Source organism: Rhipicephalus microplus, chromosome 10 (assembly GCF_043290135.1).
Source record: "Rhipicephalus microplus isolate Deutch F79 chromosome 10, USDA_Rmic, whole genome shotgun sequence".
NCBI classification, from domain to species: domain Eukaryota; kingdom Metazoa; phylum Arthropoda; class Arachnida; order Ixodida; family Ixodidae; genus Rhipicephalus; species Rhipicephalus microplus.
The window spans coordinates 99426877-99571055 of record NC_134709.1 but is presented as its reverse complement, the minus strand read 5'-3'; the positions used below and the strand labels follow the sequence as shown (position 1 = coordinate 99571055).

At 47.5% G+C, this 144179-nt stretch overlaps 1 protein-coding gene, 1 long non-coding RNA gene and 4 other non-coding genes across 6 annotated transcripts; 4 read left to right on the top strand and 2 right to left on the bottom strand.

Moving 5' to 3' along the window:
- The first annotated feature begins 63211 nt into the window (after positions 1–63211).
- On the top strand, positions 63212–98039 carry LOC142774489 (uncharacterized). The gene is made up of 4 exons (XM_075874827.1): positions 63212–63441; positions 65552–65739; positions 68316–68387; positions 97888–98039. Exons 1-3 carry the CDS (start codon positions 63219–63221, stop codon positions 68340–68342), a joined length of 438 nt encoding a protein of 145 aa, XP_075730942.1. The 5' UTR covers positions 63212–63218; the 3' UTR covers positions 68343–68387; positions 97888–98039.
- A 1901-nt stretch (positions 98040–99940) lies between these two features.
- LOC142774827 (uncharacterized) lies at positions 99941–117933 on the top strand. The gene is made up of 2 exons (XR_012886574.1): positions 99941–100339; positions 117676–117933. It is a non-coding gene; the product is annotated as an uncharacterized LOC142774827 (long non-coding RNA).
- On the bottom strand, positions 115276–115348 carry TRNAT-CGU (transfer RNA threonine (anticodon CGU)). The gene has a single exon. It is a non-coding gene; the product is annotated as a tRNA-Thr (tRNA).
- On the bottom strand, positions 115734–115806 carry TRNAT-CGU (transfer RNA threonine (anticodon CGU)). The gene has a single exon. It is a non-coding gene; the product is annotated as a tRNA-Thr (tRNA).
- TRNAT-CGU (transfer RNA threonine (anticodon CGU)) lies at positions 116663–116735 on the top strand. The gene has a single exon. It is a non-coding gene; the product is annotated as a tRNA-Thr (tRNA).
- On the top strand, positions 117119–117191 carry TRNAT-CGU (transfer RNA threonine (anticodon CGU)). The gene has a single exon. It is a non-coding gene; the product is annotated as a tRNA-Thr (tRNA).
- Positions 117934–144179: the final 26246 nt, after the last annotated feature.

Below are 144179 nucleotides of genomic sequence, written 5' to 3'. Positions count from 1 at the left end.
GATGATTTGAGCACCTGCGCGTTGAATAAGAAAATATCTAAAGATCAAACCTGAGATGCGGGCACGATCAATCACATCCACGTCAATGAGTGGTTAGATCAACACAAGCGAGATAGGCTATGCGGAGTTTGCTGTCATTCTTTAGCGACTGTTTCGACACTACATCGAAGGTCTGGCAGGCTCCGCAAGCCAAACAAAGAACCATCACTGAGCCAATAGTCCAACCGATGCGTCAAACGCTTACCGCGCCTCACAGAAAGAACAAGACGCTATTCATTTTCAATTCAAACAAATGCTCGAAGACGGCGCAGTTTGACCTTCGACAATTTGATGAGGTTTGTTTTTTCTCCATTTATTTTTCGGGCCTTCTGTTCGGGTCTTACGGTTTACTGCTTTTCTTCTTTTTCTGTGTTAATATTAGGGGCCAAGCTCCTTAAAGCGGCACCCGGTCGGACCTCGTAGTAGCGCGTAACATGTCTTACGCTTTGACCTGCAAGGTGGTGCCGGTGGGAGATTTCTCCTGTGCGTTGTTGAACAATAAAAAAATTCGCAGCGTGCGCGTTAACTAAAAGCTGAATTCTCCTTTCTCTCATTCCCAATTTGCAGCCATTGGCATGTAGATTGAACACTATTCGACAAGAAAGGGTTGCTAGGTTATACTCGCTGGGTGTAACCTCTTTGGTTTTAGAAATGTTTAGCGAGAGTTGTGCCGCAGTGCCATAAATACAGTGAACTCGTATATACCATGAACTCGAGGTGGTTAAACGTGGGAAGTAGACACGAAGCGCAAGCCGTAAGAAGGTGTTCGTGTGTCACCTCTCGTTTAGTCCTTGGAATGTCCGCTGTATGGCGGTGCTTCTATATGCGGAATATACGATGAAAAAATGCGAGATGGCGGTACTTGGAGTGTTGACTAGATGGACGAACGGACACACAGGCAGATGCATGGACGGACGCATGGATGGCTGCACGGACGAATGGACGAACGCAGGGACGGACGAACGGATGGACGTGCGGAAGCACGAACAGACGCACGCATGGACGAGCGGTTGGGCGCGCGGACGGTCACACAGATGGACGCATGGACGGACGGAGGCACGAACGATTGGACGGACGGATATTTCGCCCCACTCTCCATCATTCACTCCGTGGATATGCTGCCATTTTTTAGGGGCGAAAAAGGAAAGTTCATTGCACACTTAATTTGTACGTACACAAACGAAACATCGAAAACAAGTATAAAGACAGTGTATATATACATCTTACAAATGAGCACCAAAATCGAATTGATCACTGGGTATCCAAATGTTACATGTGAAAGGAAAATTAAAAAGAATCTAGTTAATCACAATTTAGAGGATAACACTTATGCATTCGTACAAGAGTGGGCGCATGGCTAGTACGGGACAACTGGAAACCTCAGCTGTCCCTCTCTTACTTTGAAGAAATGTGTGTGCCATCGTCGAAGGAAGGCTTCTTCGCCGTGCGTTTCCATCTGCTGATCTAGGTAATTCCACACAATGAGCCGAATTTTGTGTAGTGCGGGTTAGGCGCCTCTATGCGGCTTGTGCCGTACTTCCGCTAAACAGCGTCGCCACCAAAGTACGTACAAGGTTACTGTAAATACCAGTCTTGCAAACAGCCCACGTTCTCTTCCCATGCGCGCCGTGTGAAAGCCAAAGTGGCGTTGTACCATGTGCCAGACGCCTCTCGCCACCGAGCACTGAAACAGAGCATGTTGGGCCGCAGTTTTGCCGCAGTTTGGCCAGCGGTCATTTGGAACGACTCCCCAATGTGCTAACCGGTCACGCGTAGGCAATGTCCTCCATCTTCTCAACCAGTCAAATTCGTGCGCCTCGATAGGTACGCGATTGCAACGCCATCGTTTCCATTTTCTTGTGCAGGATGCTGTTTCTTCCTCTTTGCTCAGTGTGCTACTTGTCACCATTTCGCTTATTTCTTGCGATAAAACACCTTCCAGACTGCATGAACCTATTGATTCCACTGTTTGCTTTGGGCCAGTGGCATCTATGTAAAACTTAAGCGGAATTTATGCTCGTGGTCCAATGTACGGATTGGCCAGGAAAGTACCTTTTAGTGTACTGCTCCAGTACATCATGAGCCTGTACCCGGGGTACTTGCTGTCATCGAACAGCTTCTGTGTTGTTTTTGCAACCAGCGCTCTCATGAACGTTGATATATCTGGGAGGCTCAAGCCTCCCCGGTTTGTGGGAAGCTGTAAAAAATTCCTCCGTACCTTTGCTGGTTTTCCTCCCCAGAGGAAGGTTCCCGTCATAGAGGCGAGGCGTCCTGTAACACGGCGAGGTAGAAGGGCGATGTGTGCTATGTAAAACACAAAAGTGCATGCCTGTGTCTTGATGACTGTTGCTTTTGCCGTTAGTGACAGGTTAAAATGAGTGGCTGCTGCTATGACGTTGGTAGATCTCCTAAGAACGTCACCCCATGTCTTTTTTGATACATCTTCTTCCTCAAAGTAAACGCCTAACACCTTAACAGCTTGAACGTATTATAAGTCTCCTGGCTATAGTTCTCTGAAGCCTCTAAAGTGCAATGCCTTACATTTGGTGGTGTTTAAAAGAGCACCAGACAGATAGGAATACTGAGCAAAAATGTCAAAGAACGTACTATAACTAGACAAGTTACGAAAAAATACCGAAATATCATCGCCATATGCAACAATTTTGAAGGTTTCCTTGCCTGGCATCGGGAAACTCACTATGCACTCGAAGTTTCCAATCTTTCTAATCAAAGGCTCTAGAGACAAAATGAATAATACCGGAGACAACGGACAGCCTTGCCTCACCCCTTTTTGAATTCCAAAGCTTCTGGTCACTTCATTGTTGAAATAAAGACAGCTTAACAGGTCCTGACAAAGTATTTCTACCAGTCGCACATACTGCTCTGGCAGGCCAAATATGCGCAAAATAGCGAAAAGATACCCATGTTCAACTCTATCAAATGCTTTGGCCTGATCAAGAGAAATGTATACTCCTGAGATTCGCTTTTTTTGGCATATGCAAATAGGTCTCTGATGATTGTAAGAGGTACGAAGACGGAACGTCCTGGTACTGCACATGACTGCAAGGGGGACACAATCTCTTTCAAGAAAGGCCGCAGACGCCGTGATAGCAGCGTGGCTACTAACTTATAGTCAGTGTTTAGAAAGGTAATGGGCCTCCACGATTTAGGATCTGACGGCTCCATACCCTCTATCAGTAGAGAGTTTTAGTACTGCGGAATGGTGCTACGTACGCATCACGCAAGCGCCTTGCGTTACGGGGTGTCGTTTGCCACTAATCGGCTTTTAGTACACCGTAGTACCCGCGTACGTAACGAGCGTGATGCGTGTTGCACCATCTAGTAGATCAAAATAGAAGCGCGTGTTGTTGACAGCCAATGTGAGCCAATCCAAGTGTTATAGCCAGATTATGGGCATATTTTAAGCCACAGAGCCGGTCGGTGCATCGGTGCTTGCCTTCGATGCCGCCATTTTGCAAAACAAAGTCTCGCGCTGTCGCGAACTTGTTCGAGAGCGGCGCGATCACCTCATACGCACGCACGCGCGCATCTCATGCGTGCGTGCGTAGCGGCTGCGTACGTAATGCGATACGTGCGCGTTGCGGTCTGCGCATGCGCACTACGCAAAACGTGGCGTCCTTACGTACGCAACGCCGCCACGTACGCAGCGTACGCAGTACTAAAACTCTCTATTAATAGAATCACCCTTCCTTCGCTGAAGGACTGCGGTTTATGGCCATCACGCAACAAAATATTCACGAGATCGGTGATCGCCTCTCCCAAGATATCAAAGAAACGCAGATAAAATCCCGTGAGTATTCCGTCTGGGCCTGGTGACGTGGACATATTCATTCATTTTAGGGCGTACCATACTTCTTTATCAGTTTCTGCATATAATACTAAACAGTCTTCCGAGCCTAGCGATGGCAAACCTTCGTAAAAGGCTGAGAGTTTAGCAGTAAACTCGTCGCCCTGTGCGTATCCAGTAAACAGTTTTACAAAGTAGTCTCGAAAAACTTTTTGAACTTCGTCCGGGTCATTAACAATGGTACCATCCTCTTTCAGCGCCTCATCGATGTAGCGGGGCTGGCATCGACGATCTCGGTTTCTCTGCGCATATGCCAAATTTGCAATCTCATCTGTCGATAAGTGCATTTCTCTTGCGAGCCTTGTAGCCTGGGACCTCTGCTTTAGAAGATTTTGATACTTAATTTTTTTGTGCTTCAAGGTATACGAGCATAACAAACGTAGTTGACCCACCTCTTTCAATAATTTGAATGCGTCGGAGAATCTCATTCATCTTGGCCGTGAGCCGAGCGTGGCGCGCTTTTCCTGCCTGTTGAGCTATGAGGCGCCAGCGAGATTTCAAGTGGTCCCATGCAGTCAGAGTTATGCGACCCACTTCTGCCAGTGAGGCCGCCAGCTCAGTTTGAAGTACGGAAAAGCTTTCAACATCATGAAGAGTAGTTGGGTCCATCCTCCATGGTTTGTGGATTCTCGTTGTTGTGCTCACGTTAAACGTGAAAAGTAACGGCGCGTGATCGCGAGTTTCTGCTGGCTTGTCGCAAGCTGGACCACCTCACATGCTTGTAGGTTCGCTAAGCTTCGGGCACATATACTCTATCAGTTTGGCTTTGGTGAATGCCACAAGCGCGGGTAGCGACGAACCCGACTCCATGTAAAGTTAACCACCCATCTGACAGATTGAGATCTTGAACTTATTGCTGTAGTTCTGTGGCGTAATAATTGTTGGCGTCTTGGCTGGGACCCCTGACGTCTCGTGTAGTATCGAGCACGGAGTTGAAATCTGTGACAAGCACATATAATATCGGCTCGATCAAAAAATGTATAACACGTTTATAGAACCCGTTCGTTTCTGACCTCGTTACGGGTGCATATACGTTGACAAATCTGACTCGTTTGCAGTTAAGTACCACATCTACTGTTATTATGCGGCCTTCGGTGTCAACAATACAGTGAGCACCCCTCCTCAGCGTTGCGTTCATGAAAACAACTCCTGTGCCACGTGCATGCGCATCTGTGAGTGAGAAGAAGGCCTCTACATGAAACCTTTCCTGAAACACTGCAACGTCAAGCTTAGTACGAAAGTTTGTCTCCTGCAAAAAGAGCATGTCTACGTGATGCGCCCGCGCGAGGTCAAGTACTGCCTGCTGATTCACCGGATTTTGGATATCGTGAACATTGAATGACGCAAAAGAAAGTGATGTCATTGTTGAAATAAAGGCAGGGAGTTGCTTAAAGGAAAGAAAGGTAAGAGAGAGGAGAGCCAAATGCTAAAAGTACATATCGTCGTCGCTCACAGTTGGTGACGTTTGCCGTGGTGGTGATCCCACGCGGGGTTTCTTAAGTGTTCCCTGCTTAGCGGAGTCGCTGCCGCTGCTCCCACTGCCTGGCTTGGATCAGCGTTGGGAACTCGAAGGACTCGATGTGTCTGCAGATTGTGCAGGTTTGGTAGAAACCTCGGTGTTCGCCGGTTTGCTCCGCGTTGGTGGTCGGCTTCTTAGCTGCTTCATCGATGTCGAAGGCGTAGCGTTCATGTTCTTCAAGGTCGTCGACATTCCAAGGTTAGCGTTTGGTGTGCTGTCACTGGCGTCTGTCGCTGTCGTGGCAGAGGAAATCAAAGCAGTGCTTTCTGCGATGCCTCTTGTAATGGGTACCTGGTCGTCCGGCGTTTGGCGCTTCTCGGACGCCATTGATGCGCTGCAGTTATGTCGAGTTTCGATGCTGCCTACTTGTGAAGAAAAATCACTGGACGTTTCCATGGAACTCCCATTTGGGTGTTCATGTTGCGTCTGAGCGGGCTGTTCATCTGAAGTTGCCCCGTCTGGCGTACTGGCCGGCTTGACGCGAGTAGCGCCTTCCGACTGCACGTCTACGAAATCATCGGGTAGGCTCTCTCTTCATCCTAGTGGTCTGGTGTCCTGACTTCACCTTCTAGATTTCCTGTGCCTGCCGGATGAGCGTGAAACGCCGGTCGACTATGGCGGCGCTGCCTACGTAGGAATAAGGGTTTTTGTACTTAGCCTTTAAGATCGGCAGCTTTGGCGTTTGCTACTAATTTCAGAGGATGCCTTGTATTAAAAAAGTTGCTTGCTGAATGACGGCGTCACTTACGTAGGGTTAATTATAATTACGTTTACGCCTTTTAAAAACATTTTACGTTATTTTTGTTGCATATAAGCTCCAAAAATGTAAAAACTTATTTGAGGACACCCCTACTTGAATAGCGCCACCACCGTAGTTCCGACGACCACCGCTTCCCAAGTGACCGCCGATGATCCGGCAGGCACGGGAGATCTAGGAGGCGTTGCTCGTGTCGTTTTCTTTTGAGGACGCAATATTTCATAGGTTCTAGAATGCGTGGCCACACTTGAGGAGCTTGAAGAGGATTCTTCAATTGTTGGGAAGTCTTGGACACTCAGTGACGGCGTCTTCTGAGCTGCGGGAGAGGCGGCTGGAGTGAGACGCTGTGCGGACGTGTTTCGCATGAGCTCCGGCCCGGTGACCGACTATCGGTGGACGCGCTTTCTTCTGGACTTGCTGTCAGTGGGCTAGTCTGCAGGAGGTTGCCCTGTACCTACGGACACCACTCGTTTAGGCAAGTTTGTCCCCGTTTTTGGAGTTTCCGAGATTTTCCTATCAACCCCGCGGTGGCAAGGCTAGGTCTATCTCCTCGGCCAAGCCTGTCCTGGGGCGCGTCGCCCGGCGTCTACTTGCGCCCGGTGACCGTAGGCCTTGTGGGGCTGAAGATGGAATACTACGTCGAAGGGGAGACTATAACACCCGAAGATTTTGAAGCGGGAGAGCGGGCTCCAGTGCTGAAGGCACAGGACTGATTTAAGAAGGCTCAGCATGGCGACAACGCCAAGAGTAAGCCTTGCGAGACGCAGGCCGGCAGCGACGGGCGCAAGACGCACGGAGCGCAGCAAGTCAAGCGGGGGAAAGCGCCGGTATGGAAGAAACGCGGACCGTTTCTCAAGTTGCCAGCCACGGATTTCAAGATTGTGTACAGGCCCCAGAACTGGGACTTGAGTGTTGTGACAGCGAGAGAAGTCGGATGTGCACTGAGAGCAGCAGCGCGTCTAACGAGTGCGATTGCCGCGGAAGAAGACATTGTGCGGGTTAATGGCACAAACAACACGTTGACGGTGAGCACACCGTGCATAAATCGCAGTGGGGCATATGCGACTGTGAAGACGCTCAAGCTGGGTGATCGTGACCTGCCGGTTTCGGCGTTCGTGGCGCCGTTGGAGAACTCCGTGCGGGGAGTGATTTACAATGCTTATGATGGATGCCCAGTGAAAGAAGTTCGGTTGGAATTCCTGAAGAAGAATGAAGGCATAGACATTCTGGATGCGAGACCTCTGGGAGAGTCAAAGGCGATTCAGATTACTTTCGGGGGAAAATGCATACCCCGGCAGATCACTTATTGGAACTCTCTGTACGCTGTGATCCCGTACAGAAATTTAGTCGAGACCTGCTACAACTGCAGATGAGTTGGACATCGAGCGGACGTTTGCTATCGTCCGAAGAGCAACCTATGTCACCGTTGCGGGAAAGACCATCCTGCCCCGCCAGAAGGAGAGCCACCTACGTGCACGCCGGACTGCATCGTGTGCCATGGTGCGCATCACACAGGGAGCCGGAACTGCAAGTTTCGCCTGGCTCGCAAGCCACCGACAGGCCGGCAGCAGAGCATCGAAAGAGAGAGCGAAGCTGGCAACGATGGACGGTCCTCGAGGGCCACGGAGCGGTCACCGAGGGGTAAAGAAGGCAGAAGCAAAAGCAGGGACCGGTCGAGTTCCTTCCCGCCGTTGCCAGGGCGCGGGGGCGGCCAAGATGGTAGACGAGCATCCAGTACCAACAGCTGCGCACGCGACACCAACAAAAAGGTGAGCTTGTCAAGCACGGCCTCCCAGAACAAAACCGATCGAGAGAGGGAGTTAGCAGCGCTGGTTCAGCGACAGGGAGACTTGATTAAAAGAATGGAAAACAGAATTGCAGAGATGGAACGCGCACTTAGAAACGACCAACGGCAGGGGACACAGGCACCAGCAGTGCAAGGCCTACAGAAAGCGACGCAAGAGGCGTCTGTTCGCGTACAGGAGAGTGCAGCTATGGAAGTGGAGAATCGGGGGACAGTGAAGAGACCACTGCCGGGGGATGAGGTAGCTAACGCAAAACGATTAGCCGAAACGTCACCAGTAGACATGCCACAGCCTGTTTTTAAGGTCAATAGTCTTAAGTCGGATGTAACACTTGCGGATAAAGTAGGCAAACAAGGAAAAAGACAGGATAGGTTGGAGGCTCGAGTAGAAAAGATCGAAGCCAGATTAGACACAATAGAGGAGCGTCTCGGCATGCTCTCCACTGAATTTAGGGATTCCCAAACCCAGGTCATGGGCATGTTTCAGCAGCTTCATACTCTATTGGAGGCAAGACTGCCTCCCGTGGGTGGCCAAGTGCCATTAGTCAACCTGGTTTCTCATCATGGCGCCTCGCCAGCGAATTGAGGTTTGGCAGTGGAACTGCAGGGGCTTTCGTCAAAAGCGGGGTAACCTGCAGGGTCACGTACAAAATCTGGACAGTAAACCAGACATAATATCCTTACAGGAGGCTAGTGGTTCCGTAAAATTACCTGGATTTAAGGCATTTACAGCGCCAGGAATTGATTCAAGGGGCGTATCACGCGTCTTCACAGCCGTGCTAGTCCATCGCAACATCACTGCCATTCAGCATTCCGTAGATAGCAGCAGGGAAGACTATGTCTTGCTTGAGATTTTGCCTAAACGAAAATATGAGAAGAGTCTGTTTTTACCTAATGTGTATAGTTCTCCAAAATATAAAGGATTGTGCTTGCCACAACTCCTGATTCAAACTCAACGGTTAGCAGCTCGCGCTCCACTTATAGTGGTAGGAGATTTTAATGCGCCTCACCCGGAGTGGGGTTATATTCGAGCCAGCCCAAAGGGCAATCGGCTTTGGCAAGTTGCCCGGGATCTGCGATGGACGCTGTTAAACAATCCACAAGATCATACGAGGATAGGCAACAGCATAAGCATGGATACCTCCCCAGACCTTACGTTTTTTAGAGGCATCAGTAATGCAAAGTGGATTAACACGGGACAAGCCCTAGGAAGTGATCACTATATCCTTTCCACGACGTTTAGCGCTGCGAAGCATAAAGACAAAGTGAGGGGGCATAGAATTACAGATTGTGACAGATTTAGGAAAAACAGAGCAGACACTGTAAACGGGAAAATTAATGACCTGGATGCATGGGTACAGGCGCTCAAGGAGGATGTAAATAATACCACGGTAGAAGTGCCAGTCGAGCAGGAGGATTTTACCGCTGACTCGAGACTATTACACATGTGGGAAACGCACGCGAGTCTCTTGAGAAGGTGGAAGAAGCAAAAACATAATGGCGTCCTTCGCAGAAGGACTGCCAAGCTAGAACGTAAAATCGAAAATTATACAGTTGAGTTGCAAGCCAAGCAGTGGGGCCAGATTTGTGATCGCATGAATGGACAGTTTGGGTGCAAAAAGACATGGCAGCTGTTAAGGCATCTTTTGGATCCGGCAGCAACAAAATCGGCGCAACGGGGACAAATGACTCGGTTAATGCATCAATATGAAGGCACAATTTGAGAGTTTATACAGGAACTCCGGAATCAGTACATAACTGATAAAGTAGACGGTTGCTTACCACACTACTCGGGGGTGGAAAACTCAGACCTAGATGAAGAGTTCACAATTGCGGAGGTGGAGTTTGCCATGGGGCAGCTGCGTACTACGTCTGCCGCAGGTCCGGATGGAGTTACTAATAAAATGCTGAGAAACCTAGATTTCAAATCGGTCGGGGCGATCACTGACTTGATAAATGAGTATTGGGTGGCCGGGGAGATCCCAGCACAATGGAAGCATGCTAGGATTATATTTATTCCGAAGCCAGGCAAGAAAAACCTGCGCCCCTTATCGCTGACATCATGCGTGGGCAAATTGATGGAGCACGTGGTTCTCAACAGGCTTCAGAATTATGCAGAGGACAAGGCCATCTTTCCCCCAACTATGACAGGTTTCAGGGCCAATTTGTCCACACAGGATGTCATGATACAGTTAAAACATGATGTAGTCGATCCCGGGCATGGCACGGGCACCAAAGCTGTATTGGGGCTTGACCTGAATAAAGCTTTTGACAATGTTTCGCATGAGGCAATATTGAATAACCTATCGGGAATTGGCCCAGGGGTCAGGACATTTTGCTACATCAGATCATTCTTGGAGGGCCGAACCGCAGAAATTTCAATAGGAGATATCAAATCGGACTCATTCGCGTTGGGAGGCAAAGGGATGCCGCAGGGTTCAGTTTTGTCACCGTTCCTGTTTAACATCGCCTTAATTAAAATACCGCCGAGGCTGGAGGAGATACCGGGACTCAAACACACATTTTATGCAGATGATATTACTCTATGGGTAACCAGGGGTAGTGACGCGCATCCGGAAGAAACACTGCAACAGGCAGTTAATATTGTCGAAGAGTTGGCAGGGGAAGCGGGACTTTCATGTTCTCAGCCAAAGTCCGAGCTCTTTGTAGTTCGGGACAAACCCATGTGGGCTACATGCAAGACACTATGTTCCGCCACCGCCGTTAGTGGTAAAGGTAGGGGGTAGGCCGGTAGCTGAAGCTCAAACGATTACAATTCTTGGCCTATATCTGCAAACTAACAGGAAAAATAGAGTGGCCCTTGAAAAACTTAAGACCTCGGTCAATGCTACTGTCAGGCTAATCAGAAGAATCGCTAACCGTAAGAGCGGGGTTAAAGAAAAAGAACTCTGTAAGCTGGTACAGGCGTTTGTGCTCAGCAGGATTACTTATGCGACACCTTATATGAAGTTGGATGCCGCAGAAAAAAGGTAAGGTCGAGGCTATGATCCGGCAAGCTTACAAGGCAGCGCTTGGGTTGCCTAACAACGCGCCTAGAGAAAGGCTGTTAAAACTAGGGGTACACAACACCCTGGATGAATTATGGAAGGCGCATCTGGTGATGCAGCACGCTAGGCTTTCGACAACCAAAGCAGGCAGGATTATATTGGAAAGGATTGGCATTGGAGCAGAGGCTCCCACTGGGGACACTAAAATTCAGGTGCGGCGAGAGTTACATAAGGCCCTGTACATAAAACCTTTGCCCAAAAATATGCATCCGATTCACCATACGTAGCGCAGGCAGGCAAGAGCCAGAGCTTTACACGTTGAGTACGGCGAGTACAAAGCGGCAGTCTATACAGATGTTGCGGAATATAAGGACAAAGACGCTTTTGTGATTGTGGTGGTGGACAGGCGGGGGCGCTTGGTCGCCTCTGGATCGGTCAAAACCCGCTCCTCGGAAACGGCAGAGGAAGCGGCAATAGCGCTAGCTATAACTAATTCGCAGTCAGATTTGATTTTCAGTGATTAAAAGACAGCCATTCGAAATCTGGCGAGGGGCAGAATATCGGCGACCACCGCACGATTTCTGCATGGGGCCACGGGATGAGAAATGAGAGAAATAGAAATTGTCTGGGTACCAGCACACTCTGGGAACCCTGGGAACGAGGCGGCTCACCTGAATGCTCGAGGTTTCGTGAGCCGGGTAGGTGAGCCGCCAGTTCCAGGGAGGTCCGCGAGAGATGGGCTGGTGTCCTTTCATGACATAACTAATCATTATAAACTAGAGCGGAGGTTTTATCCGCCCCCGCACAAGCGGTTGACTAAGGCGCAGGAATGCGTCTGGAGAAAACTGCAGACGCGATCTTTTCCCAACCCTTACGTGTTGAACAAAATGTACCCGGAGGAGATTAAGCCGCAATGCAAATGGTGTCAGGCTGTGGCAACATATGATCACATACTTTGGGAATGTAGCATAGTGCCGCTGCCGGTGGATATTATGCGTGATCCCTCTCTTGAGCACTGGGAGGCCGTGTTGACCAGCTCAGACCCAGTCGTCCAGTTAAGGGTCGTGGAGTGGGCCACCCAGGTCGCCTCCAACCTTGGGTTGATGGCCATCTTTCTGACGAGCCCCGCCGCGGTGGTCTAGTGGCTAAGGTACTCGGCTGCTCACCCGCAGGTCGCGGGTTCGAATCCCGGCTGCGGCGGCTGCATTTCCGATGGAGGCGGAAATGTTGTAGGCCCGTGTGCTCAGATTTGGGTGCACGTTAAAGAACCCCAGGTGGTCGAAATTTCCGAAGCCCTCCACTACGGCGTCTCTCATAATCATATGGTGGTTTTGGGACGTTAAACCCCACATATCTATCTATCTGCTTTCTGACGAAATAAAGTTTTTCCATCCATCCATTCTGAGCTGCGTCTGCGTATGATCTGCGCTTGAAACACTCTTTGGTCAGGTAATCACCGCCACACCTTCTGCAAGCTTCAGTGCACTCTTCCACAGCGTGTCCGTACGCGCTGCACCTATGAAAAAAGGAGTTGCACACGCCACGGTCATGTGGCCTTTGTTGTGGCAACGCGCATAGACGCGACGCATGCCACAGTACTCCAACATAACGTGGTGTCCATGGATTGAAATGAAGTTCGTTGCCGACTTTGCCATTTCCATCTTCACCACTCGTGTACCGGTAAATGAAGACTGACGTCGTTGCAGAGTAACATATGTTATACTACGTACTTTGCCGAAAGGCTGCAAAGCAGAGACGACCGCGTCATCGGGTACGTACGGCGGCAACCTGTGCACACTCACGAACACACTTGGTGGGCCGACGACTTCCACTTGAACTTTTCTTCTTCTGAAGGACAAAACCTTCATTCACCATGAGCTTGGTGGCTTCTTCCGCTGTCCTCGTTGCTACCAAGAACTTCAAAGCGCCGAGGTGTTGCAGGAACAACACCCCTTTGCTACCGGTTGTCTCTTCGATACACTCGATGATCCTATCGACGGAGACCGCGCCTTCAGGAATGGTAAACGTGAAACAATGTTCTTTTGGCAGGGTGCATAGTGTCCTCGACGCCATCCTCCCAGGGGCCCCAGGGGTTGGCGACTTCTCAGCCAAAGACTCGGGGAACCTGAATGTGTGTGAGACGCCGAAGAGATGCCGCCGAAACACTGGACGCACTCGTCGGCGAGAGCCACACACATACAATAAACCATGAACGTTGGTGGCGAAGCTCTTTATAGCGGCACCCGTTCGTCCCTCGTAGCCGTTGTAGTAATGTGTAGCACGTATAACATTTTGACCTCCAAGGTGGTGCCGGTGAGAGATTTCTTCTGTGCGTTGTTGAACAATAAAAGCTAGTGCTCAATGTACATGGCGATGGCTGCTGAGGGGGATTGAGAGTCAGGATAATTCGGCTTTTAGTTAACGCGCACGCTGCAAATTTCTTATTGTTCAACAATGCACAGAATACAAGAAAGGGCTGCTACGTTATACTTGCTGGTCGTAACCTCCTAGGTTTTAGAAACGTTTAGCGAGCGTTGGGCCGCAGTGCCATAAATACAGTGAACTAGTATATACCATGAATTTGAGGTGGTTAAAGGTGGGAAGTAGACACAAAGCGCAAGCCGTAAGAAAGTGTGCGTGTGCCTCCACTCGTTCAGTCCTTGGAATGTCCGCTGGATAGCGGTGCTTCTATTATATAAGGAATATATGATGAAAAGATGCGAGATGGTGGTACTTGGAGTGTTGACTAGATGGACGAACGGACACACAGACAGATGCATGAATGGGCGCACGGAGTGCTGAACGGAGGGATGGACGCATGGACGAAAGCAGGAGCGGATACATGGACGAAATCAGGGACGGACGCACAGATGAACGTGCGGACACACGAACATACGCACGCACGGTAGGGCGGATGGACGCACGGGCGGCCACACAGACGCACGCATGGACGGACGGAAGCGAGAACGAATGGACAGACGGATGCTTCGCCCCACTATCCATCATTCACTCCGTGGATATGCTGCCATTTTTTTCCCTCTAAATTTGTCTCAATTCTCTTCGTCGGTCTTTCTCAGCATCTTCCGCTCTAGTCCTTTTTTCCTCTCGTTCTTTGCGTTTCAGTTTTGCTCTCCGTTGTTGCTAGTATTTTTGGTGCCTATTTTTTTGTCTCTTGTTTTCTATTTCCGTCTTCTTCTGTCGTTCTATAGCTTTGAATTTTTGTCTTTCCTATCCTTTCGCGTTCTCTATTTGTATGTTTTACTGTCTTTTTAACTTTTTACGCGTTCACTAAATTATTCTCTCCCACTTTCTTCGTTTTTTCTACGTCTTTTTCTTTTCTTTATATTTCATGGGTTTCCCTTCGTTCGAAACTCGCCACTGGTTTACATGACAGTGGGGTTGCTGAATTTTCGTGGCGCATAACCACCTGAGGAGTTTCGCATGATAGAGCACATGTTTCTGATAGCCTAAAGGTCTTCGCTGTGAATAGCATGAAGAGAGCCTATGCCGGCCCATGACGATGACAGTTTTTTACGATGGAGCACAACTTACCGACAGCTTAAACAGCTTGAAATATTACGCCATCTCACGCTAAACGGAATCATGCGTAGATGCGGAGCAGCTAATGCCAACGTTTACACTGGCTGCGGTGTTCATGCTGGCGTTCATCGCAGCGTGGCGCAGTAGAGATATATTCTCGGGGAGGCGCAAAGTACGCAATGTTGAACCGGTGGTTTCTCCTGGAGCATGTCAATCGCTGCAAGCGGACAATGAAAGGCAGAAAGGTTTGATTGGACACAGAGACCCATAGTCCTATTTTACTTAACGTGCACGCTTGCGATTTTTCATGTTCAACAATGCACAGGAAAAATCTCTCACTAGCATATACCTTAGAGGTGAAGATCTATTGAATGTATATACGGGGTGACCAGTGAACGGTTGTGCAGCGTGAGCAGTAAGTGTTTTGTTAATCGAGAAACTTGCTAGCAGACGTTGCCTGCGTCGGTGTTGTGAGGCGAGACATGAGATTGGGGGGGGGGGGGGGCGTAGGAGAGGAGCTGCACACAGGATTGAGCTCGACCATACAAATATTCCAATCTAAAAGTTCGACGAATCACAGCATGTGCTCTAGCATTGTGGTTGTGCGGCATTCTCTCGTTTCCATAGAGCCAAACCAGGAGTCAGTCGGGCGAGGTGGCGTAGCCAGGAACAAGAGAAGCTGTAGGCCCTGTTCGTAAAACTCCGATTGTAGTTGCAGAGCTGACTACGCAATTTCACCAACATTTCATATATACAGCTATGATAAAGCTGTCACACCGGGTAAACGTCAATTGTAGTTAGGCGTCATCCGCTAAAGTTGATCTGTGCAGCAGCGTCGATTCATTCTCGCGTGACCACCGCTTCATATCAGCTTACCGTTTCTGGTGTTGCCAATATCATGGTATCGATACCATTATCGAAACGGCCAGGAGATCTAAAAGTCGTAGGCGGCTAGATAGATAGATCGATAGATAGATAGATAGATAGATAGAAAGATAGATAGATATACCGATAGATAGATAGATAGATAGATAGATAGATAGATAGATAGATAGATAGATAGATAGATAGATAGATAGATAGATAGATAGATAGACAGACAGACAGACAGACAGACAGACAGACAGACAGACAGACAGACAGACAGACAGATGAACAGACAGACAGACAGATAGATAGATAGATAGATAGATAGATAGATAGATAGATAGATAGATAGATAGATAGATAGATAGATAGATAGATAGATAGATAGATAGATAGAGTCTAATCACCAAAGTTCCCTGAGAAGTGCTCCGCATTTAATAGGTTGGAAGCCTGATGATCGGTGAGGAAATAGACCACAAAGTAACGCTGGTGAGCAAAAACAAGGCCACAAGCGTGCTCAGGGGCTTGGGCTTGGTCGCTCTCGTCATGCGCATGCTCCTTGACGTGTGCATTACGCGTGTTTATTGCTAAGATGTTGGAGAGGGTAGCAGAGGAGCTCGGCTTCTAATGCTATAGTGTACGCGAGCCGAACGGCAAGGGTTTCGAGCTCGCGTTCTCGCTTCATGGTTTCAAGCCGCTTCAAAATAGCGGTTTTATCAGCTCGTAGAACTGATTAAAAAATTTTATGGCCTAACGTTCTTCATTGGACGTGCAACAACTGTCAGGGTCTAACAAAAATTTTTATGGCGCCTGGTGAGGGGCCTTTAAACGTATGTCTGTGCATCCATTTGTACATATCTTTAGAGCTGCTTCGTTATGTATTGTTCAAATAAAATTGGCTGCGTATATGCTTGCTCTGCTGAATAAGTCGGCGAAAGACGATAGCTTCTGCCAGCCTTATTTTGCACATAAAGGTTGCATTCTCAGAGCAATAGTCTAGAAAACACATCACGTGATTCTCGCGTAGGAATGTTGAGCCTCATATATGCACAATTTTTGCTTTTTGAGAAACAATGTTCACAAGTTTGAACGCAAACACCAGTTCAAGATGACTGGGCGCTCAGCGAGGACATAATTGGCCGGATGGCTGAATTGTTTGACAGACAAACAGAGAGACCGAAATTTCTGTGTTCAAGATATCCCTAGACCTAGAAACACTGTCATGTTTAAAAAACATATGACAATCACGTTCCGTTTACCTGCTTCTCATAACATCGATACCTTTAGATACCGAGTACTAAGTGTGGTCCCTGACGATAGATGACGCAGTTGTTTCCTAATTTCCTCCAAAATGCATGTGGGTCTTTTCTATGGGTGTATAGAGAGAACTGGTTAACAACACAGAACGACTTATAAGTACTCTACCACGGGAGAACACTAAGCCGCCCCTGTCCAACCTGCTAGACAGGCGCGTCTAGCTAGGCAACGCTTAGGAGTTCTAAGTAGTCTACTATGGCAGAGCATAAAGCAGCCCTGTGGGCTAAAGCAATGCAAATTATCGACCTCGCGTGTTTAGAACAAATGTCTAACGATTTAGAGCACGCAAACTCTACTTTAGGAGAGCATAAAAGCTGTCCCAGTGCACAATATGCGCTAAACGGTTGTGAGAATAAAAAAAAGTTTTTAGCGATTTGAAATACAAGCTACTCTGCTGTGGTAGAGCAGAACGCCGTCCCAAAAGAACGAATAGACGCCATACGACGCACACATGAAGCAAAGCTCAGACGCGTGTGTTTAGAAAAAAATTGGCAGACCCAACGTACAGTGGGAATCGATGATATGCGAAGCACGAATGAGGAATGCTGATATGTCACTTTAAAATCAGCACAACGTTACGAGGTGGAGGTAAATGATGCCGTACTTGACTTCCATGTCATGATTATCATGTTTGGATGTGTCGTTTATGATCGTCATCTACTCACGTCACGTGATACCAACTCTAGTATACGTGGAGCTAGCGAAACGGCCGCGAGCACGCTGTGAGCGTGGTATGTTGCCATCTTTTTACATGACACAAGTGTCAGGATTATCATGTTTGTACCAGTCATATATTTCGTCATTCATTGACGTCATGTAACGCCAAATTTGGTATATGTGGAGCTAGGAAAATCGCTGCGGGCGCATCATGAAGGGCCCAATATACTCCAATGTAGCGTTGACGCGCGCGCACGCTGGGCGGAGCGACGCTACGTTAGCAAAACGCGAGCTCTCGATAGTCTGACGCCAGGCGTGATCAGCGTCCGTCGGCACGGTACGACGGACCTAGTGCGAAATGCGACATGCTGCATTTCGGCATTTCGCGCCGATGCGTTACCCAGACAACACTGCGTTTTCCTCTTTTCGTGAAGGAAGGGGGACGCCGGACGCACTAAAACGCGCATGCGTTAAAGCAACGCAGCGAGGCGTGCGCCTGCGAGTATATGGCGGGACTGGAGCCTGGTGGGGCGGCACCGGCGTGACGCGACGAAACGAACGCCGGCGAGCACGCGCACCACGTCACGTCGAAATGATTGATTTATTTGTGGGGTTTAACGTCCCAAAACCACCATTTGATTATGAGAGACGCCGTAGTGGAGGGCTCCGGAAATTTTGACCACCTGGGGTTCTTTAACGTGCACCCAAATCTGAGTACACGGGCCTACAACATTTCCGCCTCCATCGGAAATGCAGCCGCCGCAGCCGGGAATCGAACCCGCGACCTGCGGGTCAGCAGCCGAGTACCTTAGCCACTAGACCATCGCGGCGGGGCGTCACGTCGAAATGTATAGGTGCCTTGACTGTGGCATGTAATCATCTTCTCACACGACACGCATTTCCTAATTATCATGCTTGCACCAGTCACATGCCTTCGTCAGCCATTGGCGTCACGTAATACCAAATTTGGCATATATGAAGCAAGCAAAACGGCTGCGAGCGCATCATCAGCGTAGCATGTAGTCACGTTGTTACATGACATGCATGTCATGATTTTAATGTTAGGGTCTATCGCTTGTGTTCGCCATGCAATCATGTCATGCCACACAAGTTTTGCAGCGTGCCATGTGAACGGTGAGATGTGAACCGCAAGAGCTGCAGAACCATGAAATGTAAATCATGACATTCATGGCATCTGACTACTCGAATATGTTCCTTATACAGTCATATTATGTCATACCAAGTTTGGTATTGATACCATTATCGAAACGACCAGGAGAGCTAAAAGTCATAGGTGGCTAGATAGATAGATAGATAGATAGATAGATAGATAGATAGATAGATAGATAGATAGATAGATAGATAGATAGATAGATAGATACGCTCAAAGTTGCCGAAGTTCGCTAGGAAATGCTTCGCATTTGAAAGTGCGTAATGATTTAGAGTACTAGGCACTCCACTATGGGAGAGCATAAAGCCATCCCGGGGGCCTCACACTCGTTGGGGCCCCAATTACAAAAATTCCACATTACTGGCGTTTAGAAAAAAAAACGTTTCACGATTTTGAGTACTTAGTACTCAACTATGGGAGAACAGTAAGCCGTCCCTTAGGTGTCACCACCTTAATGAGGGTTATCACCACACTACGAACAACTGCATAGGTCTTATCATGAAAGCTTCCTAGAAGAGTGGTCATATGCTACTTCGTAATGACCGCCATAGGTGACCTGCAATGTTATGATGGGCGTCTCTTCATTTGCCATTAAGTTTAGAACACTTCAGAACGCTGGAAGGTGTTTACCCATTTCTATAAATCATTGCATATGCTCTTATAGCAATATCAAATTTCTTTTGAACACATACCTCACAGATTTGCCTCATTGGAAAAGCAAGGAGGAGGAGGTAAAACTTCATTAGACCAAGGGATTTGGGCACTTACGTCCCAGGGTCCCCGCACGACCCCACTGCGCTATGCGTTCATGAGTTCATGCAGTTCCATAGCGCGGGTGGCCCGGTCAGTGGCGATTTTCTGCTTGGCCGGGTCCGTCGAGCGCAGCAAGGTCTCCCATTCCTCCCATGTGGTCAGTGGCTCCGGGCCCCGCGGGGGAGGGTCCGCCGGGCATTCCATGAGAATGTGGGTAAGGGTAGCGTGGGGGTGAGTGCATTGAGCACAGGACGAGGCGTACGCTCCCGGGTAAATGCGGGAAAGAAAATAGGGGGAGGGAAGGGTGCGGGTCTGAAGGCGACGCCATAATATTTGGTGAAAATTTTTGAGGGATCGGTGGGGTGGTGGGTATAGCTGGCGTTTGGCGCGATATGACTGGGTCATCTCGTTGAACGAATGCATGCGCTTCCTGGAAGAGCCCGACTCAGATTCCGCCGCCGCCCGGTTGATGAGACCTCGGGCGTGGTCATTGGCGGCTTCGTTGCCGGGATTTCCAGAGTGCGCAGGCACCCAGATCAGCTCCACATGGCGGGCCGAGTTTTTGGTGGGCGAGCTGAGAATTCTGAAAGTGCTCTCGTGGACTCGTCCTCGCGCGAAATTTAGGATCGCGGTTTTCGAGTCGGAAAGGATGTACCGGGCATCAGTGTGTGCGAGGGCAAGCGCGATCGCCGCTGCTTCCGAGGATTCCGGGGTGGATGCAGGAGGAAGGTGGAGAGTTGCAATGGGTTGGAGTGTGCGATCAACGACTGCAACTGCCGCGTCGTCGCCCGTGCAAGCTGCATCCACCCATACGGCGTCCTCTTCAGAACCGTAGTATTTGTGGAGAGCTTTTGCACGGGCCTTGCGGCGGGCCGAATGGTAGGTAACGTCGGTGATTCTTGGGAGAGGTTTAACTATTATCTGTGTGTGTATGGGTCGGGGGATTGGTAGAAGTGTGGGGTCGGGTCCGGTATGTGAATATTGAGGGTGTTAAGTATGTAGCGTCCGGTGAAAGTCTGAGCTAAACGAGTGTATTGCGCTCGTCTGTGGGCCTCAGTGAGTTCGTGTGTGGTGTTATGGAGCCCAAGCTGAAGAAGTTTAGTGGTCTGTGTGTTAGGGGGGAAGTGTAAGGCCACCTTGTAGGCTTTACGAAGCATGGCATCCAGGGTGGCTATTTCTTCTTGTCGAAGTCGGAGATACGGGATTGTATAAAGGAAGCGGCTCAGTATGAAGGCATGAATGAGACGACACAAATCGTGTTCCTTCATGCCATAGTGTTTTCCAGAAACTCTGCGGACGAGGTGCGAGAGCGCATCCGTCACCCGCTTGAGTTTCCGGATAGTGAAAGTGTTACGGCCGTTATTTAGGATGTGAAGGCCCAAGATTCGGATTGTGTCGACCTCTGGGATAGGGCGCCCGTCCAGAGTAACGGTGATGGGGGCAGTGGGAAGAGTACGTGGTGAAGGGCGTATGAGAGGCAGCTCAGATTTTTCCGGGGAACAGGAGAGACCAATGCTTTGTGCGTGTTGTTGTGTAATGTTTGCGGCGGTTTGTAAGGTTTCCTCTATGTCGCCATCACTACCGTGGGTGGTCCACGGTGTGATGTCGTCTGCATAGAGCGTGTGGTGAAGGTGAGGGATATTGTGAAGAGCGCGGGCTAAGGGAATGAGTGTGGCATTGAAGAGAAAAGGGGAAAGGACCGAACCTTGTGGAGTGCCTACACCACTGAGAATATATGGAGGGGACGGATGGGGGCCTATATGAACCTCGGCCGTGCGTCCTGATAGGAAGGCTTGTATGTAGGCGTACATACGAACGCCCACATTGAGGGGGGAGAGAGCCGCCATGATCGCTCGGTGTTCTACTCGATCAAAGGCCTTGGTTAAATCCAGGGCCAAGACGGCTTTAGTATGAGCGGGGACGAGAGGATCAAGAATGCCGTGCGTCAGTTGAAGCATGGCATCTTGGGCGGAGAGACACGGGCGGAAGCCCACCATGCTGTGCGGGTATAGGTTGTGGTCGTGCATGTGTTGAGTCAGTCTGTTTAAAGCAACGTGCTCGAGAAGCTTCCCGAGACACGATGTGAGTGAAATGGGGCGGAGGTTTGATATGGTAAGGGGTTTGTTAGGTTTAGGGATGAATACAATCTTGGCATGGCGCCAGGATTGCGGCAAGGTGCCTTCCTTCCAGCATTTATTAAAGTAATCTGTAATCTGTGCAATCAATTGATCATCCAGATTACGGAGCATGGAGTTAGTTATCCCGTCTTTCCCCGGTGCAGAGCTTGTTCGGATGTTCTGGAGGGCCATACGGACCTCTTGCTCCGATATGTCATTGTCCAGGGCTTCATTAGGGGCTCCCGTGTAGGGCGGGAGAGGGGAGGAGGTGCCGGGTGCCGTGTGTGTTGTGCGTAGTTGGTCCAGAAGGGTGTCAGGGGAAAGCGTGGAGTTGTGAAGTAGGCGTGTGATGTGATGTTGTGACGTTGTGCGTGAGTGTGTAGGGTCGATAAGGTGCCGTAGGAGGTGCCATGCGTACTTGGTAGAGAGGTTGCCAGCTATTCTGGTGCACACCTGACCCCAGTTGGAACGACACAACTCCTCGGCATGCGCAGTTATTTGTGTCTGTAGCGTAGCCAGTCGGCGTTTTAACGTTCTGTTATGTTTCTGTCGTTTCCATCTCTCCAGTATGCTGTGGTGCGCCTCCCAGAGGTGGGCTAAGCGAGTGTCCAATGTAGGGGTGTTGGGTGGTGTGGTAATCTTTTGTGTGTGTGCGGTTATATCATCTAGGAGAGATGAGACCCAATGATCAATGTCTTGTATCGGGGTATTGGGGTGTTCCCGACGAGCAGATCGGATAGCGTCCCAGTGAATCAGATTGTGGGTGACGAGTCGAGGTCTGTGTGGTGTGTGAGGTATTTGTAAGGCGATAATATAATGGTCGCTTCCAAGTGTGTGTTGTGTACGAGACCATGAGATATCTTTGAGAGAACGGCTGAGTGTGAGGTCTGGACTAGTGTCCATTGTTACGCTATTGCCGATTCGGGTTGGTGTGAGAAAGTTGTTATGTGTAGTGAGGCGCAAGTCTTGAATGGTAGTCCAAAGCCTGCGACCCCGTGCTGTGGTGTACCGATAACCCCAGTCTGTATGCTGAGAGTTAAAATCGCCGCCTATGAGTAGGGGCTTTCGGCCCGTGATGCGGTGAATTCTCTGCAATAGCGCATCGAGAGTGGCCATGGCCTGGCGTGGGGTGTGGTAGATATTGGCTATAAAAATCGGAGGTGTGTTAAGTTTCGTGGGGATGAGTTCTATGAGGACGCACGGAGTGGAGGAGGTGATTCTGTGTTCTTGGTAGGCAAGGGTGCGATGAATAAGTGTGGACACTCGGGGAGTGTCAGTGGGGTCTGAGTGTACTGCATGGTAACTTGGAAGTTTGGCTTGGTGTTGCGTGTCTTGTAACAAAAGAAGTTTGGGTATGGCAGGGAGGGCAGGTATTAAGAGCTGCAGCGGTGTGCGCTTGCCCCGAAAGCCGCGGCAGTTCCATTGGATTAGTGATAGGTGGGTAGAAGTATCACAATCCGCCATATTGGAGCGTGGGCGGAGCTAGGATTGGTTGTTGTTGCTGTAGTGGAAGTGATATAGAAGGAGCAGGTGTGTGTGAGATGTAGGTAGAAGACCCCTCATGTGATGAGCTGTTAGTTTCGAGCCTCTGAAGGCGGGTCTCAAATTGCGTAAACCTAGTTTCTAGAGTTTGGGTTAGGCGTGTGAATAGTGCATCCATCTGTTGCTCAAAACGAGTAGACAGCTGCTCGACTATCGTTGAAAATTTAGCTTCGATGCGCGCCTCCAACGCTACCAATTTGGCGTCAAATTTGGCTTCCAAGTTTCTTAGGTCAGCCTGATAATCGTCGACTGAATCTGAACTGCGTTTCTTTTTAAGGGGGGGGGGGGTGAGGAGTGTGTGGTGGGGCTGTTGGGTGACTGCGCAGTGGGTGGGGTGACTTGTTCTGGGGACAGCTGTTGCGAAGGAAGTGAGGGGGGAGTAGGGCTTTGTGTTAGAAGGGTCGTGAGACGGCTTACCTCCACACGCAGGGCCCGGAACTCCTGGTCACGGGGGTCCGGGGCAGGCGGAGTATTGGTTGCCGGTGGTCTGGTCCCATTGGGCGTCTTCAGCTTGTCCGCCCATGTAGGTTGGTCGGAACTCTTCGACTGCCCTTTTCGTTGGCCGGCATGTGGCTCAGAGCGTTTGGTGCTTGCACCGCGTAGTGAGTGGTCTACTCCTTCCTGTGATCGTGGTTCACGTGGTGATTTGGGCCTGGTTACTTTAGGTAGGTGCCGGTGCTTACACTCCCGGGTCCCCGACAGATGTGGGCCTTCGCAGATGATGCAGACTGGAGTACACGTTGGATTTGCCTCCTTCGGGTGTAATTGGCCACATCTGGGGCACCTGTGCGTCCTAGGTTGTATGCATACATCCGTGCGGTGGCCTATGGTCCGGCAGTTACTGCACGTCTCGACCTTTGGTGTATAGGGCGTGCACAGATGCAGTCCTCCACCATAAACAATCTTTCGTGGGACGGCGGCTTGTCCAAAGGTAATGAGAATCGATCGCGTGAGTCCCATTCGTCGAGCGTCTAGTATAGTTTCGTGGGGGTTGCGGGAGATCAAGTCCGCGAGTAGTTCTTGTGGTTATTCCTTCCAGTAGGCGTTTGTAATAACACCCCTGGCTGAGCCATCGGGGGGTGCGATGTATGCCGTCATGGCATACTCATGCTTGTCGTAGGTGATGTGCTGTAGCTGCACAAGCTTGAGCGCGTCCTTTTCATTCACCGCAGACACTGTACAAGTGTTATTGACAGGGTGAATCCGAAGGGTCAGCGTAGATGGGTCGGTCAGCGCAGCGACCTGCATGAGAGCGGTGAGGAGGTAGCGTGGCTGGAGCGTCGTAAGGTCAAGGCCTCCCTGGGAGCGGAACACCACTTTAAATCCGTCGGGTGGAAGGGGCGGTAGTTGCTTGATCTTTTGGGCGGTTGTATGGAGAACGCGCAGCTGCGTCGAAGAGCTCTGTAGCCAGGGAGTTGTGGCGGTCTGCGGAGTCTCGCGCGACTGGCTCGGCGTCTCTCGCACAGAAGGATCGGCGTTCGTACCGTGGGTCGCGTTTCGTGTTTCCCGGAGGTTTGCCTGGGCTCTGAGGACTTGGGTCCAGTCCCGAGGGTCATACTGGCTTGGGTCCATGTCCGTGCCTTGTACTCGAACCTCCATGCTGGCCTAAGGTGAGGAGGCTGCGGCGCGACGCGTCGCAAGGCCTAGGACGGCGGTGGCGCGACGGGGCCTGGTTTTTTGGGTCTGGTGGCCCTCCTGGGGCTCGCCGAAACCTCAAGAGGGGTTACTGTAGAGCGCTCACCTGTATGAAGGCGTTCGTGTTGTTGAGAGCACTCGAGATACCAGCGTTTCGCAATTTTCGCTGTCGCGGTACGGAGCCGAAGCGAAGTGCTGCTGCACTCCAAGACCCCTAGCGGCCAATCTCCTGGAAAAGCAAATTGTGTGACGGCAGTAAATTCTGATTTCGAACTAATAAAGGCTGGGAACTCACTGCTTTAGCAAACAGAGCGTTGCATCAAATAAACTGACCATCCTGCTGTCTGTGGCTTCAACGCAAACGTTGGGATGAAAGTATAACACGTAAAAACGCTATCCACAACGGAGAAGTGCTCGAACACCACGCGCTGTAGACGAAAGTACGGAGTCGAAGCCCAACTGCGGTGAAAGATGGTCGTGGTGACGACCTTTAAAGCCTGTTCGTGGGCCAGGGGTGGCCAAAAATATTTTTAAATCGTAACGTGATACGAAACAAGATACTCGGGCAAGAACTATATAATATACAGATACAAGATACTTCTGAAATAATAGTATCCGATACTTCCCAATTTTGTTCTTAGTGTTTTGCTGGGGATAGGTTGAGGCCCTTATTGCCTCGGCTACTCAATATGAATAAGTTCTGCAGCAAAAAAAAAAATAAGCAGAATAATATTAAATGGTACTCAAAAATCAACAATCAGCAAAAACGCATAATAGCACACTGAAACTAGTTGAAATAACATGTAAATGTAAAGTTTGCTTGTATCAGTTCACAATGTCATGAAATGTTTGCATGCACATCTTTCTATTTCTACTCTCAGTATATGCACCAACACATCATTTCACATATGTAAACCTCTAGCTTATCACAAGCGATTATACTGCCCTGTATGTCCCCTGTTCGCCTCTTAGGGGCGAAGCTCTTTAAGCCGTGATTCGTGCGTTCGTGACGATGTATGTAGTAGTAGTCGTAGTCGTCGTCGTAGTAGCAGTAGCAGGTAACCACCTCTCGTTTATTTCTTGGAATGTCCGATGCATGGCGATACTTCCAAATGATGAATATATGATGAAAAGATATAAGATGGCGGTACTCGGAGTGTTCACCAGATGGACGGACGTATGAACGCAAGGAATAACAGACAGTCAAGCAGACGGATGGACGAATGCGCAGACAGACGCACGTACGAATGGACGGTTGTAAGAACGAACGGATGCACGGAAGTGCGGACAGAATGAGGGACGCTTCGCCCCACTGACCATCATTCACTACGTAGAAATGTCGTACTTTTTTTTTCTGAAAATCCATCTCAGGCCACGGTTCGTTAATTTCTCTAATGTGAGGTCTGTCTGTCCTAACTTGCTAGTTTCTTGCTTAACTTTTAGGTTTCGTTTGCGTAGTTTAAGCACTGCAAAAAGAAAATGACGAACATTTTCTTCTGCATGATCACAATCGCACTCCGGGGAATCGTATCGATGTATTTTGTGCAGGAAGTGGTTTGTGTAAGGTACTTTCAGTCGAAGACTGTGGATTAATGTCTTTAAGTGCCGTGGGAAATCTGTCTTTATTGAAATTTTTTTTTCGATTGTATTTCAAGACACCTCTACATACATATACATATCAGCTATTATCGATGCACCTAATGAAGGAGAAAATGCATATGTACGAATGTGTTGAAATGAAAGTTGCTTAGTTGCGGTTAACTTTGCTTACACCAATTTTAAAAAAGTACATGTTTATATCCTAATTTTTGTTTTCCTTGGTAATCGTATATTATTTTCATTTTAAAGAGCTTACTGGAACTTGTTTGGCTGCTTAACACGACAGCTGATTATCGTCTGCGCTGTTAGCGATTATTGCATGGCACTTGTGTATTTGATACTTTTGTACTTGGCGGCTAACTAGCCGGCTGCTATATGCTTAAAAGAGCGTTATTAAGAAGCCTCTGCCCGAGGATGCAAATACCGTTGTGGAGTCTTTCATTGTCTGCAAGTATATTAATATTTTCGTAATACCGAGTCACCCAAAATGTGCACACGAGCGAACACGTCGGTTACTACACTGTTTGTGACGCATCGTGTGAAGACAATGAAATTCATAGTGAGCGCTCACAATTCATTGATGACATAAAATAACATAGATTTTTTTCCTATCCTACGCCTCTGTCAACCTAAAGCTTCCAATCGCGTCAGATTCACTAACGTGCAATATTTTTCTATTTATTCTCCGAGAGAATATGAGCAACCTCTCGGACGAGTTGTAGTCGCACAAGGCACCAACAGGAAATCACTGCTATTCACTACGCGCGCATCATAATATAGAGGAGCCCTCATAATCATATAGTGGTTGCGGTGCGTGTGGCCGCAAGAAACATTATCAATATTACTTGATGATGTTTAATGATTGCGTTGTGAACAAAAAATATTGCGTTTTTAGGGGAAGGCATTGGCGGCTGTTCTGTCGGCATTTATTGCCTCACTGCGTCAACCAGAGGCACTGTTTCGACTAGTAGTTATTCATCACTCTAAAAAACAATTAGTGCAGATCTAGGAAGTGTATGTTGAAGATTAGGCCAAGCTAGGTCGTAAGTTCATATATTCTGCGTTGAAGTCATGTACTAATGTGAAGGACGGACAGATAGATGGGCGGATGAATGAATAGGCGGACAGAGTATGGCCTGCTTTTAGACCTTAAGCGTCTTTGAACGTTCTATGTACGTTATATGTAACACGGATGAATGTTTTTAATAATGGCTATACTCAGCAAACAACTAACAAAACGTAGGCGTTTCGCCTCAAATGCTGCTTCTAGTTAATTCATCGTAATCATGCAATAGTAATCGTTGCCCCCTACCGAATGTTTATGGCAAGACGTATTCTTTCTTCAGACGTTATTTTGGTACTGGAGATGCTACCAAGATAGGTATAGAAATGCCTGCTTTGTCATCTTTGTTGTACAGTAAAGGCAGTGATCAAAAGAGATGAATTTCTCGGGCTTCTGAAATATTTTTTTACCTATAGGTATTACGGGTGTCTCCGTCCGACGGGTATACCGAAAGCGACGACGGCGGCAACGGACATTGTGCGAGACTAATGAGCTTCGCTCCCCAAAACAAAACTGTGGTCAGCTTGGAAAAGCAAACACGCTAAAAGTCCAATGTGAGACATCAAACAAGCTTGGTTTTGTTGTTTTATGCATGTAAGTAAGTGCTTGAAACGTTAAAAGACCATTCAGCTGCATGCTTGTTGCTTTTTGTATTTTTTTTTCATTGTGACCACACCTAAGCATCATGTAGTAGGTGTGGTAAACTCTACGACTTTTTTTTTTGGAGCATTTGGCCTTGTCAGGCTCGCCAGACGGAGAAAACCACTATGGTCCGCGTCGTTGGCTGAAAACAGCGCCCGTGAGGTTCCGACCATTCCGTTTCTCTTCTTGTTTTCTCTGTTTTTTTTACTTTTCCCCCTTTTTTGTTATTAAATACCTTGAGCTCCAGAAAGAAATGTCGTTTCTATTCGCGGCCATGTAGTCCCGCGCAAAAGTGACCTTCGCTTTGCTTTATTTATTTATTTTTAGTGTGTTATCATTCTTTCTAAATAATTTTGCACTTGATGGAAAACGCTGCACCTTCTTCCCGTAATGTATGACATGATATTTTAGGGGAGAAGCTTCTTAAGGCGTCACGCGATCGTCCTCTGTAGTAACCACCTCTCTCGGGCATGTGCCACAGGGGAGTTTAGTTCTTGGAATGTCCGCTTCATGGTGGTACTTGTATGTCATCAATATATTCTCGCCGTGATATGGGCGATTACAAAATTTCGTCCGTATTTATATGGCTGCCCCTTCAAAGTAAATAGCGACCACCACTCACTGTGTTGGTTAACAAGTCTTAAAGACACTACAGGGGGATTAGCGCGTTGGAGTCTTAGGCTGCAAGAATTCGATATGGTAGTCATACATGAGTCAGGCAAGCGCCATATGGACGCTGACTGTCTTTCCCGTTCATCCATTGAGTCGGCAACCCTACCCGAGGATGAGGAAACGGCATTTCTCGGTGTCCTTGACACGACCACCGTTGCGCAGCAACAACGGGACGACGCTGAATTACTTGGCTTAATTAACTACTTGGATGGCAAATCTCAGAAGGCACCGAGAGTTTTCGTAATAGTGCTGTGATCGTTTTGTTTACGGGACGGAGTACTCTACAAAAGAAACTTTTCGTCGACGGGATCCGCCTATCTGCTCGTCATCCCAGCAGCCCTTCGCACCAATGTACTCAAAGCATGCCACAACGAGGTGACCTCTGGCCATTTGGGTTACACTAGGACGTTGGCCAGAGTACAGCAAAGGTATTACTGGCCGAGACTAACCACATCCCTGAAGCACCATGTTCGTAGCTGTCTCGACTGCCTGCGCCGCAAGTCACCACCGAATAAACCAGCTGGCCTCCTGCAACCCGTGCAGGTCCCAACAGCTCCAATCTACCAGATTGGCATGGACATTTTGGGCCCACTACCTACTTTTACTGCAGGGAACTGCTGGGTTATCGTCGCGACGGATTATCTGACCCGTTATGCCGAGACAAAGGCAATCCAGAGAGGTACAGCAGCGGAGGTGGCAAGATTTTTCATCGAGAATATTGTACTGAGGCATGGTGCACCAATCGTCGAGATCACAGACAGAGGAACCGCATTTACGGCAGCTCTTTTGGATCACGTCCTGATGCTGAGTGGAGCAACGCATCGTAAGACCACCGCCTACCACCCACAAACTAACGGGCTGACAGAGCGTCTAAACAAAGCCAGTGAAGACATGCTTTCTATGTACTTAGACGTTGAAAACAAAAAAAATTGGGATGCAATCTTGCCTTACATAACGTTTGCGTACAACACGGCCAAACAAGAAACGACCCGCATGACCCCATTCAGCCTCGTTCATGGGCGAGAAGTACGAACTATGATAGATGCGATGCTACCGCACGAAGGTGACAACATCGACCCAGACGCCGACACGTTTACGGAACGCGCGGAAGAAGCTAGACAATTGGCACGTTTACGGATCCGCCAGCAGCAAGAGTACGATGCAGGCCGCTACAATGCTCACCGCAGAACAGTCGTCTATCAAACTGGCAACAAAGTCTGGGTTTGGACACCCGTAAGGAAACGATGACTTTCCGAAAAGCTTTTGAGAAGATACTTTGTGACATGCCGTGTGCTGCGACAACTGAGTGATTTCACATACAAAGTTGTTCCTGACAGTTATTGTAGTACGAAGCGTCGCCAACACCATCCTGAACTCGTTCACGTTGTGCGCATGAAGCCTTACGTCAGTGAGTGATTGTGCGAGACTTTCCTTAAAAAAAACTGCTATATTGACTTTACATCGGGTCGATGCTCTTTGAGAGGGAGGCAAATGACCCGTGTCTACATGCAAACGAAAACAATGATAGGGGGATTTAGCGGACAATAGGTAGTGGGCCTCTGGCTCGACTCAAAAACGAAGAGGACAATCTTGCGGCTCAGCTGTTCAGAACACGCTGCTTTCGCTGTCTCAAGGCGTACCTGTGCTTTGTTCGCGTTGTACCGCGACAATATCATGAAAAGATGTGAGATGGTGGTACTCGTAGTGTTCATTAGGCAGATAGACATACAGACATACCGACGCACGGACGGACAGATCAACCCATGGTTAGACGGACGGACGGACGCTTCGCCCCACTCATTATCAATCGGCCCGTGGATATGCTGTGATTTTTTTCGTACGCCTAAGGAGACCCCACCTCTCAACGAACGTAGCATTATTCAGACATCAGTGTAACTGAAATGCAAGCATGTTATCGGCCAGCACATTTCACGACATACAATGTCAATGCATGCTTTTCACCCACCACGGTGGTCTATACTGGATAAGGCACTCGGATGCTGACTTGCAGAGCGCGTGATCGAATCCCGACCGCGGTGGCCTCATTTTTGATGGAAGCAGGAATGATTGAGGCGCGTGTGCTTAGATTTAGGTGCATGTTAAAGAACCCCAAGTGGTCGAAATTTCCGGAGCCCTCCACTACGGAGTCTCGTATTCATATGGTGATTTTGGGACGTTAAACGCCAACAATTACTATATTGCGTGTTTTATGCAGTGTGAGCGTATTTTTACTATTGAGCTTCCGCAATTTTTCTAGGGCATTTACGCTTACGCCATTTTTTCCTTTCCATAGAATCATATATCCAATAACATGTAATATTCTGTTATTTTGAAGAGAAAATGGGAAAAGAGCAATGCAGCAAAATGTCAGCATTCACGACCAAGACTCTTCTCGCATGTTGTCGTAAACTCTGTATTGGATAAATGGAACGAGAAATTAAATAAAGTTGTGTACAAAGTAGTTCTACATTGTTTGCGTAGTGTGCGTATTTGTGTGTTCTATTTGTATTGCACATTGTTCTGTGCGTGGCGTTCTATGCAGGGCTCTCGCTTTGTTAATTCACACGTGTATAACAATTCGCTTGGGATCGCGAACAAGCGCACTAAGATGCATTGTCCTGGCATTTGAGTTTGAGTTAGAGTTTAGTTTATTTACCACGTACAATTCTACATTAAGTGGCTAGGACATAAGAAAAAAGCTGTATAAAACAGCTTGGCAAAGCCCCATATCCCCATGGCAACTGTGGCAACAAAAACGGCAAAATCAAATTAAACACAGAACAGTTTAAACCTTTAAACCAGCAATGCGTATGCTTTGCATCAGAACAAATAGTTATGTTTGTTATTCGAATGTGTATCTGTAAGAGGCACTCGGAATAATATTAACGCTGTTGACCACTAAATTAAACCTATTTTATTCCACGGTGTAGCAGAATGACGTCCATCGCTTCTGGAGTTGTGTGAGGCTACTGGAAGTCAAATGGTACCATTTTTCTTCCTTCTTTTCAGTCGATTATATTGATCCTCCATCTCGACCCGGCCACAAAAGGGCTGTACGCACCCAACGTGAATTCGTATGGACTCCGGCATCGCCGGTATTGGAAAGTTGTTGCACTTCACACGATTTTTTTAGGCCTCCGTGATTAGTGTACTTCTCATCAAGCTGCTGTGTTGTGATGATGTCAGCATATGTCGTCACGTTACATGATGTCAGAGTGCAGCCGTCAATGAGGTCATACCTCCTTGGGAGCAGCGAAGGTGTCCTGCTGACGTCACAAATGTTGGCGACCTGTGACGTCATGATGAGAAGACGTCCTGAAGACGTCATTGTCGTGCAACGAACTCATAATTATGTATCACGTCACCCACTGCGCTGATCTTGAGGTTATGGTGCTCGACTGCTGACCCGAAAGTCGCGCGATTGAATCTCGGCTACGGAGGTGGGCTTGCGATGAAGGCAAGTCCCAGAGGCCCACGTTCTTTTTGATACGAGTCAAATCCAGAACAGAAACTTGCTCAAATAAGGGTCTTTTCATGAATCTGTAGCGCCGCGCTAGTTTCGGCTAAGTGGCCGCGCCGAAAAAGAAGGAGCCGCGTGGCTCGTGTGGCACGAGCCACGATAGATTTTTAAAACGGCGTAGCTTCGGAACCTGGCTGAACGCTGCAGTGGCGACTCGGCCTACGCCTGCGTCCCGAATAAACCTGTGACCTCGGCACGGGCTCGTCGCCGCCGTCTCGCATCTCCTTTCTCTACAAATGCATGCAAGCATCTTTTCTCTAAACCAGTGCTAATGCACTATAATATTGTCACGGTGTCAAAACAGAGGTCTTGCCGTAGAGATTGAGACACCAGAAGCAGGTCGATTTTTTAATTAGAACGCGCAAGCGAGTTATTCTTCTTCGTCCATTTCGTAGTCCTTCGTGGCACATGCACAACTGCCATCGTCTTTCTTGAGCAAGCACGTGACATTTGCCTCCCTCCGAAAGAAGCATCGTCCCGATGCGCAACTTAGGTGCTCTACCAGGCGTATGAAGTGGTCGTATGAAAACGGTAACCGGGAGCTAATTAACTCGATAAATACGGTTTCATACGCACGACGTGCACGACTTCGGGCAAATGCTTTTGGCGCTTAGAACTACAATTAGTGTCGGGAACGACTTCATAGTTTACGTCGTTCAAGCGTCGCGTGACGCTGTATGGACCAAAGTACCATCTTAGCAGTTTCTCAGACAGTCCACGTCGACGTATCGGAATCCAGACCCACACTTTGTCACCTGGTGAGTAGCTAACAAACTTGTGTCGGGTGTCGTAGCGTTGTGCATCTTGATGCTGCTGATGCAGATGCGCACGCGCGCGAGCTGTCTCGCTTCTTCGGCACGCTGAGTGAATTCTTCGGCGTCTACATGGATGTCGTCACACTCATGCGGCAACATGGCGTCCAATGTTGTCGTGACTTCGCGACCATAGATCAGACTGAACGGTGTCATTCCAGTGGTTTCTTGTCGAGCGGTGTTATAAGCAAAGGTCACGTACGGCAATATCTGATCCCAGTTTTTATGTTCCGTGTCAACGTACACGCTGATAATGTCTGTGAGGGTCCTATTGAGGCGCTCCGTCAGTCTGTTTGTTTGTGGATGGTATGCAGTTGTTCTCCAGTGAGCTGTACCGCTGAGTCTGAGAACCGACTCCAAAAGCTCTGCGGTGAAGGCAGGTCCTCTGTCTGTGATCACTGTTGTCGGAGCGCCATGCCGAAGGACGATGTTTTCGATGAAAAACTGGGCGGCTTCTGCTGCTGTGCCACGCTGCATAGCTTTAGTCTCCGCATAACGGGACAGGTAATCAGTGACCACAATAATCCATCTGTTACCTGTTGTGGAAGTTGGAAAGGGACCCAGGAAATCCATTCCAATCTGGGTGAGCGGCTTTTCTGGTGCTTCGACTGGATGAAAAAAACCGGCTGGCTTGCTGGAAGGCGCTTTGCGTCGTTGGCAGTCGGTGCAAGTTCGCACGTGATGGTTAACAGCAGCAGGTAACTTTGGCCAGTAGTACTGAAATCGTAGTCGGCACAATGTTCGGGTGTAGCCTAGATGACCAGAAGTTGCTTCATCATGGCACGCTTCCATAATTTCTTTTCGAAGAGAGGCAGGCACGTGACAATATAAGTACAAACTTATTTTTACTATTGTAGTGTCGCTCCAGTCTTGGCCAGACCACGGACCATCAACCAAGCAACCAGCGCTGCACCACTGCCACTGAGCTTCGATGCCATTTTCAGCCAGCTCAAGCCTTGCAGCCGAACTTTGACCCGCCTCTACCTCTGTTCCAAACCTCATGCATCGAGTCATCGTTCTAAGAGTTCCATGCAGCCTTGGCGCTCAACAGCATATGGCTCCGAGAAGTCATGTTTGAGGTACTGGAATACCCTTCCCGCATGACCTCAAATGCCACCTCTCGTACTACGCGCGTAGCTCTCGCCCTTACGATCAAATGCGTGACGCTCTGCTCCAAAATGACGACATTAACGTCGCCTTCCCAAAAGCGATACCGTGATGCCTGGCTCATCTTCATTTAAGTCTCCTACACCACGGCCAGTTCAGACTATCGCCCTGACATCAACCCTAGGCTATACAGGTGACAGAGATCACCCTGCCGCTACAAGCGGCCCGTCGACCGAAATGCCCGCCACCCCGATGTCTCCACTTCTTGTCTCCAAGGTGTTAGTTTGGCCACCAGGGCCACTTACACCTCTCTCCGTGGCAGATTCGACGCCGGTTACAGCATTGAACACCATCTGATTCATCGCAGAATCCTGTCCTGCTGCACCGATTCCCGATTTGCCAATTACAGGCGAGCTAGCTGATCCGCCTGGAGACTTCTCAGACGCAGCCGCCGAGACTGCCACTGGGACGGGGACGACCGCGTACAACGCACCGGGCCAGCGAGGATTGCAACTACCCGCGCATTCTATGACAGCCACGCAAGCAGTCAATCAGCCTGCTTCCCCCCCGCGCGTGCTGCTCGTCACCGGACTTTGAAGGGAATATCACCACCCCTGGTTCAAAGTCCGGTCCTATCGCGTGGTCTGCGCCTCCTCTGCATGACATCCCCTTAACGAGTCTAGGACATGCCAATGGCAAAATCCCGGAAAGGCAAGCGCCCGGCTCCCAATACGCCAACACCCAACCACGACTTCACATGTCTCCCGGCAGGGACTCAAAGACACTGCGAAGTCATCGTACCCTGAGTCAAATTCACTAGCAACAATGCACCCGCCCCTCCGACCTACTCTAGGGTGTAGGCCTCCATCACAAAAAGGCGCAGGTACGGCGAAGACACCCCCTGACACGTTATCAAATGCGAAAGGCAGACTAGTATTGGTGCTCCCCACATCAGCTGTTGGCATTACGCTGACGACATCATGCGAAGCACCAGTACTATCAACGCCGCATTTTCAGCGCCGCCCCACCATTTGCTGGGCAGCCTACCACGTAAGGTACGCCTCGTAGGAAAATTACTACACCACGTTGCCACAAATTTCAACCTGTGTGCACATGCCTGCAGCATGGATGCCATGCAACGTGGCATTTTGGCGACCGGCCATCGACCAAAGCCACGGTGCACGCCTGCATCGTAGGCATGCGACTTGCGTCGCCCGCACATACGGGCGACCATCATTGCTTCTGCCAGCAGTGTCCATCCCTCGCAACCCTCGTCCACTCTGCTGCTCTCATGGCCACCCACCGAAGCTACGACACGGACCCTCAGGCTTTTTTTTATGATAACTCTGACTTCCCCACGGACAACCCATGAACATTCGTTCATGTATAGCATGGTTTATCTACCTTCAATATCACATGAGGACTTACGATCTATAATTTTCAGTTTGAAGTGTAAAAAATCTGCTGATATTGATGGTGTTTCTATAACTGACTTGCACCGTACATTTGAATACACCCATGAAGTTCTTTTAGCACTAATAAATCTCATTATTTCTAGTGGAGAAATTCCCATAAACTTGAAAACATCAATAGTTATACCTCTACACAAAATCGGTGCGTGTGATAAACTTGAAAATTATCGTCCAATATCAATTCTGCCTTCTATAGCACAAAGACTAGAAAAACATTTGTTGTTAACGATGACAAGCTTTCTCGATAGTCACAACATTTTATCGCCTTGCCAGTATGGTTTTCGACAGGGGAAAAGCACTCAGACGCTATTGGAAGACTTCTCTGATCAGTTGAACGAGGCGTTCGATAACAACAAAGTTGCCTGTGCGCTCTTTCTTGACTGCAGCGAGGCTTTCGACAAAGTACATCATACCTTGTTATTGGATAAACTTTTTCAGTTAGGGTTTAGGGGTGCTTTCTGGTCTTTGTTGGCAAATTTCCTCCAAGGCAGGCGTCAACTTGTATCCATTGAACAATCTCACAGCGCGTTCCAAATCATCAAAACCGGCGTTCCACAGGGATCAATTCTTAGTCCACTGCTATTCAATATTTTTGTAAAGGACCTTCACAGCGCGATACTGGTTTTTCTATATCAATACGCTGACGACACTGTGATCGTGACGACTGCAAACAACTTTTATGAGGCGATTACTCTTCTTCAGTCAGCTGCCACTAAAGCCATGGATTGGTTTTGAGATAACCTTATTAATATAAATGTGTCTAAAACTAATCTAATCTGCCTCCACAGCCCATTGAAGAAAGTAACCCTTGACTATCCTTTCATTTTGCATTGTTCTGACTGTTCATCCTGCTCTTGTAGTCCATTACAGCATTCATCTGTTGTGAAATACCTTGGCTTATACATTGACAGCGACCTTTCCTGGAATAGTCATCTTGCCTATGTTTGCAAAAGACTTCGCGCTGTGTCATGTCTATTATATAACATAAGATACTACATGCCGTTTTCAGTACGTAAGATAATAGCACACGCTTTAGGTTACAGTATACTGCGTTACGGAATAACCATTTACGGACACTGTGCTGTCCGTTGGCACAATAGAATAAACAGAATATTGCGTTCGATTTTAAAAAATATATCTTACGACCTAAACATTAATTCTGAGAAAGACATTTTCAAAACGCTGTTTATGCCAACTTCAATGATCTGTTAACTCAAACGGTTGTTTTAAAACATTTCTGGTCCAAAGAATTCTTGGTTTCGTATGTTACTTCTCGTTCTTTAAGGCCCAAAGTACTTTACTGGAGGCCGCGGTGTTCGACAAAGTATGGAACTAGAGTACGAGCCCATTATGTACCAACCTATTTCAATGCACTTTCCCCCAGCATTTTTTGCACAAAAACAAAATACAAATGAAAGAAACTGCTACGGCGTATCTGTCTACAATTGTAATGCATATCACGTGTAATTCATATACACTCATTCGCAAGCATGATGCTGCACAATTATCCAGTGTGTTACTTTGCTTAAGAAGCATTTGCTCTAATTCTTTCTTTTTTCCTTTACACCTTTTCACTTTCAATTGCTGTAATTATTGTATAATGCTTGTAACTATAGCTTATATGCTTTGTTGTTTCTAATCTTGTATGCACGTTGTTTTTGTCCTGTCATCCCTCTTAGGCCATAAGTTACAATCTTGTAACGCGTCCGGTTTTTTTGCTGTCTGCCAGGCTCTGCCACTCAAGCCACCAATTGGCTTTGGCAGGCCTAGTCACATGAACTGTTTTATTTGAAGAAATAAAAGGTAATATTATTATTATTATTATTATTATTATTATTATTATTATTATTTGTTATTCTTGCTTTTTCTTTTGTACAAATGATTGAAACAGCACAAAGCGCTAGAGGGGGGGGGGGATGTATCGTCGCGCCAGTCTTGGCCAGCTGCCGCGCTAAAGAAGAAGTGAGCCACGGCACGTGGCACGTCCCATGAGGAATATAAAAGGACCTTGCTCCTAGCCTGCTTAGACGCTGCAGCTGCGACCTCGTCTACGCTCGCGTCCGAAATAAAAGCTGCGACCGTGGCATGGCCTTATCGCCGCCGTCTCGTCTCTTGTTCCTAAACACTATTTTCTAAGAAAGCTCAGAGTGTTTATGTGCCCTTGCAGTCTTACTTGAGCTAGTGTCGGTTCTAGATTGGGCCCATTTTGAAAAAAATCTGCTGATTCAGTCAGGGTAAAGATCGCCTGGTGATCGAAATTTCTGGATTTCTAACGTTTGGCTTCTCTCATAACACATTATGGTTTGAGGAAAATGAAGCCCAAAATTAGCATTCATGCTGCCACCAAAGGTCGCCTTCTTTAGCTCGAAAGTGTTTTGTGCCAGGGTCCACCATGGCTCCGTTGACGTATTTCCGTCAAAGACATGACGTTTTGAAATGCGTCCTAACAGATTGCAAAAAAAAATGAAAGGAAAAGCATTGTCCAGAAATTAGAACAAGTGTAACACGACTTGTCTAATAAATGGGTGCACCAACCCTAGACCGCTGGCGTAAACTGGCCTAAAAACGTTGTCTCGTAGGAGTCAGGATTACTAAACACAAGCTATTTATACACACCATATACTGTTAAGCGGTCTTCAAAGCTCCGCAATGTCAGCGCCTTTTCGTCATGATTAGAGAGATGGCGCGAATACATCGCCTTGGGAGGGGCTTAGCCTTGGGTGCACTCTGAAGGTATATCGCCTCTCGTGTTTCGGAGAGCGCTGCCACCATGGAGCGCGGTATCTCCTGCGCGTGCGCTTCGTAGACGACTCCCACACCCATCCACTCTTCAAAAAGTTGGGGCCCTCGAGGGCCATTCTCGTATTCAACTGCTCCCGGTTAATCAAACTTGTCTTCGGAACGAGAAATTTCTGAATAATGGAACTGTTGAATCGCGACCACAAGTCCACGTCGCTTACGCAGTCGCCCGCACGAAAAGTGAATGAATCCGGTCGGCAAAGTTTCATCCTTTTCGTACCGCAAGAGGTCTTTTTGGCTCAGCGTTGCGGTGTAGTCCTCCAGTGAGGATGACATCGTGCACGACACTCCTTGGATTTAAACTTGCGTCACGCTTTCACTCGATCACACCTGCAAGCTGCGCCAACGCTCGCAAACATGACTGCGCTGCTGCACTCCTCGAACGCCTCTGACAAAAAAAAAGGGCTGCCAACCGAGAGTACATAGAGTCGCCACCGTTTGTGCAAGCTCCCTATGCGCATGCGTAGTTAATTCAGCAGACCTTTCATGTTTTTAGTAGTGTTAGAGACAATATTCTCTTTTATTCTCGGCCTTGCATGAGTCCGAATGTACGTTAAGACCCCAGAGAAGTAGTCGTCATGATTACGAACATCTTCCGAATACGGCGCCAGTGGTAGTCGATGAATACCGTTGGGTCACTCATGGGCCTTTTTTAGCGCTGCTGACATTAGGGCGCACAGCCATTTCAATTTAGAAAACGTGGGTCAGCCTTTTAAATAAATTTACTGTAAACACCGAGCAATTACCGCTAGTGTACCCATCTGAACTGGCTACGCCCAGAACACAAAGCTTCAGTATTACCGTACTTACTACATGATAACCCACCATCATAACGGGTGTAAGCGGCTACGCTGGTTGCCCCCGACGTCGGCGAGGTCAATAAAATGCCAGTGTGTGCCCGCTTGAAAAGACCTATTACTAGCCGCCATTGGCCGAACGCCGGCAAGCCCTTATTGAGCCAACGCGGGCAAGTCCTCATCGGCCCAACGCTGACTAGCCCTCATCCGCTCAACGCAGATTAGCGCTCAACGGTCTAACGCTGACTAGCCCTCATTAGCCCGATGCCAGCTAGTCAATGGCACCAATATGGATCAATTTAGCGCGAGTGTGAATTGCTGACTCGGGGCTTATATTGCTGCCGACGTTAACCGACGTTGAACCGAGATCGGTCTAATGCCGGCATGCTGCCTGGGTACAGACTCTTCAGAAGATAAGTTTCAGCCCGCCAATTGTAAATATTGCACTGAGGCTTTCGCAGAAAGTGCATTGCTTACCAAAAGATTTTCCAAACGTCATTCGAATGTGTTAACCTAACGTTTTGTGAGCGTTGACGCGTAGCCAATGCCTGCAAGCAACTTCAAGGGACTCACTTAAGGACTGCAGGCACATAGGTTCTAACTGCAGCCCTGGATGCTAATCTCTTTCCTTTATTACTTTTTTGGTAAACAGCTCTTTGTATTTTTTTTCAACACTATGACCAGCTTCGCTGGTCAGTGAATAAAAGATACGCTTAAAGATGTTACAGCATCACTTTACTGAGTGCAATATGCAGGGTTACGTGTAAAATATATAATTTGTTTTTTTTAATAATCGGTTTTTCATTCGCTAAACACACTTGAAATATTGAGCTCAGACTCCTCGTACACTCAAGCCTCGGCCGCTCGAGGGTAACACACACAGTGTGTTTTCTTCGAGCTGCCTTACTCAAGCATTCTCAACGTGGGCATTGCCAAATTTTCCGAAATTAATAATGTATGCCTTTGCTTCTTGAAGCATTACGATATCTCCAATAAAAACCCTCTGCAGCACTAAAAGTTGACCGACTATCAGCACAATAAAGATCAAGTAGACTATAATTAGCCACGAAATAATAACAAAGTAAACAAGCGCACCTAATTCATTTATGAAGGATTTGCAGATTGAGAACTGAAAGAAACAAGATTATCAGCCTGATCATAGTATTCATTACAACACAGTCATGTTTGTCGTGGCACGTAGATGTGCTGATGTCTATGTACCTCTTAATAATAGAATGTTATGCGATTTTGGCTTTTTGTACATAGTGTTGGTAACATTTTTCTAAACAGTGTATACATTTCTCTGTGTGTATTTCTCGTACTCGTGGGGTGTATATAATACTGTCGTGATATCACTATGCATTCATGTAAATAGCTTGCGCCGTATCTTCTGATGTACATATAAACATGAATTATTATGAAGCTATGTATATTTTGTACATATGTCGTAATGCAATATATGTATATTTTCATAGGTGTGTGGGTGCGCGTTCTTTCATAATGGCGTGTGTTACGGACTTCTTATGAAACTGGACATTTTCGTTATACCGTTTCATGTACTTTGTGCTCACTCGTTTGTAGGTGTTAATTGCTCTCCTTAATGCTTGAACACTGTTTCCTATGATTTGTTCCGTACCACGATAGAATACCTTTTTTTCTAAACACGAGTGCATCAGCGTGTGTATAAAATATCGATGGTATCCGTTGCATTCGCGACATTTCATATCTTATGTACGTGTAAACGAAGTCTGTTTTGTCACCCAGGTTAACATATATCCAGCAAGAATATGTTCTGTTAAAACATTTGGCCGACGTGAAAATTTTGGCAGATGTAATCATGAACGCCCAGTGTATGCATTGCACTTGTCAGCTCAAAACTATAAAATCTGATGAGAGGCTCTTTAAACGTATGTCAAGCAAGCAAATGTTGTGTTGAATTGTTATAGCTGCTAACCGTCTATTGTATATCAACTTTTTTCTTTGCACATCGGCGTATGTTGCCTTGTTAAGGCCACCTGGCACATGGGATAGGTAATGACAGTTTAAAACTAAATAAGGTAGCCAGAGTAGGCGGCGCACGTGTCAATCGCATGTTCAAGGACAAACTAGAATACTTGCCAATTGATAAATTTGTCTGTGGAAACTTAGTCTGCTTTTTCTTATGAATGGTTAGTCAACTGTGATGACGTATGAGTGGTATAACTTCGGTAGCACCTGTGCCTCCCTGTGTGTACGAGTCGCTCGAGTAAATCTTCGCGGTTTAGTGCAGCTGTTCTCTCTTGAACTGCTATCCGCATTCTGTAAGCATATCTGAGTACAATCAATTTATGTTTCTGAAGAAAAGGACTAGCCGGCGTCCTCATGGTGAACTCCCCCGCTGACCTCTTTTATTTAGGGGTGAAACTCCTTTATAGCGACACCCGTTCATCCCTCGTAGCCATTGTAGTGTGTAACAAGTATGACGTTTTGACCTCCAAGGTGGTGCCGGTGAGAGATTTCTTGTGTGCGTTGTTAAACAATAAAAGATAGTGCTCAATGTACATGCCAATGGCCGCTAAGAGGGAATGAGAGACAGGAGCATTCGGCTTTTAGTTAACGCGCACACTGTGACCCCCATTAGCAGCCATTCACGTGTACATTGAGCACTATCTGACAAGAAAGGGTTGCTACGTTATACTCGCTGCGCGTAACATCCTTAGTTTTAGAAAGGTTTAGCGAGCGCTGAGCCGCAGTACCATGAATACAATGAACTAGTATACACCATGAAGTCGAGGCGGTTAAAGGTGGGAAGTAGATACGAAGCGCAAGCCGTAAGAAAGTAAAAGCCGAATTCTCCTGTCTCTCATTTCCCATCAGCTGCCACTGGCATGTTCATTGAGCACTATCTGGCAGGAAAAGGTTGGTACGTTATACTCGCTGGGCGTAGCCTCCATGGTTTTAGAAAGGTTTAGCGAGGGTTGGGCCACAGTGCCATGAATAGAGTGAACTAGTATATACCATGAACTCGAGGTGGTTAAAGGTGGGAAGTAGACCCGAAGCGCAAGACGTAAGAAAGTGTGCGTGTGCCACCTCTCGTTTAGTCCTTGGAATGTCCGCTGGATGTCGGTGCTCCTATATGGGGAATATGTGATGAAAAGATGCGAGATGGTGGTACTTGGAGTGTTGAATAGATGGACCTACGGACACACAAACAGATGCATGGATAGACGCATGAACGAACGCAGGGGCGGATGCATAGACGAACGCAGGGACGGACGCATGAACAGACGCACGCACGGACGGGCGGATGGACGCATGAACGAACGGAAGCAAGAACGAATGGACGGACGAATGCTTCGCCCTACTGTCCATCATTAACTCCGTGGATATGTGGCCATTTTTTTGTTTGTTTGAAATCTCATCTTATTGATGATTGTGTCACTCCTCATCATTCACAGTTTTTAACATCCTGCGAGTTCCGGCAGTTACGTCCCATGACAACGAACACTAAAACACCCGATTTTTTAGTATGCACTAGTCGTTTCTGGCTCCATTCATCGCATTCAAGTGAATCCACGTGAAACTATCCGGGTTTCCTCCTGTACCTAGTCTTCCAGCGATGCTTCTCACGTTTGTTCAATAGGCGTGCTTTTGAACGCGCCGCCTTCGATTGACTGGTGCTCTGATTGGTTTTCGTTGCCATAAACATCCGTCACGATGAGTCTTCCACAACTGCCTGCATTAGTTATTTATGAGTGTTTGTCTTGACTTTATCGTCCTATAAGCGTTTAGCTTGCACGTTCGGAATTCAGTCAAGGGCATCCTTAGTTTGCTTTAGCTTGACTTGACGCTTTCCTTGACCCGAGTAGATGCGATAGAAGCAACAGTGAGCTTCATCGATTTACACGTCCCGGACGGCTCTGGACGGCCCCGGACGCCAGCGCCGCATTCGTTTTTCTCGGGGACCAACTGGAAGCTCCGCCCACTGGTCCGGGATCACTCGGACGCATGTTCGTTTTTCGCGTGCCTGGCGGCCTGCGGGCGGCCCGGGACCGCCCGAACAATTTCTTTCGGGCCGCTGGCAGACGACAACGCGGTGCGCATGCTGTGCGGCCATCTTAAGTTAGACACGAGAAATTTTCGATGCGCTCTTGCTCTCTCTTTAGTTTTGCCCGCTTCTCGCATGTTTCTGGATTTTGCATTGTTAGCGCACCCAGTTCTTGCGGTCGGTGTTCTGAGCCACGTCGAGCATGTGCATATTCCCGAAGGTCGGGTAAACACGCGTTATACTCGCTAGGAGAAACAGCGGTGGAACGACCGCGCCGGTCTACGATGCGCACGCGCTCGAGTAGTTCACTTACAGTAAGTTGCATCACAACAGAAATAGGTATAATTCACTACCTAACTGCTGTTTAGTTTGCAAATGAGTCAGCGTTGTGGACTGTGTTTCAGTTATGGAGGGAGCAGACGGCATAGCCAGGCATAGCAGACGCCACAGCGGGTCAGTCAGCATCAAGCGCGCAGATGGCCCGAGGCCGCCCGGGCTGGCTCGGGACTTTTAGATCACGTGCATGTGACGTAACCACAAGTGAGCCAAGGCGTCCGCGGGCCGTCCACGAGTGATCCGGGACTTGGTAAATCGATGAAGCTCAGTACCTTCACGCAGTGGTGGCGCACAACTCAATATTAGCAGCCAACCATTTGTTCAAGGCAACGGTTTTCTTTCATGCAACAAATAAAAATAATAAAGAGAAAATATGAATTAACCATCCCCAAACAATACCTAATTACGCAACATTCACGTGATACTCACACCACTCTGCGACGCATTTGCTCGAGTTCTGCCGTGGGAAAATGCGGGCAGCTTTTTTTTGTAAGCATTTCGGCTCTTCTTTCTTTTACCGAATTTCGGATCCTTTTTCTATTCTTTATTCACTTATTGTATTTGAATAATGTTTTCGTTTTTTGTCTTACACCGTGCCGCCAGTAGCGCTATTCGCCGCACGTAGCGTTTTACTGTCGCGAGAAACGCGTTATGCGTTTCCAGCTCTAGTACCTAGCGTGTGCGGTTAAAAAAAACTCCCAAGCATTTCCCTGAGGGTGAACATGGTTAAGTGCGAATGCACGGGGTGATGCTATGAGGGGGAGTAAAGTTAAAATCCGTTGGCGACGCTGATATCGGTGTCAGTAACGTGCCTTATATCCAGATGGTAGCGTTGCCTCCGGGACATCCATCGTACGACCCGCTCTCGACGGGAGACTGAGAGAGAAGGCGGGCGCGCGAGAGAGAGGGGTGCACGCGCAGCTGCAGCGTGCGAGGAGAGCGGAGGAGCGAGCGAAGGGGGAGGGGGGACTATCAGCGTCGCGTCCGTGGCTTATTCAGTAGAGCGTCGCGCTGCGGCCCGCCAAGTCCTCTTTCTTTTAAAGATAGAGAGAAGACAGCGGACGCCGCCGACGGCGGTGGATGGTTTGGGGTCGCTTATAGCGTGTATTCACACTTAAAAATACAATGAAGTCCAGCAGGCCCGTGAGGTGGCGGTCAGGCGAGGTCTTGACGTCCCCACGCGGGAGACCTAAGGCCCGGTCGGCGAAAGCTCTGCTGGACTTCCAATAAAGTTGTTACCAACCAACCAAGTGAACCAGAGTCCTTAGCTCGGCGTTGGCGCTTCATAGCGGCGTCTTTAGCACACATTTTCGGATGTTCTTGAGAAGCCTCCAGCCAGTGAACGGTCGAGAGTAAGGTGTGAGCGGACAGGAAAATGGGGCGCAGGGAGAAGAGAGAGCGAGCGGCGAGAGAACGAGCGGCGAAGCATATCCTTTCCTACACTCTCTCGCACCACATGCTTCGGCTGCTAGAGGCGAGGATAAGCGGGCGCGCCCACAGCTGTTGCCATGGGAGAGAAAGTGAGAGCAGAGAGATAGCACCTGCCGGCGTACGGACACCATCGTGGACGCCGCGTACACCGCTGGATGCCTGACACAGCCCGATAAAGAAATGCATTCGCATTTAAAAGTTCGTCTCTAACTTATTTTAGGTCTTACAAAATATTGATCATAAATCTAACATATGTGATCCACTCGGCTCTTGGCCTATCCCCATGAGTGGGTAGGTCCCAATACTCGAAAGAGCACCGTCATCGTCATCAACTGTGAGTACCAGTGCTCTGGTATGGGGAAGAGCGTGTGATGGTGACGGCCCGCCGCAACCGCCTCGCAGTGATTGCGCCAGAGGCAGGAAGCATTGACTACAATGAGAAGGCAGGCGAAGTGGCCTCGAAAACAACGCCCAGGAAAAACGACACTATTTACTCCAAGGCTGCGTAATCCAGCATGCACGGCTCTCCAGAAAACACGAGCTATTACACAATGGCTCAAAACATCGTGATTTGTTTCCTGAAGGGAACAGTTCGGGAATGTTGTTAACTGGACCATTATCCACCTCTCGAGGCCGTTGAGAGTGGGAACCACACCATATCTCTGGCACCACGTGAAGTCTTTGAGGTGCCCAGGCAAAAAGATGCCGTTGGTGCGCTCCAAGACATGATGACTAGAGCTAGCGCGGTGGTCTGGGGTAACCAAAGGAAGCATCAAAGCAGCAGTTGTGTCAACAACAGGACTGTTTTGCACATAAAAAATATACACTAATAAAGGTTGACCGAACATGGTGAAAAAATACAACAGTTGTCGCATAAACTGAAGGAAGTGTTATTGACTGTGGATCCCTGTTAAGATGCACACTAGGCATCAAATGTCGGAGGTGAGTGCCTGAGACGTAACATGCAAACGTTCGCGCAAGCGATTCTCCCCTTTGGACTGGGCGCAAAAGGGAGCGCAGTGCCAGCAGCCAGGAGCGCACGGACACCGTAGGGAAAGAAAAGCTTCTCGGGGGTTATGCCGCATGAGAAACCAACTCACACCCGCCTGGCCAAAAGAACAAAGAACACAAAGCTCATTGGAGTGATAGTACAATACCTAAAGGCAGTTGCGCTGCGTGAGTGAGTGAGTGAGTGAGTGAGAACAACTTTATTATGGTCGAGTGCAGACGCTGAGGTTGCCACGCGTCACCCGGCTACTCCCACGTGGGGACCGGCAGGTCTAGCCTGACGGCCCTGTCGCGGGTACACTGGACGGCCAGGATTTGGTCCTGAAGTTCTGGGCTGTGCAGAAGCGCATCCCACTCGGATTTGCTAGTCGGTCCGAAAGGTACCAAAGGTGACCTCAAAATACAGGTTCTGCAAGGTACCTCCGCTCAACAATGGGAAAGCCAAAATTTCACGCGTCCCAAATTTTTCGTCTGAATTCGTCGAGAGCTTTTACTAGACCCAATCGCAAACACCATAGTGGTTGTATAGGATTCCCAAAATATGAAAGAACGTGACTGGTTAAGTAGGGAAGACGGAGCTAAGTCAGGTGTAAAGCGAGACAATAGCGAGTAAAACGAGACAAGGACATATTTTTGTGCTTTTTCAGAATTTTCAGAGCTTCTACTACGCTTAGGGAATCTGTATATAATATTGTCTTCTGTAGTTTTATTTCTTTAATGTGTTTAACGGCCACAATTATCGCATAAGTTTCGCCAGTGGAAATGCTTGTACCAGAGTGCATGCAGATCGCCAGCTTCTGAAAAGGATGGGCCGACGGCTGCTTACGAGACAGAAGTCACGGACTTAGAAGCATCCGCAAAGAACTCAGGACATATGTAATTCTGTTGTAGTTCTAGGAAGTATGTCTGAATATGTGCATTTTTTGCATTCTTCGTAACCTCCACTTGATGGCTCCCGCATACTGCGGGAGCCATCAAGTGGTGTTCAAGTGGCACACCGGTTTCCTTCGCTAGGCCACTCACACGGAGTGAGTAGGGCTGCCTCATTGAAGGCCGTTTTTCAAACACAGGAAGGCTTGACATGTCGTTAATTGTGGAATGTGATGGGTGATTCTTGCCTGCATTTACATTAAGATAATATTTAAAAGACATAAAACATCTCTGTAGGTGGAGCGACCATTCGTTCGATTCCACGTACAGGCTCTCTACGGGGCTAGTGCGAAAAGCACCCCTAGAGAGACGGATGCCTAGATGATGAGCAGGGTAAATCATTTTAAGGGCAGTAGGTGTCACAGACAGATATGCTATGGCCCCATAGTCTAGGCGTGTACGTATGAGGCATTTATATAAATTCATTGGACACTTCTTGTCACTTCCCCATAGTGCGTGACAACACTTTTAGAATGTTCATGGCTTTTATGCACTTGTTTTTTGAATAATTGATGTGCGGTATGAATGTTAGCTTGGTGTCCAAGATTAGGCCTGAGAATTTGTGTTCGGTATTAACAGAAAGACGTTGCCCATTCAGTTGAATGTCGGGTTCAAAATGAATGCCTCTCTTTCTCGAGAACAAGACACCTATGCTTTTCTGTGCATCCAGTCGGAACCCGTTTTCTTCTGCCTAATTGGAGGCTTCGTTCAAACCAAGCCAAGCCTGCCGCTTTGCAAGACCTAGATTGCAAGATCTAAAGCCAAGCTGGACGTCGTCGACATATGTACAATAAAACATACTGCGAGGGATGGACAAGTGCAAAGAATTCATTTTGATAATAAAAAGCGCGCAACTAAGTACAACACCTTGCGGCACGCCTGTTTCTTGGACAAATGTTTGGGAAAGAACGCTGCCCACTCGAACACGAAATGCCCGGTTTGACAAAAAATTACGGCATATTCACGGGGTGAGTGATGATGAATGGGCGAAGCTCCGGAGGGATTTATCGGTAAACTGTGAATCTTCCGTGTAATTCGCCCCGTCGATCATCATGTAAAGACGTGAGAAACGCTGTGTGTGTCTATACACAAATCAACTTTTATTTGTTCTTAGACGATGGATGGCTTGCGATGTCCCTTGCCTCGCGCGCTCGCACATCGGGATTCTGTCTGCGAGCGCGCGCTGCTGCCGCCTTGCGCTCTTTCCGCTGTGCAGCCTTATCCATCCGGCGACTCCGAGCGCGCGCCAACAGCGAACGGATTTTATTACAATGCTCCCCCTAGCGTACGTCGCCGCACTAAATCGAACGATTGCCTTCAACCAATGACACGCGCCATATGTGACATCATTCCTATTTTATAAGATCTCGCGTCTTTCATCAACTACAAGTACCGCTTTCTAGTTTATAACATCTTGCATCTTTTCATCATCAGCTACAAGTACCACCATCTAGTAAACACTACAAGAACTAAACGAGAGGTGGCTACATACAGGAGACGGTACCGCCATCTAGTGAACACTGCAAGAACTAAACTAGAGGTGGCTACATGGATGGATGGATGGATGTGGCTGTACCCTTTAGATCGGGCGGCGGCTAACGCCACCTAGCCGTAATACTTAGTGAACTAACCATTACATTTATCTTTTTTTTCCTTTAAATAATGAAGTTGAGGATTCGTACTTCGCAGTGAAGGGTTTAATTTTCACTCGTGCCTTGACTTTAGCCACCAATCAGATAACCTCCTTCTAGTTAAGTCTACCTGCTTAAAGTCTATTTTGCCCTCGCTGTCCCTAAATCCCAGTGCTTTGAAAAACTCTGCGCCATCATCCTGAACTATAGGGTGAAGCCCTTTACAGAACATTATCAAGTGTTCGGCAGTTTCTTCTTCCTCTCCACACGCACTGCATACTGTGTCGACCCCTTCGTATTTGGCCCGATATGTCTTGGTTCGCAGTACTCCCGTCCTGGCCTCAAACAGTAGAGAACTACCCCGAGTATTATCATAGATCCTTTCCTTGGCAATTTCCTGCTTAAAAGTTCGATAGATCTCTAGTGCGGACTTCTTAATCATGCCCATTCTCCACATGTCAGTCTCCGTTTCCTTCACTTTTTTCTTAACCGATAGTTCTTTTTGGTTTGGCCACCTGCTGTTTTCTAAGTATTTACCAGTCAACTTCCTGGTTCGCTTCCTCCATTTTGTATCGACATTCTTCATGTACAAGTAGCTGAAAACCTTCCTAGCCCAACGCTCTTCCCCCATTTCTCTCAATCGCTTCTCAAATTTTATCTTGCTGCTAGCTTCCCTGCCCTCAAATGATGTCCATCCCATATCACCTTGTACTCCCTGATTTGATGTATTCCCGTGAGCTCCTAAAGCAAGCCTACCTATTCCACGTTGCTTAATTTCTAATCTTGCTTGAACTTCTGATCTCATGCACAAGACCGCATTGCTGAACGTCAGCCCAGGAACCATGACCCCTTTCCATATTCCTCTCACAACATCATACCTATTGTAATTCCACAGTGCCCTATTTTTCATGACTGCTGCATTCCTGTTACCTTTAGTCGTCACGTATATTTCGTGTTCCCTCAGATACTCGGTCCCATTGCTTATCCATACGCCCAGATATTTGTATTTATCTGTTATCTCTAGCGTGACCTCCTGTATTCTAAGCTCACTACCTTCGTTGTCATTGAAAATCATGACTGCTGATTTTTCCCTACTGAATCTAAAATCTAACCTATCTCCCTCATTACCGCAGATGTCCATCAATCTCTGCAAATCTTCCTTGTTGTTGGCCATTAGCACTATATCATCTGCGTACATTAATGCTGGTAGTGCCTGATCAATAAGTTTTCCTTGTTTGACTAAAGAGAGGTTGAAGCCCAGTCCACTTCCCCCTAATTTTGCCTCTAATCCTTGTAGGTACATCATGAATAATAAGGGTGACAGGGGGCACCCCTGCCTAAGCCCCCGTTTTACCTCTGCTGGCTTGGATACCTGTTTTTCCCACCTTATAACTACCTTGTTACCTTTATAGACACCCTTTAAAAGATTAGTGACTACATGTTCCACGCCTAGTGTGTCCAGTATTCCCCACAATTCCTCTTGAACCACGCTAACGTACGCTCCCTTGATATCCAAAAATGCTAGCCACAGGGGCCTGTGTTCTTTTTCTGCTATTTCGATGCACTGCGTCAGTGAGAACAGATTGTCTTCCAACCTCCTGTGTTTCCGAAACCCATTCTGCAGTTCCCCCAGCACCCCCTCATCCTCTATCCACGCCTGCAGTCTTTCCTTTATAATCTGCATCGCCAGCCTGTAGACCACTGATGTCACTGTTATAGGACGGTAGTTGTTTATGTCAGCTTTGTCCCCCTTTCCTTTATAGATCATGCTCATCCTGCTAAGTTTTCATCCATCGGGAACTTCACCATCGATTATTATTGTACTCACTGCCTCTCTCAAAGCCTGCTTAGACTTCGGACCTAATGTTTTTATCAGCCTAATTGGAATGCCATCTGGGCCTGTTGATGTACTACTAGGAACCCTTTTCTCAGCCCTTTCCCACTCTTGTTGTGAAAATGGAGCCATTGCACCACTTGATTCGTCTTTGTCTACAGTCCCCTCCTACATCCGTCCCCTGTCTACATACAGGGGACGGTACCGCCATCTAGGGAACACTGCAAGAACTAAACTAGAGGTGGCTACATACAGGCTACAGGGGACGCACAGCTCACGCCCTAAGGAGCTTCGCCCCTAATAACTTCGATGATAGTATTCTGCCACGCATGCCAAGGTGGGACAGGTCTCTTAATATTCCAAAGCGCCATGTTGTATCATATGCCTTTTTGATATTGAAGAACACATGGAGAAAGTATTGCTTATGAACGAAAGCATTTCTGATCTGTCTCTTGATACGAACAAGGTGGTTGGTGGTGGATCTACCCTCTTGAAACCCGCACAGGAATTGATGAAGCAAATTGTTTGTTTCAAGGAAATGTACAAGTCAGCAGTTTATCATTTTTTCGAAAAGTTTGCACAGGCAGCTTGTAAGTGGACGCCTATAACTCGAAACTGAAGAAGGGTCTTAGCCCTATTTTAAAATGGGGATAACAATAGCCTCTTTCCAGGAAGAAGAGATAGCGCCACAAAACGTACTAGGTTATGCCGTCATCGAAAACGGTGACTTTTATGACACTGCTGCCAGGAAGCGTGAGACTCCGGACGCAGAATTCTGCGTCTAGAGAGAGAAGCAACATTTATTAAGAGTCCGGCGATGATAAATTGTGGCGGGCTTGAACCACGGCCGAGGCATTGGCCGTGAGCCCTTGGGATCGGGCGGCTTCCTCGGCTCGCTGGACGGCCCATAGTTGTTGTTCTAATGCGGAGCTGAGCAGAGCCGCCTCCCAGTGCGCCCTGCGGTTCGAGGCTGCCTCCTCGTTTGCACTGCTGACTGCGTCATTGAGACTCGAGCACTCCCATTACATATGCCCCGGGGTTGCCCGGGAATCGCATGCTTTGCATTTATCTGTCGAATACAAGTCAGAGTAACAGAGGCGAAAGATCACTGGATTCAGAAGAGTGTCTGTTCGGAGTTGTCTCTATGCAACTGACTGCTTCTTAGTTAATTTTCTATGTGGTGGTGGGTATTTACGCCTACCGAGCTTGTAGTGCTGCGTAATCTCACTGTAGCTAGTCATACGTTCCTCCCACTCCCACACTTTTCCGCGTGTGGCCTCGGTAGAGGCGGCATCGGCATGCGCAGCTGCTCGGTTCGTGAGCTCTCGAGCCACCGCGTCTGCAGCCTCGTTGCCGACGAGAGGGCAGTGCGTGGGGGCAGGTGTCCATATCACAAATGTATCGTTTCTGTTTCGTATTCTTTCCGCGTTGATCGTCAATATTCGCAGCGCCTCCCGGGACACGCGGCCGTTAGCGTAGTTTCATATCGCCACCTGCGAGTCGCTGATCACTATTTCGGCCTCAGTGTTGGCCACCGCAAGGGCGATGGTCACCTCCTCGGTCGTCTCTGCGTCCTGGGTTTTCACCGTAACGCTCGTCTTGCATTTGCCTTCGTGGTCGACTACCGCAGCCACGAAGCCGCGCTTGCGCGCGTAACAAAGCCACATCAACGAAGACCACTTCTTTGCACTTGACGAATTTCCTCTGCAAATCCTGCGCCCGTCTGTTTCTCCTACTAGCGTGATACTCGGGGTGCATATTTCTCGGTAACGGAGGGACGCGTCTAAAGCAACCAAAAAATGACCCAAGGCTGTGTACAAATAGCACAGGAGAAAATGGACATCCCTGTAGGACCTCACATGTAATGGAAAAGCCAGGACCTTCTCAACCATCTAGAATCAGCTTGCTTCTTATAGCAGAGTAGGTATTCTAGATGAACTCTGCAAATTAATGTAGAAACCCGAAGATTGTGACCATAATAAATATGTACTCGTGCTCGACACTTCATTTCATATACAGCAGATGCAAGGCTGTGGGAGCTATACAAGAAGCGAAAAATCACAGCATATCCACGGAGTGAATGATGGGGAGTGGGGCGAAGCGTTCGTAAGCCCGCCCGTGACTCCCTCTGTCCGTGCTTCTGTCCTTTCGTTCCATTTTGCTTCCGTCCGTCTGTGCTTCCGTCCGTGCGTCTATCCGTGGGCCGTCCATGCGACCATCAGCCTATCCGTTCGTCCATCCTTATCCTTCGGTGCATCCATCCATGCGTCCGTCCACCTATTGAACATTACGAGTACCGCCATCTTACATCTTTTCATCATATATTTATCATAAACAAGTACCGCCATCCAGCGGACACACCAAGGACTAAACGAGAGGTGACTACCTACTACTACTACTACTACTACTACTACTACTACTACTACTACTACTACTACTACTACTAGTAATACTACTTCATACATAAGGGACGCACAACCCATGGCTTAAGTAGCTTCGCCCCTAATATGTGATACTACGCGGGTCTCGCCCTTTGCTTTCATCGTTGTAAACGCTTGTGCGAGACGAGCACGGACGCGTACTCACAGCGTCACGAAAGGCTAGAACTAAAACAGCAAAAAATGAAAAGAAAAGGGCGCTAAGTGATCCATATCTTCCTTTATAACGGGGCATCTTTATCACCGACACACCAAACATCTTCGTTTGGTACGAAGCTCATAGGGTAAGAAAGCATGCCTCACACGGAGAGAGAGAGAGAGAAACAACTTTATTTATTCCATCTGAAAGGAAAGGGGCTGAGATAAGGTGAGGGATCCTACTCGTGGTAGGCCTCTTCTGTCACCTCAGTCCACCTCAGGAGAGCCTCTTGAAGGTGGGGGTTGTAGCTGCGCATGGCAGCCTCCCACAGCTCTTGGCTACTTATTTGTTTACGAAGGCTCGGGAGGAGGGAGTTATTTCGACACTGCTACATAATGTGGTCAAGGTCTGCTTTTCCAAGGAGGTTTAAAAAAAAATGGCTGGATTAGAAGCTCCCGCAATGCCTTGTCAGCAGAAGTGAAGCCAGCTTTTGCCCTGCCAAAATGTCGAAAACATGCTCTTTTCTGGTAGTGCCCAATTAGAAATCAACTGGCTTTGGTATGTTAGTGTAACTGCCCCGTTAATTCTTTATTAAAAATAGTTGTTGACGACAAAATAGCCAACAGAAAAAGAAGTATGAGTGACGGAATTTCCAAAGAACTTTGTCTCCTATTAGAGGCTCACTAAGAAAAACTAGCAACACTAAGACGCACTTGGAGCACTATGTCACCTGAAAAAGTTTCCCCTATAAACTTGTATACTTTTATCATGCCCCTAGTAAGACTGCCACCGCAGCCGCCATCTTGCCATAGGCACTGATTCACTCGTGGGCAATAATTTCTACACCAGAAATTTTTTAAAACCTGCTCGCGTCTTCCTTACTGTACAAAACTTGCAGTCCGAATCGATTTAAATTCCGGGACAAGTTTTGCGGAGTAAGGTAGGAGAGAGGTGGAAAAATCATCGTACGATTTCCTATAGTGCGAAGGCATTCAGTGTAAAACGACTTGCTAGTCTTTACAGTGTTACACCTGATGTATGGAATGTAGTACACGCACTGAAGCGCTTCTTCGTGGTCCTAAGACACAAGACCCCACATAAAGACCGTGGCAGCGAGAAAATATTCCGTGAAGAGTATTCACTGTTAATCAAGATCATATTCGAACCCCACACCTAGTTTAAGTGATGCCAAAAAGCCTTCATGCTCAATATGCTTACGCGGCAGAGTTCAGTGGCATATATACATCCCTTAATATAATTTATAAATTCACGTACACTGCAGAAAGGACATCGTTTTTTCATTTCGGCCTTCAAGTGCAATTAAAACACCTGAAATGATGTCACTTCAATGTTTGCTACCAATCGCCAGCCACAGGTTCAATCACTGATACTCAATGAATGAATGAATGAATGAATGAATGAATGAATGAATGAATGAATGAATGAATTGTAGTGGAGCATACGCGTTGGTGCGTATGCTCCACTACAATCCGTCGTCTCGGATGACGCGCCGTCGTCATCCGAGACGTTTTGTACGTCGTACAGTTTTTTGTTCTACCATCTTGCTCTCATGACCTTATCCTGGGTTGGGATTTCTTATCACGTCATGAAGCTATCATCGATTGTTCCCGTGCCGAAGTGTCCCTTGTGCCAACATGTGAATTTCCACCACCCGACCGCTCTCCTCTGCTCTGCAAAGTCATCGCTGATGACGACATCACCTTGCCTCCTGAAGCTTCGGTCCCTATTAGCCTTTCATGTCTGGCGCAACCTGACGGCACGGTGGTGTTTACGCCATCTCCGGTTTTTACTGAACGCAAGGGCATCGTTCTCCCATTTGCTGTTCTTACAATTGCGTCTGGTTTAACCGTAATGCTGGTCACCAACCACTGCAACTACCCCATTGGCTTACTTCGTGGTGAAACGTTAGGATATGTGCAACCTGTCGACCATATCAATGATATTATTCTTCCCGACGAAACGCCATGTGACATTGCTGCAATCACTCATGCGTCTGAGCCATCAAGTTCGTCAGCCTTCGACAATGCTATTGACGCAGGCCTTCCCCTCTCGCATCGCCGCCAACTTGTTGCTCTCCTTAACAAGTTTCGTTCTTTTTTCGACTTTCAAGAACCTGCTTTGGGCCGCACCACGACTATCGCTCATACTATTGACACCGGCTCACATTCGCCTCTGCGACAGCGTCCTTACCGCGTTTCCGCCGAAGAGCGCCGCGTCATTACGGAGCAAGTAGATGACATGCTTAAACGTGGAGTCATACAGCCTTCTCAAAGCGCTTGGTCATCACCTGTAGTTCTGGTCAAGAAAAAAGATGGCACCGTACGATTTTGCGTGGACTATCGCCGCTTAAACAATATTACGAAAAAAGATGTCTACCCGCTACCACGAATAGACGATGCTCTTGACTGTTTACAAGGCGCCGAGTACTTTACATCTTTGGATATGCGTTGTGGGTATTGGCAGGTGCCAATGGCTGAATGTGATCGCCCTAAAACAGACTTTGTAATGCCGGATGGCCTATATGAGTTCAAAGTCATGCCATTTGGGCTCTGCAACGAGCCTGCCACATTTGAGCGCATGATCGACACCATCTTGCGTGCCCACAACTGGAAAACCTGCTTATGTTACCTGGACGACATCGTAGTCTTTTCATATGATTTCCCGACACATCTTACTCGCCTCCACGAGATTCTGACGTGTCTTACTTCTGCAGGCCTACAACTTAACTCCAAGATGTGCCACTTCGCAGCACGAAAACTAACCATCTTGGGACATGTCATCACCAGAGACGGTGTTCTTCCGGATCCCGATAAGCTTCGAGCTGTCGCTGACTTTCCGTTGCCCACATCACTGAAAGCCCTAAGAAGTTTCCTCGGTCTTTGCTCCTACTTTCGTCGCTTCGTGCGCAACTTCGCGTCCATCATCGCACCTCTCACGAGTCTGCTTTCCAACAGCAAAGGCATATCTGCATGGTCACCTGCATGTGACGACGCATTTCGCCAGCTCCGCCGCCTGCTGACCTCACCACCTATTCTTCGTCACTTCGACCCTGCTGCGGCCAAAGAAATTCACACCGATGCAAGTGGTATCGGTCTTGGTGCAGTTTTGGCACAACGGAAAGGCACCCAAGCTGAATACGTAGTCGCCTATGCAAGTCGCGCTCTCAAGAAGGCTGAATTGAATTACTCCGTGACAGAGAAGGAGTGTTTGGCCATAATCTGGGCGTTGACGAAGTTTCGCCCGTACCTTTACGGCCGTCCTTTCGACGTGGTCACAGACCACCACGCTCTATGTTGGCTGTCCACCTTGAAAGACCCGTCCGGACGCCTGGGGCGTTGGGCACTTCGATTGCAAGAATACGACATCCGTGTCGTATATCGTTCCGGTCGCAAGCATGCGGATGCCGATGCACTTTCGCGATCGCCATTAACAGCAGATGTGGCTTCTCTGTCTCCCCCTTTTACCACCTTGTCACCGCTCGACACGACTGACATGCTTTCGGAGCAGCGTAAAGACCCACACCTTGCCTTGTTAGTCGACTACCTTACCGATCCGTCTGCTGTCCCTTCCACGAGAGTGCTACGCCGGCAAGCAGCCCACTTTTCCTTACGAGACAACATTCTGTACCGCCGTAACTACATGCCTGGTGGTCGGAAGTGGCTCCTTGCTGTCCCAACTCATATGCGCTCTGACATCTGCATGAATTTCCATGCAGATCCCCAAAGTGCTCACGCAGGTGTCCTGAAAACCTACGAAAGGCTGCGCCAGCGCTATTACTGGCGAGGAATGTATCGCTTTGTGCAGAAATACGTTCAGTCTTGCACCACTTGCCAACAGAACAAGACACCTCCGCGGCACCTTACTGGCATGTTACAGCCGCTCCCGTGCCCGGCTCGCCCATTCGACCGCGTGGGTATAGACCTCTAGGCCCCCTCCCATATAGTATCTCTGGAAACCGGTGGATTATTGTCGGAGTCGATCATCTGACACGCTACGCTGAGACTGCAGCTATACCAGCAGCGACCGCCCACGAAGTTGCACTCTTCATTCTCCGCAGCTTCATTCTACGCCATGGTGCTCCGCGGGAATTACTCAGTGATAGGGGTCGAGTGTTCCTGTCGGAGGTCATCCAAGCTATCCTCGCTGAATGCAACATTATCCACCGGAAATCTACCGCATACCATCCACAGACAAATGGTCTTACTGAGCGGTTCAACCGCACACTTGGCGACATGCTGAGGATGTACACCTCCTCCGACCACACTAACTGGGACGCTGTATTGCCCTTTGTTACCTTCGCTTATAACACCGCGACGCAAGCGACTACCGGTTTTTCCCCGTTCTTTCTATTGTACGGCCGCGAACCTTCCCACCCACTCGACACTATACTACCGTATCGCCCTGATGCATCTGAGTGCTCCCCGCTTTCGGAAGTCGCCAGATACGCTGAAGACTGCCGTCAGTTGGCTCGGTCTCTGACAAGTGAGGCTCAAGGCCTACAAAAGACTCGACACGACGACGCTCACCGCATAGCTCCTACATTTCGTGCTGGCTCCCTTGTGTGGCTTTGGGTGCCCCCGCACGTTCCTGGCCTGTCTTCTAAACTTCTGGCCCGGTACCATGGTCCCTACCGTGTCATTGACGCGACCTCCCCGGTGAATTACGTCATCGAGCCATTAACACAATCACCAGATTTGCGCCGTCGAGGACGCGAGACCGTACACGTCGACCGTCTCAAGCCCTACTACGACCCCCTCATTGTGCCTACTCCCTGAGTCGCCAGGATGGCTACCCTTCACCCCGGGGGTATTGTAGTGGAGCATACGCACCAACGCGTATGCGCCTTCGGAAGACAACGAAAAGCCCGTGCTCTGATTGCGCGAGAACCTGTGCCGCCTTTGCCAGACTTGCTGTTCGCCCATTTTCCGTCGCAACCTCGTTGCGACTCCTCTGTTCTAATAAACATCATCGCAGAATGAATGAATGAATGAATTAATGAATGAATGAATGAATGAATAAATTTACCGACACTGCCGTATGCATAGCACGAAAGCAGAGTGGCCAGTAACATACATCTCATGACCTCAGGGGGACCGATCCTGAGGTAGATGATAAGGATCAACTTCTTACGTTCCACGACATATTGACCCACTTCTAGAAACAGACAGATACATCCACAACCACAGTGTAAACTCTATAGGAAAATCCAAGCACACTGGAAACTCTTACGAAGGAGAACATTTCAAAACCCAGCGTACCTCAACCGCTAATACCCCACGCAATTCCCGGACGCTGGCTGTAGCTATTCTATGTAAACACGAATACGTAGACATAGAACACATCCTTTGGAAACGCCCACACACTACACGACGTTTTGATGACGAAAACGTGAACCTCTTTCAGATGCATTGGCTAGACACTCTGGCTAGCTCAATATTTGAAGGCCAAACTTTGGTCATCCAGCAGGCTCGGGAAGCGACGAAAAGAATTAACCTTACCGCGACTACCCAGGTGGTGCAGGCCCGGCCACCAAAACGTAGTCTATTCCATTTCATTCTTGTCCTATTTCATCCGTCATACATTTAAGCGAAAATTTTAGAACAACATGTGCTTATGCGGGCAGTTATTTGTTTCTTTTTTACTTGTAGGTATTCGAAAAAAACATGACTCCCAAAGCACGTTGGTGTCATACCGCGGCATTGGCGCCAACGTGACTCATGAAAGAAATCATCATAAAATGATGCCTATCGCGTTGGACAAGTCTTTTGTTTGTATTCTCGGTTGTTGTGACCCGAAGGTCGCAGCTTTCAGTCCTGCCATGGCTGTCGCATAACGATGGAGGTGCAATGCTAGGGCCCCGTATATTGTGCGCTGCGAGTACACGTTAATGAACACTAGATTGTCGAATTTTCCCAAGCCCTTCACTAGAGCGTCCCTCAGCGTTGCCGTTGGGTTGATGCAAAAGGAAGCCAGCATTGAAAATAACAGCAGCCGAAGTAAATAATACATTTATTTTATCGCCACACCTATGGCCAAAAGCTATTTTTAATATGTAAGGCTATATTAGTTAGAGCATGCACATTATTTCCAGTCTCGCTTTGCTTCAAGCCACAAAGAACTAGCAATTACATGAATAGGTGGAGGAGGAGGAGGATGAGGAAGGGAAGAAATGAAAGGCAGGGAGTTCAACCAGACGCACGCCTGGTTTGCTACCCTGCACTGGGGGAAGGGGTGAGGGGATTAAAGGAGAAGAGAGAGAGAAGTGAAGGGCAACGTGTGTGTACATGTGACCTTGTCCATTGCACGCTTATAAGCGGTCGCGTAGTCCGGTCATCTTTAGAAAAATTAGCAGTGCTCGCGTCGCTTTGCCGGCCTGCGACGCATAGAGCCATGAACCAAGGATCTTCTCTTCGAAAAAAGGTCTACCGTCTAGCAGACCTTTTTATCTAGAGTCTAGTGTCTCTAGTGTCTTTAGTGTCTCTAGTGTCTCTAACGTTTCGCGTAGCAAGTTGCGTTCGCTCGCAAAACGTTCACACGAACACAGTAGATGTTCTATTGTCTCGTCCGTGTCGCACGATTTACATCGGGAGCTACCCGCCATTCCTATGAGAAAGCAATTACACGAATAAATTGTATAAAAGACTGGGCGCTCACATGTTTCAATGAAATAGATGCAGTTCTTGCTAGGTGCTGAGCACTATTGGAACATGGAAGCCAACTAGTAAGCAGCAAGACTTTACGTAAAATAGATTTCCTTCGAAATTATGGATCTATTTTAATCAGTACAGTTTACATATTAGGCAATGGAGCCTTAGAGAGGGAAATGTTCATTTTAGGGTGAAATTGTTTTCGCCAAGTTCGTAAGAGGACATCCGCAGAGCATAACAATGAGAAGGTTACTCATAGGATTAGTTTAAATGAGGGAAGCATGCCATTGACACATTTGCCAACGTGCACGCCTCTTCGCCCTTCCGTATTTCACGTCACATGTTGCTTTTGGTCGCCTCAATACGCACCAGCTTGCCATATTGGTGGTAAAGACGTCCCGTACTACATCGGCTAACATGGCAAGAAAATTTAGAAACATTGCTTTTGATCTGCAACTAATAGAAAAAAAATGTTACTAAAGGGTTGCCTCAGAGTGGCGGAATACTATTTGTGGACATTTCCCGAACGTTTCAGAAGAACCAAGTTTGCTGGCGGTAGTCTTCAAAAATCTTCCAAATGGCTCTTAAATTTCTCGACGAGTCCCGCCACGTTGGTCTAGTGTATAAGCTACTCGGCTGCTGACCCGCAGGTCGCGGGTTCGAATCCCAGCTGCGGCGGCGGCTGCATTTCCGATAGAGGCTGAAATGTAGACCCGCGTGCTCAGATTTGGCTGCACGTTAAAGAAACCCAGGTGGTCGAAATTTTCGGAGCCCTCCACTCACAATCTCATAAACATATGGTGGTTTTGGGACGTTCAACCCCACATATCAATCAAATTTCTCGTCGAAGCACTCGGAGGTTGTAAAAAGTGGTACAGCCATGTCTTGCGTCAAGTCTGCCCTTACGAAGTCGTGTGATCACGAAATAAGGATAGCTTTAGCGCACAGGTTACACATTCTTTAGAAGGCGCGGTTATCCTGTTGTTGCAGTGGCCGCTCGTCACTGAACGTTCAAAGAAGTCCGGTATATCAAGTCCGAGTATGTTTGTAGAAAGGGATAGAAAGAAAGGTATTGGAAGCATACCGTACATTCATTACAAATATCACAGGCTAGAGAAAGTAGGGATTAGATACGGCGTAAATGTTCTTTTTACGGCTGCCAATAAGGTATCTAAGACTTGTGCCGCAATGCAGTGAAAGAACGAGCAAGGAAAAGACAAGAAGCAGACCTACGTTTGTTTCGTAAAATGCACCAACTAATTCACTGACTTCCGTACAACTGTAGTTAATTCGGAACGTTCAGCTCTGGTGGTGCTACCACGCGGAAACCCGTGAAAGCCGTAGTTCGTTGTAGAATGAAAACTTTCTAGTCAACAACGTGTGGGTTGCGCTTTGTTGCCATTGTTGCCTTGTGTCTTGCTAGTTCATGTTCGTGCGGCCAGTGAACCACGAGCATATTCGTTGGCGCAACATCGCCGAAATTTTGCCCTTCAGAAATTGGTAAACAGTACAAGAGAAATAGCATGTTGCTTGCCACAACGCTCAAGCCATGCACTGTGAAAAGCGTTGTAAACCGGGTTAGTTTCCCAGTGAACCGTTCAGAAAGGGCATTCAGATATCCTCGCGCGCATCGGGAAGTTTGCATCGCGCATTGCAAGCCAGCTGGTCCCCTATAGGTGTAAATCCCTACATTGGCACACTCTTTTGTCACGTATTCTGTTAACGGACCACATCACGAGCCGATACTGCTTTGCACAACGCTAGAATATCAGAGAGATTTTCAGGTTATTTAAACATCATTGGATAGGCTTGAGCGCGCGATTACAAACAGCTAAGTTTATTCTCGCAAGAAGGCGACAACGATCATTCGATGCCGCATGCACAAATGCCTAGGCACCTTGCTGCGTCAATTCTTTCAGTCAATGAGTGAGAACGTAATTTTTTCTGACGTGTTACGCGCTATCGTTGACGTAAAGCAAGAACGGTGAAGCAACATCACAAATGACATAGGCAGTGCTGCTAAGTTCACAACGACCAACAGAACGACATAAACGAAGCTTCCTCAGAGGTTCCTCTGAAGTAACATCATTGTGCTATTAATCAACCTTGCACATTTCATCCGCGCAGGAGTGCAATCAGTAAGCGTAAGATCGTAAACTCTATTATTGTCCTGTCTTTTTTTTTCTTCCTCGTTAAAGCAACCAAAAGACATCAAATTTTTCATTGTAGAGCTTCGTGAGAAGGCTCCGTGGCTTTTGCACTAAAGGGCGATCAAAAGTCCTTGCTTGTCGTTATACATGCCGCCAGTAATATTGTATTGCACGGGAATAAAGTAACAAAAATATAAAAATAGAAAAAAACACGTCGCCTTCGTACCAATCGCACTGTGGTGTAATTTGTGTCAATTCCTCGAATGTTCGCTGCCTATCTTAAGGCCGACATGTCGGTAATGGCCCAAAACTGGAATTTTCACACAAAGTAAAAATTCTTCTCATTTAAGTTTTGCGAATTTGTGTCCACTCAACAAAATTTTGCGCTTTGCCTTCAAATGCATGCCTTGCTTGCTCGTTCCCCACCCCCCTCTACAAATTTTTCGTGCAGTCCTGAGTGTGCCGCTTTCACGCAAATAAGCCATCCGCTTCGAAAGGATGGCTGACCCCTGGTCTAGGTGAGCATGTTCTGGACATTGTTGTTAGTTTTTGGCCAAGAAGTGTTGTATGCCTCTGAACGGCAATTCTTTGTTTTTTATATCCCCGTTTCTTCACGAGTGCATATGTCGCTGTTTTCCATAGTGCCATTCTATTTATTGTTCACTTGTTTCTGCAGCTTCGTACTATTTTTTTTTACTTTATTGAGCATTGTGCACGCTTAGGCAATCTTGCGGCTCTAGCCTGAGGCCAATTTTCTCTTTTGCACTTGAAATCGCACGTTCATTCACTTTTTTATTCATTCAATAACTTCTTTATTGAAACGCAATAAGTAATTACTTGTGATTATCTGGGATACCGGATAGTGGGGATGCTAATTGACTTCAATCTCCTGGGACTTTTTACAGTGAACCTAAATTTAAGAACACAAGGACTCTGCGATTCACCCCCACACAAATGCACTCGCCATTGCTAGGTATCGAACCCGCGCCCTCTAGCTTATCAGCCAGCTTACGTGCTGACCTTACACAGTGGATGGGGTGATAGGAGGAGAAAATTACAACCACTTACACCCCGCACGTTGTGTCTTTACGGCACTTGCACCCCGCACGTTGTGTCTTTACTGTAGATATAGCGCGATAACAGAAGGACGACAAAGAGACAAGAAGGGGAACTGCTCTTTGTCGTCATTCTGTTGATTGATTGATTTGTAGGGTTTAACGTCCCAAAACCACCATTTGATTATGAGAGACGCTGTAGTGGAGGACTCCGGAAATTTTGACCACCTGGGGTTCGTCGTCGTTCTGTTCTCGCGCTATATCTACCGTCATGTCATACCAACTAGCCCATACCGCCACACTTCTAAGTTGTGTCTTTACATTGGTTTCTGCTATTATACAGCTGTGGCCCAGTGTTCAGCTGTGCGAAAACAAAGGATCCCATACGTGTTAAGTTTAAGTGACGTGGTTTTATGTGATTGTGCATTGTATCGATGGAAACATGAGGCCCAGTGGAAGAAAAGCAACTTTTTAGTCATACGCCTCCGATCACAATGCAGCACGCGTACAACAAAAACGCGCTTATCTTCCTGGTGGCTTTCGTGCTTCTATGCGCGATAAATTATGAAGGCTCATCATCAGCGCTTCCAGATCCACTTTTTGGCCTAGGCAAGACACGTCGTAGAGATCTGGCACGCGGCAATGGGAAGGATCTAGGTAGCAATGGAGATCTCACACATCGCAGTCCAAAACGGAATCATATTGGTGGAAAGGGAGGTACGTGAAACTGTATTGCAACAATATGTAATAATAAATGCAGGAGAATTTTTTGACAGCAGTTTCTGCCTTGACGAAGACAAGTACAATTCTCAGAACTTTGGCGCCAGCAACACTCCGTGTTCAAGGGTCGCTCATCTTTTCATGAAGCCATGTTCGCCTGAATATCTGTCCCTCTTGCGTTAATATAAAAATTACACATGCTAATCATGCTTATTACCCATCGCGGTAGCTTTGTAAGTACTGAATAGTGCTGCTATGTTCACAGCATGGGTTCGATGGCGGTACGTGCGGGCGGCCTTGCAATGTAGGGCATGATAAAGGACACCATTATTTTAGGATTTGGTATCGCAGATTTTCAAAGGCAGTCCGCAGGGCTCACTACGGCTTTCCTAATACTAATCTTGTGGTTTTTGTGCATGAAATTTTTCGAACAGCAGCGGAAAATGCGATACATTCCGTATCTTTGGCATACACTACTATCCCGACAAAGGTAAAAATATTAACTCGCTACCAATAGTCATTCACTTTCGCACACGTACTCCATCAACGCAATTTTCTTATAATCGCTATGAGTATCAGAAAACTCATGTTGGGTTATGAACCCTAACTTTGTATTGAATAAACCCCATCAGATGATTCTCAGTTAGCCAACTTCCGCACCCATTTAATAAACCAAATAACACTTTTATGAAGAACGCCGTAAATTAAGGTACCACACGATAACCCTTCACTTCCGTGAGATGAACACCGAGTCGCACCATGCACATCATCTGGTGCAGCCCTTACACTTCGCCTGCTGACGTTCGTTTGAGGTAGAAAACGTCCAAAAATAGAGCGATATAAAATAGGTGCCTGTAGCTTAGGGTCATGATTTATATGGGCTTAAAATAAAAGTTCATTTTTATATCGATTCTAGTATAGGTGGATTAGAATAAGGAGTTATTAGGAAAGTAATTTACTGCTGGTGGTCGTTTTCCAAGCATTATTTAATATTTATTTCATTTACATCTCCTTGGGCTATCAGCTGAAGGACAAGATGATGACTTTCCGCTCATAAGAAAGGTCGCAGATTCCGGAATTTCATCGAAGCGAGCTCTTTAACTATATCGCGTTGAAACAAGAACTGCGTCCTACATGCACGCCGTTCTCGCACCGCAGAGGGCAATCAAACCTCAGAATTACCTTGAATTATTGAATTACAGCGATATCCTAAACGTTAGCATAGTTTACACTACATAGTCTTTCGCAAGCTACTGTATATTTTATTGATAAATATCGCTCAATTGTTTTGGAACTTAAAGTATATAAGCGTGGTGCACGTGTTAATGTATAGAAACGGTGTAAAATGTTACAAGCACTGATATAGCGATTAACCGAGTAACCGTAACCGCGTGATATGCCCTTCAGTTTTTCATTATGTGAAAGTTTGCATATCAATAATAAACGGAGGAACTGCTGGAACGCTATTGGTATACTATAATGGCTCACGCCATGTTTACATAGTGCTTGCTCTAAACTTTGTTCACTGTATCAAGACGTCTTGCGTACTACATTGTTTTACGCCGCCGATGTTTTCTTTGAATGTCATGGTAGCATAAATTACATAGTGCTTTATTGTTTTCAAGTTTCCCCTTCTTCTACTATGCATCTATTGCAACACAGCCCATCAATGAACTTGCACACAATGCATTCTCTTGTGATTGCGGGCGCACAACAGAACGATACATATATTTAAGTAATGACGCGAAAGCCTTTAAATGACAGTATGCTCAACAAATCGCTACCTTGTTTACTATTACGGCTATTTCTGCAGCACAGCCTCATTACTGAACATGAATTGGAAAGCAAGCGGTACTCCGTTGCCAATTTAACTACATGCATACACGTGTTTTGTTCGTGGTTGTTCATAGTTAGAACGTCGCACTTTCCCTCCTCCTCACACAAATCTGCACAGAGCACAAGCTTACAGACAGCTGCAGACTCGTACATACATCGCACCAACGGCACTAAGCAGGATTAATCCTGACTTCTCTACTGTACTTCTAAACTGTGGCCACGAACATAGCAAATGTCGACCACATTCTCTGGCTGTGCCCTGCCAACGTAGGTACAGACTTTTCTGTCCAGTCCTCCTGGGACTCCGCCCTTCGAAGCACCGAGCTCATCGCTCAGCTCAAGGCTGCCCAGATAGCCCGTGCCATCGCCGAGAGACTGTTTACCGGTCCCGACCTGGGTGGAGCCGCCGGATTGATATGCGGGGCTTTCAGCACCGCTGTCTTTCTTCTCAGGACCTCAGTAAAGTTCATAATCACTCACTCTCGCATTGCATGTTCCAAATCACCTTTTTATTCTATTTATTATTACAAGATACCTAATCAAGAGTGTGATTTTTATGTGTTTATGTGGTCTTGATGAGGTTAAATGATATATTAATTATGGTTTTAAGGCAAGCAGGTAAATGAAGTTCAATACTGAACATGGGCGAGGCTGTAGTAAACTGGATTGTGTAGATCTAAAAGTAAAAGGCTGTTGTATTAATTTCCCCCTGTTTTGTTGAGAAAGGCCCCTGTAGCAGGCCGCCAACCACTTGGCACCCCCCTACACGCAAGCACAACGTCGTAGCCACAAAAGCCCAAAAATGTCTATGCTTAACCATTAAGTAGTTCTACATTAGTATGGCTGCTTGTGTTGTTATGCTTTGTTGTTACTCTTTGCCATACTAACGGAAATGAGAATAATGAAAGTGACCACGAATTGCAGGCCATTCTATTTAGACGCAATTATAACGGGTAACGTTAAAGAGCTTGTTTCGCAGAAATTTCAGAGTTGGCGTCGGCGTCGTTGGCTGTAAGCAAAAAAAATCATCATCCTTTGCGCGACAGAAACATCGAGAAAAGTGCAAGTAAACTACACAATAAACATTTCGACGTCTCAATGAGGATTGAACCCTGGACGTTTGCGTGGCAAGCAGGTGTTCAGCCACACAGAAATATGTCTGCTTGGAAAAGCAATCAGGATGTGACGTGATATATTGACGCTGGACGTCAGAGAAGCTCGGCAAACGTTCAACGGGAAGCGTCGAGGAGCAGCGGGCGTCAACCAGGCAAAATGCGGGCATGTGCGAGCTCGAGTCTGGAGATGCTAGTGACGCTGGTGATTGCTTTCTCGTGTCTTTCGTCGTCATCTTTCCTTCAGTACATTTGCTCCCGGGGAACAGAGGAGCCATCTTGGTGACTTGAGGCGTTGGTAGTATAGCCTACTCATAATAGGGCTTAATGCGAGAGACGTGGACGATTTCTCGGCCACGACGACGCAAGTCGTCAGATGGTGTCAAGGGCTCCACCTCGTAACTGACAAGAGAAGTCCGAGCAATGATGCGGTAGGGGTCGTGATAGCGGGCAAATAACTTGGAGGACAGGTAAGGAGTAGTCAGTGAAACACAGAGCCAAATTAGGGCACCCGTTTGTAAAGCAGCATGAAGTCAGTCGTCACGCTTGAGCTTCTGGCGACCTTGGTCCACGCTTGCAAAAGAACAAGCCAACTGCCAACAATCTTCCGCGTACCTGGCAATGTCAGAAATTGTACTGTACTCGCAAACGTCAGGTGTGTCAGGAAACGTGGTGTCTAGCATACATGATGGCTCGCGTTCGTATAAAAGAAAGAACGATGAGAATACCGCGGTCGTTTGCGTTGCAGTGTTGTACGCATATGTGAGGAAATGAAGGATGGTGTCCCAGTTTGCCTGGTCGGATCCGGTGAACATCGTCAGCATATCACCGAGAGTGCGGTTAAATCATTTGGTTAGGCCATTTGTTTGAGGATGATATGCGGTCGTCTTGCGGGGAACGATGTTACACTGAATGACCGATGCTTTGATAGTTTCGGATAGAAAACCACGTCCTCTGCCACTCAGAAGTTCGTCGGGTGCGCCGTGGCGTAGGACAAAGTTGCGTAGAATTAAAAACGCAGCTTTTCTAGCTGTTGCGGGCGTCAAGCAGCCAAAATTTGGGCAAGTGCGAGCTCGAGTCTGGTGCTGCTATTGTCTTGTCTTGTCTTGTCGCCTAGGAGATCTTGGCTCATACCCACAAGGGGGATAGGCGAAACTGTACCTTATAATAGATATTTTTTTTCTGCAACGCTTGCTAAAAAAAAAGAGCTATTGATGCTGGAGCTTGCTTGCTCGTGTCTTTCGTCGTCGTCTTTCCTTCACTACAAGAACAACTTCCTCTTCTCGAAATTGCAGTGAAAATAGCATTCGTAATTTACAAACACACACGTCCTGCATACAAGAGTCACATTACATGTTATATCGCAGTAATAGTAAGATGTCTAAGCGTGCATTGCGATATAGCGTCAGAATATGCGATTATCAATAACGACTTCGTGGTTTGACGCCGGCCGCCAGTTACAAAAAGGGCCACATGTTAGAGCGCACATTCCCTTAAGACCCCATAGTGAGTGCATAGCAAGTTCGAAAACATTGCTAGCGCAAAATTGTTCGTGCTTTTAAGCACTCTACTCATTGCACAGAATGCAGCTCTATGCGAAAGTTTCACTGACACGATCCACTTGCAACTTCATTTATTACGTTACAGTAATGCGCAGTGTGAACTTCTCTAGTAACAATATACAATAATAAGAATGCACTCAGTGTTTGAAGGCCGCACTAGCCCTCTACTACGGCGTCTCTCATAATCATATGGTAGTTTTGAGACGTTAAAATACATATATCAATCAATCCAGGCCGCATTAGTGGCATGATCTTGTTGTGTTCAATTCGTGAAGGCGAAGCTTATGGTGCCATTGGGTGTATTGTAAATATTGTGCCAAATAAAAGAAACCAGCTCTTAAAATTACATTTCTTTTCTAAGGTCACCCTACTGTTTCACAAGGTGTAAGACCAGTGCCTGGATACAAACCATCAAAAAATCGTTCATCAAGCCGTAAGTGATTTGTTTATTTTATGTCGTACTTTGTTAACACCTAGAACCATCTGCTTTCAAGATTTCATCGCAGTTGATCTATTTACGCATTTCTTCATACCTACGCTGCAGAAGATGAGCCAATAATTTCACCATGATGATAATATCATACAATATTATACTATACATGCATACGTAGAATATGAATTTATATGGGCATGCTTGCATGATAACAACAGCACTGTAATAAAAAAATTTCCATAACCTGTCTGTGCCACAAAAATTAAGCACACCTCGCTACTGTCTACGCTGCTAAAGATTGTAAAAGAAACACAAAGGGGTAAACGTGATTCTGGAGATAGGTGTTGCGCATTGGACTCGAAAATTGAACAAATGTGATAACAAGTAAAGGATGTAAACAATCAACCTCTTATTGTCTAGAGCAAATAAGCCCTTTTTATGATTTCCCTGACAACAGTGCGCATTGCAGCAGTGAACGTTTACACAAAGAGCATGCTATGAAGTGTGGCAGCTTGAGCTAGTTGGTATGGCATGACGAGAGTTATAGCGCGAGAACAAAACGACGACACAGTGTCCTTCTTGTCTCTGTGTCGTCGTTTTGTTCTCGCGCTATAACTATCGCATGCTATGGTCTCGATTTCAAATTAAAAAGACATCATCATACAAGATATCCACCAAAGAAAATTACAAAACCATCAGCGTACACGTACCGTGTCTCTCGGGTATGGTAGCTGCTTCTTAGATAAGCTGATGGAAGGTGGGCTATGCATTGGTGATTTTGGCTTAATTTTGTGCTCGAGTGGGCTCTGATAATAAATTGGATCTTTTCATCCTTGCTTCTGGCTAATAGTATGTGCTGGTGGAGCTTTGGCGTACAACCTCACTTGTTACAGTGCAATGTCAGCCTACTTCTCGCTTTGCTTTTTACGTTATTTGCGTGTACACAAAGTCTGTCAATATAGCCAATCCAAATGCTAGTTCAAACAAAACATGCATCAAGAAATACGTAAGCTGCTTTGCTAAGGGTACCGAAGGTGTTCTCTACCATATGCCTTTAATCGGCAAGCGTTCACGATGTAAGAAAGATTAGTTCGCACTCGCGGCTCACCGCAACAGGGAGCCAACATTCTTGTTTGCTCTGGCCACCGTTACGGCTGGGGAGGGGCGAAGGTAGCGGCGACGTGGGCACCTATAGCCCCATAGGGTGACGAAGCGGACGAACTTTCCTATTTTGTCACCCACGTCTAACAGAACGGCGTTACCGACGCTGTCTGCACTGGAGTTTTGATCTTTTCGAAAGGTTAATTAGAGCGCGAAAACTTGACGCGATCACTCACGCACACACCCATGCATCAAACACACAGAGCTCACTTCCAACTAATTTATTCATAGCTCGAAGACTTGAATATATACAGGACACATTGTGCGCACACACACCAAAGAAGGCCAACAGCAACATTATCAAAACGTACAGTTTATCAATGTCATCGCCTTAGAGCGATAAACTGAAGTTCGCTTGGTAAAAACGAAATTGAAGGGGCACTTACACAGTTATCTTTATTTTTTTCAATGAAAAAGGCTTATAACACTTCACGTGCAGTTTTACTTGCGCTTCTGCCCAGAATCTTTGTTTCAGAAAATCGTGCGTCACAACCACACGAGATGACATGCGCAACCAGGTGCGCATACTTGTCATCTCTTTTCGTTAATTTTTGGGCGTGTTCCCTTAATCGGTCATTAATACACCCTTCGGTTTGGCCAATGTTCACTTTTCCGCAGGATAAGGGTATGGAGTACACAACCCCCATGGAACACTTAACAAAGGTCCTCTCATGTTTCTTCTGACAGCCGCGCTTTTTTCTATCGCACACACTTTGGCACAGTCTTCCAATTTTTTCTGGTGCGGAAAACACCATCGGTACGCCGTGCCTGGCCGCGACTTTCTTAAGGTTGTGCGAGACCTTATGGATATATGGCACAACTTGTGGCCTAATCCTTAAAAGCTGGGTAGCAGTCATCGCTTCCCGTGTTCCACGTTTAAACTTCTGCAGAAGTGATTCAGCAACGGCCGTAATGACCGATCGAGGGAACCTAGCAGCCTCTAGTCGGCTCACCTGATTAAGGAAACTAAGTTTCATGCTGTGTAGCCACGACTTTTTTAGCGCTGATTCTAAGCAAAGAGACGCAACGCCCTCTTCACAATCTTTGACTGGGCAGAATCATACGGCAACAGCTGCTTCTCAACACGAGGATGATAAGACCAGCACATATGCTCATCGTTCCACGTGAGGCTTAAGTCTAAAAACTGCCGACAAGCTTCTTGAGGCAATTCGACAGTAAAGGAAAGCCCTCGTCCTAGTCTTATAAAAACGTTTAAAATAAAAACGGTGTATTAATGACCGATTAAGGGAACACGCCCAAAAATTAACGAAAAGAGATGACAAGTATGCGCACCTGGTTGCGCATGTCATCTCGTGTGGTTGTGACGCACGATTTTCTGAAACAAAGATTCTGGGCAGAAGCGCAAGTAAAACTGCACGTGAAGTGTTAGAAGCCTTTTTTATTGAAAAAAATAAAGATAACTGTGTAAGCGCCCCTTCAATTTCGTTGTTATCAAGCGAACTTCAGTTTATCGCTCTAAGGCGATGACATTGATTAACTGTACGTTTTGATAATGTTGCTGTTGGCCTTCTTTGGTGTGTGCGCGCACAATGTGTCCTGTATATATTCAAGCCTTCGAGCTATGAATAAATCAGTTGGAAGTGAGCGCTGTGTGTTTGATGCATGGGTGTGTGCGTGTGTGAGTGATCGTGTCAAGTTTTCGCGCTCTAATTAACCTTTCGAAATGATCTACCAACTAGCCCAACAACAAGTTCTCTTAGAATACATTTCTCGTACAGTGGGCGTCTCTTTTAACTCGTTAGACCTTGCGTCAATTATTGATGGACTTGTGCGCAACATCATCGAGGCCACATGCCAAGCAAGGAAGTGTGCCTTCTGCATACGTAAGGGTATCCCTCCTGAGAAAGCTTGTGCCTTATTCGGAGGTGTTCAACCATCCTGGAGACATGTCAAAAGAGTCTGCAAGATTCTTAAGGCGGAACTTTGGCGTCAGGTGCGTTTGTTTCAAGACTGGCTCCGCGTGGTCCACTACAGTCTTCTTCCGCAATGGCAGGCTGCTCAACACCTTCGATGGCTGAGGCAGCAACTGGGCGTATTCACGGAAGTGAGGTGGAAGCAGGTCCTGAACCCACTGCTCAAGGTGTTTGACAAGCAAAGAAGGGAAGAACAGAAGCGCATTGTGGTGCTACAGGACGCATACATTCCGGTAGAAATCGAGAGATGGCTTCGGAAGGGACCAAAGTTTGCCGTCCCGCCTCGTATTTCTGCCCACGAACTTGTCGGACTAAACAGGGACTTGTCTGTGAAGGCCAACCAAGACCGGGACAGATGCCTACAGGATGGTATGAACTGTTTATCGAAATGTGCACCACATAATCAAGATAGACCTAAAGTTACAGGCTTGAATAACATCGTGTCGTCCTTTAAAAACCACAAATTAACATTAATGCTAGCCGACAAAGAAGGTTGCTTTGTGGTCATGCCTGAGGAAGCTTACAAAGAAAAGGCTTTAGCGGCTATCAAGAAGAACTTCCGCCCAGTTAAGTTGGGAGTGACTCGCGTTAAGTCTAAGTTCGCTGATTTTTGCCAGAATGCTGGGCTTACAATGTTAGCTAAGAACATAAAGAACAGCAAAGGGAACAACCTGAACGTTTTTTTCTCGGCCAAGACGCACAAACCAGATGTACCTTTTCGCACTATTGTTAGTGAAGGAGGGTCTTGGCAGATTAACGTTAGCAGATTTCTTCAGAGTAAGCTAAAGAATCTCGTGGTGAATGACCCTTTCCGTACGAAGGGCTAAAGTGATGTGTGCGACTTTTTGCGGTCTCGCGTTACCACAGGCAACGCCTTTTCAGTGGATGTTGTAGATCTGTATTATTCCGTGCCGCATGACAAGCTTCTAGCCTCTGTAAAATCCTGCATAGAAGAGAATGGTGACATCGATTTTATCGATGACGCGGGCGTTAATGTAGACAATTCTTTATCGCTTTTAGAATTTTATCTGAATGCAACTTTTATTATGTTTGACGAAAAGCCCTTTCTTCAGCGGCAAGGAATCTGCATTGGTTCCTGTGTCGCCCCGGTCTTTTGCGATATTTTTTTAGCGGATGTAGATAGGGATTTGGACAATGCTTTTAAAGGGGGGAAGGTTTTAAAGGTTTTTAGGTACGTTGACGATTTTTTAATTCTTTTAGATAAACAGGGTGACCTTACATCCCCTGATTTTATTTTAAACGTTTTTATAAGACTAGTACGAGGGCTTTCCTTTACTGTCGAATTGCCTCAAGAAGCTTGTCTGCAGTTTTTAGACTTAAGCCTCACGTGGAACGATGAGCATATGTGCTGGTCTTATCATTCTCGTGTTGAGAAGCAGCTGTTGCCGTACTATCTGCCCACTGAAAGATTGTGAATAGGGGCGTTGCGTCTATTTGCTTAGAATCAGCGCTAAAAAGGTCGTGCCCACACAGCATGAAACTTAGTTTCCTTAATTAGGTGAGCCGACTAGAGGCTGCTGGGTTCCCTCAATCGGTCATTACGGCCAGTTGCGGAATCACTTCTGCAGAAGTTTAAACGTGGTACACGGGAAGCGATGACTGCTACCCAGCCCTGAAGAATTAGGCCACAAGTTGTGCCATATATCCATGAGGTCTCGCACAACCTTAAGAAAGTCGTGGCCAGGCACGGCGTACCGATGGTGTTTTCCGCACCAGAAAAAATTGGAAGACTCTGCCAAAGTGTGTGCGATAGAAAGAAGCGCGGCTGTCAAAAGAAACATGAGAGGGCCTTTGTTGAGTGTTCCATGGGGGTTGTGTACTCCATACCCTTATCCTGCGGAAAAGTGAACATTGGCCAAACCGAAGGGTGTATTAATGACCGATTAAGGGAACACGCCCAAAAATTAACGAAAAGAGATGACAAGTATGCGCACCTGGTTGCGCATGTGATCTCGTGTGGTTGTGACGCACGATTTTCTGAAACAAAGATTCTGGGCAGAAGCGCAAGTAAAACTGCACGTGAAGTGTTAGAAGCCTTTTTCATTGAAAAAAATAAAGATAACTGTGTAAGTGCCCCTTCAATTTCGTTTTTACCAAGCGAACTTCAGTTTATCGCTCTAAGGCGATGACATTGATTAACTGTACGTTTTGATAATGTTGCTGTTGGCCTTCTTTGGTGTGTGTGCGCACAATGTGTCCTGTATATATTCAAGCCTTCGAGCTATGAATAATTCAGTTGGAAGTGAGCGCTGTGTGTTTGATGCATGGGTGTGTGCGTGTGTGAGTGATCGTGTCAAGTTTTCGCGCTCTAATTAACCTTTCGAAATGATCTACCAACTAGCCCAACAACAAGTTCTCTTAGAGTTTTGATCTGGTCAATGTTTCCCTGTGCTTACAGTGCAAGCTGTTGCCGCAGTACACTATAAACGGACGACTAAAAGCTTTAGCGCTCTAGCAAAATGCGCACGCTTTATGCACCGGCATAAGCAAAAACAGAAACACGTATATCTCTTCGTATGGTGTCTGGTTCCGCGAGAGCGCCAGAATGCGTCATCTTTGTTGTTTCGATAGAGGAAACACGGGACTTGCCTCCCTCTGAAAGACTATCATCGCGTTGCTATAGTCAGGTCAGTCGTGTAATAATGTTTCTTTTAACAAGCGATTATCTTATAAGGTCTATCTTATGTACGGCTTTGCGCGCGATGTGGACACAAATTCATGTTTATGCGGAGGGTGCCTTTGACAATAAATACGCTTTAAGCAGTGACACCTGTGGTACGTGTCAACCAGAGAAAGCAAAAACGCAGCATGCCCACCAGTCCGACTGTGGTAGGAAATACCACGGTGCAATACAAAAAATACCTAGTGGTAAATATCTATCAGTGGCACGACGAATTAAAAAAAAGTTGGTTCATTCCTCAATGAAATGAACATGGGAATCATGTTAACACGAATGTAAAACGCGTCCTTATAGAAGTATATTTGAATGTTAAGTGCACATTGGTAAAATAGAGCTTGCCGCATTTGGTATCAAGGCAGCTACAGCACAGTTTACTGTGAATGAACTCGTGTCCATGTTTCGTGGTACACCTTTATCTTCATGACTAACGTCGATTATCAATGACTGAGCAAAGCATTATGACAGTTTTAGCAGTCAACGATAACAGCGAAATCTGGTTACATTCCGCGCAAAATGCACTTAACTCTCTTCCCATTTCTTTCCTCCAAGCTCTGTCGCTATTTATTGCCATTGCACTCCGGCGTCGCGAAAACGTCGATTGATTCTGGATTCATTCCAATTCTGGAGTGGCAACAAGTTCTGAAGTGGCAACTCTGTAACACTTTTGCGTATTGCAACGGTAAAAGCTCAGGTGTAAAAAGAACATTTCGCGCGCAAACTTCAGCAACTACCACGACTGTACTAGACCAAAGATCAACTATTGAAACAATTTAATTAGCTAAATGTATTACTACTCAAAGTGACCGTGCCTATCAATTAAATTGCGCGCCATTCATTCCACAAGAAGCAAATACTACAACGTCTTGCCCAAATTTGCGCCTAAATACGTGCAGTCAAGAGGCTCGTTTGGCACCATTTTTAATGCTTTTCGTTGCCGCAACTTTTTGGAAACACTTCTTAACATTGATAGAATCTCTGTTATAAATATCAACTAATTCATTTTAACTCTACTTCGTGGAATCATCGCATGAATAGAAAACAAATTGTCGAAAAATTCAGAAAGGTAAAAATTTAACTGTATTTCACCCTCAACTCTCCCTTAAATTTTTGTTCAGCCACCGTTTTGCATGCTTGCCACATGCTATGTATGACATACTTTGTCGCATGAAATGGGTGACCCATAGAGGAAACTCTCAACAAAAGTAAAAAATCTTTCTTTGTGGCGCATTTTACACGCCGTCTCTGTACTTCATACTTGCAGCGCAAATTCGCTCAACTTGGTCAGTTTTTTTAGGCTACCACATCGACTCTCTGAAGTTATCACAGGTTTCTACACTGCTGTCCGACCAGGTATCGTCACATCTTCAGACAACAAAAGAGCATTGATGGGCAGAGTCGGAAAATCGTCAACTATTGCAGCGGGCAACGTGCTTTGTAGAAGAATCTCTCCAGTTCCACAGTCAAGCATAGCGCCGCATTCATGAAGGAGGTCTATCCCTAAAATGATGTCATGAGTTGCGCGAGCCAGTACAGGGAATTCAACTCAGAAATTTTGTCCACCAATCGTGAGTACAACTGAACAAATACCAACAGGGCATAACGCTTCGCCTCCATCTCCACGAAAAGTTTCTTCACGATTCCACGCGAACATAACTTTGAGACCCAAGAAACAATGTTTCAAACAAAGGCTCATAACCGAAACAGCAGCACCAGTGTCTACGAGAGCAAGAGTATCTACACCGTCTATACACACACGCACTTCGTTCATCAACATCACAGCAGAAGGAGGAATTGGTGAAACTGACCGTCCCGCGACCGCACCTCCATCGGTCGCACCAGTTAGTTTCCCAGCTGATGCGGGAAAGGTGACCGACGACGCAGAGACGGCGACCGGCGGGACCGTGTCGGAGGCGGCGTCAGGCTTCTCTCGGAGGCGGGGGACTCGCTGCGAAATCCGTTAGGCCATTGCTGTCGGGGACGGTGGTCGGCCGAGTGAGAGGTCCAGGTTTCGTGCATACGAGGCGGGTGCGTCGAAATACGTGGCGGCACAGGCGTTTCGTACATACGAGCCGGATACGTCGAAAAACGTGGTGGTTCAGGCGGCCGTCTGGGACAGAAGCGTGAAATATGCCCTGGGAGACCACATGTGTAGCAAACGGGGTCTTGTCGACTTACATTAGCAGGAGCAGAGGTGGCAGAAGTACGCGGAGACGGGTCGTGCTCCGCAGGAACATTTTATGATGACGCATAGTAATCTTCTGGTAGAGGCCTTGTTGACGATGGTCGGAGGTCCGCAGCGGCACGTCGAGATGATGACATCCGGTGGTGGCCATGACCCGTCGAGGAAAACGGAAGCCGCGGGGTATAATCTGCAATTTCTGTGCGTGGTCGGTTTTCGACGTGACGCTCTCGCATCCAGTAGGGAGGTGGTTCGGGGCATGCGGCGAACGAGCATTGGTGGTGAACGCCACCTGCTTGAAGTCGTGCGAGCTCTTCTCGAGCTACCCGACGTACGAGGAAGGAAATGTCTTCGCAGGTGGCGACGTCCATACTTGCGACAGTGGGAACATTGTCCAAGCGCCCGAACTTGGATAAAATTAGTCGGGTCTTCAACGCCTCGAATGCGCGACACTGCTGCCTGAAAATCGAAGGAGCGGTCAAGTTTTCTTTTGTTATCAAAAAATTGTACACGTCCTCGGCGATGCCTTTTAACAAATGACCGACTTTGTCTTCGTCAGACATAATGGCGTTGACAATCCCGCGAAGCTTCAACACTTCTTCAATGTAGGTTGTGCACGTCTCGCCGGGCAACTGAGCCCTACGTGACAGCGTTTGCTCAGCTTTCTTTTTCATGGAACTCGTGTCCCCAAAGCAGGCCTTCAGTTCCTTAACAAATATATCCCAAGTGGGGAGGACATATTCATGGTTCTCAAACCAAAGCAAAGCTGTCCCGGCAAGGAAGAATTCTACGTTCACGAGCTTCGCCAGTGCGCCCCATTCGTAGTAGCGGCTCACTCTGTCGATGTGTTTTAGCCAAGCGTCCACGTCTTCGTCAGTTTTACCTGAGAAAATTCGTGGCTCAGGTGCCCAGTAGTCTGGTTGTCGAGGTCGACGGCCACCTTGTGCCGTATCGGTGGCACTGGTGGATGCAGCAGCGTAGGACGTCGATGGGATTGCTGTGTCGTCGTTCATGCTGATGTTGTCCGGAGGTAGGCCTGCTAAGCGTCTGCTTCTTCGAAGAACTTCTGCTGCGGGGTCCAGGATGGAAAGTCACCCAGCACCGCTCCACCAAAGCTGTTACGGATGTGATGGGTTTATTTACAATGAAAAATGTCAGCGCTATACCGTCACTGCCGAATCACCATCGCTAGAGCGCTTCCGATCTCTTCTTCTTCCTCCCTCTTTCAGTCCGCGTTACAATATTACAAGCTCTGGCGAACAAGAGGCAATGCTCTATTGAGGCGACGAAAACTAAGACTGTAATAGCTCTCGCGTTGTTATTCGCGTGGCACCATCGTAGCTTAAGGACTCCTTGTGAACACTGTAAATACATTTATTCCCCGATATCTTTATTTCGGGCACTCTCACTCCCGTGAAAATTTGGTGGATGTGCTGGGTAGCGACACGATATGGTAGGACGGAGCTCCGTTGTGGCCGACGCTAGGTGCAACCCACGATGGCAGAAAGTACGGCCCATGCAGCCACTACCGCAACGATAACGGTTGTCCTACCACAACTGAACGACCCTGGCACGTTCTGTGGGACAGACAATGTCGATATCGGAGAGTGGTTGCCAATGTACGAACGCACTAGTAAGAACTACCGCTGGGATGACACGCTCATATTAGCGAACATCCCATTTTACCTGAAAGGGACAGCCAAAGTGTTGTTCGAAAATTACGAAGCGGAAATCAGCAACTGGGTATCGTGCAAAGATGCGTGCCTTGTTCGGTAAATCGACTGGTCGAAACATAGCGGCCAAGAAGGAGCTCGACTCTCGTGCGCGAACGTCGATAGAATCCTACTTGTCTTACATACAAGACTCCCTCGCTCGCCCTTTGCCGCAAAGCGGACGACAGCATGGAGTAATCTGAAAAACTGGCGCATATCTTGAAAGGGATAGCGAACGACGCATTAAGCCTCCTGATCTACAAAGGCTGCGACGGTAGATGCCATCGTCCATGAGTGCCAGCGTTTTGAGACCCCAAAAGCCGGCGTATTGTCCATCAATTCTCCTGTCTTCCTAACACGGCGAAAAGGCCTCTCTGCCACAGGCACCGCTGACTGTGAAGCACGCGACGAAGATAGTGCGACGTGAACTCAACGCTATCTGTTCTGCTTTCACGTGTTCTCATTTCGGTGATGCCGGTTCGCCAATGGTACCACTAGTGCATGCCATTGTCTGTCAAGAGCTCTCGACTATAAGCCTAGACGCTGTGTACTCCACCGTTCCCTCAAGACTGATTGAGCGTGGGCCGCCACTTTCGTCCACACAAGGCTAGACGTTCCCGACGCTTCCTCGCAATCCCGCCGTGTGGAGGACTGCTGAAGACCGGCCCATTTGTTTCGTCTGCCGTCGTATTGGTCACGTGGCCCGATACTGCAGGTGGTATTGGCGTCAGACATCTTATAGGTTCAACTATCGGTCAGAAACAACAAATTGTCAATTCGAACCCCGCCGTGAGTGGCCTCAGACCATCAGTGATGACGCTTCTACAATGCCTTATTGTCGGTTACCATCACCGTATAGTCACCATCTCCGTTCGCCACTATCTTGTTGCCCATCGTGTCGCTGGCCCCAGTTCCGCCGTCTTGCATTGCCGACTTCCTGCTAGTCTCGGGAAAACTCGACGATGCTGCTCCCGGAGGCGATGCTGCATCGACGATTCGCCCGCTAAATCCTGTGACCACACTTCGGGCTCCACGCAACCTTGTCGACGTTAAAGTGGATGACGCTCTTGTTGTTGCTTTTGTTGACACAGGCGCCCACATATCAGTGATGAATTTGGAGCTTCGTCGCCGCCTAAAGGTAGCTTTAACACCGCCCACGGTGCCACTCATCCAGGTCGCCGATGGTGAAACTTTTCCATGCTTGGGATATGCTCTGCGCGTATTAGTTTGCTGACCGTACCAACACTGTACTATTTTCCCAGCTCGAAAACTGCCACCATTATCTCATTAGCTCATCCTTAGAATGGACTTTTTATTGATCCACTCTACTCTTATTGACCGTAGAAGCGGATTATTTCAGCTCGACCTGCCATGTTACTATGACGCTCCAATAGCACGTCAGCAACGTTTGTGTTTGGTTGAGTATTCGCCTTTCTCCTCGAGCCGTTACGTATGTGACCTTGTGCTCTTGCCCTCCTATTCCTGACGATGACTACGTGTTGGCTCCAATCACTCACGTTTTATTGGCCCGAAATGTTGCTGTTCCTCTCATGGTTCCAACGGCCACGAATAAGAGAATAACTCAACCTATACTAAACTTCAGCTGGTGTGCGCAAGTTATCCCGGATGGTATCGCTCTAGCCAACGTCTCTTTTCTCGCCAAACATTCTGATTGTGCATTCGCTGCAGACGCTCCATTTTCTCCTGTACGATATTCCTGACACAATTCAGCTGATTACGACATTGACAAGATGATCGCCCCTGACCTCGTTCCAGCACAGAGAGCCGATATACGGTGTATCTTGGAATCCTTCCGGGACATCGCCGACTTTGACGACAGCTCTTTAGGTCAGACGTCCGTTGTCACTCACAAGATTAACACCGGTGACCCCATCCAATCTGACGGTGCCTTATTGCGTGTCCCCTGTTGAGAGACAGGTAATACAGCTTGAAGTTAAAAAATGCTTACGAAAGACGTCATTAAGCCGTCCTGTAGTCCGTGGGCATCACAAGTCATGTTCGTAAAAAAGGAGGACGGCAGCTGGTGCTACTGCGTAGGCTACCGTCACTTAAACAAGGTCACACTAAAGGACGTCCATCTATATATTGCCAAGGGTTGACGGTGGTCTCGACTGCCTACACGGGTCTGCCTACTTCTCCTCCATCGACTTGAGGTCGGGATACAGGTGGATTTCTGTCGATGACCAAGACCATAAAAAACAGCATTTGTGACGCCGGTTGGGCTTTTTAAGCTTAAAGTATTGCCATTTGGTTTATGCAACACTCCAGCTACGTTTGAAAGCATGATGGATTCTCTGCTTCGGGGGTACAAATGGTCCACGTGCCTTTCTTACTTCCATGATGTTTTCGTATTCTCACCGACGTTCGAAAGCCACCTGTCAGCTGTTTTTGCAGTTTTCACAAACGCAGGCCTCCGGCTCAACTCTTCCAAGTGTCATTTTGGCCGCCGAGAAATCACTGGGCTCGGCCATCTTGTCAGTACTCAAAACGTCCAGCTTGATCTTGACGAAATTCGAGTCGTCAAAGATTTTCCCTTACCATGTTCCACGAATCATGTACGCAGCTTTGTCAGCCTCTGTTCTTACTTTCGATGTCTTGTCAAGAACTTCACCGACATTGCCCAACGTTCGACAGAACTACTGCGGAAGAACATGCTGTTTTTTGGGGGGTACCCATTTCAGCGGACATTATATGGATCCAACAACCTGGGGCTGCGTCCCTTACTAGTGATCCAACAATAAACCGGCACTTGCTCATAAGACGCTACAGGTGCAGCAGTGTCGTGTGGTCTCTCGAGTCCGGGTACATCTGTTCTCATAGCGTGACTCAGGAATAGCGTCGGTTACATGGTGTCAGAAGTGAACGGTGTCACCACTTCTTCAAGCCATGGAAGGACTAGGCCCGCCTGATCATCTCGTATTTTCCGGGAATATCGCCGAGGACTGGCGTAAATTTCGTCAGCGTTTTGATTTCTACCTTGAAGACACGGAAAACGAGCGGGAACGCAGTAAGAAGCAGAAAGTGGCATTGCTACTCCACGTCGCAGGGCCGCAAGCTATCGAAGTATTTGACAGTTTCTGTTGCACGGTGACAAAAAAAGAGAGCTATGCCACGGTTCTTCGAAATTTTGAAAGCTATTGCAAGCCCCGCACGAATGAAACTTTCAAACGGTACTTGTTTCGCAAGTGCGTCCAGGCAGATGGCGAATCTTTTGAAAGTTTCTTGAGAGACCTGCAGTTGAAAGCGCAGAGTTGCAATTTCGCAATTTTGCTGAAATCCATGATACGAGGTCAGATTGTGTTCGCAACTGTTGACGTCCAGCTTTGAGAGAGCTCACTCAGAGAAGACTTGCTTTCGGTGGGAGAGGCCATTAAAGCAGCACATTCCTCAGAAACAACAGTGAATCAGAAAAGAGAGTGGCACGTTCCAGAAACAACAACAACAAAAAATTGGCAGATCCCACGTACAGTGCAAATCGATGATATGCAAAGCACGAATGACAAGGTTTTCACCTTTTCATAAACGCCTCCCTGGGTGCCGCCATAGCCCTCCTTGGGCTGTGCAAATTGGCGCGTCCCCTCGAAAATGCACTGGAAATGCTGCGCCCTTAGGATTTGTACTCCCGCGCATAGCCCATCATGGCGGTGTTTTTTTCCTTCCTGTGAAAAGCTCTATATGTCACTGTAAAATCAGCACAACGTTACGAGGTGTAGGTAAATGATGCCATACATGACTTCCGTATCATGATTATCGTGTTTGGATGTGTCGTTTGTCTTCGTCATCTATTCACGTCTCGTGATACCGAATTTAGTATATGTGGAGCTAGCGAAACGGCCGCGAGCACGCTATGAATGTGGTATGCTGTCATGTTCTTGAACGACACGCGTGTGAGGATTATCATGTTTCCACCAGCCATATACTTCGTCATTTCTTGGCATCACGTAACGCCAAATTTGGTATATGTGGAGCTAGCAAAATGGCTGCGGGCGTATCATGAAGCGCCCAATATACTCCAATGTAGCGTTGACGCGCGTGTACGCTGGGCACAGTGACGCTATATCTATGTATACGTTAGCAAAACGCGAGCACTCATAGTCTGACATCAGGCGCGACCAGCGTGCGTCGGTGCGGCCCAAGGAGGATTAAAGAAAAATTGCAATTTTTTTAATGCTTCTTGGTGTGGCCCGACGGCAAACGGTGCAAAATGTGACATGCTGCATTTCGTGCCGATGCGTTACTCAGACAACACTGCGCCTTTCTTTTTTTTGTGACGGAGGGACGCCGGATGCGTTGAAACGCGCATCCGTCAAAGCAACGCAGTGCGGCACGTGCGTGCGAGTGTGTGGCTGTAGGACCGGCGCTTATCATGGCAACGCTGGCGTGACGCGACGAAATGAACGCCGGCGAGCACGCCCACCGCGTCACGTAGAAATGTATTGGCACCTTGACTGTGGCATGTAGTCATGTTCGCACACGACACGCATCTCATGATTATCATGTTTGCACCAGTCACATATCTTCGTCATTGGCGTCACGTAATACCAATTTTGTCATTTGTGAAGCCAGCGAAGCAGCCACGAGCGCATCATGAGTGTGGCATGTAGTCATGTTACATTACACATATGTCGTGAATATCTTGTTTGGATGTGTCATTTACCTATGTTGTCCGTTCGCGTCCCGTAATACCGAGTTTGGTACAGGTGAAGCTAGCGAAACGGCCGCGAGCGCATCATGAGTGTGGCATGTAGTCATGTTGCTACATGACACGCATCTCATGTTTATCATGTTTGCACGTGTATCATACCTTCGTCGTCCATTGACGTCCCGTTATACCATATTTGGTATAACTGAAGCTAGCGAAACGGCCGCCGGCGCATCGTGAGCGTGGCAAGAAGTCATGTTGTTACATGACACGCAACCCATGATTATCATGTTTGTTTACACCACTCATATAACTTCGTCATCCATTCACCTACCGTAATCCCAAATTTGGTATTTGTGGCACTAGCGAAACGGCTGCGAGCGCATCATGAGGGTGACATGTAGTCGTGTTGTTACATGACACGCATGTCATTATTTTCATGTTAGGGTCTGTCACTTGTGTTCGCCATGCAATCATGTCATACCATAGCAGTTTTGCAAGATGCTACGTGAACGAAGCCACCGCAAGAGCATCAGGACTAAGAAATGTAAATAATGACGTTCATGACATACATGTCATGATTTTAAGTGGGAAGCATTTCTTAGCGAACTTCGGCGAGCTTGAGCGTATCCATCTATCTAGCCACCTACGACTTTTAGCTGTCCTGGCCGTTTCGATAAAGGTATCGATACCAAACTGGGTATAGTATAACATGACTCTATGAAGAACATATTTGACTAGTCATAACATAAAAATCATGATATGTGTCTCATGAATGTCATGATACATATTTCATAACCCTGCAGCTCTTGCTGTGACTTTGTTCACATGGCATGTTGCAAAACTGGCATGGTACGGCATGATTGCACGGCGAACACAAGTGACAGATCGTAACGTGAAAATCATGACATGCGTGTCATGTAACAGCATGACTACATGCCAAGCTCATGATGCGCTCGCGGCCAATCCCGTAGCGTCTCATATACCAAATTTGGTATTACGGGACATGAATGGATGACGAGGTATGTGACTGGTTCAAACATGGTAACCATGAGATGTGTGTTATGTAACAACATGACTACATCCCACGCTCATGATGCGCAGGCGGCTGTTTTGCTACCTTCACTTATAAAAAATTGGTATTATGGCACGTGAATGGATAACGAAAGTATGATAATGGTGCAAACATCATAAATATCGGATGCGTTTCATGTAACAACATGACTACATGTGGCGCACATGATGCGCTCATGGCCGTTTCGCTAGCTTCACATGTATCAAAATTGGTATTACGTGACGCGAGTGGATGACATAAGCAAATGACTCCTCCAAACATGATAATCACGACATGTGTGTCATGTAACAACATCACTATATGCCACATTAGGGAGTTCTAGAGTACCGTTTGCAAGCGCTGCGGGCGTTGCGGGTGTAGCAGACGCTTTATGAGTTTCAGAATAGCGTTTTCCCTGCTGCTATCCGCGACGCACGATCGCAGCGACACCGTAGCCTCGAAACCAGCGCTTGCGGGCCACATGCGGGCCGCCATCACCGCACGCAATTTCGGATTTTTGCGTGCGGTCCGCGAACGCGAACACCGACTCGCGTTATGACGCATGCGCAGTGGCAGCGACCACACCGCAAGGGCTCGCGGTGCGCTATTCTAAATCTTCCTATTGATGATGTGCTCGCGGCCGTTTCGCTAGCTTCACATATGCCCAATTTTGTATTACGTGACACCAGTGGATGACGAAGGTATTTGGCTGGTGCAAGCATGATAATCGTGAGATGCGTGTCATGTAAGAATATGACTATGTTCCACAGTCAAGGCGCCACTGCATTTCGACGTGACACGGTGCGCGTGCTCGCCAGCGTTCATTTCATCGCGTCACGGCGGCGTTGCCACGCCAGGCACCGGTCCTGGCATATACGCGCATGCAGGTGCGCACCGCGCTGCGTTGCTTTGACGCATGCGCGTTTGAGCGCGTCAGGCGTCCCTCCGCCATGAAAAAAGGGAGAGGCAGTGTTGTCTGGGGAACGCAGCGGTGCGAATTGCAGCATGTCGCATTTCGTGCCGGTTGCAGCTGGGCCACGCTGACGGACGGTGGTCGCGCCTGGCGTCAGACTATGGAGTGCTCGCGTTTTGCTAACGTAGCGTCGCTGCGCACAGCGTGTGCGCGCGTCAACGCTACCATGGAGTATATTGGGCCTTTCTTGATTCGCTCGCGGCCATTTTGCTAGCTCCACATATACCAAATTTGGTGTGACGTGACGTCAATAGATGACGAAATTTACGACTGGTGCCAACATGATCAACCTAATGCGCGTGTCATATAAGAACATGACAACATACCACGCTCATAGCGTTTAACAACAACAACATACCACGCTTATAGCGGCCGTTTCGCTACCTCCACATATGCTATATTTGTTATCATTTGACGTGAATAGACGACGAAGGTAAACGACACATCCAAACACAATAATCGTGACACGGAAGTCATAAACGGCATCATTTACCTCCACCTCGTAACATTGTGCCGATTTAAAAGTGACGTATCAACATTTCCCATTCGTGTTTCGCATATCATTGATGCCCACTATACGTGGGATCTGCCAATGTTATGTTGTGGCTATTCAAATATGTTCTCTATACAGTCATGTTATACCATTCCAAGCTTGGTATCGATACCGTTATCGAAACGGCCAAAAGAGCGTAAAGTCATAGGCGGTCAGATGGATAGATATGCTCAAAGTCACCGAAGTTCGCTAAGAAATGCTTCGCATTAAAAAAATGCATTGGTGACATGCCTCCCTGACTACAACGCCTGTTCCTCCGACCGATGAGATACGAATACCAATTTGCCTACGCTCCGGGTAAATTTGTAGTTCTGCCAGACATGCTATCTAGGGCTCCAAATCCCCACTGCAACGGGACAGAAGACGAAGATAGCAATGTCAAGGTACATGCACTATCGGTCCGGTCCTGACTGGTCAATGAGAAAACCAGTACGAGACTGGTCGAAGAGACAGCAAAAGATCCGATTCTCTCAGATATGATGAGAGTAAGTCAGTCTGAGCAGGAGCTACCACTTACGGGTCCGTACAAAGCTTACAGCTCAGAATTGTCGGTCATTGAAAAGCTGTTATTGAAAGGAGCTAAAGTTGTCATACCACGCCTGTTACGATTAGAAATGCTGACTCGGCTGCATGAAGGCTACCTAGGTATTAACAAATCACTCGCGACAGCAAGGCCTTTGATGTTTAGGCTAGGAATGACTCAAGACATTAGGAACATAATCAGAAGATGTGAAACTTGCAAGGTATATGCAGATGCCCAACCTGGAGAATCGCTTTTGATGAGAGAAACCCTGCATTCGCTATGGATTCTTGCTGAAGCAGATCGATGTCAATATGAACGTAAAATGTACGTGGTGCTCATGACGCGTACTCCAATGATCTGGAGGGTGAAGAGCTACAGGGTACTTCATCACAAGAAGTGATACGAAAAATGTCGTGCATATTTGCTAGGCACTAGTACCAATTGAAGTTCTCAGCGACAACGGGCCACAGTTTGCATCAAAAGAGTTTGCCGGCTTCGCGGCGTCATACGACTTCAAGCATATTACGTCGAGTCCTTGCTTTCCTCATACAAATAGACTCACGGAAAAAGGCGTGCAAGTAGTGAAACATATTTTGAAGAAGGGCCAGCATTCAGGAGGTGACTTTTACCAAGGCCTTCTGAATTATTGCACAAGCCCTCTGGAATGCTGTAGTTCCCCTGGTGAACTACTAATGAATTGCCTCCTCGGGGCTGGTCTTCCCGACTTTAATCCACCTGGCAGCCGAAAAGTCACAAAGTGGCCACAAAGTGGTGCACTGAAAAGGACGCTTTCAAGACTTTAGCCAGGTGACACCGTTTGCCTGAGAGATGAGATGAGAGATAAAAAAGCGACTCTCATCGCTTTTCTCTATGAGAGTTGAGAAAAGCGACGGTGCTTGAGCAGGTTGCACCTCGCTCGTACAGAGCACTCTCTGAGGACGGTGAGCAGTACAGGCGAAAAAGACAGCATCTACGACCCACGTGGGAAGCCTCCACTTTTAGGAACCTATCCCATGATGGGATGACAAAAGATGTTCATCCAACTTACGATTCGGAAGTGCCTCAAACGACTGACTAGGATTACGATGACAGTGCTGGGTCGTGTACTCTTGTGACTGACCCAGTAGAACCAGACACCACTAAAGACAACACTTCAGACACACAGCCTGTTCGAAGATCTCTGAAAACACGTCGTCCATCAAAGTTCCTCTCCTACGACAAGCAGTTCAAGCAGATCTTCGAGATGCGGGATTTCGGCGAGGCTTGCAATGGCGTGAGACACGGCTCCGCGTCGGCTCCGTGAAATGACCACTTTTTCACGCGCAAAGGAACACAGCCAGCTGATAAAGTGCTCTGTGTGGTTGCAGACGTGCTCAGGATCCTGTGGCTACCATTCTGAAACCTGTAAGTAGATTTTAAAGGATTTTATTGCGCCTTCGGTGTTCGGCTACGTTGTGCGTCTCTCAAACTCCACCGTTAGGCCTAGCGCCGAGGTGGTTGGATCGGCGTTCGAGGCTCCAGGCGTCGGCTCGTAGAGCGTCTACGGAAGCACTATTACGATGGAAGTGACTGGTAATGGTAGAGATGCAAATCAAGAAGAATTGGAAAGCTCGGACTGCGTGACGAAAGTATCGAAACGTGTGGCGGAGCTCTAGGAGAGTCAACAACGGGAACGCGATGGCGCCACCAGGGCGGCGTCTACCAGCAGTGGATGCGGAAAAGAAGGCAGTACGATGCCGGCCGGCTTCAATGGCGACAAGCATGGTGTAAGCGGGAGACCCTCATATAAAGCCGCGGGAAAAAAGCGCGCGGAGCGGTCAGTAGCGTCGCATCTACCACGTCTTCCGAACGCGGATCACAAGGTTATTATGAGGCCCAAAGAAGGACTGACGCTCACCAGACACTTGGCACCTGTGATTGGTGGAGCAGTAAGGATGGCAGCAGGCATTCCATGGCAGAAAGGTCGGGAGGAGGACAGGATCGTTGTCAACGACAAGCAAGGAACATTGATACACAGCACGCCCCGGGAGGATGATGCCAAGAAAATGTTGGACCTGAAAGTCATAAAGCTCGACGGCAAGGAGTACGAGGTGAAGATATACATGGTTGTGACTGAAAGGTGTGGCAAAGGAGTGGTACGTGGACTTGATATCAGACTCTCTGAGAGAGAATTGGAACTGGCTTTTTCACACAAAGAGAATCGTCCTATTCTTGGTGTGCGAAGGATGGGCAACTCCACTTCGGTAATCATCATCTTTGTTGACGACTACGTGCCGAGATGGATGATCTGCTTTGGGACGCCGATGAAATGTTTTCTCTACAAGAAGAGATATGAAGTGTGTTACAAGTGCGGTGAGCTGGGACATCGATCCGACGTATGCGACAGCCCGCACGAAAAACGCAGAGGTTGTGGGGTGGCCTCCCCACCCAAGGACCATGAATGAACACCGAGGTGCCGTCTGTGTGGCAAGGAGCACGTGACCGGAGACAAAAGGTGCAAAGAAGTTTTTCGGACACATTATATGGTGAAGAAGCGACAGTGGGAAATGAAGCTTGAAGAAGCGTGGGAGCAAGAAGAACGACGCAAGGCCGAAGAGGGCACGCAGCGGCACAGCAGGACAGACGGGGTTCAAGATCGTTCGAGGCGCAAATCCAAGCATCGAAGTAGATCGATAGGGCGCTCGGAATCCTTCCCCCGATTGCCACCGCTGGAGAAGCCGGGAGTTTCTCACAAGGCATCCCATGATGGTGGTGATTGTGCCCAGGAGAAGTAAAAATCCACAGGACCACAGGTGGGTTGGGTAACTAAGGTCTCCCAGGATGCTAATACAGAGAGAATTAATGCTCTTAAAGAGCAAAACAGGATATTACAGGAGAAAAATGCTGAATTACGCAAACAGCTTGATGAGATTAAGGCTCATCTAACCAGTAAACCAGGGAAGGCGCTGGAAACACCCCAGGTAGCAAACCAACTGCCTTTAAAGTAGAAGAGGGCTAAATAAACCGAAGTTGAAGAAAATAACGAAGCGAGAATTGAAGCGCTTGAGGTGGAAAAAAAGTTATTACAAGGTATGCTCCAAGCTGTACTAGAACAGATGAAACAAGTAGGCAACGCTATTGAGCAAATTAAGGCTGAATTTGCTAGCAGGGACCGACAGATAGAATGGCTATGCCAAGCGCTCAAGCTAAACCAAGATGGCTCTGCACCCTTACAGTAATGCGATTTGGCAGTGGAACTGTAGGGGTTTCTCGCACAAACGTGCGGTTTTACAATCTTTTCTTACCAACGCCGATCGACCGGAGGTTATTGCGATCCAGGAGTGTGGGAAAAATGCAAAATTAGCAGGTTACAAATCTTTTGCCGGGTCGGGTAATGATACCCAAGTTACGACCTTCGTAAAGATAAACATTACGACATTGACGCACGAGACGGGGAACTCGCAGATCGATCATGTTTTAGTGGAAATCGTGCCTCGCAAGCGCAAAGACAAGAGTCTTTTTATCCTGAATGTGTATAGTTTCCCCAGGCAGCGCAAAAGCAACTTTGGTGATCTTTTCACGAAAACAAAAGTTATTTCAGCAAACGGTGTACTATTGGTTTTGGGCGACTTTAATGCGCATCATACGGCATGGGGTTATAAATTCACCCAGGTTAAGGGCAGAAATTTGTGGAACGAAATTCAACAACATGAGCTCATACTTATAACAGACCCAATGCAGCCAACGAGGAAAAGAAGTAGCGTATCTCAAGAAACGACGCCAGATCTTACCCTGGTCAGCAGTGCCACCGCCGCCACATGGTGCAATACCGGCGAAGACCTAGGTAGTGATCATAGAATTTTAGAGATTATCGTTGCCAATGACCCGCTGGTGATCAATAGGAGAAAAGTTAAAACTACAGATTGGGTGACCTTTAGAAATATCAGGTCGGAACAAGACCGCATAACTGATATTAACGGTTGGAGTAAACGGGTGATCCAGTCGGTTCAGGACGCTACCGAAGAGATTGACGCTGGCGATTAGGAAGTTGTTGATATACATCTTGTAAGCATTTGGAAGAAAAAGAAAAACCTAGAACGAAAAATCAGTCAGAATAGAGGAGACAGGAATCTCCGAAAGGAAGTTGCTGCACTGAATAGAGAGATCGAAGATTATGCATTGGAACTTACCAAGCAAAAGTGGGTAGTATCTGTGATCAGATGGATAGAGAGATTGGCAGTGCTAAAACATGGCAGCTACTACGGCATCTATTAGACCCAGAGAAAACCAAGTCGGAGGCCCAACAGCAACTTCAAAAGCTTGTGTATAAATATGAAGGTCAGACGACAGAATTATTAACGGAGGTTAGGGATCGATACCTCTGCTGCGCAGAATCTCAAAAGCTCCCTGACTACGCTGGTTTAGAAAACCCGGACCTAAACAGCCCCATCACGGTTGGAGAAGTCAGGGCTGAAATTAACCGACTTAAAACAAAAACGGCTGCCGGTCCGGACAAAATCAACAGAATGCTCAGGAATCTTGACGACGGCTCCATTCGTCAACTTGCAGCTTATATGCAAGAATGCTGGGACAAGGGAGAAATACCGCAAGCTTGGAAAACGGCCAATGTATACTTCATTCCTAAGCCAGGGAAAAAGCTCAGTCTTGAACATCTCAGACCCATTTCCATCACATCTTGCGTAGGAAAATTCATGGAGCACGTTATCCAAACAAGACTGACTAGGTTCATGGAAGATGAAAACCTGTACCCTGATACTATGATAGGCTTCAGATTCCACCTATCGACGTGCGATATTATGCTACAGCTAAAGGAGGAGATAATAGACAAAAAGACTGTTGACACCAAAGTAATTGTGGGTCTGGACGTCTCCAAGGCGTTTGACAACCTCAAACATGAAGCCTTACTTAAGAACGTTAGTGCGCTAAACGTAGGCGTCAAGACATACAACTACGTGAGGGGCTTTCTCTCAAATCGTACAGCCACTATCAGCATGGGAGGGCAGTCGCTCGAAAACATTAAATAGGGGAATAAAGGGACGCCACAAGGGTCTGTACTCTCTCCGACTCTTTTTAATATAGCGATGATTGGACTTCCTGAGAAGTTGGAAGGAATCAAAAATCTGCATCACACAATATGCGCAGACGATGTGACGCTGTGGATAAACAGGGGTAGTCACGGACATATTGAAAGTGCACTTCAGGCGGCTATAGATACCATCGAACAATATCTCGAACCACTAGGGTTAAAATGCACGGCAGAAAAATCAGAGGCTTTTTTCTACCATTGCAAAAAAGGAAAACAAACAATCCCTTCGGAAGGGGTTGTGACATCGCTTTGCGAGTGAATGGTGATGCTATTCCAACCGTAGACAGTATTAGAATTCTAGGGATGCGCATACAAGCAAATGGAAAAAACACTGAAACTATCCGGAGAATCGAAGCCAGTGCGAACCAGACGTGCCGCCTGTTTAAGCGCATTTCTAACAAGAATGCGGGGATGAAGAAAGCCAATCTTTTAAGATTAGTTCAAGCTTTCGTGATAAGCCGTGTACTATACGTTGCCCCTTATCTTAAATTAAGTGGAGCAGAAAAAAATAAAATTGAAGCCATTATAAGGAAAGGCATCAAGACTGCGCTAGGGCTTCCCCCGAACACCTCTACGGTTAAACTTCTTGGGCTGGGTGTCTCTAACACTTTAGATGAACTAATAGAAGCCGCCATGTTGTCACAGCACCAAAGACTTCTGAGAAGTAGAACCGGGCGGAAAATCATGGAGCGCTTGGGGTTCAAGCCCACGGAGTGTTCCAGGCAGACCGCTAGCATACCTTAATCAACTAGGGCAAGACTGAAAATTATACCGCTGTCGAAAAACATGCATCCGGCGTTTCATAAAGGCGACGCAAAGCTAGAGCTGTAGCCCTGCAGGCGAAACTTGAAGGTCGATCTGGCGTGCTTTACACGGACGCTGCAGAATACGAAAGAAAGGGAGCACACACAGCGGTAGTGGTTCGCGAGAACGGGGACCTGGTCTCGTGCTGCACCTCTAAGAACACAACCACCACAGAGGCAGAAGAACTTGCGATTGCTTTCGCAATAGCTCAAAAAGGCACTTGAGTGATTGTTAGCGACTCTAAGTCAGCCAATAAAAACTACGATATGGGCAGGATCTCTGCTACAGCCGCCAAAATTCTAAGACAAGGACCAGTACCTGCAGAGCTAATCTCACTAGTATGGTCCCGGGCCCATCAAGGTATGAAGGGGAATCAGAAGGCGCACGCGATCGCCCGACGGCTCACTTTCCAGTCGATCGACGCTGACCCGCCGCCTTCGCACGAGCAGCCCCTCTCCACAAGAGATGAACTACGAACGTTTCAGGAAATAAACTATAAACTCCACCGTAAGATTTATCCAGAGGCAGCTAACAGCTGAGCAAAAAGGAGGAAATTCTGTGGCGAAAATTGCAAACCGGGGTGTTTCCAAACCCTCACCTGTACAGTAAATGGCACCCGGAAGTGTTCAGCTCCAGACGTGCACACATCAACAGCACTTCGGGTTTAGTGCAGATAGTATGGACCTGCCCATCCTACAATGATCCAAGTAGAAACGTAGAATCCTGGGGGGTCTTATTACACAGCCGTGACGCCGAAGAACAGCGTCAAGTCATCGGTCTCGCCCTGACCGCCGCCGAGTCCCAAGGGATTCCGGCCGATGGCTAGGGGGATGATTGGGGCAGAGGCCGAAGTCTCCTCCCCCGTCATTCTAGACGGGTGCAATAAACGTTATTTCTCTCTCTCTTTCTCTCTCTCTCTCTCTCTCTCGAGATGTAGTGTTGACGAAGGCATCTTTTCTGAGAAAAGGAGGTGCAGAGGACATTATATAGTTGTCCAACAACCTTAGGCTGCGTCCCTTACCAGCGGTCTAACAATAAACCGGCACTTGCTCATGAGATGCTACAGATGCCGCAGCGTCGTGTGGTCTCTCGAGTCCGGGTGCGTCTGTACTCATAGCATGACTCAGCACTAGCGTCGGTTACACCCACGAAGCTGACGCATTTCGAAAACTTATTGATTTGCTCACCTCCTTCTCATTTCGACCCGTCAGCACCCACTGAAGTTCACACCGACGCCAGCGGATATGACATTGGTGCAGTTCTCCCTCAGTGCCAACAAGGACAAAATCACGTCATTGCCTACGCCAGTCGACCCTTTTCTCCGTCCGAATGCAACGTTTTCGATCACTGAGTGCGAGTGCCTCGCCCTTGTTTGCGCAGTCGCAAAATTTCGACCATATTTATTTGGCCCCCCATTTTTTGTTATCACAGATCACCATGCCCTGTACTGGTTGTCGTCCCTCAAAGATCTTACTAGACGACCTGGTCGTTGGGCTTTGAAGCTCCAAGAATGCACATCTGACGAACTTTTAAGTCTGGCCGAATGCACCAGGATGCTGACTGTCTATCTCGCCATCCTGTAGATCCACCTGACCTGACAGCGCATGATTCCGACGCCTGCGTTTTCGCCATATCTGACCTCACCGACATACAGAATGAACAGCTCAAGGACGCCAAACTGCGGTCCATTATCTATGGTCTGCGTTCACACGACCCCGACCCGTCCCTCCACTTGTTTGTGTTCCTTGATGGCATTCTCTACTGGCGTAACTGGGGTTCCGAAGGCCCAAACCTCCTACTAGTGGTTCCCGCTACGCTTCACTCCGCTATTCTTGAACAGACTCACGGCGTCCTGACCACCGGGCACCTCTAAGCAACTTGCACGTATGATCACATAAGGCATCGATTGTTCTGGCCAGGACTCTACCGGTCTGTGCACCAATATGTTGCGTCTTGTGAACTCTGCCAACGCCATAAGTGTTCTTTGTCACCGTCACTCCTCCCACTCCAACCTTAGCACATTCCTGCCAACCATACAATTCGGCCATCCACATGGCCCGTGCAAAAGCTCTCCACAAATACTACGGTTTCGAGGAGAACGCCGTATGGGTGGATGCAGCTTGAACGGGCGATGACGCGGCAGTTAAGTCGTTGATCGTACACTCTAGCCCATCGCAACTCTTCGCCTAACTGCTGCATCCAACCCGGAATCCTCGGAAGAAGCGGCGATCGCACTTGCCCTCACTTGCACAGGTGCTCGGATACGTCCTTTCCGACTAAAAAACCAGAATTCTAAATTCTGCGCGAGGCCAAGTTCATGAGACCGCTTTCGGCATATTCAGCTAGCCCCCCAAACATCCGGCCCGCCATGTGGAGCTTATCTGGGTGCCTGCTCACTCTGGAAATCCTCTCTGCTTTTTCTTTTTCGTCTCCCCAATCTCCCTCCTATGCACAGGGTAGCAAACCGGCTGCCTACAGGCTGGTTAACCTCCCTGCCCTTCTTTTCCTCCTGTTTTCCTTCCTTGCGGCAACGAAGCCGCGAATGACCACGCCCGAGGTCTCATCAACCGGGCGGTGGCGGACTCCAAGCCGAACGCTTCCAGAGAGCGCATGCATTCCTTCAGCGAGATGACCGACGCGTACCATGCGGAACGCCAGCTACACCGTCCAGCCCACCAATCCTTGGACAATTTTCACCAGATATTATGGCGTTGCCTCCAGACTCGCACATTTCTCTCCCCCTATTTTCTTTCCTGCATCTACCCAGGAGCATTCTCCTCATCCTGTGCTCAATGCGCTCACCCCCACGCTTCCCTTCCCCACATCCTTTTTGAATGCCCGGCGGACCCTCCCCCGCGGGGCCCGCAGCCACTGACCACATGGGAGGAATGAGAGACCCTGCTGCGCTCGATAGACCCGGCCAAGCAGAAGACCGCCACTGACCGGGCCGCCTATGTCATGCAACTGCATGAACTCATGAACGCATAGAGCAGTGGGGGTCATGCGGCGACCCTGGGCCATACGTGACCGAATCCCTTGGTCAAATAAAGTTTTTACCACCACCACTACCTGCTGACCATTTATACCGCTTCAGCCTTGATCTCGTCGGACCATTTCCTACGTTGCTGACGGGGAATGAGTGGATTGCAGTCGCTACTAACTACGCCACCCGATATGTTATCAGCGAGCACTACCGATGAGCTGTGATACTGTAATCACGAACTTTTTTCTGAATGGCGTCATTCTTCACCATGGAGCTTCGCGTCAACTGCTAACCAACCGTGGTCGCTCATTTCTCTCAAAGGTAATTGACGACATTTTTCGCTCGTGTTCTACGCGTCGTAAGGTCACTACTTGCGTTCCACACGCAAACTAACGGACTCACTGAGCGCCTCAATCACACGTCGACCATTATGCTACGCTGACTACCGGGATTAGGATCACACTCTTCCTTATGCGACGTTCGCCTAGAACTCCTCCCTTCACGACCCGCTGGTTTCCCCCCTTTATCTCTTGTATAGCTGCGATCCCAGCTTACCTTTTGAAACTCTTCTACCATCAGATATCTACACTCTTACACAGTGCGCCCACGATGCAGAGGGAGAGAAACAACTTAATTGAAAGACACAACAAGGTCGTTGACTTCAGCGTGTCGATGGTGCGGAGGGTGGTCGCCAGCAGCTTGCCATGACTGTTTCTGACAGGTAACTGCTTCTGCCTGAACACGGTAATCAGTCGACGATAGGAGTGATTCCCACTGTTGCGACTCCGGGTCCTGCGGGTCTCAGTTTGGTAGCGGGCCCTTGTCCTAGGGCCCATCGTCGAACAAGTCAGTTGAGGCGCTCGTAAAAACGACAACAATTTGTTTACATAGTTACTAACTGAGAATTTGAAAAGAGGTGATCAAGTAATCAAGTAGAAGTCAAGAACTGTACATAAGAACTGTTGAACTGTAGAACTTTAGAACTTCAAATGCACGAAAGTCTTCGGCTTATATAACGCCTTGGTGCCAACCCTGGGCACATTGTCCGCGGCTTCCGCCAATAGGGTGCTCCATGGTCTAGGTGCTCCACCCACGAAGGAGAGGAAAGACACCACACAATGCATGCGGAGAGGGCACAGTCAACACGATGCCCAAATATGGTAACCAAAGCACTGCAACGACGTTTTCGCAGACGTCACCAAGTTTCGCGCACGTCCGATGATTTTGGTTTCCAAGATTCTTCTGACAGCTCGATGAGGTTCGAAAAACCGGCCGCCAGTACACGTATCAAATTTGCCTGACTGTTTGGGTAGGACAATGTAGTGGTGGGCCAGCATATCGTCAAATTATGCTACCGCATTCAGCCGATCCTATGGAGAAAGGGAAAAAGGAATAGTCAACTTATCCCTCGTCGCTGAGGCGGGCTTCGGCAAGGGCAGCAGCACATGGTGCATTATCCTTTTCTTCACCGCCACATTCCATTCCTGGTTGTTTGCCAGAAGCTGTGGCTTAGCTGCCCATATTCCCGGGGCTCCGCTTGTTCTCGCAAGATGCAGCCACAACCAATTAGGCTTTAGCTTGCAGCCTGAACTGCAAATACCATGCTGGTTCCGAGATTTCCAGATCCTCGGTGACCCCGAAAATGGCCCAGCTGCCTCCTTGTCTGCCTCGAAAGCCTTGCTCACAGCAAACACAATGGCCTTTCTTGAGTCGATCTCAAAATGGCCTTTCTTGGCTCGTGCGTTTTCTTTGCGCGAACCAGTCCCGAACCCCTCGTTCAGGTTTTGCGGAGAGGAAATCAACCCGTCTTGACGGCACACCCTTGCTTGGAATGCGTACAAATATTTTCGTTCCGTTCACAAAGCCCGAAAAACTTCAATAACAATGACGGTCGTAACACCACTCTTCGAAAGAGGAAGCTGGCCGTAGTGTCTTTGGTGGATGGTTCCCCTCGCATTTCCAAAGATTGTGATTTTGGGTCTAAAATTTACCCGCGATGCCACTGCTCGTGCTGAAGCAGCTCGCCATATTTCACGGGATTGTCTTTGTGCATCGCAGCTGTCACAGAAGTCCCGCTATGACAGCTATGACCAGACCGTCTCATACTCCCGAGGATCAGTGGTCCTGCTCTGGACACCTTGCCGCCAAGTTAGTCTGTAGTCTAAGATCCTCCCTCAATATTCCGGGCCCCATTTGGTTCTGCGCCAGCTTACGCAAGTCGCGTATGAAATCGCCGCATGGGACAATACATCACCATCGTCAGCCCCGTCACCTGACATTGTGCACGTGTCGGAGAAGTACGTCTGAAGCCGCACTTCTCCGCCCACAATCGTTCTCTTTTCTAAGCGCCGAGACGGGGCACAAGCTGTGACCAACAAGAGGAAATGCTCTGTTGAGGCGATGAAGACGAAGACTGTAATAGCTCGCTCGTTGTTGTTGTTCGCGTGCCAACATCGTGGCTGAATAACTCCCCGTGAAAATTGTATATACTTTCTTCCATTCTTTCTTTATTTCGGCTATGCTCACTCTCGTGACAATATTGTGCTGGGTGTATCAAAAAAGAAGCAGAAAACCCCTTGTGCCTTTTTTATCAGCCCACAACGAACTGGTAAAAATAGGAATACCAAAGGTTTATCTACATATTGCACTCACCGAGGTGAACGTGCACATTTTTCTTGCAAGATATCTTTGGTACGAGTAACGCAAATGTGCGCGCTGGAAGAATAGCGAGAAACTCTAAACAAAAGAATAAGAAAAAAAAACAGTTGTAATTCCATACCTGCAGCCTATGCCACATAGCCTGGAAAAAAATGGCGAAAATGCAGGTTAGAGTCCTACTAGTAGAATCTGCTTGTATATATTAGCGAAGTGGTATTTAGGGTACGAGTAAGAAGGAAAAGCGTAATGTATGTGTTTCAGTGGATTGAAAGTAATGCGCTCGTGCGTGTTGTTGCATGTCGCAGCCTTGCGTTAACATTAAAGTTATAGCGAGTATTACGGCGTTTCACAAGTGCTGTGACCCCGTATGATAACTAGACAAACCTTTATCAACCATGATGTCAAATATATCTTTTCTTGCTTTGAGTCAGTAGAGCCTAAAAAAAGTGATACTTCCTCAATTACAAGTGATTTTCTTGAAGTGCATCATCTCCATACAATAATTTACTGTTGCAGCTGATGACCAAGCGCGGCAGCGAAAGCGACAAGAAAGAATAAAAAAGATTGGAAGCGGCCTAAAGATCCCCAACTTTTAGGCAACATTCGTAACGCTAATTCTGAGGACATATGCGCCATGTAATTACATAATAAAGGAGTAATAAAAGAAATTTCAGCGTCTCTTTCGTGCAGTACGTTCATGTGTTCCTGTAAACTCTCGTCTGCCATTTTTCACACCGGTTTCCTTCCTTGCGAAGGATATGTAGATTGCATGATGAATTAAAAAAGATTAAACACTCGTCGAGCAACACTTCGCAATCCATGATTTGGGGGTCATATAGCCTGATTTGACATGATCTCACTCACAATTCGGTTATAATAAATGTTGAATTATAATGCGGTCTCAATAATATTGAACTTTCGTTTAAGGTAGCAATAGTCAGCAAAGCCACAAGAGCGTTAATCTCAGCGCAGAGGTTTGAATATCAAACTGCAGAGTGGGAGCGCTCGTAAATGTGCACTATTGCTTGGTGCATGGCTCACTGTACAAAACATACGCCTTGTGAATTGTGGAACTGGATATGTCATACTTAATTAGCCATACCTAATGCTGTAAAATTGACCGCCCTTCCCTACCCCTCTCGCAGAAAATTTCAGAATATGTCGTAACATCCAGCCGGAACGCCTTGAAAACAACCGGAAATCATCGATAATACTTTATCTTTTTTTATTGCAGCATCACCAGTGGAATGCCAATTGAATAGCGATATTTCTAGGGAAAAAAGAAAAAGAAACGCTTGTATATCTTTTCATAGAGCAAGTCACGAATTTACACACACGTCAATGATTGAGCGAGATTGTTCATCAGCAGAAACAAAACGCCACGCATTACAACTTGCTGGATAAGGAGTGCATTTCACTGGGTTCAGTGTCCCATGATTAAGACGAGAACAAACAGCGCTAGAAAAATATAGCCGTGCATTTGCATGCTGCTATGCAAATATTATCGAAAGAGGACAGTGTTCTGCCGATTAAATGGCCATTCATGCTTTGATTTGCCTCAAACAACGCCTTCTCTATGTTGATTCAGTCACATTTGACTAGAATTGATGAAATGGAGGGGGCGCTGCGTGAGATGTGGATGTGATTTGGCAGTACCATCGGAGAGCATGAGCATATGCAGAATCCAAGGCCACTCTAAGGTGACAGCACCATATCATCGGTTGAGCGCTTTTTCGAGCATAGCGTCACACTTTTAGCGCCGATTAAAAAAAACACTTGGATCTTTGGAATTATGTACCTATGTATCTTTAGCAGAAGGATACACCACCAAATATTTGCGTATTGATGCTCGAACACATGGACAGAAGAAAGAAAGTTAGGTAGGCTGATGAGATTAAAAAAATCGCAAGTATAACGTGACAACGGAAAGCAGAAGACCGGGTTGATTGACAGATCATGGGAGAAGCCTCTGCCGTGCAGTGGGCGTAGACAATCTTATGATGATGATGATGTTGATTTAACATTTTATAACTAAGCAAATCACTCTTATCTGATTTGTTTGTGCATAACAATTATAGCTTGGCTAACATTGTATGATATAATAGATATCATGTTTCTACCTCTTCCATACACGTTTTCCCCGATATAGAATAAAATAATATAAATAGTTCAAGTGCTGCGTTAAGCACACGTGTCTACCTATCCTTGCCTTCTCTTTATTTGAACTTACACATCTAGCTGTAAAGTGTCTCCACAACCAAAAAAAGACCATGAGTTGTGCACGGTCTGCATTGTCATCGAAACCGCATTGTTTATTACAGTTAAGCAAGGTGCTCTGAGAAAGACACTTGTTATTCTGTCGTGCCATTCTCCTGCACAGTGGCAGGAGCAGCAAAGAAGTGCACAATAGAAGCTGCCCGCGGCGTACAAGTCTTTGTCGTTGGGTAGTCAGTGTCACTTTCATACAGACGTGAACAGTACAATGTCTTTATTTTCCCTGCTTCTTGTGTTGAGAGACATTCCGCAATTGAATGTGGATTGTAATAAATCTCGCGGCAGTGAATTCACAATGGTTTGGATGAAACTGCAGAAAAAAAATCAATTCTGGGACTCTTTAGGTCTACAGAAAGTTCATCAGTATAAACGTGTCGGGGCTGTGGACATTTAAGTTTATGAATGATCATTCAGCATTAAACATTCAAGTTCGTTCATGATGAAGAAGTCTACTTGCTTCGCCATTTTTGCCTTCGTCGCAGCATTTACACTTTTCCTCCCTAAAAGAGAAGGAACTGGATCCTCTTCCGCAATGGTTTTTGGATTGACGGGTGCGAGCGCTGCAAAAGGTCTTGTAAGACATAATGCTGTTAAAGGGGATCCTCGAATGAATACATCACGTCGTACACGGCGAGGACCAAAACGGAGGACACGACTGGGCAAATAAGAACAGCTGGTGTTGCAATGTGCAGCGGTACGTACCTTTAATTATTCATCGCATTTTGGCCGTAGGACCCTGTTCTGAAAATTTTGGATCGGTTATCTAAGTGGGCTTTTGTGGCGTACATTTTGTATTTTAATATGAGAAACGTGACCTCCAGTTTGGAGCATTGGTGTTAAAAAAACATACCCCAGCAGTTCCTTTAGCCAGTCTAAACTGGCTTGCTTAGGTTTGTTATCGTCTGAACAGTGAAGACAGCGTAATAAAACTCCAAGCGCTGAAAAATGTTTTTCCTTTTTTATAATGCCGATGTGTGTTCACTGGGCCTGTTAACCATGTCTTTGGAATAGACGCATTTCCTCGTTACCTTTAGCTGTGGAACAATTAAGAGAAATATGTTATCCGTGCATGCCTGCGGCGAACCCTGATGTACGCTTTCAGCAATTTCTGAAAATACTGATATGTTTACGATGAACACACATGCGTAAATTCTACAGCTGATTCTCTCTTTTCTTACTTTTCTGTGTTCTTTTTCCTTGCTTGTTTCTTGTTGATGTCACATGCTTTCTATTTATTTTTATTGTTATTTATTGCATATCTGCATCGCTCCATTGGGCATTAATTACAGCAAGGGGGTACATGCAAAAATATACAAAGCAAACACACTCACAAAGCGTGCTAAAATACATCGGTTTTCCAATTGTTAACAACATTGGGCGATAGGGCATTTCATTCTCTATTGGCTCTCCATTCTCTAATGGCCCTAAAGACACTCCAAGTAGAGCTGTACGCTGCCGCCCTTTTTTTGCTCACGCTATTTGTGCCGCTGCCAAATTTCTGAGAGAGACCACGCCACCGCCGTTTTTATTATTTAAGTCGAGCGAAGAATCTAGGCATAAAATACATCGCTTCGCCTTTTTTTCTGGAGCTTTAAGATTTTTCAGAGCGGCGTTTGCGGTGTCTCGACTTCTATCTTATGTCTGTATTTGCATTCCCAAGGGCTCCAAATAGGCTCTGAAGATATACAGTTGGTGATTCACCTGACAGGACGGTTATTCACGTTACATGATAGGACATCTACTCTCGAATGATCCATATATGATAAGTATCAGTTGTAAATTTCTATGCCCTGTTTTGCCATGCATTCACCTTCCCCGTTCTGTCTCGTCTCTCGCATGATTATAACGCGCAATAAACGTTTTGTTTTGCTTCATTTTGTGAATTTTCGATTGCGGAAGTGGAAGTGGGTGTAGTCCACAAGCTCGAATCAATAGGCACGACGCTTAGCGCTCGCGTCTCACACGTGCTTTATGTAGACGCAAACATTGAAAAGACATCGCCTGTAAAAATTTCTGTCAGATAAGTGTAATGGAGTGTATTGGAAATCAAAATGTCTCGAAAACTGCGACAACAGTACTTTTAAATAATTAACGCTTAGGCACGCTGCTATCCTGCTATCACGTTAAAATAATTCGCCCTATTGGGGAAACCAATTTTTATTTCAAATTTCAATGCACAACCTTTTATCCTCACCCATTCTTGCAATGCGACTCGGATAGCTTGGAAGAAGAGACGCTCGAGTCGGGGTCCATGCCATCTGGTTTCGGACTCGAACACGAAGTGCCCGACAGCGTCTGTCTCGGCGAGTCCTTGGATATGGGCGATCATGAGTGCGAGGCATTTCCACCACCCAAGCCGTTGATTAGGGCAGTGGCACTTCCGTGGATAACAGAATGCACAATCCCGAACGCGAGTAGACACCAGTCACCGGTTGTTTACTCCATATCGAGACCGAGGGCCTGCTGCGAGCATCCACACAACGTGCGTAGTTAGGGACGGTGCCGACCTAATCGCGTTTAGGCCTCCTCCGTCAGCTATATCAGAGCTCGTCCACCCCACAAGTGCCAGCACCACCAATGACTCAATGTGTCAGTGCCAACGAGGCCACCACTAAAATCTAGTCAAATGTCACCGCAACCAGTGACCATGATCTTTTGCCTGAACAAACAACGAAACCTTTGAGGGGCTAAACTCCTTATAACGGCACCCGTTCGTCCCTCGTAGCTGTTGTAGTGTGTAACCAGTATAACATTTTGACCTCCAAGGTGGTGCTGGTGAGAGATTTCTTCTGTGCGTAGTTGAACAATAAAAAATAGTGCTCAATGTACATGCCAATGGCTGATATAGGGAGATGAGAGACGGGAGCATTCGGCTTTTACTTAACGCGCACGCTGCAATCCCCATCAGCAGCCATTGGTATGTACCTTGAGCACTATCTGACAAGAAAGGGTTTCTACGTTATACTCGCTGGAAGTAACCTCTTTAGTTTTAAAAAGGTTTAGCGAGCGTTGGGCCGCAGTGCCATGAATACAATGAACTACTATATACCATGAATGAACTCGAGGTGGTTAAAGGTGGCAAGTATACATACGAAGCGCAAGCCGTAAGAAAGTGTGCGTGTGCCACCTCTCGTTTAGTCCTTGGAATGTTCGCTGTATGGCGGTGCTTCTATATGGGGAATAGAGAGCCTACATGAACGGCCGTTTTTAGGGTGATGTCAGCCTTTGACCCACTACATGCCGCCAACGCACCGCCACCCGCCAAAACACAATGTTGCCAGACAGCAACGCCGCGCTGTCGCCCCATCTTGGTGCCCGCACTGCGTCTACGCCCGGTTGCGTTTAGTTCTCAATAATACGGCGTCGAACGTTGCGGTAGCGTGTTAAACGCTGCCGGTGAAGCCTTAGAATGCCTGGATGCTGCGTACCGCTCTGCACTAACCACAACAGAAAGGGGGTGTCAATGTTCCGCTTCCGAGGGAGCCCTGGCCGACGACAACTATGGCTGGCTCAAGTGAAGCGAGACGGCTGGGAGCCCACCAGTGCGTCTCGTATTTGCTCTGTGAGTACTGCGCATTTCGTTCACAGTTTTTTCCTGCGGCACACGTATATGTGTTTCGCGGTGTTGAGAGTCCGCTAGGGGGCCAGGCAAGGCTGACGTGCCTCGCATGGGCTCCGTATTCTACGAAGTTTTTGTCGAACCAAGACTGCTTTTTTGGTGCCAACAGTGGTCTCTCTTGAACTTCAGCAAGTTGCCGACGCTGCTGGTGAGTGCCTCAAACCTATTTGTTCTTGAGGAGCTTTGCAAACATCAACTCTTGCTGAGCGGGGGAACGCCACCTCGTTAGCCTTAACGCCACCGGCACCGGCGTCGGGCTCGCGCTTCGACGCGCGTGCACAAGTTTTTCGGCAACGCAATGGCATACATGGTGAGTGGCACGGATTTACCTGCCACAGAATTCAACCCAGAAAAATGGAGTGTAGTGCTGAATGCCCGACAATGCTCACCTCGACAACAGTCAAAAGAAACTGAAGGAACGCAGTCAAGTAAAGCGGCGCCAGCTGCCGAAACGCCAGCACGCAAAACGGAATCACCGCCCAGCGTTTCCTCAAAGCTCGACAGCACAGCTGTGGCGCGTCCTCGCTTAAAACGACTGCCACGGTTGCCAGTCGATGACTTCAAGATTCTCTTTCGTCCGAGTGCGGGCGTAGATCTGGCCCAATACAACGACGTAGAGTTACGAGCGGTTGTAAACGCCAAAAGCGGACTGCACTCTGTGGTTGCCGACGAAGATCTTGTGTGCACCAATCTGGCCAAAAATATTTTCACCGTGTCCACATCTTGCGCCGACCGAGTTGCCAACTATGCAAAAATACGAGAACTCACGCTACGTGGTAAAAAACTGGGATTTCACGCGTACATAGCTCCCCCAGACGGGGCACGGGCAGGGATTATCTACCGCGCTTGGAATGGTGAGTCACCTCAGGACTTGCTTCAAGAATTACGTCGGGCGAATCCCCTTCTACCAATAGTCCAAGCAAGAGACATGGGGCGTACCTCACGCTCAGTGCTCATTCACTTCATGGCTGAGGAGCTTCCTCCGTCAGTCAAAATGTTTGGCATCCTCTACGCCGTTTTCAACTTTCGACCGAAGGTGGAAGCGTGCCTAAACTGCAGACAAGTCGGCAACCGACGAGATGTATGTCCTTTGCCAAATCGCCTCACGTGCTCAAGCTGCGCACAGAAACACCCGGAGGACTATCCCTGCACCCCGCAGTGCGTCATCTGTGGGGACGCTCACAAGACGGGTGACAGGGCATGCAAGCAACGCTTTCAGCGTGGCTTCAGCCGTCTCTCTCGGCCACGACAAAGGCCGCAACAAGAGCACCAGCAGGAACAGCCCGAGTTCCAGCTCGAGAAGGAGGCTTTTCCAAGCATCGACGATAGAAATTGTAGCAGCAGAAGCAAGAGTCCTGGACGAAACCGTAGCAGCATAAGCAGGAGTCCTGGACGAAACCGTGGCAGCAAAGGCAAAATCCCTGGACGAAGTGCATCACAAAGCCGCGACTTCAGCACCAAACCCGAAAAGGTGAGCTGGGCAAAGCAAGCCTCCTGCTCCAGTTGTGTGCTCTCTGACGCAAAAGAAAATTCTAAAACTCAGGAGACTATCGAACGTCTAATGCGAGAGAATCAAGAGTTAAAGCAACAGTTGGCTCTGGTGCTGGAACGTCTAAGTATACTTACAGCTGCCCCACCCGCGTCTTCTCCACCCCTATCTATCTCCCCCTCTGTCATAGAGCCTGATATGGCAGCAAAATCAGGGACCGACATTATAGATTCCTCTCCACAGCCAGCAAAAAAGAAAAGGACAGAGCAACCCGAGTCATCGGAGGACGATTTTAAAAGCACCAGTCAAAAAATTCGGAAAGAACACCGCGAACTCAAACAAAAGGTTGATTTAGGCTTTACGCAAATTGCTGAACGCTTCAATAAGATCGAGAGTATTCTAGACGTGTTAGTTGATCGGCTTGAATCTCTCCCACAATCTCAACCCTCTCCAGCGCGTTCGCAGCCATAACCCCCTCCTGCACCCTTGCCTCATCTTCACCCTCTCCACTCTGCATATGGCAATGGAATTGTCGTGGATTAAGAAACAAAAGAGACAACCTCTCACTTTATACACAGCGGTCGACACGGGCCCCTGATGTCATCTCCGTACAGGAGCCTTTAAAAGCTTGCAAACTCCTCGGCTATCAGGCTGTACATTCGCATCCTAGCTCCCCATGGGCTACCACATATATAAAGAGAAATATCTCGTTTATAGCGCATGATCTTTCCGATCTTTACAGTGACTGCCTTCTTCTTGAACTTGTCCCACGTCGTACAGGACAAGGCACATATTTTATTTTGAATATTTATTCCCATCCTAGAGATGGCCTCACTGCTGTTTTTGAAGCAATTGATAAGGCCATTCAAATAGCAAACTCTGCTCCCATAGTTGTAACAGGTGACATTAATGCCCCGCACGTAGATTGGGGTTACAGGAGAAACACTCGGAAGGGCACCAGCCTTCTTCAATACATTCAGCGAAACAGGTGCACTCTAGTCACTGACTGCATGCTACCAACACGAATTGGCAACAGTGTGAGCAGAGATACCACCCCTGACCTTACTTTCACTAAAACTGTGCGACAAGTTAACTGGACACACAGTGGGGTCAACCTCGGCAGTGATCATTACATCCTAACAACTACACTGCCCCATGCCAATTTTCATCCACAGTTTCATTTAAAACATATTGTTGACTGGGATAAATTTCGCGAAATCTGAGACCGAAACCCGAAAAAAGAAATTCAAGACTACAAAGACTGGGCGTCTCAGCTTAAACAGGATGTAGCTCTTAGCGAAAAAGTAGCCCCCGCAGCACATATCCGTGATCCAGTAGACAGCAGGCTACTCCACCTATGGGAGGCCTATCAGAGCTTGGAGAAACGATGGCTCAAGCAAAAATATAATCGTAAACTAAAACGCAAAATGTCACAAACACTCCAGCTTGTAACTGAACACACGGCCGAACTTTCATCGCAGCAATGGAACCAAACATGTAACCGGCTCGACGGTACTCTACATATGAAGAACTCTTGGTCCCTGCTCCGCCATATGTTAGATCCATGCTCCTCGCGATGTGAAAGTAATAAGCGAATTACGAAACTCTTGTTTGAAGTAGAAAAACAAGGGCAAGACGTTGAAACTGCTCTTAAAACAACGTATTTCCCTGGCCCAAGGCGAGAATCGTTACCTTCCTACAATGGAGCTCCCAATGCAGACTTGGATGCACCAATTGCAGAGGCGGAAGTTTGGGCTGCCCTAAGCAAACTTCGCACCACATCTGCTCCAGGACTAGATGGAATTACTAACAAAACACTCCGAAATTTAGACTCCAAGTCAGTGGCAGCTCTTACCGATTACATGAATCAACATTGGGAGCAGGGCACGCTGCCCCAGGAATGGAAGTCAGCTAAGGTGACTTTCATACCCAAACATAATAAGCCGTTAGACCTTAATAATTTGAGACCCATCTCTCTTACCTCATGTACTGGAAAACTCATGGAGCATGTAATTCTCAATCGTCTTAATCGCTACACGGAACAAGAAAAACTGTTTCCCTCCACCATGTACGGCTTCCGAGCGGGACTCTCCCCTCAGGATGTCATGCTGCAGCTTAAGGAGGACGTGCTAAATCCTACTTTTCCACACATCACCAGAGCCATCCTTGCATTGGACCCGACTAAAGCTTTTGATAATGTTTCTCACTCCTCGATTTTACAATCTCTTAGTGAACTAAACGTAGGCTCTCGCACACACAGGTATGTCTCTGCATTTCTCAGCAATAGGTCCGTCTGCCTACAGTTGGGCACTTTCAAAACCGATCCCTTCATGCTAGGTAGCAAGGGAACGCCCCAGGGATTGGTTTTGTCCCCGTTCCTTTTTAACGTTACTCTCATACCGCTAGCGCGGGAGCTTGCCAAACTTTCTTCTATCAATCACTCCTTGTACGCGGATGACATCACCATCTGGGTCAATACTGGCAACCATGGCGAAATCAAATCGAAGCTTCAGTTGGCCGCTGACATTGTTGTTAAACACGCCAACAATATTGGGCTCACCTGCTCGGCGGCTAAATCGGAACTCCTAGTAATTGACTTTAAAAAGCAAGACACATGTCACATTCAAGTCATGCTTGATGACACCCCTATTCTCAGGGTAAATAAAATGAATATTTTAGGCCTAATATTTCCGAAAATGGCTCGAACGCTGACACAATAAAGTTAATCCGCTCCTCAGTTCAAAATACAGCTTCCCTCATTAAGCGCATATCCAATCGTCATCGCGGCATGAGGGAAGCAAACACACGCCGCCTCATACAGGCCTTTTGCCTATGCAGAATTACCTATTCTATCCCCTACCTCTATCTCTCACTTACGGAGACCGAGCAACTTAACGGACTCATTCGTAATGCCTATAAAACTGCGCTCCATCTCCCTAAATCAACAGCCACAGATAAACTACTTCAACTTGGGGTGCACAACACTCTGGGAGAGCTTGTAGAGGCGCATCTTTTCAGCCAATATCAAAGACTATCACTCTCAGAAACAGGACAGGTACTCCTGCACCGACTTGGAATCAACGTTCCTGGTCACACCACGGCCACGCACGCAGTTCCCGTCACTGTTAGCAGCAACATATTAATTCCGCCACTCCCCAAAAATACTCACCCAGAACATAATCGGGCGCGACGGGAAGCTCGAGCCAAGTCCCTTCAGAAGCGCTTCCCTCCTAATTCTCCCGCAGTCTATGTAGACGCGGCCGAATATGTAGATCATCGAGCTTTCACGGTAGCCGTCGTAGATGGATTTCAAAAACTGGTCGCTAGTGCGTCCCTTCCAAATTCGACAGAATCCCTGGAAGCAGAGGAGGCGGCAATTGCTTTAGCCATTGTTCACTCCTCCGCTGAGTATATTTTTTCTGATTCAAAAACTGCAATTCGTAATTTCGCCACTTTCCGAATTCATTCTCTGGCTGCTAAAATTCTTGAATCATCTCTTCCGCCTGATCGCCTCATCACCCTCCTCTGGGTCCCTGCGCACTGTGGACACCCAGGCAACACGGCCGCTCACACCCAAGCCCGAGCACTCGCCAACCGGGCTCACAGCGACCTGCCTTCGCTTCGAAGTGCCAGGAATCGACTCCTCAGCTATCATGATATCACGCTATTTTACCGAAATTCCCGCCTAACGTATCCCCCGCCACATAAATCTCTCTCCAGAAGTGACCAGGCTTTGTGGCGCAGACTTTAAACGGCCACAGTAACGACTCCTTTTCTTCTCTCTCTTTTTACACATGGTGAAACCTCGCCTCATTGCAACTTATGTCCTAGCACCAGAGCCGACTTCCAGCACATATTTATGAATTGTCCAAACAAACCCAAGCCTCCGTGGCAAGGGTCAGAACACCAGGAGCGATGGGAGGCTGCTCTGCGCAGCTCGCAACCGGGTTTACAGCTCCGGACAGTGAGCTGGGCCAGAAGGGTCGCCGAAGCACAGCAGTGTCCAGCCACCTAGAGCGGCCCGAGGGCTCGTCGTCATCCTGATTCCACTTCCCCAACCACACCCCCCCTCAAATGATTCCTTCGTGAACCAATAAAGTTGATTACCTACCTACCTACCTCGCGGTGTTCGCGAATGAGTAGATAACCGAAGTTGTCGTTGCTGCGTCCACGCATTGCGAGTGGGAAGCCCACAAACGGGACGCGCCCGCGCGTTCGTACGGAGACGCGCTCGCTAGCCTGAGCTGTTGCCACGCTTGCGTTCGTGTCAGCGTAACCTCAGTATTATGTCGCAAGTGTTTGTGTGTGGGCTGCGAATTTCTTCGTGCGCTCACTTTGAGAACTGGGTCGCTTACACGACCCTGAGAACCGCCGCTGTCAAAAGCCCAGGTGTTGTGTGTTGTTACAAGGGCTGGGCACCGACGCCGTACGTAGGTATACATGCTCGGTCGCCTCCCTACAATAATGCTGAATAGTCACGCTGAATTGAATTCTAGCTGTTTGTCGCAAATGCATCTGCAGTCAGATGCCAGATGAGTGGTCGACACGATGTTGACGTGCCGATAGAACGTTGTAAGTGAGCGGCGGCTGGCTGCAAAATGGCGGCGCACAGAAAACTATGCTGAATTTGGTGGAAGCTGGCAACAGCGTGCCCCGTTGCCCGCGGGTTTTGGCTGAGTTTCTTGAAGGCACTTATTAAGATGTCTCCACCCTAAAACGGCCGTTCATGTAGGCTACCTAATGGGGAATATATGATAAAAAGATGCGAGTTGGTGGTACTTGGAGTGTTGAATAGATGGACGAACGGACACACAGAGAGATGCATGGATGGACGCTTGAACGGACGCAGGGGTGGATGCATGGACGAACGCAGGGACGGACGCACGAACAGACGTACGCATGGACGGGCGGATGGACGCATGGACGGTCACACAGACGGATGCATGGACGGACGGAAGCAAGAACGAATGGACGGGCGAATGCTTCGCCCCACTCTCCATCATTCGCTCCGTGGATATACTGCCTTTTTTTTAGTTTATGAGTCACCGGGCCCAGCAGATTTAACGCATTGCTAGCTTGACTGTTTCTTATATTTCATTTACTGGTTCCCTTTCTACTTGTTTCGTTAGTAATAAAGTTATATTTTACAGCGAAACCTGTTATGAGATCACAACTCGGGTCTCGCTTAGCGCCGCAGTTGTCCGTCGCTGCCGCTGCTGCCGCCACCGCCGGTGTCCGTAACCACATCGCGCGAAATTAAAAAAAGGAGACCTAGCACCAATGACAGTGCGGCTCGAACCCAGCCGGGTCCGCTCGATGACAGTCCAGTATTTTACCACTGAGCCACGCCGGTGCTTGAGACTTGTTGGCGAACTTGCCTTAGGCAGGCTTGATTTCAAGAAAGCAATCGCGTTAACTAACCAAAAATCTATCCCACCAAATTGCATCTAAAGGCCTCCGCCTAGCCTGCAACCTCTCAATGTCTACACTAAGTGAAGCAGGAAGGGGTAAGTGGGGGAAAATATTACCAGAAGCGTCCTTGCAACCGACTCGGGTCATTGTGGACCATAGTGAGAGTAAAGCTGCCGAATACAGTGTCGTGGAGGTCGCGCAGAAATTAGTATTTAATCTTGGAGAGCATGAGGCAAGAGAACTGCAAAGATATGAACTAAAAAAGAGAGGCGAAATTTCAATAGTAAAAGATAGAAAATTCTATCGGGACTGCAGAAGCTCCCCTGCTCTGCAATAGGAAAATAGGAATGAGACCCTAAAAAAACGCAAGGGACCACCCGTACTACAACCTAACTTTGAGGAGAAAAATGGGAACTCGAAACTACAGTGTAATACTAATCAAAACAGCCTTACTCTCGAATATGACGCTGACACTCCCGTGCCACGTGATAGCCAAGAGCAGCCAAAAACTTATGAGAAAAATGTTCTCAATCTGTCCAACACAACGCTTACACTCACTCAGCTGCAACTTTTGTCGAGAGGCTTAACCTTTTGTCCATCATCAAGTAGATTCAATAAATTTGAACTGTAAGAAGACCTCGATGACTTTGCGTGTGATCTCCGCCTCCGTGAATACTTTCATGATCGGAAGGACTGTACGGACGAGAATAGAGTGATTGGTGGTGACAAATCATGGTGTCCATGTGAGCAGCGGGACAAACACCTCTATATGTATATATCAGCAGTTTAAAAAGATATCATCAGAGCGTATGAAAAAAAAACGGCCATCTCGAAACAACCTATCGAATTCAGAACGAAGGGCACACAATGAACTACGAAAAAACGCTGAAATTACCATCAAACCGGCTGGTAAAGGGGGCTGCATAGTAATTCTAAACACGTCGGACTACTTAAAGGAAGGGGAACGACAACTATCAGACACAAAGTTCTAAAAAGAGCTTGCAACGGTTACGACTCCCGAATTTGAAAGTGAGATAAAAGGAACCCTAAATAATCTCCATTGGGACGAGAAAATTACCGGCAAAATGTTAAAAGCAATGTTACCGGCCCATTTTGTTCCCGATCAATTCTATTTGCTCCCCAAAATACACAAGCCAGGCAATATGGGGCGTCCGATAATATCCAGTAACAGCACATCAACAGAAAATATATCGGAATTCATCAATTCCTTAATAAAAGACATCCCCCCAAATTTTCCCTATTACCTAAAGGATACAAACCACTTCATCTGCGAAACTTCAAGTCTCAACATCCCAGGCGGTAGTTTTCTGGTGACCATGGACGTCTGCTCACTGTACACTAATAAACCCCACCATGACGGAATAACGGCTATAGTTCCTGAATATGTGAAATCTGACTCATCAACTGGCGTAATTGGCGAGGTACTGTTTACAGTTCTTGAACTTGTACTAAATTATAACCATTTTGAGTTCAATGGCAAGCACTTCCTTCTGGTCAGTGGCCCCGCCGCGGTGGTCTAGTGGCTAAGGTACTCGGCTGCTGACCCGCAGGGCGCGGGTTCGAATCCCGGCTGCGGCGGCTGCATTTCTGATGGAGGCGGAAATGTTGTAGGCCCGTGTGCTCAGATTTGGGTGCACGTTAAAGAACCCCAGGTGGTCAAAATTTCTGGAGCCCTCCACTACGGCGTCTCTCATAATCATATCCTGGTTTTGGGACGTTAAACCCCACAAATCAATCAATCCTTCTGGTCAGTGGCACTGAAATGGGCACAAAAATGACCCCAAACTTTGCGAGCATGTTTGTGGCTTCCCTTGAAATCCCATTCACTGAGGGACACACCTTGAAACCTTCCTACTACAGCAGATACTTAGACGATATTTCTATGATATGAAACCACGATGAAGGAAATCTCCGCTTCATAGAGGATTTTAACAAGTGCCACCCGTCAACTAAATTCACGAACAAAATTTCCAAAACTAGCATTAACTTTTTGAACGTGACTGTTACGGTCAAAAATGACCGCTTTTCAACAAACCTTTGCAAAAAGCCTACAGACCGTCAAATGCACCTTCATTTCAGAAGCAGCCATCCAAAGCATTGCAAAACGGGTATTCCATATTCTCAGGCCTACCGGTATGCAGTAATTTGACAGACACGCAGAACACCTAAAGCATTCCTTATTTAAACAAAACTATCTCGAAGACATTATTGACGATGCCATACTACGTGCTCGCAATGTGAACCGGAATGATATAATTAAGGGACCAAGCAGAGTATCTAAAACGACTTCCCAAACGAACCTTGTACTAACTTACTCCTCATCAGTGCCACGAATCAACAACATACTTTCCCGCCATTTCAACATAATCAGGCAAAGCAAGCGACTAACTTCAATTTTCGTGAAGCCACCTCACGTGGTGTACGGCAGGGATAAAAACCTGAAGGACATTCTTGTCAGAGCAAAAACAAACCCCTCCAAAATTCAATCAGGGTGCCATCCCTGCGGAAAAGCTCGATGCAAGGTATGCCCACAGATGGTGACAACACGTGAATCAAAAGCGAACTTCTCGGATTTCAAATTGTGCATAACTGAAAGCCTTAATTGTGACTCCAGTAACATAAAATACATGCCACATTGCAACATCTGAAAGACAAGAATATATCGGCCAAACAGACACGCCATTTCGGCTGAGGTTCAATTATCACCGGTACCACGCCGCTTCTCTGCTGAAGATACCTTTATCCAGACATCTGCGCTTGCCAAACCACAGTTTTGAAAATATTAGCGTAAGTCTTTTACAGTCTGGTTTCTCAATGGGCGCGAACAGCGTGAGGCATATTTTTTTTTATTTTCAAATTTAAAACATTAGTAGCCGGCATCAACGAGGACCACGGAAGACTCTCCTGACTCCGAGAAGTAAGCCAGTAGGAAATTGTGACGAAGATTCATAGCTGGAGACCATATGCTTGTTTTTTATCACTGACTCGTACGTGTACACTGTCCTTCCTATTTTTCTTTTTCTTATATATTTTTTACCTCGCGTGCACATACAAAGTGTTTACGCTTACCTACCACTTGATAGCCATTGAGGGGGAACGGGCGAAGATGAAAAGGTAAAGAGCCGACTGACCCATTAAGGGGGAAATCTTTTCTTACGCACGCCGTTGCGGGCCCCTCCCGCCACCGCAGCGACAATCTTGGGTGGCCCGACACACGTCGAGAACTGGCCAGCACAGGATGAGAAACGGATGTGGACTTACACCGACATTTGGACGTGCACAATCTGGTTTCGTGCTCAGCGTTCACAGTGTTTTGTTTCTTCTTTTTTTCTTTTTTCTTTGCTTTTTTTGTTTGTTCTTAGTTCTCCTTCACTCTCGAAAACATCCTTCAAGGCGAGAGGGACGTGGCAGGAACGCAGTTTGAACGTCTATGTTAGTATGACTTATCCATTGACGAAGAGAGGAGCCCTGCCGAACAAACGCTCCCGTTGTGCCATGTATATATATATATATATATATATATATATATATATATATATATATATATATATATATATATATATATATATATATATATATATATATATATATATATATGAATAAAATAAAAAGAAGACACACGTCGAAAAACGGAAAGGTTTCTTTACGTTTCGGCCGTGGGACCGGCCTTCGTCAGAATAACAGATGTAACAGTGGTACAACAGCATATAAGCGCATACGTTTCGCTTGCAATAATCACGTGAGTGCAAACATCATAAAAACAAGTACAACAATGAGACATGAAATCTATATGGGGGCCCCCGTATCACATCCTACTTATAAGCAATCAAATAACAAGTCACGACACGTGCAGCACAAGGATTACAGCTGGTACAAGCAATAACATCTACAGCGGTCACTGGTGCAAGACGCTGAGTTTCCTCGTACTCTCATTTAAACCACCTGCGATTGTATTGAACTTAAAGATGAGAAATGATTCGCGCACTTCCCTGTCATGATGCGTTCGGAAGCCAGACTCCAGAATCGTGGCTCTAATGTGTTCAAATGAGTGGCCCATTGCGTTAGCATGCTTTGATATTGGAAGGTGAGGAAGTGAAGAGATATGAGCCTTGTGATCTTGTGATTGTTAAACCGATATCGGAAGGGATATCGGAAGGGTTTCTATATATATATATATATATATATATATATATATATATATATATATATATATATATGGAAACAAGTGTTTACCTAAGGGCTCGTTTTTGCGTGTTTTTACACAATAATAATAAGATCTAACAGACAATAATGCCAAGGGAAGTATAGGGGAAGATATTAGACCAAATTGTAATGTAAATATGCAGAAAATTGGGTGAAAAGATAACTTACCGTGGGCAGGATCCGAACCTGCGACCTTCGAGTGACGCGTTCGATGCTCTACCACTCAGCTACCACGACAGTTATCCCCCCAGCCACTTTATAGGGTTTATATGTGAATCAAACGTGGGAGTGTAAGTCAGCGCCACCGGTAGCCATAGCGGCGAGTGTGGAACACTCTTTTTGAGCCTGTTTGGCGTCACGTAGCACGTTAACTTGTTACGAGTGGGCAGCTGACCAATAGTCCCTCGTATAGAACCTAAAGGCACTGAGTCTGCCAGTACGAGACCCTCGTTAATGAATAAGGGAACAAGTGTTCACCTGAGGGCTCGTTTTTGCGTGTTTTTACACGATAATAATGAGATCTAACAGACAATAATGCCCAGGGAACTATAGGGGAAGATATTAGACCAAACTGTAATGTAAATATGCAGAAAAGTGGGTGAAAAGATCATTGCCGTGGGCAGAATCCGAACCTGCGACCTTCGAATGACGCGTTCGATGCTCTACCACGTTATATATATATATATATATATATATATATATATATATATATATATATATATATATATAAGGGAAACAAGTGTATACCTAAGGGCTCGTTTTTCCGTGTTTTTAACACAATATGAATGAGATATAACAGACAGTAATGCCAAGGAACGTACAGGGGAAGTTATTAAAATCAATGGAATGTAAATAAGAAGAAAGAAAAGTGGATGAAAAAATTACCAACTGTGAGCAGGAATCGAACCTACGACCTTCGAATTACGCGTTCGATGCTCTAACCACTGAGCTATCACAGCGGCCCTCCCTCCATCCACTTTTTTGGGTTTATCTGTGAATTTAGAAGTAGGAGCGACAGTCAGCGCCATCTATAAGCCAAACAACGAGTGTGAAAACACTCTTATGCGCATGTTTGGCGTCACGTAGCACGTGAACTTAATATGAGCGGGCAGCTGATTAATTGTCCCTCTTATACAACCTAAACACACCAAGTCTGCCAGTGCGAGACCCTCGTTCAATGAAAAATAAGGGAAAGAAGTGTATACCTAAGGGCTCGTTTTTCCGTGTTTTTAACACAATATTAATGAGATATAACAGACAGTAATGCCAAGGAACGTACAGGGGAAGTTATTAAAATCAATGGAATGTAAATAAGAAGAAAGAAAAGTGGATGAAAAAATTACCAACTGTGAGCAGGAATCGAACCTACGACCTTCGAATTACGCGTTCGATGCTCTAACCACTGAGCTATCACAGCGGCCCTCCCTCCATCCACTTTTTTGGGTTTATCTGTGAATTTAGAAGTAGGAGCGACCGTCAGCGCCATCTATAAGCCAAACAACGAGTGTGAAAACACTCTTATACGCATGTTTGGCGTCACGTAGCACGTGAACTTAATAAGAGCGGGCAGCTGATTAATTGTCCCTCTTATACAACCTAAACACACCAAGTCTGCCAGTACGAGACCCTCGTTCAATGAAATAAGGGAAAGAAGTGTATACCTAAGGGCTCGTTTTTCCGTGTTTTTAACACAATATTAATGAGATATAACAGACAGTAATGCCAAGGAACGTACAGGGGAAGTTATTAAAATCAATGGAATGTAAATAAGAAGAAAGAAAAGTGGATGAAAAAATTACCAACTGTGAGCAGGAATCGAACCTACGACATTCGAATTACGCGTCGAAGGTCGAAGGTCGAAGGTCGTAGGTTCGATTCCTGCTCACAGTTGGTAATTTTTTCATCCACTTTTCTTTCTTCTTATTTACATTCCATTGATTTTAATAACTTCCCCTGTACGTTCCTTGGCATTACTGTCTGTTATATCTCATTAATATTGTGTTAAAAACACGGAAAAACGAGCCCTTAGGTATACACTTCTTTCCCTTATTTCATTGAACGAGGGTCTCGTACTGGCAGACTTGGTGTGTTTAGGTTGTATAAGAGGGACAATTAATCAGCTGCCCGCTCATATTAAGTTCACGTGCTACGTGACGCCAAACATGCGCATAAGAGTGTTTTCACACTCGTTGTTTGGCTTATAGATGGCGCTGACTGTCGCTCCTACTTCTAAATTCACAGATAAACCCAAAAAAGTGGATGGAGGGAGGGCCGCTGTGATAGCTCAGTGGTTAGAGCATCGAACGCGTAATTCGAAGGTCGTAGGTTCGATTCCTGCTCACAGTTGGTAATTTTTTCATCCACTTTTCTTTCTTCTTATTTACATTCCATTGATTTTAATAACTTCCCCTGTACGTTCCTTGGCATTACTGTCTGTTATATCTCATTAATATTGTGTTAAAAACACGGAAAAACGAGCCCTTAGGTATACACTTCTTTCCCTTATTTCATTGAACGAGGGTCTCGTACTGGCAGACTTGGTGTGTTTAGGTTGTATAAGAGGGACAATTAATCAGCTGCCCGCTCATATTAAGTTCACGTGCTACGTGACGCCAAACATGCGCATAAGAGTGTTTTCACACTCGTTGTTTGGCTTATAGATGGCGCTGACTGTCGCTCCTACTTCTAAATTCACAGATAAACCCAAAAAAGTGGATGGAGGGAGGGCCGCTGTGATAGCTCAGTGGTTAGAGCATCGAACGCGTAATTCGAAGGTCGTAGGTTCGATTCCTGCTCACAGTTGGTAATTTTTTCATCCACTTTTCTTTCTTCTTATTTACATTCCATTGATTTTAATAACTTCCCCTGTACGTTCCTTGGCATTACTGCCTGTTATATCTCATTCATATATATATATATATATATATATATATATATATATATATATATATATATATATATATAACGGGAAGTTAAATTCACGTGAAAGACATGAGAAAAATAGCCAATCAGCCAATGGTTTATGGTATTGCTACGGCACAATAGGAAAGTCAATTTGACGTACTTGAATAACAGACGGCAAGTTGCATCTTTACAGGTAATAAATGCACTTTGTAAGACGTTCTGGTACAGAAACATTTGTGATGAAGTGGGGGTAACTACAAAACGTACATTTTCCTTTGCCCTTGCACCGTGAAGATTCTTGGAAATATTGCAGGTTCGTTTGCTAATAATAATGAGTCACGTGATAAACATCTTGCAATGAATACCGCCTTTTTTTCAGCAGACGGTGGCTTATGCTACGAAGAAGCCCAGATAAGACAACATGGAATTGTAGCATCACGTGTGTGTTACAGCAACCTGCTTGACGAGGCACCTGATTGGATATTAGGAGCCAACTTCAGAAAACATCTTCGAAAGACTACCTATAATTCGAATCGAAACGTAGATGATATGCTCTCACGTGTGCCTCCTACAGAAAAACGTGTGCGGAACTTTCAAAATTGCTAAAGCGTAATAAAGAGATAACTGTTAGACATTATTATAGGGCATTTGTTGTTTATTGTTTTCAAAGTTCTTTGTGAACACCAACACTTGTCGTGCATGCTACGATGGCTTTTTATAAGCAAATGACCCGCCATGAACCATCGTAAAATATATATCCTAGTTCCAATATCAATAAACTTTCAAGTTCAGCTCCTTTTATTTCTTTTATCTCCTCTGCACAATTCCTCATGTTTCTTTATGGTTATCATAGCTTTACGCATTTCAATGGATGAGGGGAGCAGTCACCTCACACGCCTCTGTTCACAAATGCGATTCAGTTGCCGATACGTAGATTCAACTTTAGATAACCTAATTTAGGGCCTTGGTCTCCAGATTCTCCAGAAAAATGAACATGCCGATAAAGACGCCGACACACTGCTTGCGCAGCCTATATCACTGGCCACGTTACCAGAAGGACCCGGGAGTGAGAGACAGAAATGCAAACCGTGTTGTCGCGCAGCGTATTCCAATATACCGTACTCCACCTGACGACACATGCGGTGAAGGAGCAACAGTGGCGAATAGCGATGTGCGTAGTAGCTCAACGCACACACTTCCAAACCTTAGCCTCTAAGCGATAATGAAACACTTTAATAAACATTTAAAGTCGTGAATAAGCTACAGTGGTATTATCCACTCCTACATTCCCTAATACCAACGCTATCTGGTTACTTACTGCGTGCCAATGCTTGCTTCTTTAAGGAACTTTTGCTGAAAGTATTTATGTGCGGCAAGCGCATATTTCTGCGCTATGCGCGCTTGCGTAACACCCTGATTTTGCGTTCAGGCGCACGACGTTTGCGCCGTGAGATTACAATATGGGCACAAACGCTTCTATATTCTGCATCTTATCTGTCCACGCAACTTCGTGCTTCAATTTGCTGACTGGACCACGTCGGTCAATTCTAGTTTGCTAAACGAGTTCTCCAGCAGTATCGATTTCCGCATGAACTTTTGCTCATGTGTACCAAACTTCCAATAAAGCTGTACGAGTTTTTTTTCTCGTGTGGTTACTAGTTTTTAATAAAAAGCAAAACAGCATGCTTGGCAACATCAGCACGAGAAACGTGGTAGTTACGCCAGGATGTCGAAATTCTCTATACCTTCCATGGGATGAGCTGTCGGAGATGATACACTGCGGGAGCGCCGCTTCCACATCATGAAACTGCCGGGTAGCCTACAATAAATAATGCAAAAGCAATACGTTTCTTTCATGACGTCACTGGTAAATTCAGTCAATAGAGAAAAAGTGAGCGAACCGTGGGGAGGAGAGTCGCTGCAAAAATACTTCTTTCTCATCTCGCATGCAAGCTGAATGTGTTCGTGTTCTCTTGTATGCCCTGGTGCGGCTTGGGCAGCACTGCCCATTCGTTCAATTTAGTTACCCGTTTTTAAACGCTCTGCGTACGTGTTTTGTGAAGCGTGCAAATTATGGCTCACTGGTTTCTCATTATCATAAAACTGGGTTAAGAGGAGTAAACTTACTCTTTTTTTTTTAATCACACGCACGTGTCGTACTATAAACAGAGATATACTCGTAGCGTGAAAGTGTCATTCTGCAGAAGGGTCTTTATTTCACAACTGAAATAAGCACATAATGAGCAAACAGTGATCCAAAATTATCTGAACTGATGTGAAAATTGCTCACCTTGACAAGCAGTTCACATCTTGTACTTGACTGAATCACATATTTTATAACAGCTAAGATATTTTCTTTCAGATATAGAGTAGCAAGCAAGACAGAAGTTCAAGGGAAAATAGAGGCATGAAGCGATAAGTAACCATTGAACAGCGAGTGCCACTGCAGACTACATTAGGGATAATAGACATTTTTTTCCTAAAGCATTGTCTTGAGAAAGTAATGTGCACATCTGAAAGCATTGACATCAGTGACATTCCCAGTACACCTGTTTCTCAAAGCTCCAGTTAGTTTTAATTGCAGTAATAAAAACAAAGGCTAACAAAGTTTCTAACTGGATATATGCATTTCCATGCATACGGCTAGTCTTGTCAAAAAATGTCTAGTTTTGAGAAAATGCTCATCTTCCTTTTCTGTTACTATAAATTAGTTTGAGAGCGTGAAACATTTTAGGGGCGCTCTTTAACGCAGAACTTCTTCGTTCCTCGTTGTAGTCGTATATAGAGCGTAACCAGCCTTACGCTTTGACCTGCAAGGTGGTGCCGGTGGGAGATTTCTCCTGTGCGTTGTTGAACAATAAAAAATTCGCAGCGTGCGCGTTAACTAAAAGCCGAATTCTCCCGTCTCTCATTCCCAATTAGCAGCCATTGGCATGTACATTGAGCACTATGTGACAAGAAAGGGTTGCTAGGTTATACTCGCTGGGCGTAACCTCCTTGGTTTTAGAAAGGTTTAGCGAGCGTTGGGCCGCAGTGCCTTGAATACAGTGAACTAGTATATACTATGAATTCGAGGTGGTTAAAGGTGGGAAGTAGACACGAAGCGCAAGCCGTAAGAAAGTGGGCGTGTGCCACCTCTAGTTTAGTCCTTGAAATGTCCGCTGGATGGCTGTGCTTCTATATGGGGAATATATGATGAAAAGATGTGAGATGGTGGTACTTGGAGTGTTGACCAGATGGACTAACGGACACACAGAGAGATGCATGGACGGACGCACGGATTGCTGCACGGACGGATGGACGCATAGACGGACGCAGGGGCGGATGCATGGACGAGCGCAGAGACGGATGCACGTGCAGACACACGAACAGACACATGCACCGACGGCTGGATGGACGCACGGACGGCCACACAGATGGACGCATATATGATGAAAAGATGCGAGATGGTGGTACTTGGAGTGTTGACTTGATGGGCGAACGGACACACAGACAGAGGCATGGACGGACGCAGGGGCGGATGCATGGACGAACGTATCTGCGCACGGATGGACGTGTGGACGCAAAAACAGACGCACGCACGGACGGTCACACAGATGGACGCATGTATGAATGGAAGCGAGAACGAATGGACGGATGGATGCTTCCCCCACTCTCCATCATTCACCCCGTGGATATGCTGCCATTTTCTTATCCTTGCAGTACCTTTCACCGCATAAAGCGGGCAAGCGCAACGTGTGGTGTTCACCAGTTACAAGAGTGCGAATACTGTACTAACAATGTGACTTAAATAAACAATAACAATATCGGAACCTAAAATTTACCGGACATATATATTGGTTGATTGATTTGTGGGGTTTAACGTCCCAAAACCACCATATGATTACGAGAGACACCGTTGTGAAGGTCTCCGGAAATTTCGACCACCTGGGGTTCTTTAACGTGCACCCAAATCTTAGCACACGGGCCTACAACATTTCCGCCTCCATTGGAAATGCAGCCGCCGCCGCAGCTGGGATTCGAACCCGCGACCTGCGGGTCAGCAGCCGAGTACCTTAGCCACTAGACCACTGCGGCGGGGCAGCAAATCTTGTTTTTTTTTTTTTTTTGCTTATTTGCGTTTACCCAGATAGTGACATCCAACAACATAAGCATCATGAAAAAGAACGCATATATTTTAGGCTTGTAAAATCCTGTGATTGTTAGAAAGGCGTCTTTCATTTTACAAAATTGTGTAAGAATTCTGAAGTGAACTGCGCATTACATAAAACAAGTTTTATTTAAGCATTGAAGCCACGAGAATGCACATATGCAACACTGCAAGAATAAGAAAGTTATAAAGTGACGAAAATGAATAAAAGGTATGCTATGCGTGCATTATTAATAAGCATATGTAGGGTATATTCAAGGACGCAGATGTATGCCATCATTTCGCCAGTGAACCATGAGTGAGGCTCCGTGTTCCAATTTTTTTATATCGTCTTCTATATATTTTCTATTAGCAACCGTACAAGAACTAAGAATAAATACATGCGCTTAGCTGCCGTTCACTAGATTGGTCCCGAAAACTGACCAGCCGTATCACATGGTGGAACCTAGTCAACCCCCTTCTCCTCCTACTCGTCCTCCTACTAGACCTCTTTGGCCTTAGCCTTCTGCTCCTGCACGACCAAGTATGTTTCTTTCTTTTTTTGAAGTTGTTCGCTACTAATACCTTCCTGAAATATAGCCCACAATGACGCGCGATAAAGGAGCACCATGAAAAGAAGACAACATAATTTGAAATTTATACTATGTGCTAACTTGCGAAGATATGCCTATGAGTAAGTATAACAATATTACTGAAAGTACTGCGTGCCAAGAAGTATACATTACCACCACGAAATAGTTAAAGAATTCTGTAGCTGCCAGCTAACACTATAGAAGCTAACGTTCCGTCGTTCTCTGTGAGTTTCATTTTATAACTAAGTTTCTGCTTAGTTTAAAAAAAAAGGAAGCATTTCCGATGGAGGCGGAAATGTTGTAGGCCCGTGTACTCAGATTTGGGTGCACGTTAAAGAACCCCAGGTGGTCGAAATTTCCGGAGCCCTCCACTACGGCGTCTCTCATAATCATATGGTGGTTTTGGGACGTTAAACCCCACAAATCTAATCAAGTTTTAAAAAGGAAAGTTACTTAGGCCGCGTTTATTTTCTAAGTATGTATTCAGAATTTCTTTATATATTGCTCCGCTTATTTAGCGCTCTCAAACTGAAACGAGTCCAATTCCGTCGTTAAGCAAGTTAACACAGCATTTTATGCGTGACCACAATATTATTCGTAATTTGGATAAGCTTATTCATAAATATGCACTGTGTGTGGATAATCTCAAGGCATAGACCCTTTCTTCTTTAGGAATCCTAATTAGAACCACGTCGTGCAGTGACTCTGAAAAATATATAGAACTTAAGCCAGCATAAATTACATCGTAATATATGAAAAATGAAGATACGAACGTTCTTACATTTCAAGAAAATATTTTCGGAGATGTTTTCTAGTATGCTTTTAACAATCTCCTAAACAATAAAACCATTTATCTGCACAGCTTTTTTTTATCTATATCAGAATAACTCCTCCCGACTCTACCTCAAACAAGTGGGAGCGGTCCTCCAGAAGCTCACTTCTCGTAGACCAGCAACGGGCCGTCCGGCAGGCCCACGAAGCGGCCGCCAGGTACTCCCTATCGGTCCCTACGTAGGAGACGCCCGCTACGTGCTAAGCGCGTCATGCAGGACTGAAATAAAGCTTTTTTTTTTCATTCCATTCCTTTCATGCCGTGTCATACATGGTGGTGGTTGTCTACTTTCCTTTTCGCAACCAATCCGCCACCTTGCTGGTTTACGCAAAACTCGTTTGCTTTACTGGTGTTCATATACTTTGAGTTGTCAATGAATTCGCACCGCAAACTGCTACCTTCGTGATTAGCTCGTGATTCTACTTCCAGCCGCTGAAGCGAACGAACGTATGATGGCAAGCTCAAGGGTAGTTGTGACAGCGGCTGGTTTGAGCCGTAGAAAGAGGTCGATAACGAGGACTACGAAATTGTTTTGCCAAGCCTTCATGCAGGACGTATTGTTTTGAACACGGTATTTTTGCATGCTGACGTACGGTTCCAACAATATCGAGTGTAAAATTTCTATGACACTCTGGCAACCCTGCGCTTGCTTCCCGAAGTGGTTTCGTTTGGGGCGTATAGGATGAGCCATGTGTGGGCGGCAATCTTCAAGCACATGAATCTGTCAAGATGATTCTTTCGCATGGCGATATCAAAATAGAAAATTGCCGTTGTCTTCTCATAGATCTGGCAAACCAAGATGTTCGTATGAAGGTACACTGGCTGCTGCACAATGTATACTTGATGTTGTATATGTAGTGCGTTCGAGCAGTATGATCAGGTGACTGACGTCCGTAGGCAATGGTGGCGTGTGAACGACATCAGTGAGAAAGGCTCCGCTACCCGTGTCCGTTGACACATCGGCTAAAGGTGGGCGTCACATTTGATAACCTGCTCCATCAAGTAAACGTAAGCGATGGCCATGTTGTGATGGTTGTTGCGGGCAGAGCGCCAGTGTGCTCACGTTGTCGAGCAAAGGAAAGCATATGGCGTGATTGCCATGTGCCACGCTGTGATACCTGCGGAAAAGTTGGCCATAACTGGAACTACTACAGCAGAACTACTATGCTACTGTTTTCAGACCCGCGAGTGGCAGCGACCAAACTGAGCTGTTCATGGATAAACATGAAGCTGAAGAAGCAGCGAGCTTAATTTGGAAAAAAAACGCAATGCCAGAATTGGTGAAACCAAGCACGCCAACTGGAATAGCGAATAAAAAGCTCGTGAACAGGGCATTCGCTTCACAATCACAGAAGACAGAAGCGTTGGACAAGCCGGAAAGCAAGAGCCTACTGTGAAACCTCGTAGTGACACTGAGATATTGCAAGACGACGTGATAGTCAGCGACAGCGCAGGCAGTAACCGAGAGACATTGGAGGTGAATAGCCACCTATTTCCGTGAATGGTGGTGGAGGACAACACACCAACTAAAACCTCAGGAATAAGGCGACCAACGTAGAAGCCACGGCTGAACTTTCAGGCCAACTCACGATCGGAAGCCAAGCAGCCTTCGCAAGGGGCACCTGGGACTCCAGATTTTCATGCTTTGTGCGGACGGAAAGAAACCCGTAAAGTGTGCGTAGTTTGTGCAGCATATCTGTAAAATTTTGAGCGATTGGTGCAAAATTCGTAGTGAGAAAAGCTTGTCTTTTTAGAAGCGTCCACCTGAAGCAGACACCGTGTTTCGTACGCTCAGAAAGCTAAAAAGCATGGCTTACAGAATGAAAGCAGCCTTACGTGTTGCAACAGATGAAGTTTGAGGCTTACGCTCAAAGAGGAGACGTTATCAGTTACGTCATTTGTTTCTTGAAAATGATGTTGATATTAACGTGGTGCAGAAAACAAAAAAAGAAAATGAATCTGAAGAGCAGCTGGATAGCGTGGATGCATTTTTTTTTTGCTTTCTGCTCTAGCTAGAATGTATGTGTGAGTCATTTTGTAGGTACATCAGGCGGATGTCTTCTCTTTGTGAAGACTACAATTGTTATTCTTGAAGAAAGGGAACAAAGGGACAATGAAGGACGACTATTTGCATGTGATTTTCTTTTATTACGTGAGTTTGTGCGTTGTTTCCGTATATGCGCTAAACATTCAAGATAGGAAAGTATTATTGATAGGTACTTATTGTGAGAGAAGGCAGTAATAATCTTAGGCAATTGAAATTGTGTGTATAATGCTGAATACAGGGTATGTAAAACCGCTGTACGCGACAACAGTGCCTTCGTTTCGGATTCGATGGCTCGTGAGGGAGATTAGAAAGACGTGGACTATGTACTATCGCAGCATACCCACTATACACCTTACCAATTCAACAGTCAGGCTAGGAACGACAAAACGCATGTGTCTACGTCACTGCTTCCCCTGTGCCAAGACTACAAAAACAGATGTTTTGTTTAGTGGCCACAGTCTATCAATGCTCACTGTTAATGAAAAAGAAAAGCCCATATATATTTCAGGACTGTGGAACCTAAATGACAAGCCACTTGAGGATAAAAAAGTTTCTAGAAAACGGGAAAAAAGAAATAAAAGAAGTTGTCAAAGGCAACACAAGTCGTCCAGTTCACACATGGAAGTGTTTCAAGGAAAAACTTAAAATAGAAGAAATTGAAAAGCCAATTTCAATAAAACACCGCAAATATACAGAATAAATGCAACTGCGATGCCAGCTAGACTTTCTGCCATGTTTCCATGCTCAGGAAACAAATCAAAGTAGTGATGCAAAAATGAGAGGCCACAGACGCGGAAAGATACAGAGGAGTGGAAGCGCACGCGCAGAAAGGCTTTCATGAAGCGAAGTTTCCACGAAGCGTGCAGTCTCGGACGAATAGACGTAAGCGACAAGAAAAGAAGAAGAACATAAACTTTATTTGTCGAATCCAGATGATTCGAGTCCGGCGTTTTTTAGTGGGCCTGGGCACCCACCGCGAATGTGGTTCCGAGACCTTGTCTCGAAGCGGCTTCCTCGGCACGCTGGACGGCCCAGAGTTGTGCTGTCAGGTTCGAGCTGAGCAGTGCGGCCTTCCAACGCGAGTGGAGGCTGGTGGTGGAAGAGTGAGATGAATCGGCACTGTTCAAATTGTTTATTAGGCCCTGACACTCTCACAGCATGTGACTAAGGGTGGCAAGCTCGCCACATGACGTGCATCTGTTTGTAGTGTATATGTCTGGATACATAGCATGCATGAGTCTAGGGTTTCTGTATGAATCTGTTTGTGATTGTCGTAAGTGTACCGCTTGCGCTCTGTTTAACCTTTCGTGAGGAGATGGGTATATGCGTCTTTGTAACTGGTAATGTGTGGTGATGTCGTGAAACCTGGTCATACGATCCTCCCATGCCCAGATGTCTGCAGTTCCCCGCGGGGGCTCGTCGTCCCCCGGCGATGCTCGGTGAGTGAGGCCTCGAGCAACGCTGTGAGTCGCTTCGTTGGGGGTGCTCAGTCCGGCATGTGCCGGGATCCATAACAGGTGCCTTCGGTTATCGAAGTCGACCACTCCTGGATCTATGGGATGTCGTTGGAGTATGTGAAACGCCTCTTGCGAGATGCGTCCGTTGGCAAAATTGCGAATTGCTGTTTGCGAATCACTAATCACGTATGTGGCATTGGTCTGTGTGAGGGCCAGTGCTATAGCCGCTTCCTCTGCCGCTTCAGAGTGTGCCGTGTTCACAGTGAGGCTTGTGATGTACTTGCCACGATGGCCGGTAACTACCGCCACGAAACTCTTTTTATTGGTATAACGCGCAGCATCAGTGAAAACCGCTTCAGTGTCGTTGGAGTAGCTTTGAGTAATGCGTTGTGCCCTGGCTTTACGCCGTCCCGTATGGTGTTGGGGGTGCATGTTGCGAGGCAATGGGGGTACGTATACTTGCTCGCGTACCGATCTTGGAATTTCGACTTTGATGCCGTGCTGCGTATGGTACGTGATGCCAAGTTTTTCGAGTAGGTGTCGGCCTGGGCGGGTCTTGGATAGGCGCTCGAGCTGGGAAACTTGTTGCGCCTCCACGAGTTCCTTGAGGGTGTTATGCAACCCTAGCTCTAGGAGTTTGCTGGTACTAACTCCGGGTGCCAGTCCCAACGCGAACTTGTACGTCTTGCGTATCAAGGCGTTAAGCTTGTCTTTTTCCGCAACTGTCCATTTGTGAAACGGTGCCGTGTACATTAGTTGTGAAATAACAAAGGCTTGTATGAGTCGTATGACGCTGCCTTCGCGCATGCCCGCATGTTTGTTCGTGATGCGTCGGATGCGTTGCATCGTGCTGGTGGCCTTTGCCATTATCTTGCGCAGTGCTTCACCATTGCCGCCGTTCTGTTCAATCATCCTCCCCAGTACCCGGATCTTCTTTACCATTGGGATTGGTGAGCTGTTTGATGATGTTAGTTTGATTTCTTCATTTTCTGAAGGTACGTAGTTTTTGGGCGGGCGTCCCTTTCTCACCGGTCTATATAGCAGTAATTCGGATTTTTCGGCCGAGCAGGTGAGTCCCGTGCCTACGAGGTAATGTTCCACGCATTCTATGGCCGCCTGTAAGCGATCCTTGATCTCTCCGTCACTGCCAGTTGTCGTCCAGATCATAATATCATCCGCGTATAGCGTGTGATGCAGTCCATCAATTTGATGTAATCGCTCGGGTAACCCCAGCAGGACGAGGTTGAAGAGCATCGGCGAGATCGCCGAGCCCTGCGGTGTACCTGAGCTTCCAATGTTGATTTGATTTGATTCTAGCTGTCCCACTCGCATGCGTGCGGTTCTTCCCGTGAGGAAGTCTCGGACGTAGTTGTTCACTCGCATTCCAAGGTTCAATCTGTCTATTCGTCGTAATATGGCGTCGTGACGAACGTTATCGAAGGCCTTCTTCAGGTCCAGGCCAAGGATGGCTCTCGTTGAGCACCCAGGATTTTCTATGATTTGATGTTTTAGTTGCAGAAGAGCATCCTGTGTGGAGAGATGTCTTCTGAACCCAATCATTGTGTGTGGTAATAGGTTGTTGTCTTCGAGGTAATCTGTTAATCTATTGAGGAACGCATGTTCCATCAGTTTACCTACACATGATGTTAGGGAGATAGGGCGCAGGTTCTGCAGCTGCAATTTCTTGCCGGGTTTCGGTATAAGTATGATATGCGCTTCTTTCCATGGCTGGGGTAACTTTCCACGCACCCAACACTCGTTATTATAATCTTTGAGTTTCTCTAGCAATCTGTAATCGAGGTTGCGCAGTGCCCTGTTCGATATTCGATCTAGACCTGGGGCTGACTTGGTATTGAGTTTGACGAGGGCCGCCTCGATTTCGGAAATTGAGAATTCTGCGTCTAGGATGGCGTTGCCTTCTCCCCTGTAGTCCGGATGTACTTGCGGGGGCGTTTGGGATATGTAATGGAGTTCCGCTTCCCATAGGAAATCTTGCTCCGTTCCCCCGTAAGCGTGTATGATTTTGCATATGCCTTGCCTCTGTGAGGTCTTGGTGTTCGCGGGATCTATGAGGTACCGCAGTATCTGCCATGTGCGACTTGTAGTGAGCTGACCATCCATCTGCGCGCATTTCTCTTCCCATTGCTGTTGTTGCAGGTTAAGTGCGTGCTTTTCTATTTCTTTGTTGAGCTGTGCTATTCGTTTTCGCAGTCTCCTATTATGTCGTTGTCGTTTCCAACGGCGATGCAGTTGGGTCTTGGCTTGCCACATGTGCAGTAACCGGGTGTCTATTCTATCAAGCCCAGCTGTTGACGGCATCATTTGCGTCACCCTCTCGATGTCACGCCGAAGTTGCTCGGTCCATTGCTCAATGTCTTTGATGTCTTCAATCTGTTGCTTGTCTCGATTTTTTCGTAGCAGTTCCCAATTGGTGATCTTAATTTGGCGACCGACATTGTGTTCCTGTGGGCCGCCTTCTGCTTCTATAGAGATAATGTAATGGTCACTGCCCAAGTCTTGCATGGTGTTTCTCCAAGTCACCTTTCGTGTATTGCACGTAAAGGTAAGGTCAGGCGTGGTGTCAGTGCTGACGCTGTTGCCCTGCCTAGTTGGTGCCGCTGGGTCAGTGACCAGCTCGAGGCCGGTGAGTTGCGCCGTTTCCCACAAATGCCTGCCTTTCGGCTGATCTTGTTTGTAACCCCACGCCGTATGCACCGCGTTGAAGTCGCCTCCAATGAAGAGTTGTTGCCCCTGGGCGATATCGAGTGCTTGTTTGAAGAGGACGTGAAAGCGGTGTTTGCGGCATCTCGGACTGCTATAGACGTTGAGTACGAAGATGCTGTCGGGCGTCTTACGCGGTGGAATTAGCTCTACGAGGACGTTTTCAATATCCTTGACATGGGTGTCGTGTTCGATGACCGTGAGCTCTCGCTTGATCAGTGTGGTGACGTTTGGATTTTCCTCCTTGCCTGGTATAGACTGGTACCCTGAAAGTTTGGCGGGGCCGTTTGTTTCCTGCAGTATGATGATGTCTGGACGTTCGGGGATCGTTTTCAGGTATTGTTGTAGGTGCGCTCGTTTGTTTTTGTAACTTCTGCAGTTCCACTGCCATATTGTATGTTTTTGTTTCGAAGGGTGTCTTGCCATGGTTATGTGGTACTACATGTGTGGCGCCGCTTCGCTATGCGACGTCACCAGCGCGCTGTTGGCAGCTTCTAATCTGGACAATCTGAGATAAATGCTCTCCAAGCTCTGTTGAATCGTACGCGTGATAGTCGCGGTGATAGTTTCCTCGAGACTGCTCACGCGAGCCTCGAGTGCCTTCACTCGGGTGTCGTCTGTTGCTGCGCGCGTACGCTTAGAGCGTACTGACTTTTTAAGGGAGATAGCCGGCCCGTGTTTAGTATCAGGGCCTTCGACCTCACCATCCTCTACGAGTTCTTCTTGTGTTTCCTGCATTGCCTGTTGATCAGTCTCGCTGTGAGCGCCAGACTGGAGCTTTTGTATGAGTTCGTCCTTTGCGTGAATCTGTGCCTGCATGCATTCAATTTGTTTTTGCATAGTTTGTATCGTCTTGTTAACTGAGCTATCTCCGCCTCTATCTTAGTGTGTATTTTGCCGCGGAGTTCCTTTGACCGCATCTGCAAAGCTCACCGAATCAGTTGTCTTCGCGTCCCTCGTTGGGGTCCGTCCAGGTGTTCGGCTGCGAGCTCGGCGTTGCTGCTGCTTTCGGGGTCCCGGTGTGTGGCTACGAGATCGGGAGTGGCTTCGACTGGGTGCCCTGGATCTTGAGCGGGGCTTGCTGGTGGAATAGTTGGTGGCAGTGGCCTCTGCCTCCTCGTTGGCCCTGCGTCGTTCTCACTGCCTCTTCGTCACGATGTAGGGCGTTTTGTACCTTGCACGGCAGTTGCGGTCCACCGTCATGTGTGCGCCCCCGCACAGCTTGCAATGGGGGGAACACTGGTGGTTGGGGCCTGGGTTAGGGGCGTCACAACCACGACACACTTTGTCCTTGGGCTTTGGGCACACGTCCATGCGGTGACCAAGTCTCCCGCAGCAGTGACACATGTCAATTTGCTTGCGATACAAGGTGCAGCGAATGAGAGCACTGCCATAATTGACGTAAGTGGGCACTCGCGATCCTTCAAACGCCACTATGACGGTCGTGGTGTTACTGAGCCATTTGGCTGCCAGGGCGTAAGGGTTACGTGCGTGAACGATGCTGGTATGAATGGACTTGGCGTCTTCTTCCAACGGGATGCCCTTCATTATTCCCTTCACCGTGTTGTCGGGGGCCGTCTCGTACGCACTAACCTTGTGGTGGCGGTCGCCGATGGTGATGGCTTGAAGCTGTCTGTACTTATGGGCGTGAGAGTCATGTGGTGTGCTCACGACGATGATGTTTTGATGGTTGTTAGAACACACCGTGTCCTCCCCTGCTTCATGAGCCGGTACGTTGGCCGCGCGGTAAATCGCCGATGCGAGGCGCACGGTTCCAGTGGTGGCCACGTCGAGGCCTCCTCGTGGTTGTATCACGATCTTGAAATCGCTCCGTGGGAGTAGTGGCATTTTGCTCTTTCTAATGACTTGCTGCTTGATGTTACGCGGTCGTCGACGCGAACGCTGTTGGTTGAAGTCCGCTCCCTCGCCGGTGCAGGAGGGGGCTCCGTTCTGGGTGTTGCTCTGCGCGTTTGCGCGGTTAACTTGGGCCTTAGATCCGACGGTGCACCAATCCGTGCCCTCCAGAAACTCTTAGGGGGAGATATCCTCCCCGTTCACTTGGACTTCCATCGTTGTTGGGCGAAGAAAGCGCCCGCGTCAGAGGAGACGCTCAGCGCGTCTCGTCGGGTGGCCGGCTTTCGTGAGCGTCGGGCCAAAGGAGCGCGGGTTGAAAACTTCTCAAATCCGGCAAAAAGTCTTTTCCCACCTTGAATTTCGGTGTCAGTAGAATCCTGGTCACTTTCCGCACGCGTTGTTGTAAAATTCTTGGGCTGAATGACCGAAAATCACTGGCAAATAGTTCTTGAAAAACGGAGCCGACGTGATGCGCGTCCGCTCTCTTCGGCGACCAGCGCGCCCTCTCGACAAGAAAAGAAATAAGGACAACAGAGTACAAAAGTTGTCACCACAGATGAATGACAGGTTGAGCAAGCGTTTGTGGAATATTCCAATAAGTTGTTGGGAGCGTACGAGGTGAGTCTATGTTCCACAAGCAGCAGCGTATAGTGAAACAAATTTTGAGCATCTCCACTCTAAAGTGAACGCCGGGGCAGCTCAATGTATGCCTGGTTCCTGCAGTTTTACTTTCACGGCATTTCTTCGAGCCTGCACCTCGAGATTGGCTCGATGGCGGCGTTTCGCTCACATTTCTCTGGCTGTCACCTTGAGATTAGCTTCGCAGTGTTGCTGTTTGACTATTTCATTCCCTTTCCCTAAACTTGGGTTAAGCAATCAAAGCCGTCGTTCTTCCCATGCTCGCTTAGCCCTGATGGCTGCGTCCGCTCTTCGTAAGCACTGTGGTTCTAGGGCGGGCGCAGCGCCGCCGCGGTGGTCTAGTGGCTAAGGTACTCGGCTGCTGACCCGCAGGTCGCGGGTTCGAATCTTGGCTTCGGTGGCTACATTTCCATTGGAGACGGAAATGTCAGGCCCGTGTACTCAGATTTGGGGGCACGCTAAAGAACCACGGGTGGTCGAAATCTCCGGAGCCCTCCACTACGGCGTCTCTCACAATCATATGGTGATTTTGGGACGTTAAACCCCACATATCAATCAATCAGGGCGAGCGCACATGATCGTTATCGCAACGACCCCCCTGCAGCGTTCATGGCAGCAAAGACCGACCAGACAGACCTTGACTGATAGAGATGGACGCTATCACTCGTACCGTAGTCCACAGCTTCACGCAGAACCAGCATATGCAGCAGTCGGTCACTCGGCGCGGCACACACCACATTGGCGTCATCAGCCTTGCCACAGCCTCGAGCTCATGGCAATAAGTTCGGCAACTGTCACACTGAAAACTGCTTTGTCATAAAGGAAACGGTCTACAAGGAAACTGCCCTTAAAGGGGCCCGCAACATTTTTAGCATGGTCAGAAGACACTGCCCATCGGTAAAGGAGGGCTCCTGAAAACACAGGAGCCAAGTATTACAGCACAGCATGTGGCCTGAGGTTCAAAATAAAAGATCAAAATCAGCCAAACTATTCTTTCCCTTCTCTGGACAAACGACGGAAGATGCTCAAAAACCACTCATAGAGTGCCTTCTATGAGCCATTCACTGACGAACACGGCACGCTCGATCATTACAGGGTAAGTCACAGAGGCTGTGATTTGTCTACGTTTGCACACGTGATCACACTGGAACAGTCACGTATTCGAATAAGAACGAAAGAAAAAGTGCTCTAGGTGACGAGGCATGCGTGACGTATTTTTTTGTCCCTGTCATCTCTACCTGCTGAACTTCCAGCACTTTCGTCGGGTCGAGAGAAGAGAGATTGCCGATTGCAGCGTGTGACAAATCTTTGTAACTGCGCTCATACTGGGCAGATTTTTACGATTTTTGTGGCGTTGAATTCGTGAGGCAATAAGCACTTTCAGGGAACCTATTCCATGGTTATTTGAAAATGTGTTTCTGGGCCCCTTTAATAGGGTGCGCCAGGCTTACACAGAGTTGGCTGTACTGCCACACCGATCGAGCACAGTCACTAAGTATTGAACAAAAAATTTTACAGCATATCCACGGAGTGAGTGATGATGAGTGGGGCGAAGCGTCTGTCTGTCGGTCCGTCATTCTGTCCATCCGTCCGTCCGCCCATTCGTCCATCTGTACATCTGTCTGTCTGTCTGTCTGTCTGTCTGTCTGTCTGTCTGTCTGTCTGTCTGTCTGTCCGTCATTCTGTCCATCCGTCAGTCCGCCCATTCATCCATCTGTCTGTCTGTCTGTCTGTCTGTCTGTCTGTCTGTCTGTCTGTCTCGCTATCTCTTTCTCTGTCTGTCTGTCTGTCTGTCTGTCTGTCCATCCATCCGTCCGCCCATTCGTCCATCTGTACATCTGTCTGTCTGTCTGTCTGTCTGTCTGTCTGTCTGTCTGTCTGTCTGCCCGTCCGTCATTCTGTCCATCCGTCCGTCCGCCCATTCATCTATCTGTACATCCGTCTGTCTGTCTGTCTGTCTGTCTCGCTATCTCTTTCTCTGCCCGTCTGTCTGTTTCGCTATCTCTTTCTGTGTCTGTCTGTCTGTCTGTCTGTCTGCCCGTTCATCATTCTGTCCATCCGTCCGTCCGCCCATTCATCCATCTGTACATCCGTCTGTCTGTCTGTCTCTTTCTCTGTCTGTCTGTCTGTCTCGCTATCTCTTTCTCTGTCTGTCTGTCTGTCCGTCCGTCATTCTGTCCATCCGTCCGTCCACCCATTCATCCATCTGTACATCTGTCTGTCTGTACATCTGTCTGTCTGTCTGTCTGTCTGTCTGTCTATCTCGCTATCTCTTTCTGTGTCTGTCTGTCTGTTTCGCTATCTCTTTCTCCGTCTGCCTGTCTGTCTGTCTGTCTCGCTATCTCTTTCTCTGTCTGTCTGTCTGTCTGTCTGTCTGTCTGTCATTCTGTTCATCCATCCATCCACCCATTCGTCCATCTGTACGTCTGTCTGTCTGTCTGTCTGTCCGTCATTCTGTCCATCCGTCCGTCTGCCCATTCGTCCACCTGTACATCTGTCTGACTGTCTGTCTGTCTGTCTGTCTGCCTGTCCGTCGTTCTGTCCATCCGTCCGTCCGCCAATTCATCCATCTGTACATCCGTCCGTCTGTCTGTCTGTCTCTGTCTGTCTGTCTGCCTGTCTCCCTGTCTCTTTCTCTGTCTGTCTCGCTATCTCTTTCTCTGTCTGTCTGTCTGTCTGTCTGTCTCGCTATCTCTTTCTCTGTCCGTCTGTCTGTCTGTCTGTCCGTCATTCTGTCCATCCGTCCGTCCGCCCATTTGTCCATCTGTACATCTGTCTGTCTGTCTGTCTGTCTGTCTGTCTGTCTCACTATCTCTTTCTCTGTCTGCCTGCCTGTCTGTCTGTCTGTATGTATGTATTGTGAGCATTATTTATGCATCCCATTTTTTCATCTGTACATACTTATCATCACCAGTCAAGTTTAGGTTGTGGGGCACATACTCGAGTCAATAAGGGAGAGTTTTGAGTGTACTCGACGCCATCTTACAAGTGGTGAAGGTGCTGGGTATCGATCCCAGTACCTCTCGCCACGACGCCATCTTACAGTATGTCTGTCTGTTTGTCTGTGACGGATAGAGAGACTGACAGACACGATAGATGCTTCAATAGAGTGTAGAAACAGTATGTCTACCCTCTATTGTGGAATGGTGGTAGGCAGTTCCGCATTGTTTCAAAAAATAAATACAGTAAAATATTTATAATTCGAATTCAGTTATTTCGCACTTGCAGTTGAGTTGATCTTACGCAATGGGGACGGCCCCCCACTTTGTAACATAGGGGGCAACTCTAGATAAACCGAACGCGTTTGAGACTTCGATATGAGAGGACCCCGGGTTATCATCACTGTTTTCTGAAATCGGCCCGTAGAAATCACAACGGTATAGCAAGACCAAACAATACCCGATGTATTACGGATGCAAAACAACTACACGTCAGCCTTTCAGAGCAGGTGAGAATTCGAACGCTGAGTTGGAGGTCTTCGGCAAGCTGCCAACGGTGCTCATGGAGTCGCGACAAAAAAAAACGCAGGCCAATGAAATTTACTGATTACATTTATTTTGATTCCGTTGACTCTGTTTCTACAACAAGCGTGTTTCGGAGTGTGAAGAGCACTATATATTTTGATATTAAGCTCACCACTTGCGTGAATTCAGGTCGGTGCTCCCTTCCGACGTGTCACTAGTTCAAATTATTGTGTTTGCTATTAGATCTTCATTCGCTTTTTATTTAGAAAGTCAAGACGACAAACGTGCAGTAACGCCTGATTCGTGATGAAGAGTCCGCAGATGGTTCCTTCAGGCTTTGTCACGCAGTGTGGCGGCTTTTTCATTTCGCTGTAGCTCGCTCCCGCTATTTCGAACTCTGCTTAATTCGAACACTCTGGTAGTACATTAGCCACTAGAACGCCGTGGCGGGGCACATTTTGGTAATGCCCTCCTAATTCAAAATACATAGTTTTACTTTATTACGCTTGTTATTTACCACTCTGTTACCCCAACACAAACACGTCTCGAACGCACGGCGTTAGGCGTAGCCAAAGGCAACACAAACGCAAAACGCGTCGCGAACATGCTACATGGAAGATGGTGCCAAGTCAAGGTCTAGTCAAGGAGCATTTCTGAATGTGGGAGTTACTACTTACACCTTACGACCAGGATGATTATCTTTTTTGTGTCTTAACAAGGGACTATAATAGATGTGTATAAATAAAGTGTTTGACAATTTAGAGCATTTTGTAATCTACTATGGAACAACAGAAGCCGTCCCTGTTGCGCTAAATACTTCTACGTGTAGAGAGTTAGTTTCGTGTTACCCGCAGGTCGCGGGTTCAAATCCCGGCTGCGGCGGCTGCATTTCCGATGGAGGCGGAAATGTTGTAGACCCGTGTGCTCAGATTTGGGCGCACGTTAAAGAACCCCAGGTGGTCGAAATTTTCGGAGCCCTCCACTACGGCGTCTCTCATAATCATATGGTGGTTTTGGGACGTTAAACCCCACAAATCAATCAATTAGTTTCGTGTTACAAAAACATTCGTAACCGGTGGCAAAGGGTGTACGTCACTGGCGCCGCCAAGTATATTGTCACGGGGTCGTGACGTGGCCGAAGACAGGAGACTTCGTGTTGGGATTTAACTGTTTATCTGGGCGAACCTGTGCCCGGTAAACGGAAAGTCCAATTACAGCAGCAGTCTTGCACAGATAGCAGTCTTGGACTGATAGCGGCGAACGGAGCGTCGCCGTCGATCAACAACCCACAAGCGGCGAAGTGCGTCGGCATTTATACTCTTGCCATCGAATGTTCTAGCGTTATCGCTGGCGGTGGCGTAGGTTCCAGAATAATCTGCACAGTTCGCAGAGTGGGCGTGATCTTATCGAAATGATCTACTGAAGTCCGGAAGCTTCTCGAAAACTGCAGGCGTGGTTTGCGCTGAGAATTGTGTAGTGTTTTGGGGCGATAACAAAACTTGAGAAATAGGACGTGGCATTGCCCCCTTCTGGTAGCCCCCCTCCGAGGTAGCTAAGTTCTTCGTCGAAAATATCGTCCTACGTCATGGCGCCCCGGAGGTCCTTATCACCAACAGAGGAACGGCATTTACTGCCGACTTGACTCAAGCGATCTTGGCATACAGCCGCACAAACCACTGCCGGACGACCCACAAACCAACAGCCCCACCGAGCGGCTAAACAAGACGATCGCCGACATGCTGGTGATGTACGTCGATGTCGAACACAAGACGTGGGACGCCATTCTTCCGTACGTGACCTTCGCCTACAACACGGCGGTGCAGGAGACGATGCAGATATCTCCATACAAATTGGTCTACGAAAGGAGCCCGGCAACGGCGCTCGACGCCATGTTACCCAACGTCACCGACGAAGAAAACCTCGATATGAGTGAGTACCTTCAACGCGTCGAAGAAGCCCGACAACTCGAGCGTCTCCGTATCAAGAATCAACAGGCGACCGACAGCCGCCGTTACAATCTTCGACGACGCTTCGTGGAATACCAGCCTGGTGAACGTGTTTGAGTGTGGACGCCGATATGCCGACGTGGACTAAGTGAAAAGCTTCTGCGACGGTACTCCGGATTATACATGGTGGTTCAACGTCTCGGCCCACTTGATTACGAGGTTGTTCCCGACGGCATCACGAACTCTCAACAACGCCGATCGCGACCTGAAGTCGTCCATGTCGCGCGCGTCAAGCCGTTTCATGCGCGTTAACAAACTGAAACAGTGTTTTTTTTTATTAATTATATTGTATCGTAATTTATTCATTGCACTTTCTTGCATTATTGTTGTACCTTAATCTTAGTTAAAGCATCGGGACGATGCCTTTTTCAGAGGGGGGCATCGTCCCGATGCTTTAACTAAGATTAAGGTACAACAATAATGCAAGAAAGTGCAATGAATAAATTACGATACAATATTAATAATAAAAAAAACACTGTTTCAGTTTGTTAACGCGCATGAAACGGCTTGACGCGCGCGACATGGACGACTTCAGGTCGCGATCGGCGTTGTTGAGAGTTCGTGATGCCGTCGGGAACAACCTCGTAATCAAGTGGGCCGAGACGTTGAACCACCATGTATAATCCGGAGTACCGTCGCAGAAGCTTTTCACTTAGTCCACGTCGGCATATCGGCGTCCACACTCAAACACGTTCACCAGGCTGGTATTCCACGAAGCGTCGTCGAAGATTGTAACGGCGGCTGTCGGTCGCCTGTTGATTCTTGATACGGAGACGCTCGAGTTGTCGGGCTTCTTCGACGCGTTGAAGGTACTCACTCATATCGAGGTTTTCTTCGTCGGTGACGTTGGGTAACATGGCGTCGAGCGCCGTTGCCGGGCTCCTTTCGTAGACCAATTTGTATGGAGATATCTGCATCGTCTCCTGCACCGCCGTGTTGTAGGCGAAGGTCACGTACGGAAGAATGGCGTCCCACGTCTTGTGTTCGACATCGACGTACATCACCAGCATGTCGGCGATCGTCTTGTTTAGCCGCTCGGTGGGGCTGTTGGTCTGTGGGTCGTCCGGCAGTGGTTTGTGCGGCTGTATGCCAAGATCGCTTGAGTCAAGTCGGCAGTAAATGCCGTTCCTCTGTTGGTGATAAGGACCTCCGGGGCGCCATGACGTAGGACGATATTTTCGACGAAGAACTTAGCTACCTCGGAGGGGGGCTACCAGAAGGGGGCAATGCCACGTCCTATTTCTCAAGTTTTGTTATCGCCCCCAAACACTACATAATTCTCCACGCAAACCGCGCCTGCAGTTTCCGAGAAGCTTCCGGACTTTAGTAGATCATTTCGATAAGATCACGCCCACACTGCGAACTGTACAGATTATACTGGAACCTACGCCACCGCTAGCGATAACGCTAGAACATTCGATGACAAGAGTATAAATGCCGACGCACTTCGCCGCTTGTGGGCTGTTGATCGACGGCGGACGCTCCATTCGCCGCTATCAGTCCGAGACTGCTATCTGTGCAAGACTTCTGCTGTAATTGGGCTTTCCATTTGATTGATTGATATGTGGGGTTTAACGTCCCAAAACCACCATATGATTATGAGAGACGCCGTAGTGGAGGGCTCCGGAAATTTTGACCACCTGGGGTTCTTTAACGTGCACCCAAATCTGAGCACACGGGCCTACAACATTTCCGCCTCCATCGGAAATGCAGCCGCCGCAGCCGGGATTCGAACCCGCGACCTGCGGGTCAGTAGCCGAGTACCTTAGCCACTAGACCACCGCGGCGGGGCAGCTTTCCATTTACCGGGCACAGGTTTGCCCAAATAAACAGTTAAATCCCAACACGAAGTCTCCTGTCTTGGGCCACGCCACGACCCCGTGACAATATAGTCTGACAAAACATGGATCTTGTGTTTAAGCTGTGGCGCAAGTATACGAAATATCTTTTACGTACTATCATGCGTTTAATGCAAGGCTCTCTCGACTTTTATTACGTCAGGCTTTTTGCGAAAGGTACCGCAAAGCCTATATCTAATTCTGTATTGCTGAGGGCGCCCGAAGGTATGCAGTGCCAGAACAGCCCATACAAACTCTGTGCGCTTGAGCCCGCGCCACGGCGCTGCTGCTGATACGGAGAATACACAAACAGGTCGGGTGTGGCACAGCCGTGCTATCGGTGCGGCGCAATTGTAGCGAAGCTTAGGCTTCTGTCCCCCCTATCTGTGTCAACACGATGGCGTTAATAAAAGACAGGTTCCCCTTGTGGCTCAAAGCAAGTGGAACTAACGACGGTGCTGGCGTTCGATACATTTCTTTAGTAGCTAATCTCCTTGAGACCTCGCGATGTCCATTCTGCTTCCCCCCGTTCGTGCGCCATTCACAATCAAAGGGCAGGTGCAAAACACCTGCGCGCAAACTGCCTTCAGAGTGCACCGTTCGTTCATCTGTCCGTCCATTCATCAATCTGCCCGTCCTTCCGTCCGCCTTTCATGCTAGTCGGTGACTTGAACATTGTCATTATGAACCTTAGCACCTATATCTTCACTGCGTTATCAGGATGCACTTCCTGGATATGCGGGGATATTTTAGTTTTGTTTGTGATGTCCTAATTTTGTTAGATCTGCTAAGCACAATTCGCCTTCACCATCCGTCTTTGATTTCTGTCGGTCCCGTGCACTACACAATCGTCACGCCACGTTTCATTGCGATATGAATTATCAGCAAAATTTCGTCACCCCACATATATACATATGTACACATGGAGGCACAAAAAATAAATCAAAATAAAGGATTACCAAAGCACCCATCCAAGCATTCAAACAAGTGATCACTCGCTCTAAAATGTGCCCCCTCTGTATTCTGAATCCTCGCGAACTATAGGTGGCGTGTTGTATGATTTAGGATGGCGCTCGCAGGAAAGTTAATCCGTTTGCTAGCATGTCAGCTCAGCACAAACAAGAAGTCATCTCAGCATCTTCACACGTATCATGGCGTCTTGATCATCAGTATAAAACTTTCATTGCTTTTTTGCCGCACTGTTTTTTTTTCAGACTCCTGTTTACTAAAAAAGCAGCGCTGAGTGGAACCGCCTTTCTTTCTACATCACCTGCATTGAGGACGCTTCACCATTCAAAGCTTTACGAACCGATTACGTCTTCAGCCTGTCATAGCTTAGTTTGTTTAAACATGCATTTTCATTATTATGTTGTATTTTCAAGTTGTATTTTATAAACTTTTTTGTTTTTGTATAACCAACCCCCTTCTGTAAAGCCTTCATGCATGTGCCCTGAGGGTAAAATAATGAAATGAAGTAGGAACAAGTGGGACATGTGGGTCGTGCCACATTTACCAGATAAATCCATAATATGCACTGCAAAGTATACGCGACGAAACCATGAAATTATGGAGGCTCGCCACCTGATTATTTGTCTCAGTGTAAAAGGTTTTATTTCAGCTCCGTTACCATGTATGAACGACGCTTTGCGAAGTACTGTGCGATCTCCATAAAACTTCATGAACTGGAACTGACGTATGAACTGAACGACACTGCGAGGTATTATGTACTGAGCCTGCCTGACAGATTTGGCACCATAGTTGGCCGCTAGCGAGTGGCGCCCTCGCGGCTGACCGAATGTTTAACGTCGCGATGGTTTGCAAACATGATAAGCCGTCGTCATTACTTACGAAATCAGGAACCTGGAGTTGCCTTTTCAATGGAGCACAAACATTTGACATTGCATTGAGTAGCGCGTGTGTCACAGCCATGCTCAGACTTTAGCCGTGTGCAATTCTCTGATGGCGCAGGTTCCCTCAGTCCGACCGAGATATGTATCTCTAAAAGTATACACATGTATGCTTTTAGCAACGCGGAAAGGGCAAAAATTCTTCGAACAACAACGTCGAACGGAAGGTATTGGTTATGTACAGGAGAGATTACCAGGCAAGCACGAATCGTAGTCGTAACTGCACGTTTTATCGTTCCAGTCATTTCGCGTCGTTGGTCAAGCTCGAGAGCGTTGGTGCAATGCAGTGCTCGAGTACATCTTCAGTAGTTGGGCTACATGCAATGCGCCAGAAAAACTATGGTTTTATTTCACCTTGATGAAGGATGTTATATATTAAGTACAATCCAAGTGACTAACAAGTATACAAAACAATATGGGGACCTTTAAGCTTTGGATATGAGAGTTCAACGTGATAGTGACACCTTGTCTCTACTGCGTACTTCAACCACTTAGAACAATTTTATTGTATGATGTTACCCGAGAAGTTTTATTTCAGGATTACCACACTGTAGTGGTAACTATGTGAGAATTGTAGGCATGCGTCGACTATGATGCAGTTATGAAAAGCGCCGATTACTATACCATAACAGTAAAACTCTTTCCACCTTTATTTATCTAGAATACCACAGACAGCTTATTGTAGATGAAGGTATTAAGGGAGACAGCGGAGTGACTTGTTGGGCGAGTTGGTTCATTCTTAACGCTTGTCCTTCTCTCGTACTTTTTTTTTCGCGCCATAAGCTCGTTAAGGGAAACAGGTGGCGTAAGTACTAGGCTGAAAACTAGCGTACACGTGAATATATATGAAGCGTTCGAATGCGTTGTCCGCACGAAGATTTGATCAAAGAGAATGCAAGAGCCTCGCCAGCCATTGAAAACATACGAGGACATTGGACCACAGACAAAAGGTCTGACTGAAGACAGGTTGAGAAAATAATAACGAAGTGCGTTTACGGAAAGCATTACAACATAGGAGGAGGCAGATCGACTCCCTCGTACGTGTAGCACGGCGGCGCGGTCGGCGTTAATTTCTCACGCTACCTAATGGTTGTGACGTACGCAGTGCCGCTTTATGGGAGAGTGGTATACCGGTTTACTCACTTTGTATATGAAAGAGTACCTTCGTCCACGGTGTGTCGAGGAGACGTTACAAATCGACTCTGACTCACAGCAGAGAAACAGTGTCTAGTAGTTTCGCACTCGGCATCGTGAGATGCGAACTAAAACCAACATACATCGTACCTTCATCAACACCTTCCTGGCTGGACGAGCCTTCCGGTACAGAGTTCGACGTGCGCTCAGCGATCAACGGCCAATGAAGGTCGGCGTTCCACAAGGTTCTGCCCTGCGTTACGTTTTGTCCAACATGGTGCTAACGGGTCACCCTGTCGCGATATCAGTTGGCAAGCGCTATAGCCCACGGGGAGCTGCTTGCATGTAGAAAACGTGGCACTACGGGTTAGAGTTAGGGGGGTCAAGGGGGGATTAAGATATCTAGGTGCAACTTCCTCGCCATCCAGCGCTCCCTGGAAGGCCCTCTGGATGCTGTTGCCTCTTTCAGGGTGATGAGACTAACCATGTCACCACAAACACGAAGGTTCTGCTGGTTCAACACAGAGACACTGCGTAAAAGGCCACTCAAAGGCCTGTGCTGCATGACCATCCGATCCCATAGAGAAAGCCAGTGACGTAAAAAGGGCTACCCACCCGGATACCAGCTGTCCAACTTCCCACCTTCACGGCCACCATGGTAAAGATTGGTGTGAGCAGGTGCCAAGGGTGCACCTCGTGGCTGGCTCTTCGGCTCTACGAGGGGGCTGCGAAAGCACCGCAAACTGAAGCACTGTTGGCACAGCTGGCTCCACAGGGATGAGATTTCAACTGAGAAGGACGCGTGTTTTTGTGCTCCCGTCCTTATCTCAATATTTGCTCCGCTTTCTTAGGGCGCAGCCCTTTAATGGCTACATATGGCGCCTCAGCGAGGCAACCGGAAGAAAACACCGCAGCAGGATGCCGTCGTGGCAGCCTCTGCATCATCATCGGTGCCAACACAGCAGCAGCAGGCACAATACAAGCTGGCACGCTTCAAGAAAATCCAACCACAGAAGGTCAGCAGCCATCACACTGCCAGCTTCTCCTCGGTTTCGAGCGAAGCGGAGCTACAGACCAGAGCTTCCTCGTCTCCTGCCGCGGTCGTGGCTTCCTGTGAGGGATACCCGCTGGCAGCAACACCTCATCTCGCCTTTCAACTACTGTGGCCGCCGAGCCAACGGCGTCTGCCCCCAGTGCGCGCGGCGTGCCCCCAAGCACGTCTCCGCGTTTCGATGGTCTCCACGTCATTGGCGACCTTCCTCCGAGTGAATGTGTGGCCACCATCGTCTTCTGGCCCGTCGGGAAGACTTTCTGGATGGGTCGAGGGATGCAATCGCCGCCTTCCTTTCGGGGTTCCCAGCCACCTAGCGAGGGCGGTCAATTTGCTGTCGACACCCATACCACCGATCTGACCGCCCTGCCACAGGTTGGAACAATCTACGAGACCAAGGTTCGAGCCAAACAAATCGACCTGAACACCTGTGTTGGCATGGTTTTTGGAGTGAACCGAAGGATCCCCTTCGAGGACCTCGCCGACAACATTGCTTCACCAGTGCCCCTCGTGTCCGTTGTACGCACAGGCAACTGCCTCACGCTCACCTTCGCTGGGACTACCGTCCCGCCGGATATACTGCTTTACAGGCAAAGGCGCTCTGTTCGACCCCGGCAGTCCCGGCCCATGCAGTGCTCCTGTTGCGGCCGCTTCGGGCGCGCAACCGCCACCTTCTCTCAAGATGAATGGTGCCTGCGCTGCGGCATCAAGCACGCCCCAGGATCGTGTGCAGCACACCCTCGCAGCATGAACTGTCGCGGCAAACATCCGACAAGCGAGCCGCGCTGTCCAGCCTGGCAGCTCCACCGCAGGACCGCGGTCATCATGGCCTCAACCAACGGCACCGTGACATACCGTCAATCCCTGGAGCACGCTAGGACCCCTGACAGCAGCGCTTCCAGCATCAAGGGATGCTTCTTCCGAGAGGCGCGTGTCGGTACCGGCGACACGACCTCGGAGGCTGCTCCTCGTCCTACAACGAGTGGGCCCGTCATCCCCACTACAAAGAAGACGGGCTAACCCTCATGCACAACTTAGCCAGCCCCTACCGTCGTCCAAAAGCGCTCGACAGCGACGCAGACGCCACGCGATTTTTCGCAACCGCTGGTTCCTGTCGCCGTTCCCAGAAGCACGACGACTGAGCCCGCTTCCTCGACCTCGCAGGAACTTGACATAAAAACCAGGAATGACATCTTGACTGGTCTTGCTTCGGG

Bases quoted from the DNA above. Each gene is read 5' to 3' on its own strand.
- LOC142774489 (XM_075874827.1), top strand. From the start codon at position 63,219: ATGCAGCACGCGTACAACAAAAACGCGCTTATCTTCCTGGTGGCTTTC. The intron at 63,442-65,551 runs GTACGTGAAACT...CTGCCAACGTAG, and splicing joins TCATATTGGTGGAAAGGGAG to GTACAGACTTTTCTGTCCAG. The intron at 65,740-68,315 runs GTAAAGTTCATA...TTCTTTTCTAAG, and splicing joins TCTTTCTTCTCAGGACCTCA to GTCACCCTACTGTTTCACAA.